Below are 111197 nucleotides of genomic sequence, written 5' to 3' on the forward strand. Positions count from 1 at the left end.
AGTTCCACCAAATAGTGATTTTTCCCTCTGAACTTCTCAAGTGGTTTCATTTCAACAAGTGTTCAAATGATCCATTACTTCACCAAAAGTCAAAGATAAGAAAAAAATTCCAAACACTGAAAACAGATTTGTGTATCAGAACTTTGTTTTTTCTTCTTTCTTCTCCCATTAATCATCTCAGATTTATCTGGTGACCCTTTGGAGGGGCCTGACCCCTAGGTTGGGAACCACTGGACTAAACTATCTAACTGTGTATAAAGTAGTTCAAACTAGGTCCACCTCCACCAGCGACAACAGTAACTTGCTGCTTACACACTGATGCCTCAGTATTAATAATCTAATGATGTTGTATATATTGTATATATGTTGTATATAATCATATATCAGTCACTGCCCAATAAGTACTTTTTACTTTAACACTTTAAGTACATTTTGCTGCTAATACTTATGTACTTTTACTGTAGTAGGATTTTTCATGCAGGACTTTTACGTGTAACGCAGTATTTATATATTGCTGTATCGGTACTTTCATGATCTGAATACTTCTTCCAACACTGGGGTCTAACAGTGAGTCTGTCTGCCCTAACACACTTGCCTGACATTTGCATATCTGCAGTGCAGTTCCGCTTTCAGCCTCTGGGGTGTGACAGTAAGATCATCAACAGTTCCCTTGCACTTTTTTTAATGGCAAAGAAGAAGTTTCAGATTTTTGGGGGGTGAGGGTGAGGGGCTGGCCTTTTTTGTTCCGCTGGAGAATCCTGCTTGAACGGTGAGCAGGAGCACAACAGACCGAGAAGAAATCACTCAACACCGCGGACAATCGGCTAAATCACGGCGCCGGGGGGGACCAGCCCTGCCCAGAGAAGGAAGGCTGGGTATAAAGAAGACGGTATCGCTCCTCCGCTCTGCCGCTACTGGCTCCAGGGTCAACGGGCAGACAAGCAACTGGCAGCTATCGCCGTTAGCCTAAACTCCTCTGCGGGTCTGGGGGGTTCTGGTAAGGGGCAGGGGGCGGGGGTACAACCGAGAAAGGAGAAGACTACACGCCGAGAGGAGGGGGCTGGAAGTCTGAGACGCTTCCAGCCTGAAGGGGCCGGCGGTTTGGCCACAGCACCCTGGACTAGCTAGCTTGTACCCGCGCGGCTAAGTGAATGGGATGGAGCCGGGACCGTCTGGTGCTGGTAGGTTTATTTTTACTTTAGTAGCCATCATGCTATCAATCCGGATCCTTGAGGTATGGCTGCAGCTATAGGCTGCAATTGAAAAAGCGGGGCATCGTAGCCTGGCCTCGGCGTCAGGGGGGATGTACGAGGAGGCTTGGTGACAACTCCGTCTGTTGCAACGTTTAGAGAAGAGAGAGTAGGGAGATGGAGGGGCTCCCTTACAGTATGCATGCACAACACTTAGTATAAAACGTTATTATTTATCCAGATTTATAGCCACAGACAAGCGCTGACAATATCCCCAGCCATGCGCGGGGGCAGGGAGGTCGTGGGAATCTCGGTGAGGAGGGACGAGGTGAAGCCCGCCTTCAAGCAGCAGCCCAGCAGCATCTGGCTGCACCCCTCACACCAGCCTCCCTTTTCACTGACAGCTTCTGGTTGCTCACAGCCCTCAGGTAGTCTTTGCTCACAGCCCTCAGGTAGTCTAGACAGTGTTAAACACCAATGACTTACATGCACACACATGCACAGGCCGAACATCTGCAGAGAAAGATGAATTATTTATTTATGTGAAACCAAAAATATTCCTCAATTGTGATGCCTGCTCGTCTGCTGTTGGAGTTGTCAGACGCTGGTTTTAGATTTGGGAAGACTGAAAAACGTGCAGTGCGTTGCATTTGTGTGTGTGTGTGGGGGGGATTTTTCTCTGCATGCTTCAGTTAGAGATTTACAACTAGTGCTTATCAGTATCAGCAGTGATCATGTGTGTTTTGCAGTTTTCATTGATGATACTGAGGTGTGGAGGCAACCAATTAAAGCACTGACTTTATCAACTTTATGCCCAGGTCCGAAGTCCATTTATTGTTGTGGAAAATCTTGAGCTCTGCCTTTTATAATACAGCCTTGAACTGGTGGAGGGCAGGCTCAGAGTTTGAATGCTGGCTTTTTTTTTTTTTTTTTATACAGAGATAGTTTTGAGCTCACAGATCCTGTTAACTATCTGAATGCTCTTTGGATATGTCCAGACTGTCTTTATTTGCACAAGAAGGCCTGAATTTGAAATTACATCGTCATTCTAGATACTACAACCGTGACTTAAGTTGAAAAGGCTTGTTTTTATTTTTTAGGATGGGGGAAGGGTCCCCGGGGCCCCTCATCTCAAAGTCTGTTTTTGTGTTTGAAGTGTAATGATTCAATGTGCTATTTTCCAAGATTGAACTGACTGCCATGTTTAGCTCATGGTCAACAGCCAATTGTTCAGAGAGCCAACTAGTTTGGCCAAAACAATTGGTGCATAATTGGCCTGTTCCTACTCATTCATGTGCTTGGACTCTTGTGATGTCCTGACGAGGGACGGGGTCTTCTAGTAAACATCCACTATTTCATATTTTGAGATTTGAAAGGGTCATTTCACTTTTATTTTTTTCTGGGGTTTTTTTTTCTTCACTTTGTTCTTAAATTTAAGCTCAGTTGTTCTCATCTTTTACCATTACCTACACTGGAGATACTACTGAGCTATTACTGTCGAAAAATGAAGCTAACTAAAAAAAAAAAACAACCTGTGTGAAGTACTAGTCATTTGAAAATGTGTTGCACTGCAAAGCTGACCAAATGATCCCAAAACACAGATTTGGCCATTAATGACTGAAGTGCACTACAAACAAACATGTTTCCCCCAGGTAAAATAGTTATTCCCACGTGGTTTGGGCTTATTTCTTGTTACGTCATTGTAAAGACAGTAATAAGTGAGTGTCTTCATGTTGTGATGCAGCACCAACGCTCTTTATGTCTTACCGCCCGGGAAAGACTGCTATTGTCTTGGGATATGTGAGAGCCCTGGCTCCCCTTCTCACCATCTGCCTTCACTGGCACGAGGGCGAAGTGTGTGTTATTGTGTGTGAGTTTGCAACGACCACAACACACTCTACACACCCACATATTCACACACATACATGCTGTTTTGCACACAGTGTATGTGTGCTCATCACATGCCTGGTGTCTGTGTTTATCGTATTTGTCAGATGTGTTGTAGCGAAGTGTGATTCTACATACTCTGCTAAACAGAGCATCTTTCTGTGTTTTATGGCTAATTTTACTCCTCCTGTCATTTTGGCATTTTCAGAAGTATGTTTGACCCAGGGATTTCCATAGCAGCTATTTAAAGCAGGGCTTTTCCAGTTTTGGATACACAGGCGCCCTGGCCCAATGTGGGAACATGCTCACTGCAGTACCAAAAAGGCCAAGGTCTCTTCAGCATGACCACAGTGGCACCCTGCCTCCTCCTCCCATCTCCTACAACAGCCCCACACACATACAGGTCCCCCTGATATCCATGACAATGCTGTGTTGCCGTGGTGTCTCCATGGTGAGGCTGGGAATGTAGAGGGGGGCCCCCTGTGTTTGTGTGCATGAGTGTGTGTTCGCCGTAGCAAGGGCACTCCCTCTGTCTGAGTGTGAGATGGAGGAGCAGGGCAGCTGGGGTCTTTGTTGTGGTGGAGGAGGGCTGTTCTCTGGGGACCCAGAGGTTAAAGCACTGGGCCCCTCTCAGGCAGGAGTCACAGCTAGCCTCACATTTAGCACCCAGTCTAGGAACCCTTCTGTATTGACATCAAGACTGGCTCAGACTTGTTTTTAAGACGTAATGCTGGTATGGATCATAATAGGGACTTATCAGTGAGATTGAAGCTGCTACTTGTGTTTTCATATGAAAGTTTTCTGGCAGTGATATATTACCTCTTTAGACCTAGATTATACAAGCCGATGCCAAATTTAACTTAAAAAACACTCATGAAGTGTTGGATACAGATAAGTTTCAGAAATTAGACTTACTTTAAAGAGCAAAATATGTCAAGGGCTGCAACTAATGATTATTTTGATTATCAGTTATGCCGAGTTCACATACAACATGATTGTAGCCCTGATTTTCCACTTGCCAAGAGTTTTTGGAGATTGCTGACAAAAGCCCCAGATCAGAGGCAAATTGGCATTTGCACGGCGCTGGGAAATCGGCGCTCGATCGCTGATGTATCGCAGATGCCCAAAAGATATCAAGCAGGCTAAATATCTGGACCTGTCAGGGAGTCCAAATCCTGAACTGTGAAAAGTGTTGTGACTGGCAATGAGGGCAGCGACAAGCTACAGCCAGTGAGAGTGAAAGGCCCAGGGTGAGGGTAAGTCTGGGGGAGGAGTTGTAACAACAAGACAACATCGACAAGCACGTCTATGGAGCTAATCTCCTGCCAAAACTTAAACAAACAAAACATGTTTTACAAATGCCCTACGATTAACTAACAAACACAGTATGGTTTTCAAATTCAAAACACCATTAACAAACTAATGCATTTTGTTTTGCAAATACAAAACATTTCTACTAAACAAATACATACATCATGCTTCAGAAACAAATGCAGCATGTCTTACAAGTACAAAAAATATATCCTACAAAAAAAAGAAACGTGACTTTTGGCACAGTCTTTCTGCCGTGATTATGCTTAGGATTTTCTCACGAATGTCCTGAGTAATTCTTAGAGCAGATTGAACAGCCACTTCATGGAGTATTAAAAATTACATGGCTTCAGTCCTTTCTTAGGAATGGTAATGAGGTGTGGTTTTCATTGCCTTCACTTGTGTTCAATAAATTGGGAGGTATAGTCCTGTCACACTGGAAAACAATTTATCAACATATTTTCAGCCCTCACAATGTCCCACTTTGGAATAATAGAGTCATATTAAGTAAAATAAAATCTATATTTATGGAAGACTGGAAGATATGGAAGAAACAGATATGGTCAATTGTGCATCTAATGCATGGAACTGGTAATATACTTGAAATTGGATGAGTTTAATAATAAATATAACTTGAATTGCTTTTAAAAGCTAGATTAAGGTGACACAAAACATTCCAACAGTACTCATTCAGTTAATTAAAGACAATCTAGATAAAACTCCAATGTCTAAATTACAAAATATAGACTATGTGGATTTTTTTACGTAAAAAAGGTGCAATAATTTCTTAGGCAATATTTGGTAAATGCAATGTACCCTGGATTAACAAAGAGGACACTTAATCTCAAAAACTATGGAAAAACTGAAATATTGGCTATAAGAACAAAATTCCTAAGATTTCCAATTCCTAATAATATCATCATCCATAACAAAGTACTATATACATATATGTTGCTTTGCCAAATTACCACCAACGTGGAATGCACGAAAAATGAATTTTCTCTATCAAACAAATATATAAAAAAGGTCAAAAGCGCTCATGCCTGGAAATTCTACTTATGTCTGAATATAATCTATTCTAGCCCCTTGCTCAGTTCCTTATTTTTTATTTAATTATTATTTTAATGGCTCAACTTGCTCTGCTTGTATATTCCCTCTATGTCGTTGTTATTTTAACATTGTGGGCAGCGACAGCTGGCAGTGGCTGTTCAATCTGCCCAACCCAACCTCCTGGCACACTTAAAGGTGCAGTGTGTAGGGTTTAGTGGCATCTAGCTGTGAGGTTGCAGATTGCAACCAACTGAATAGCCCTCCCCTCACCCTCCCCTTCCAAGCGTGTAGGAGAAACTACGATGGCTGAGAAACTCAAGAAAAGCGCTAAAAGGCCCTCTCTAGACCCAGTGTTTGGTTTGTCTGTTCTGGGCTACTGTAAAAATGTGATGGTGCAACATGGCGGGCTCCATGGAAAGTGACCCATTCCCTATGTCAATGTAAAGGGCTCATTCTAAGGTAACGAAAACACGATTATCATTTTCAGGTGATTATACACTAATTAAAACATACATATAAATAATATATTCCATTTCTGCCACGTCTGTTCCGCTACGTTCCACTAAATCTTACACACTTCACCTTTAAATTGACTCATAGTGCCACCTGAATTACTCTGGACAAGACTGTGCCAAAAATCATGTGATTTTTTTTTTTGTCTTTGTATGATATATTTTTTTGTACTTGTAAGACATGCTGCATTTGTTTCTGAAGCATATTGTGAATTTGTTCGATAGGTACGTTTTGTATTTGCAAAACAAAATGCATTAGTTTGTTAATGATGTTATGTATTTACAAACTACTCTGTGTTTGTTAGGGCATTTGTAAAACACGTTTTGTTAAGTTTTGGCAGGAAATTAGCTCCATACATGGCTACAAGAAAAGTTCTGCGGTCTGCTTGGACCCAAGAAATGGAGGAAAATTTAGTTGAACTTTGGCAGGAGTACCATTGCCTTTTCGATGATTGCTGGATTCTTGCAGACATCCATTTTTGGAAGAAAAAAAAATGCTGTCTCACGCATGGTATCGCATCATTTCTCGTGTCACTTCTTCCGTGTGTTTTCTTGACAAAACGTATTTTGGAGACCAGACAGGCTTGTATGGGATTCCTCCTCGTGTAAGATCTTGTAATGTGTGACCCCTTGTTGCCGATTATTCACGTAGTGTGCAAACCACGACGACTTCAACATTCCCGATTAAAAGACAGAAAGTTGTGTAGTGTGAACAGTACAGTGACCTGACAACTTTGAAAGTCATGTAGTGTGTGCTTGGCATAAGCCTGTTGATTATTTTCTTAATTGCCGATTAATCACTCGGTCTATAAATGTTTAAAAGACTGTGAAATACGCCATCATATGTTTCCAGAGCCTACTGTCCCATCTTCAGTTGATTGTTTTGTCTGATCAAAGCAGGGATATGATCAGAAGCATTACACAACTGTAGGAGTTGAATACCATCAAAAGTCACACTTTGCTATGTAAAGAAGCATAATTTTAATATGTCCCTTCTCTTCTTGTTCTCTTCTCCCCCTTCTCCCCCTTGTTCATCCTCGTTTCACCTAATCTGGTTTTTGGTGCTCCTCTTTTTTATTCCTTGTCCATATCCTCTTCTATGGCCCCTTATTTTATCCCTTCTATAACATACCTCTCTCCCCTTCACTGGCCTCCAATCCACAATTTGCTGCTTAACTGCTTCCCTCTTATTGTTTCTCTTTTTTCCTATCTCTCCTCTCCCTTTTCCTGCCTTCCTGTTGTGCCACTCATTCTGTCCACCTATCACGTCCTCTCGGTCGCTGCCTACGCTTCCTTCCCTGCTTATACCCACATTTCTCGCCCTTTTTGCCCTGTCCTCAACCACTTCCTTTGGCACTTCTCACTCCTCGTTCAACCGTTCTTTATCTCTCATGGCCTGCCCTTCCTCTGCTTTAACTTGTTCTTTTTCTGTCCTCCCCGTTGCTTCATGCACATCCACTCCCTTCATTCCTACCCTCTATCCTTAAACCTCTTTGCCCCTGTCACCTGTCCTTGTCAATGGCTCCCCATTCCCTGTTTGTCCAGTGCCCATGGGGGTCTTCCCCCCACCCCTGCAGCAGGTGTTCCATGCCCCGCGCCGGCCAGGCATGGGTACCGTGGGCAAGCCCATCAAGCTGCTGGCCAACTATTTTGAGGTGGAGATCCCAAAGATGGACGTCTACCACTACGAGGTGGACATTAAGCCTGACAAGTGCCCCCGACGAGTCAACAGGTAACATAAGAAGACTGGTTAAACCTGCCACATCACTTATTTTCATCCTTCATCTGATCATATTGTCACAATGTTCCTTGTACTTCTTGTATGTGATGTCCCACATTGATCTGGAAGATCATGTGTCATAAGTGGTTGTTAACTAGCAAGACATGCATTTTAAGCAGTTAACAAGCAGCTGAAATGTCTGCAGTTTGAAGTTGGATAATGATAGCCCAACAGCCGCTTGTAATCACTGTTATCAGTCTGCAGCAACAGCCACTTTCAACATGAACAATGCAACTGAGATTTAAATGTATTTATATGTAATTCTCTGTAACAGCAATTTATCAATTTAAACAGCTTGGTTTCCATGTGTTTATTGACAAAAAACTGATGCAGTTAAAGCAGAGGTCTTCAACTCTTAAGCAGATTTTTTACAAACTTTAACATGTGTTATGTTTTGTATGTTTGAATTGGAGAGCTGCATTAAATATATAATGATAAATCAAGGTCCAAAAACTTGAACAGTGTGACCAGTTTTAGACATTTCCATCCAGTGAAACCTATTTTCCAGGCTTCATATTACATTGTATGCTCTGCTTTATATTGAAGGGAAACCTTATGTCAAAATCAAACCAGGTTTGATTCCAAAAACCAGGCCTTGAAGAGCATAAAACAATGTGAGAAAAGTCTATGAATCTATGCATCAGATGGCAAAAATTAAAACGCTAGCCTACATGAGTTACAGATCATCTTAAGCAGTAGGAGGCCTTCTCCCCCTGCTGCAGCAGTGTCCGAGTGACCGGCCTGGACAGATGGTGGAGTCGAAAGTGAATCATACTTAACTGACCCTTTCACCTTGACTGATGTTCATGCTGAAGAGTGCGCTCGAAGAAGTCCTCGTATCAGATGGTTGAACAGTTTGCCTTCAAATGCAGGAGGGAGGATTCTAAGGGTATTGGATATAATAAATATACTTTAAGTCAACTTTGTGATATGATTCAGCAACAGAAATTGGCAATATTAGGATGGAACATTAAGTTCAATGCTTGTATTTAACAAAAAAAAGCAAAACAGGTACTTATAAAGTTATTCTATTTACGGTTCTATTTATGATCTTCCTTTGGTTCACTCAATAACTATACAGGCTAGCATGGAGGATCAGAAGATTCAATATTAAATTTGTTTCATGAAACTTTTAGTCTCTAGACAGTTTTTTTACTGACCCCATCCAAATGTTTTTCAGCTGTAACAAATTAAAAACAATAAAAGAGCTGCCATGTTCTTGATTTGTCACATTTATTACTTAAATCTGAGCTAGAAACAGCACATAAACATAAACAATAAAATTCAGGAGGGAAATGTGGTTGTTGTCTGTCTGCCTTGCTGATTTTTTTTTTTTTTTTTTTTTTCATCATGGCTCTCCAGAGAGCCAGTTCCTTGAAAAAGACGGTCAATTCTGCCTTTGAGGGTAAATTGCAACACAGCACACAATACGTTTCTTCGTGTTTGATCCAGTAGAATCCATCTTCTTAAGAAGGCATGAATGTCATTTTATCCTTTTTTGCTCATAGCTTTCTCCGCTTTTGGTTCCACACTGAAATTGTAGTGTCATGCTTGTGACTGTGAGGTGGCTGTCAACAAGATATGATTGGCTATCATGTACCACAGATGTCTTTTGTGTGGAGTCAGATGTCGGGAAGGCTAGAAGCAGGGATTTAATGCGTGTATATAGGCTAACATGGTTTTTGTCAGTTTTTTGGCACCAGCCCAGTCACTGAGCTCTCAGGTTTACTGTCCTGATTTAGCTTACCAGTAGCCTCGGGCCATTGGATAAACATCAAAAATCATTTAAGCTGGAGAAAGAAGGGTGTGAAAGAGAGAGAATCTGAAACCTAGAAAACCTCTATTACTGCCACTTTAGAAGAGTAGCAAAAGTGCATTCAAATAATAATAATTATTCTATGTTTTCTCAAGCCAAAAACATCATCTGGCTATTTGAAGCCAGATGTTATTAAACAAATATGAGGTAGTTATTTTTGTTGATGTATGTTTGAATCTGTTCTTGCATGTTTCCTCAAGACAGATTAATTACTTTTCTCAAAACCTAAAAGGGATAACTTGTTTTATTGTTTATTAACACAGCTGTGAACCAATAATAGTGTCCTCATATAACATTCTGTTTTTGATTAAACAAACAGCACTTCATTCAAATCGTTCAAGTTTTCAGCAGAAAGACAAAATTGTTCAGAGAATCCTTGAGCTTTGTTCCCTTTCTAATGAACAAGCATGTGAATAGAAACAAACAATTGAAGCAAGTCAGTAATCTCTTAATTGTAATTAAACATCATTGTGGGCTCAGGAAAGATAAAACGAGAATCCCTAAAAAATAGAAGTGTTATTACCGTCTTCTCTAACATGCAGCGGAGGTCTTTGAGCTTCAGTCTCCTTTGGTTTAAGGATTTTAGACAAAGAGTCCAAGAAGGCATCCAAAGGTCGAGCCCTTTGACCTTTCCTTTTCAGAGCGGCACCTCATCCCCCACACTTATATGAAGGCCAAGGCACCATGCATTGAAAGGTGGCCCCCCGCCCTCACCCTCACTCTTTTTGTCCTTGCCTCTCCCCCCGTGACCATGAGATATTGCATCCAGCAGCTGCATCCTGTGTGATCAATATTCCATCATCTTGAGAACTGCCCCCTCCCGATCACAATAGATCATCCTGATCAGGCGACGGGTTTAATTGGCGGAGCTGCTCCTTTTCTGTCTCCCAACTCGGTGTAATTGGCGGTGCATAATAATGCCACATTGTGTTTGTCGCTTTCTACAGGGAGGTGGTGGAATACATGGTGCAGCACTTCAAGCCCCAGCTCTTTGGCGACAGGAAACCGGTGTATGACGGCAAGAAGAACATCTACACGGTGCTAGCGCTTCCTATTGGGAGTGAGAAGGTAGATGTTTGCAGTGGTTTTGTGTTACACAGAATAATTTGCACTACTCAGTGTTTTTAATCCCCTGTAAAGCATGTATGTCTACCCCAGATTTAAAGACAACACCACAAACACCTACTGTTTTACACAACACTCACTCTCTGGTTGGAAATCTTGACTTTTAAGGTGTAGCTGAGTATTTGAGTACAAAGTGCTCTATATCCTATAATTTCCTGACAATTATCTATAATCAACTATGTAAATCATATGAAAAGACCAAAACATACAATTAACTGATTCTACATGTAAGTACTATCTGTGTAGCCAAAGCTTGATATAACTTATTCCTTTATGCAACAAGTCTTCATTGTTAAAAATGATTGAAAACAATGAGCCACACTGTTGCATGGGATGACATCTTCCTTCATTACAACAAAACAAGGGTGCTGTTTATTTTGGGTCGGTATCACATATGCTGTCCCGCTGTAAATACTCAAAAAAGTGCACCAAATCTGTGACTAAATAATCCCCAACAAATGTTCTATTTACTCCTGTTTCTGCAAAGTAAGAGAAAAACTACAGTGTACAGCTGTTTCAGGAAATTATTTGGCTCTTTTTTTTTTTAAATTAAAGGTTTTTTTTAAGCCTTTAACCACAGAAGCTTCACTTAGAACAATATTCCCTCTTTTCTAACCCTAAACCACTCTGTGAAACCACAGTCTGATCCGCTGACCTCTGAGTAGCTCCACTGGAGCAGTTTGGGTTAAGTGGTGTGCGCCTCAGTATTGGTAATAAGAAGTAAGGGGCAAGTGCTGCTTTTTCACTTCCCCACCCAGGTCATCATGCTGGTCTGGGGATCGAACTGGCGAATAACTTCCAGTCACAAGCCAACTTCTCTAACCTTTTTAAGTGACTCATTTTAAAAAAATTTACATTTGCAGTAGCAACACTTGGGCTTCAGACTGAGAGTCACAGACAGGAAGAGTGAGTCAAAAAGTCCAAAGAGACAGACTAATGCAGTGTATGTTTTGGTCTTTTCATGAGATTTGTTGACAATAAGAAGAACCTAGAATATTGCCAGCCTTATCGATTTAAATATACAAACCTATGTACTGTGATATATGGTCATATTTAGGAGCCTGTAAAGCAGCATAAACAAAAACACAAGAAAGCAAGACCATGCAATCCCATTATGGGTTGCTGTAATGTTGTAAAGTGATGTGTAGTAAGCAGGAAACTGTGCTTATGAATGTGAAATAATTTGTTAAATAATAAATCCATCTGAAATGGGGTTTATCCTGCACTTACAGAGCCTGATAGTGTGCATTTCTTATTAATAGTTTATCCTTATTCAAGGTCTTGGCTACTGTGCTCCTCCTGTAGCCTTGTTCTTTACCTGTCCTGTCTGTTTCTGTCCTTTCTGTCCTCTATCACTTTAGGTGGATTTTGAGGTAACAATCCCTGGTGAGGGTAAGGACCGAATCTTCAAGGTGTCCATCCGTTGGCTGGCCAAGGTGTCATGGCGCCTGCTCCAGGAGACTCTGGTCAGCGGCCGGCTGCAGGTCCCCCTCGACTCAGTTCAAGCCCTGGACGTGGCCATGCGCCACCTAGCCTCTATGAGGTATGCACAATTTCCCTCTTATTTACACCAGCACAAACACATACATGAATACACATACTGCTTCACCCACTACCCCTCTGAAGGAGTTCAGGTAGATAAGCAACAGTCAACATCAACGCCATGTTTTTGTCAAGCTCATTCTCTGTTGACATTATAACCGTGCAGCCTTGCAAGGTTAACTGGGTTGTTCTATTCACTTGCATCAGATCATCATAGCTCCAGGGGTCAGAGTCACTAAACAAAAGATGCTTGTTAGCTGAGACCTGTGTGAAAGTGTCCACTGAACAATGCTGAGCAGCAGAATACAGAATACAGAATACATACTTGATAAAGACTTGACCTGAGAATGATCAAAAATCGACAGTGTCAAGTCACAGATGTTTGAGAAAGACTGTTTTTGTCAGTTTCAGAGGAAGGCTTTTCTTCCCTAAAACTCTAGTTTCGGTGTTCCGTGTGTTGTTTTTTTCCCCTAACTTCCTATATGAGACAACAACTTTACTGGACATGAACACTCACACTGAGGTCATGCTTTGAATTCGGTTAACTCATTTTGCACATTCATCATTTTTAATTTCATCTCCCCATTTCCTCCAATTAGGTACACTCCAGTGGGCCGCTCATTTTTCTCCCCACCTGAAGGATACTACCATCCACTGGGTGGGGGGAGGGAAGTCTGGTTTGGCTTCCACCAGTCTGTACGCCCTGCCATGTGGAAGATGATGCTTAACATTGATGGTGAGTCACTGAGGACGAGCTTACCAGAGTGCATGTAGTCATTCAATGATGTCAGTGTGTTTTACTGAAATTGCATGACTGGGCAGAAACAGGGAGAAAGAAATGTTAAAAGTAAAATCTACTCTGGGACCAAAGAGGAGTTGAATCATTCATTTATTTTTTATAATTATCATATCATAAATATAGGCTGCTCCTCACCTTTCTATGACTCCCTGTAACATGATTTTTTTCTCCAGATTAATGCCTTAAATGTTGATGTCAAGGCTCATTTAAGTTGTTGACAACCATGCGCCTTTGTGAAGTTGCTCATCCCTGACTTGAATAGATTTAATGCTGCTCTCTGTCTCCCTCTAGTGTCTGCCACGGCCTTCTACAAAGCCCAGCCTGTAATTGAGTTCATGTGTGAGGTTTTGGACATTCGCAACATTGATGAGCAGCCCAAGACTCTCACTGACTCACAAAGGGTCCGCTTCACCAAGGAGATTAAAGGTGGGTTACTCAGCAAATAACGTGATGAGCTCAAAGCGAGAAAATACCTTGTCTAAAGCTCTTCCTCATTTTATAACTAACCAATGTAATTTAGAAATCTCTGTAGAGCCTATAATTAAGATAAGATAAAGCCACTTGTTATCAGCAACCTTTCCCTTTTAACTTTGTGATTGTGGTGCTCTGTTATTTCACCGGAACCTCTTTTTTTTTTTTTGTCTGTCTTTCTGCATCTGTATTAATGCGTGTGTACCCCACTTATTGTTGGCATTACCAGGCCTGAAGGTGGAGGTGACCCACTGTGGCCAAATGAAGAGGAAATATCGCGTATGCAATGTCACCCGACGTCCTGCCAGCCACCAGACGTAAGTACAACTGTAGAGAGCATTACATTATGTTAATTTGCTGTATAATAAGCAGCCAGCTATGCATGACTGCTTTGTACCTTAAATCAAATACACCCATTGTTCATGTTAATGCCTACATCTATAAGGACGTCTCCAAATTAGCTGCATATTACACATCATGTTTCTTCTCTTTTCTACCAGGTTTCCCCTCCAGCTCGAAAGTGGGCAGACAGTAGAATGTACAGTGGCCCAGTACTTCAAGCAGAAGTACAACCTGCAGCTAAAATACCCCCACCTTCCCTGTCTACAGGTGGGACAGGAGCAGAAGCACACTTACCTGCCCCTGGAGGTGAGGAAGGGTTCAAGGATAATTTAACCGTGATAACAGTTTGTGATTTAACCACTAGTGAGGGTTGCAACAACATGTATGCTGTCTTTAAACTATTTTGTGGTACATCCAGGATGTGTCGTATATGAATAACCAATGTCTACAACCTAATGACTTTGGATTTACTCGTTCCAGGTTTGTAACATTGTAGCAGGACAACGATGCATCAAGAAACTGACAGATAATCAGACCTCCACTATGATCAAAGCCACAGCTCGCTCTGCACCTGACAGACAAGAGGAGATCAGCAGGCTGGTGAGTTGTAAACATCACTGGTGGGCGGAGGACACATCAACCGACGTAACGATATTGTATAAGAAAGTATGACTCAGTGATTTACAGTGTAAGTCACAGAGACAATGACATATGATGGATTTCTTTCACTCTCCCCCAGATGAAGAATGCAAACTTCAACCTAGACCCGTACATCCAGGAGTTTGGGATCAAGGTGAAAGATGACATGGCTGAAGTGACGGGCAGGGTGCTTCCAGCCCCTATCTTGCAGTACGGAGGACGGGTAATACATAGTTAATTTATCAACTCAAATGAATAGTTATATTTAAATAAAGTTATGATAGTGAGAGCCTGGAAATAAAGGCTTAAAAAAAAACCAAAACCCAGAATCTTTTCATATATGGTAGTACATAATTTTGCTGTGGATCTGACCTAATTTGGTTTAAACCTTCTCTCCTTTGGTCCTCTCTTCCACAGAACCGTGCCATAGCTACCCCCAACCAGGGAGTGTGGGACATGAGGGGGAAGCAGTTTTATAATGGCATCGAGATCAAAGTGTGGGCTATTGCCTGCTTTGCCCCCCAGAAACAATGCAGAGAGGAGGTGCTCAAGTAAGTACTAATGAGTGGTAGCAATGGGAAATACCTTATATGATATTCCCCAAAATATTCTATGGCTGTATTGCATTTGATAGTGGTAAGTTATTAGATGCAGTTTTTATTTTGATGTTTAGCAGGAAAAAAATGCACATTTACCATCTCGAAGAAGTGATTTCTTTACACACATTACACACACTGTACAAGACAGTAGAACCTTCAATACAAACAACGAGCAGTGAAGCATTAAAACCTCAGCTTGCTTAGCTGAATTCTCTCCCAACTGTTCTGATTTCTTCTCAGGAACTTCACAGACCAGCTGCGTAAGATCTCCAAGGATGCTGGGATGCCAATTCAGGGCCAGCCATGTTTCTGTAAATACGCCCAGGGAGCAGACAGCGTGGAGCCCATGTTCAGACACCTGAAGAACACCTACTCTGGACTGCAGCTCATCATTGTCATCCTGCCAGGGAAAACTCCCGTCTATGGTAGGAGATGTTGTTTTTTTTTTTCTTAAATATACAACATAGTGGGTCTTGAATGTGAATGATTAAGTACAGAGAGAAAAAAAGATTTTAAAATAGTCTATAAACTGCTAAAACATCTAAAGACATACTCGCCTGTCAAAGCGTCATCATCAAGAATCATTACCAGTCCCTAAGGATCATGGTGTTCTTCACGTCCCTTTTTCCAAATTGTCCCCTTCAGCGGAGGTAAAGCGTGTGGGAGACACTCTCCTCGGCATGGCCACGCAGTGTGTCCAGGTGAAGAATGTGGTGAAGACGTCACCTCAGACACTCTCCAACCTCTGCCTCAAGATCAACGTGAAGCTGGGAGGCATCAATAACATCCTGGTTCCTCATCAGCGGTGAGCTTCTGTTCGAGCTGCTTTTGAATTAGTTGTAACCTTGTGTGAGCCATTCATACCAGGCCACTGCCACAGGCCTTAACCTGGGAATGCAACTGTTCCATACATGTCAACTTCAAAATAATGTGTTTTCTTAACTTGATTTCTATATTAAAAGTGTATTTGGTCTCCTTATGCAACAACCTACACTTAAACTTGAAGTATTTGAAGCCTACAGCGTCCTGCTAGATGATCTATATTGACCCATCTCAGCATTTCAAGCCTGTAATGATCATATAACTCCTCAAAAACAACCCCACACCGCCTTCATGATTAAGTGTAATTTGCATCTCCTCCTCCGTTTGCTTTTGTAGGTCAGCAGTGTTTCAGCAGCCGGTTATCTTCCTGGGAGCAGACGTCACGCACCCTCCTGCTGGAGATGGCAAGAAGCCCTCCATTACTGCTGTAAGTCTCATAGATAACACCTTAACCCTTAGAGGCCTTCGCATTCAAATTCACATCCCTTCTTCTCGGTTGATTTACTCACAAAGGATTCATCGCAGTGAGGTGGAGCACATATCAAATGAAATGGCACGACTTGAGCTTTCCAACAATGCCAGTTGCTTGTCTATGCAACGAAGTATTGGTGGGAAAAATAATTTTGAATTTATATCAAATTTAATCATAGTTACAATCTGTATATAGCTCTGCGTCCATCTCTGCACCCATTAATGTTGTGTGAATTACTCATGAACTCTTCATTGCATGGATGTGGAACACATATCACACACCAAAGTAATCATGCTATGAAGACAGATCAAACCTCTGCAAAGTAATATCTTTACTAATTTCTTTACCCCTTTTCACACTCCTGCTTCTTGGTTGAATAAGCCACAAAGTTTTCACAATGTACCACATATTAAAATAAACAGCAGAACTCACCCTTTCTGATGATGCTCATCGTTTATCTGTACGACAAAGCGTTGAGTAATCCGTTTTTGAAATTACAGCAAATTACTGCACGGTCTCCAATATAGGGCTGACATTACATCCCACATTGTATGAAAAATAAACACAAAATGTTTTTTTTTTTTTCATTGCAATGATTCAAAAGTTGTGGTCAAAGGACCTGTGCAGGTCACCTGTGCGCAAGTAGGTTCATGCACAAATGCGCACATGCATAAACACATTTCTGTTTGGCACCAGGCACATTTTTTTCAAATTACTAAGTCATAGAGTCAATCTGCCCTTCATAATTATGGAAAGATATCCCTACTGCCAGCATTTTATGGTGAGAAACATAAAATAGCTCAGGGCTCATAGGATTAATTAAACAACACTCTCACATTAAACTCAGTCTCATTAAAAAGAAGAGACTCTGCAACTACTGTGTGTCGTACAAAGCCAGCTCACTTGTTAAATCTTATTATTATTGTAGATATTTTATTGACAAAATGATTTGTTGATTAATTGGTTCCCTGATAATAACACTACAGTGATCATCTGTGTTTGTTATTGTGTATAAAATATGGATTGTATAAAAACATGAAGTCACACAAGATGGTAACAAAGAGTCACTTTGTTACCATCTTTGTCAGTTACTGGAACCAGAAAATCCAGATTTGCAAAGGACACAATTTTGCAAATATGCCTAAAAACATATTTCTAGCTGTGCTTTAGAAGGACTCGATGCTAAAAAGACATGCATTAGAAGAAATTAATCAGAGATTGAGACCTTAACTTTTTTTAGTTTAAGAAAGAAGTTGAAGTATTTTTCTGTTGACCTAAAAACAGGGTTTAAAAAAAAAAAAAAAAAAAAAAAAAATGATATCAGCGTTTACAGTGTTGTCTATTATAAGAGGAACTTCATCTGAAGGCCCTGGCTTCACTCAGGTCTGGTGGTTGTCACTTGGTATAGATACACAAACAAGTCAGAGTAATGTATTTACACATTTCACCCAATCAGCATTCAGAATCAATCAGCATGAATGTCAGCCAGATCCTGTCCACCGTCTCTGTTTGTCATGGACTCAGCAGCACCAAATAGAGCAGCTTTGACACAACCATGGCTAAATGTGGAGTGAAACTACAGTTTATCTGGTAGATAAGTCGTCTTTAAGTACAACGGATGCTTTCCAATGCAAGAACATAAGTCATCCTGCTGCCGTCTTCAAAGCCCTTAGAAACTTAGTTTAACTTTTTCTTTATTTAAAAGTATGCACGTTATGTTAAGTGAAAGTAAAATACTAAAGTAATTTACAGAAGTATAAATAATTGCCATAGTGTAGTCTGGCTTCTCTGATGACTGTCCAGATGCTACGTCGGCAGGGGCATTCCATTTATAGGCAAATGAAACGAGGGCATGTAAATGATGCAAATGACCTCAAGATGTCATACAAAAATAAACGCACACAATTGCGGTTGCTTGGTGACAGTGGCATCGGTGCACAGCGATTAATCTTACAGCCATAAACTGTATGGTTGAGGCAGTAAAGCTGCATAAGCAAATCAGAACACTGTAGAGCAAATCTTTTCACATTCAGCTCATATGTGATTATTTATTATCATTTTGCGAAACCTTGAATCCTCATAAAAATGGGGAGTTATGTGTTTTTTTTTTTGTTTTTAAACTGTTAAATAGATTACATATATTACATAAACCTTGGGCTCAGATAACTTGGGAAGGACATTTGTAAAGAATTGTGACATTTTCATAGGCTAATCAGTTAATTGATGAAGTGAAACAATAATAGTTTAATGAATAATTAAAAGTATTATTAGTTTCAGCTTTAATAAGTGCTGTGTACTCTCAGGCCGTTCATAACACTTATAAAGACGTAAGACTGTGGAACTAAAGTCTTTTAGCCGATTAGAACATTTCAACACACCAACATGTTTCTTTTTTGATGCTTTAAAACAGTGGTAAATAACCCGAATCACTCTGCTTTGAAAGACCATTTCATGAGAAACGTCTGCAATCAATTAGACGTTTTGTTTAGACTTGGATACACAATAAATGAGGCTGAACAAAGAAAAAAAAAAGTATTAAGAAAGGAATTAGTGAGGGATAAGGTGAAACAAATGGCTCATCACTGACTCATGTTCAAAAAGGAAATGACGTCAATCCTCGTTTCGCCCTTGACCTCAGCTCGGCTGTGGTTGGCTGCATTGTTGCCTAGCAATTATGACAAACTATTGAGTCACACACACAGAGAAAGAGGATGGGAGAGGAGTGGCTATGTCTTGATCATCACGAAATCTGGTGAAAAAATATGATTTGTAGTGCAGTGCAATGATTCTGAGGGAAGAAAAATAAAAGGTTGATGTGGAGCCTTTACTTCCCACCAGCAGCCACTAGGGGATGCTAACGTACAAAAACACATTGGGACAAATGCTTCATAACCACTGTATGAAAGAACAAGAAGGCTGTTGTCATGTGAGGACTGTTATTACACAACAAATAATAATAAGTATGATGTCTTTGTATTTCTTATTCTTTTATATATATATATATATATATATATCTTTTGTACAGTGACTCAAGAATAATACAAAATTGAAATTTAGGAGGAATAGTACAGATGATCTGATGCAAATTTGAAGAATCAGGCCACAAATATTTTTAAATTAGTGACAAAATATTTTTCTTAAAGTGCCTTACAATAACCAATCGCACACTTTTTTTGCATATGTGTTGCCAGTGGGAATCTAATCACTAACCCTGACAGTGCTATGCCCCCCTCTCTAACTCTCTTTCCCTCTCTCTTCCAGGTGGTAGGTAGTATGGATGCCCATCCCAGCAGATACTGTGCCACAGTGCGAGTCCAGAGACCCAGGCAGGAGATCATCGAAGATTTGTCTTACATGGTGCGTGAACTGCTGATTCAGTTCTACAAGTCGACCCGTTTCAAGCCCACCAGGATCATTTTCTACAGAGATGGAGTTCCCGAGGGACAGTTGCCGCAGGTATGTGGGATTGGATGATTTTTAGACTCTGATGGATTGTCCAAAATGTGCTAAAATGTGTGATTTCCTATTTATTGCCCAATTTGTATAATGACACAATGTCGGCAAAGGGTGTTTCAGCATTTTTCTCTGATTGTAAATGGTGCTCTTTTTCGTAGATTCTCCACTATGAACTCCTGGCCATCAGAGATGCATGCATCAAGCTGGAGAAAGACTACCAGCCTGGCATTACCTACATTGTGGTGCAGAAACGCCACCACACACGTCTCTTCTGTGCTGACAAGTCTGAAAGGGTGAGCTCTCTACTTTTCTCTTTTCATACTTGCATGCTGGTTTTTATGTGTGTTTTTAAATAATTACAATCTTTTGTTTTTCTTTTGATAGATTGGGAAGAGTGGGAATATTCCTGCAGGGACTACAGTGGACACCAGCATCACTCATCCCTTTGAGTTTGACTTCTACCTGTGCAGCCATGCAGGCATACAGGTAATAATGACAGAAAGAAAAAGTTTTAATACTGAAGTTTTTGAAATCCTTGAATGAATTGTAATAAACTGAATACCTCTGACCCCAGATCCCATGTATGTCTCCTGCTAAGCCATTTTTTTTGCTTACTCTTTTAATTTCACTTTCATCTCTTCTCTGTCTGCAGGGTACCAGCCGGCCATCTCATTACTACGTCCTGTGGGACGACAATCGTTTCACGGCTGATGAGTTGCAGATTCTAACCTACCAGTTGTGCCACACTTACGTGCGTTGTACCCGCTCTGTCTCCATCCCCGCGCCAGCCTACTATGCTCGTCTTGTGGCCTTCCGTGCCCGCTACCATCTGGTGGACAAAGAACACGACAGGTTAGTGATATTATGCATAATATAAAACAGGATTTCTTTTAAGACCCACTGCACATAGAAACAGTGAAATTGATCTTTCATAGTACTCATTTTGACGCCTAAGGGATACGCCCCCTAGTGACACATCTCAATCATGCTCCTCCTTTAATCAGTAGCTTTCTTACTGAGTTGAGAAACTGTGCTATTTGTGACTTTTTGTAATTCTCATCATTCTCATAATCACACATGACGGGTCATTGAGCTTTGTCCTGCATCTTCTCTCGTTGTCTTTGCAGTGGAGAGGGCAGTCACGTGTCTGGTCAGAGTAACGGTCGGGACCCCCAGGCGCTGGCCAAGGCTGTTCAGATTCACCACGACACCCTGAGGACCATGTACTTTGCCTGAGCTACACCAACCATCACCACCATCGTTCCCTCCCACCTCATTTCTACCTGAGTGGGCAGACGGCCCACCACCACCACCTCATCCCCATCCCTTATTCCCAATGACTACCCACTACGCATACTCCACAGACCTGCCAGTCAATCACCCAAATCCAAGAAACATAAGGCCCTTCACCTGTAAAACACAGGCAGACTCTACAGCCTCATGCACTCAAAAGGTTATGAATATTATTATTATTGTCATTTTGTTGTTTTTACTTTACCAGGACTATTGCTCTTTTTATGTTGAATTTTTAAAACGTCGGTATTATTATGTAATTGTATTGTACGCTACCTTCACACTCCTATGTATGCAAGTATGCAATACGGATGGGAGGAAAATAGGCGATAAAAAGAAAAAAACTTTTTTAACTGCCACCACGATGCTGCCTCTTTACCCATCTGAATGCCGGATGCCAGTGTTCCAAGCCCCTTAGTATGGGGATCCTCCAGAGGGGTGGTACTAGGCACGCACACTTACATGTGTCATTTTAACGTTGTCATGAACTACATTCATGTTTTTGAACAATGTTATTTTTTAAACAGCCTTGAGGAGTCTGAGGTATGGTACATTAGCACTTAGCGTTAGCATGTAGGTGCCACCAGTCCTGCACATAAGAGTTTGTTAGTACATGAGAGGCTAGCCCTCTGGTCTTTATATTAGCAGAGACTGAAAGAGCAGGTGTAGCATATCGTAGATACATGAGTGAATTCCTGCCGCACTCTTTGTGCTGGTTGGCCAGTCCCTTAGAGAATTAGCCTATAGAGGCAAGCTTAGCGTAACAATAGAGGGACCATTTGCATAGAGTGTATCAAATATACTTGCACCCCATGCACCTAAACCAGCATTATTAACCAGCCAAAAGTGATGCCAACCAATGGAAAAGGGGCACTTGAACAGGAGGATAATTTTTTTTATTATTTTATTATTTTTTTTTATTTCTGTATGCATCGCTCTTTTAGGATTTACGAGGCACTTTTTATTATGTATTGATTTTTATTTTACTTCAAAACGGTGAGACTGGTCTGTCCAGAGGCTTGACACACAGACTGCTTTGAAGTTTTCACACCCAGACTTGCATAGCTTTCAGAACAAAGAGGTAACTAAGGCAATAGGCAAGGTCATCACTCCTCTCTAGATTTGAATGCAGGCAAATACAATGTCTGTGATCACTTAAGTGCTGCAAAGCTGAACTCGCATTCAGCAGTTGACCTTGCTCTGATCATTCTGCACATTCCAACATGTATCGGTGGAGATCAGGCCACAGTGAACTCTAAAAACCTCCACCCGCGCACTTCTTTGCGTACCTATACACACACACCTATCCTGCACCTGTCCCATTTTTACACAAAGCTCTTCCCTCTGCAGGCATTTACAACTCATAGCCTGGATAGCAGAAGCACACAAATCACAGTCCTTTCAGTCTCTTTCTTAGCATGTAGAGACTTATTTTCTTCAAATGCACTTGTCCCCTTATTTCCCTTCCAAGCTAAACTACACGGACACCCACCCACTCATCACCCTTTCCATCCTCTCCTTCTCCCCTTGCTGTCTACTCTCACTTTTAACATCGCACACCTTCAGCATCCCCTGCCCCAATCCCCTAGCTTGTGTTAGCCAATCCCCATTGGTGCTCTGTGTGCATGGGCGGCACAGATAGGGGATTGCTACAATGGACAGGGTGGGCCACTTTTACTACTACTTAATATTCCCTGCCTTTACATCTAGTCACTTTCTGGATTTATGAAAAAAATGCATGTAATTATTTTTTAAGACTGGATATTCTGAGCCACCTTATTTTGGTTTCCTTAGAGGTAGGAGCCTCGCGCTCACCACTGCCTGTCAGTCGTTTTGCCTCGATTGTGTAATGGTTATTAAGACTGCTTTTTTTCTTTGTCATTATTATTATTATGAATATTGTGACTAGTGTCAGAGTGTATCCTCAAGAGGGCACTGTGGAAATGGTCTCAAAATTCCACCTCAGTTGCCCTTTAAGCGCCTCAAATCTTGTCTGATGGTCAGAGCCCCTTTGAGCGGAAAGGGATCAAAAGATAAGAGATCAGATGAGTTTCATTTTTAAATCATTGTTATGAACTTGCATAATCAAAATGCCTTTGTACACTGTTTTACTGATCCTTCATTGTGTCCAAGGTGAATTGTATATATAAATATATAATAACCTGTTATGTATTTTGGCTCACCGATTGCCGGGCCTTTCACAGTTGGGGCAAGTGTTCTACCCCCTATTCTGTGCTAAAAAGAAAAAAAAAAATCAGTCTGGGGGCATTTCCAAGCACCACTGAATCCAGATGCAGTTCTTCACTCACTGAAGCCACAAAGCACCTTGCAAAGTGGGGAGACGAAATGGCAGTCACCCTGGAAATGCATCATGTGGACACTGGAGAGTCCACTCCTCTCCACACAGCCTCACTGTCTGACTAAGCAATATTGAAGCCACTGATCAAGAACAGTCCTTGTCATAGCACTTCCCAATAGATTTGAATGAAAGGACATGGAAGCATATTATTTTGGCTCTGTATGTGATAGTATGGGAACTCTGTTGGGGAGGGTTATTTTTTAAAGAAAATAAAATTGTTTTTTATTACTCCTGGTTTTGTTTCACTTACTTATATCTTAAATACTGTATGGTTTACTAGATATCAGTTTAATCTATACCATGGATTGTATCTATATGCTCAGAAACTAGCACCAAGTCAGAATAGAATACGAATGGATTGCAGCAAGTTTACACATTTTACATTAAAGAACAGGTTCACAATTTTTCAAGTGTGTCTTTAAACAACAGTCAAGTGTCCATATGAACACTGAAAGAGGTTTTCCTCACTGTAATCGTTCCTCTTGTTCATACTGGCTATTAAAAGATCCCCTTCATATGTGCTTTCAAAAATCCAGTGTCCATGCAGTTATTTGTGCAAAAATGTATTTAAAAGTTTATTTGAAGCTTATATGAGGCTTCAGCAGTCTGAGTTAGTCATATCATGTGGGTATCTACCACATTTACAGTCTTTTTAGCATCAAATTCCCTTTTTGTGTTTCTTCAGACAGTGTTTCCCTATTGAGCTGCGGTGGAAGAATAGTAACAAAAAGAGGGACTTTGGCACTAAAAAGACTAATGTTGAAAGATATCTACTTGATTTGACTCATATGGACAGCTGAAGCTTCATATTAGCTTCTGATAAGCTTTTAAATAGATTTTTGTACAGAAGGAGGCTTGTGGATTTTGGCCCCCATCACTAATATTGTAAATGCATTATGAGGGGATCTTCTAATGGCCAGTATGAAGAGGAGGGATGATTATGGCAAGAAAAACCTCAGTGTTCATTTGGGCACCTGACCATTGTTTTTAAGACAGACTTGAATCTACTACAGCTGATGATAGGTGGCTCAAAACTCTTATTAATTCATAGATTCTGATTTATGAAAGGCTTTTCAAAAAGATATATTATCCACTAATTTATTCATAGTATTGTAAACGTAGGGTTACCTTTGGATGAAGGCGGAGCTGGTTCTTGACGTCTGCTGACAGAGCCACAGAGCCCACCTCTTCCTGTCGGTGTCAGAAAGGCAACTTCACCATATTTAGCTGGCTTGCCGAAGCCCTGCAGAGTTGATCTGTCAACCAGACTGAAAATCTTGATACTTATCGGCGGATACAACCCGGTGCTGACAGCTTTATTCTCGCACCGTGACACACACTATAGAAGACGACATCGTTGGGATACGGTGCTTGGGAAACGGAGCCGTGTCAGCGGCTGTTTTTAATGCGATAAAAGTAACCGTCGTCTGACAGAATTCCAACTATCCAACTGCCGAGCTAGCCAGCTAGCTAATTACTGTAGCTACGCTCGCTCGCTTTGCCGTAGATACGAATTTATGTCGTTTCTGTTCATGTTCAGCTATCGGTAGGAATTTATTTGGACTCATTGACCCCGCTGTGATGATCTCCTGACAGCTCCTCTCGTCCGTTCCTGCCACTTTTCTAACCCTAGCTAGCGAGCTAACTTGGGCTAACTAGCAGGTTTTTTACTGCCTCAGCGTCGCGTTGAGCAAGCAGTAAGTAAGTTAGCTTTCGCCGTGGCAGTGAAATCCGATTGGATACGTTGACCGTGTATAAACGGCGGCGTGAGGACACGGGGACGCCGAAGATCCGGCCCCGGCCGGCGAAACGACCGTACCTAAAGGGCCCCTTCTGACAGCCTGCAGGGAGGGGAGCTACAGTAGTATAGACCGGGGCACCCAGCCACTCAGCGCCGCAGAGGCGTTGCACTGCCGAAGGAGGCACCGGATTGAACGGAGGAAGAGTACCAGACATTTGACAACTGTGATCCGGGAAGTGAACCGGGCAGGGACCTCATGAATGGAAATCGGAACTACAGGTAAATGATTACGTAGAGTTTTTTTTCCCACCAAGCTGTGGACTGTTTTATATGACATGTTTCAGTAGAAGACGGTGGGGGTTGTTTCAGTTGTGCTTCGCAGCCACCGTAAAGCTTGAGGGTGTTAAACCGTGGCCAGGGAGTTTTTTTAGCCTCTGTCATTTTGCCTAAACATGAGTCACAGTTGAAATGGTTTCATTTAACGAGACTTTTCGTCATGCGAGAGTCAATTCAACTTTTCCCCTTAAACTTTAAAGTAAAAGTAAAACATGTGGCTGTTGTAATCAATGTATACATCAAGTAATTTCCCCCCCGAGGGTACAGATGAGTTAGAAGTAAGTTCAGTCACTGTAATTTCATCACCATCGGTCAGGTGTGTGGCTTCATCTACCAGGTGCTGTCAAGCCTGGTATTCCCCTCTGTTATCAGAAAGACACCCACACCATTAACTTTTATTATGATTTTAGTTCTCATGGTGCAGAAGGAGATGTTGAACATATTCAACTCAAATCTAGTGTGGCCAGTTACCTGAGAACTTATGACAGTGAGTAATTTATCTGTCCTTTAAAGGCCCTGGGGTCATGGTCACCCACTGACCCCACACTGACCTCAGCATATTTAGCATTAGCTATGCCCATGCTGTGTGCATAAGGTATCTGTCTAATGCTGTTTTTTAATTCCTAAAGAGTGAGTAGGTAACCACTATTTTTTATTAAGAACATTGACAGGATCCATGGTTGTATTTTGAACAAATGGGATATGTTGAACCTGTGATTTACATATTCGTTTTCCCACCTACAACACCACCCTCAGTTGAAAAACATCTAAACCTTGCTGTTGAATCTGTTTATGTACTGTAGTAGTCTCACGTAACCCTGAAAATTCCTGTCCCGACCCTCCAATGATAAAAACTCTGCACCTAGCTCATGGCCAGTAAACAGTCTCTTTCTTGGTTGTAGTGGCAGTTAAACAGTCCCAACTGCCTGGCTTTGTGTCAGCTGTGGAAGCTTTCCACTTATGTGAACATAAACTGAATGCCAGGTACTCTTGATTAGCCTCTGACACATGATACAGCAGTTGATCCCTCACCCACCTCCTCCTCCTCCTCCTCCTCCTCAAGAGGAGATCCCTCTCTGCTACCCACTGCCTCATTAGTGTCTGGGCTCCTCTCAGTTGGGACACTTCCCAGTGTCTGTAGCATAAGGGAACAGGAGGTGTTTTCCCAGTAACCAAGCACCTACAGTAATGTTAAACAGTTGTATGTGTTGAGGCAGGTGTGCGAGCCCATGGTATACTGTGAACTTGATTAAATGTGGTGTGTTCTCATCAGCAAAATACCTAGCTTATGACCAGAAAGAAACACCTGTGTTAAGCGTGCACAGGATTTATAAAATGAAAATTTTGTCACGTGTTTAGGCTCAATCACATTAGATATAGACCTAGTTGCATATAGACCTGCAACAGTTAGTTTATTAATCAATGAGTCAATGGACAGGAAAATAATGGCAACTATTTTGATAATCGATCGATCAAAATGCCAAACATTTCAAGTAATGGAAATGAGAACACATCAGATGTAATATCATGAGGAGTATGCTGCCACTCAGCCTTACATTAACTGTGTATGGGAGCGAGGTTGATGCTTTCACTTTGGGAGACATTAATGCCAGTCAGAGGCATGTTTCACTGGATAACTTTGTGTATCCTCCATCTAAGTCTCTACAGGATCTTGATATTGTGTGTGTCGGTGTTTGTTTACAATTGTATATCACCAACTGCCACAGGCCCACCAGCGAGCCCAGTGCCTGGGTGAATGATTAAAAGGGGGGGGGGGCCCTCCATCAGTCAGTCAGTGGCCTGGAGAGTGGTGTGGGAAAATACGAATTGATTGCACAGCCTGCTTAGAAACTTGACAGTCGTTTCTTCTATCCGGTAGTAGTAGTATGAGCAGCAGCACATGTGGCATTAAACCATGGCTCTGGAGAGATTAGCACTAGTGATATAATGAGTGCAAGGCTTTCGAGCCTTAAGCAAATCAAATCTATTTTGATGTGCTAACCCTGTGGTATGCCCACGAATAGCTTGTCACTTGATATTGATGCGATGTTACATTATGGCTGAGTTGCAAAGCTTGAACTAGTCAGAATTTTCAGATTATGGGTTTAATCTCGGTAACATTTCTTGACTCAACCTTAAATTAGGGCTGGGCAATATGTCGATATTATATCGATATCGTGATATGAGACTAGATATCATAATATCGTGATATGGCATAAGTGTTGTCTTTTCCTGGTTTTAAAGGCCGCATTACGGTAAAGTTATGTCATTTGATATTTGATATAGATATTTGGTCAAAAATATTGTGATATTTGATTATGTCGATATCCCCCAGCCATACCTTAAATGGAAAATGAATATCAAGGTGTTTCTCTACCAGCTGAGCAGTTTGGATGGATAACCTGTGATTGTCAACTGCACTAGAATTGAGGAGATTTTTTTTTGTCATCATCGCAATCCTTTCTTGTGGTGGCAACCGCTGTACACATATATGTACTTGGTATATTGAAAGATGTGGCTTACTGGAAGATAATGAATGAGATGTGGCAGATGTAGTGCAGCAAGGGGATCTCCCTCACCCTGCACCTGTCACACTACACTTTGCGACCAGGTGGGATTTGAGTTGGCTGGAGATGACTCAGCTTGGTATAAAAGACAGCCTTGGTGGATGTGGGTCCATTTACAGTCCATTAACACAACATTTAAAAGAAACGGCGCTAGTTTCAAAGAGATGCTCTCTTTGGGGTATTTTTGAGGATGTCTAAAATTAGCACACTTTCTGTTTGTTTGTCCTATTGATGTCTTATTCTTATTCTTGCCTCTCTCCCCATTCTTTACCCTCCTTCTTTCTCACACATCTGTGTTTCCCGCTCTTTTTTTTTGGTTCACAGACAGTTACCACCCTCCCCCTGCCCCCCCTTTCCCTTCCTTGGTTACTGCCTCTATTTCCCTCTCTGTGGCTCAGTGGGAAACTCTGCCTTCCCCGGCATTCTCCTTGTAGGTTGGTTCTATGTGGATTTTGTGCAGACAGTGGGGTCGGCTTTGAGGGAGGGCTTAGTACTTGATTTGCAGTCTCTCCCCATAATACTCAGTTCATTCAAGCAGCCCACTGACAATAGACAACCCCCCATCCGCAACCCCAGCCACCCATAAGGCTAACCATTGCCATATTGTTGGAGGTTTCTGTGTAGAATGCAGTTTGCTGTTGCTCTTTGGGCTCATTGTGTCAGAGAGAGATTTCCCCTTGGCTTAATTTTACCAAAGAAAATGAAAAAAACTCTCCTGTTAATCCCTCTTAGAAGATTCAAAACACTCATTGTTTTTGTTAAGACAAAATCAAGCTTCGGTTTTGTCTTTCAGTGTATCCACTATATTCACGGTGCACCGCTGCAGAATGATTTCCACTCGCACACTGTGCAAGCGTGATAACACCGACCGACCACATTGACTAGTGCATCAAATCTCAGAATCCTCCCTCTCTTTTTATTCTTCAAAGGACATCTGTGTGAAAGGTACTGCTATAAGAGTAGCGTAGCTCTGTTAAGGAACAGGGCGGTGCGGTAATGTGTGTGTGCATAGCGAGTGTGTGGTCGAGCGAGTGCAGAGAGCGAGTGGCAGAAAAGTGACGGTGAATGCGAGCAGAGCAGAGCAGGGGAAAAGGTGAGCAGTAGGTTGTCAGTCGGGCAGTAAATGTACAGTTCAGACTACAGCATGTGAGGTAATAAATGCTGCAGCTTCTTAAGACCAAGAAAAGTCTTTTGCTTCCACCACTGCTGATTAAAGTGAAGGGGTTAGCCCCAAAGTTAGCGACAATGGGTTAGCCTAACCTGACCAGGCTCCCCTTAAGGTGGAGGTGACAAGCAGTCAGCCCAGGGGAAGACCTGTCTTTTAAATAGAAATCCTAAATAGCATCAATCTAACCAGGACAGGTGCTGCTTGATGTTAAATCTCCACTGATGTATCGTCCTTCCGCATATTTTTATTCTTTCTTTCTCATACTCCTTAGATAGGAAGAAAAAGTGTTGTTTCAGCTGAGCACTCAATTAAAATACAATAAACACCAACAAGTACACGCTTCAAATATGTTGTCTGAAATGCTTTTTCTATTGTATTGTCACAGGGCTACAGCTGTGGGGCATGTATCTTTTATGTTTTGCTGGAAAGTCTTAATCATGTGTTGGTGTTGTAGACTGAGAGGAAACACTGCTGGCCGACACATGCTGTTGTCAGAGTGTGGGGCTGAAGGCAAACTCCTGCGAGTGGGCCGGGTAGCGTGAGGGAAAAGTCAAGGGATTGTGTGCGTGCGTGCGTGTGTTTGTGTGTAGGAGGAGGAGGAGAAAGGCTTGAGGTTGTGATGTGTCACAGAGATTAGAAGCCAGAGCAGCCAGACCACGCTTCTTTTCCACCACCACCACCACCACCTCCTCCTCCTCCTCCTCCTTCTTTTCCCCTTCCTGAGATCTGTTTTTTGGGGGAGCTACAAGGGGCTCATTTTAGGGGGAGGTTGTGGACAGGAAGAGAGGGACTTGGATGGAGAAGTATGTGCGTGTTTGGTCGGGGGGCTTACTGGAGGACAGACAGACAGTCGGTCTATTTATCAGTAGCGGAGAGAAAGAGTCCAAATATCTTCATTATTCAACACAGTCTTGAAATGAGGATTGTTAATAGTTTTATACCAGCAACTTTTTCTCATATTTAAATGCATAATATGTCATTTCTGCTGCTAGGGGTCTCTCAATCAAAACAATAACAAAAGACGGAGTTTGATGACGTCGTGAAGTAACGAGGGATCATGGGAGTTGTTGTCTTCGTTTTTTAGACGACCAGCTTCTCCTGGTTCGGATTCCTTCAGCGTTCGTCGTTCAGGAGATTAGTCCGGGAGCTGAATTATCCACAGACTCTCCTCCTCTCCAAAACAAACAGACCTGGTGATTAACACTGGTTAAAAACAGTGAATATAGCAGTTTCACGTTAAAAATCAGTGTTTCTCCGACGCTGTTCGGCAGACACAGGATGTCTGGAGGGGCTGCAAGCCGAGCCGCCGCTAACGTTTGCTCAGCTTGTTTCTCTGACGACTTAAGACTCAAATGTTCAGCAGGTTTTTACTGGGAGCCAAATTATCCGCAGAGGTCTCCTCCTTTCCAAAACAAACGTACACGATGATTAAAACAGGTAAAAACACTGAATAAAGCAGTTTCAGGTAAAAAAAAAATCAGTGTTTCTCCGAGGCGGACACAGGATGTCTGGGAGGGGCTCTGTGCGAGCCGAACTGCTGCTAACGTTTGTTCAGCTTGTTTCTTCTTTCTGTCAACTTAAGATCCAGACGTCGTAAACGTGCGGCTTCAAACTGAATAAAAGTCCAATTATAATTGATAATATAATATATAATTGATTTATCATCTTGTGCACGTATACTCTTTGGTAGAGGGGTATGACACCATTGAGAGGTGAAAAAATTAAATGGACCCTTACCTTGATTAAAATGACAGATTTCTCTTGGTTTGAAAATTATTGGAAACATTCGGCATAATGTAAGTACACAATTCAACAAAATATATAACATAGGTCTAGTCATTTTTTAGACATTTTAATGCTGAATAGTTGCATATTATAACTTTAAAGTCACAGTCAGTATTAAAAGTAGTAGTTAGTAGTAAAATTAGAGGTATATTTATAATTGAAAAGTGTGACTTAAATGTTTCACAGAGGGAAATATTTATGAAGCTTATGACAGTCTTCCTTTCATCCATCTGCTAATACATTAATCAGACATGATGGCTGGCTATCATCATTTACCTAAAAAACAAGCACGCTTTGCCACGCGATCAAAGCACTACTTACAATTAATTGAATTTGTCCATATTATCCAATTTTAGGTTAGAGAAGAAGAAGAAGCTCTATGTCTGTATGTCTTTGAATATACTGAAAATTAAATGAAATACTGTATGTTGTAGATAAACTTCGATCAGTCAGCTGAAGGATTATGATTAAAAGTTTTTGGTCCGATTTTGTGGATTAAAAAAAAAAAACAGTCAATGAAAACTGTCCACAGCCAGGAGTGTCATTAGAAACAGGGATATTGATATAAGTTTGAGCTGCAGTTACAGTTGACACAAAGGAGTCTTGCCACAGATAACTACAGTGTAGGTTTTGATTTATCGTTCAGTGTTGGATTTCTCCTGTTGATAGCACCACCGCAACACCAGGCGGATGTATCATATATGATCAGGCTTTGATTATGTGGCCCACAATGACTATATTTACAATCTTTCATTTACTCTGTGATGTTAGCGACAGTTGGAAGGTTGTTTCGTTTCTGAATATGAAACTATTCTGTGGGTTGCGTTGAGCAGAATGTTTGCAGTGGAAATGACTTTGTTAGATGTGGGTTAATGAAAAGGAGAAAATAACTTCGCCTTTTTTTTTTTTTTTTTTTTTTTTTTTTTTTACTTGTTTCATGTTCTCTTCCCTCTCAACAATCTCTGATGGCATCAGAAACCTGGAAGAGGAAACATAGGCAGCCCAAACTGAAAAAATACAGTTCTTGCGACATGTAGTTTCATTTCTGAGGAGGTGCACGTCAGCTACGCCATCACCTCCAGAGCCTACACACGTAGCTACTGTAAGTGTGGCGTAATCCCATGGCTAAATACTGAGGATAAGTGGGAAAATATTATTTTTTATTTGTGATCTCAGCAAACTGACCCTTTTTAATGCAGTAATCTGAATATTATCTTGTTTTGGCTAATTAACTCATTAGAGTGCATGTAAACTCTCAGAGTGACAGAGACCTGCCCAAGTCAGCATAAAAAGTCAACAAGCCCTGGCCCCCGTCCACTGTTCCACTCAAGCTGGACTGGCAAGACTCTGAGGACACAAGGCTCTATTTAACATGCCCAAGTGGATTCTCCTGGTTAGTGTAACAGAGCTAGTACTTTGTGTGTGTGTGTGAATATATATGTGTGTATCCATCACCTATCTGTGCCAGTGAGACTGTTGGGCCTTCCATAATGCTACCGACTCAAAACAAGCTTTTCACTATGTTGATTCTTAACCCCCTCCAAATCCCCCCCACTTGCTGCTCACAGAAAACACTTCCCTCTCATGTACAAGGGTTGGGTCGGTTTCTGGTTCTGCCAGTCCGGTCCGGTTTTGCCAGTACGAGCTTAAACCGGTTTGATTTTATGCAAACGACTGAACCGGCATTTGTCATCACGGGGCCGGCTGCTGCTGTCCACCCCAGCTGGATGGCAAAGACGAGCCGGAGGAGGTAGGCTGACCCGGGCTAAGATCTGCAGATCTCACTGATGACCCGGATAAACCCAGTTGGGCTGCTTCCAGCTCCCAGCAGTCTGAAAGCAGCTTGTTTTTAACAAACCGCAGATACAAAGGGACACGATAAATCATTTTACCAGCCTGTGCGAGGGCTAGCAGCTCGTTAACATGGCTAGCATCGTTAGCATAGCCGTGCCATGCTATGCTGTTTGTAGCCTATGTAGACTACACACAACAGCATCCAGGTACAAGAAGAAAAGTTAAGTTGAATGGTTGTTGTGAGAACACAATGTGTAAATCAGTTGTCCTGACTATGGTGCCGCTACACTCTCATTTTTGGGCTCTCCATTCGGGAGCGGCTGAGTCCCGTGCAACATCTAGTGGTAAATTTCGGTATTACCGGTCCAGTCTGGTATTTGGCTTAATATCAAACTGGTTGGAAATTTTTTACATCGGCCCAGCCCTATCATGTACACTCCTTCTCTGTTTTCATTCTGGCCTGTTCGCTCACACACATGCAGTCTGTCACTCTGCCTCAGGTTCATCCTGAGGGAGATTCAGACATTCTTACACGTTGTTGTGACTGACCAGGCCCTCTTCAGCCTGTCAGTGTGTGGCTGCCTGCTGGTGTTTATCTGTGGCAGAGAGTGGCAGTGACTCCCATGGGTGCCAGATGCAACACTCCAGAGTTTGATGAGGGGAACAGAAGGGAGGAGTCTGACTGCGTGACCGCGTGTGACGTGCATCAGCCCTTCCACGCCAGCTATCACTGTCTCTGTGTATGTCTATGCGTGTGTGTGTGTATGTGTGTTTCTAGGGTTCTGCCTGCTGTGACTGACGCCATTGTGCCTCGCCACTGAGCACTCACTCTGTTCCCACAGCTCAGGCTTCTCTGGATTAGAAACACAACAGCTGTATTGTGTGTGTGTGCGTGTGTGTGTGTATGTGTGTGTTGCTGTGGGTATGTGTGTGGACATGTGCACTCGTTAGCAGCGTGGACGTTTGTGTACTAGGGGGGATGTGGCTGAGGGGGTTAGCAGGGACTGGATGTCAGCCTAGCTTCTCACTATCCTGGCTCACAGCCCACTGTGTACAGTGTGACTGTGTTGTGTTGCAAAGCAGTAGAGTGGAAAGAGTTCACATTGCTGAGATGTTTCTGCAGAATATTCATATGCTAAAAAAGGCACCACAAGTATTAGTGTATTTACATTTATTTCACTTTATTCCAAATGCACTATCACATTATAGCACTGGTGCCTCATTAGCTGAATGGTATCACTCAGCTTGGTTTACAGTTGGTTAACTAAATTATAATATACTTGCACTGACCACAAATTACCCATTGATGCAAAGAAACCACCAAAGCAACTCATTAATGGCACTGGCTGCACATATCATTGATTTGCATGTATATTTTATTCTATTTTGTCCAGATATGTCCAATAAAGAATGAATAAATCTTAGGTCCTTACCAATGAGCCTTTTCAAACTATAATATTAGTGTTTACTGCACGATTATACCAGCGCTGGAGTTGAACCATACTAAAGAAATGAAGAAAAATGCTGACAATGCTGGTTACAAAGCTTGGAGAAAGCCTTCCTAACCTTGATTACATCGTCTACATTGGAAGTTAGACTGCAGCTATTCACCTTGCCAGTTGACTTGTGTAAAACTGATCCTTTAAAAAAAAAAAAAAAAAAAAAAAAGTGGGAGAATATGTCCACATGCAGTGTTGCCAGCTAAACGGCAGAAGCAACACACAAAATCAACAAGCTGCTAACTGGAGCTGTGTGTTCAGCATACTTAGCATACTGACGGACAGCAGGAAAGTGGATTATGTTGCAGGACTTGTAGGAGTAGTTTGAGAAGTTTCCATGGACGTTTCAATACTGTATTTCTGCCATGAAACATGTTATTTTTGGAGTACATTGTAAGTGACAAAAATGTATGCTAACCACAGCGGCTGTTCTCTGAAATAGAAAACTACCAGCATTTAATAGCCACCTTTCAAGGCTACGGGGCCTAAGCATATTAAAACATAGATTTGGTTGTCCTGGTTTGTATAAGATATTGTCAACACTAAAATATTTCATTATAACTATCTGTAATTGGAAGTACTATAGTTGGCCCAGCAAAATATTAATTGAAAAACATAACCAACATTTATGAAAACAGTATAATGCAAATGAATGATATAATGAATCCTTATATTAAAGGATAATTTCTTTCTTAATGCAAAACCCACGCTGCCTTTGAGTCAGAGTTATTTTGATTGTTCTTCTGGCAATAAATGGAAAAAATACAAATATATTTTCCAATGTATATAAATATATCGGAAGAAAATACTTCTGAATGTAACTGTGCAACCAACCAACAAGCCCACAGCTTGAATAGCAATTTGTTTTCAACACCATGCCACAGAGTTGCTGCAATTTCACTAAAATAAGTAAGGAGTTAATTTTATTCACGGTCAAGAGGGGTTACCCCATCTCTGTTGCCTCTCACTGTCTGAATGTACAGGCTTAGGAAATGAGAAACAACCTGATAGACAGGGGGAGGATAGAGTTTTCTCTCCTCTGTTTGTTAAAGCACGTCCTTCCTGTAATTATCTGAAAGTGCCCACACACACACGATGTGCAGCATTTCTCAACTCAACCAGGGGAGGTTTCTTTCCTTGAACCCTCGCACTCACTGTACAAAGAGTCAATAAGCTTTTGATATGTCTGTGTGGATTTGCGGGTTGAGTCCTCACTATTTGTCATAGCCGTCTATAGCATGTCACACGCCAACAGCAGAAGTCTCCCCGGTGGTATACCTGACAGGCTCTTGATCAGCCTTCAGTGTTGCTGAATTGCTGAATTTGGACTGGTTCCTGTAAACTCATGCAAGCCTCTCTGTTTGCCAGTGGTTGTACAGCTTCCCAGACACCGTGCAAGTCCTGAGAGTAGCCATTCTGACAGATGTCTTAGTCATCTCATAACAGTTACATTGGCTACATGTCTTGGACAGTTTTTTGTTTCACATGCATATTGAAGGCATTAGTATGATCTGTCTGCAGGTAAGGTACCACATGAGTTGCCTCTGAATCCTGAAGCCTGAGAATGAAGTACACCGCTGTCCCAGTCTCCCCCCACCTCCATCCCCGTCTTCTGACCCCCTCGGTCCTGCTCTTGTGGACAAGCACGTTTGTTATGTCTGTTTGTGAAGGGAACAGGGACACAGTTTCCAAGAAGGAGCGATAGGAGGGAGATATCTGATATGTTGCTGAATGAGCAGGGTCAGGTTGGCTATTCTGAAAATGTTGGAAAACACATCTGTGGGACATGCTGGGTAGATTCTCAACATCACAGTATGTTGTCTCGCCTGCCATGTGCGTGATGTTGTAAGGTCCCATCTGTGTTCACAGCAAGCAGTAATCACTTAAGGAGGCCAAAGTAAATTTCCCAAAAGTCCGTTTTTTTATTCCCACAAGAGGTTTGGGTCTCGTCTGTTTTTTACGAGTTCTCTTGAGGTTTTCTAACATTTCCCCACATCCATGACACATTCGTTCGTGAAGAAATATGAACAGTTTCTTTGTAACCATTACAGAGGGATACTTAAAAAATCCCAACATAACAATGTCTCAAAGGGTTTCTGCAAGCGACAAAATAACCCAGAGGTCTGTCATAATCACAGGAAGCCCAAGAATGCAGCGACCAGCTAGCCAGATATCATGGTGATGGGACCAGTATTTTGATTAGACCCACACAATTTGTTTGTTTTGATGCTTGTCTGCATCTTGTCAGATTACCACCAGCCAAACACAAGTCAAGACTGCAGGTGGTGGGGTAGACTGCACTATAGGGTGCCTTTTTTTTTTTTTTTTTTTTTTTTTTTTTGGAAGATTGGCCTTGGAAAATCTGCTGTGGGGAATTTGTGTGAAATTTTGTGGCAGTTTGTCACTGCGGACGCATCTGTTTTTAAAAACGTCAGGAAAAGCTCGTGTTTGTGCAAAATGCCAAAAGTAGTAACTGTCTGAGAAATATGAGAAATACAAGCCCGTTCTTTGAGTGTCTGTGCAATACCACAACACAAATTACTGTATGTCTCTGTGTTTAGGTTTCATACTGAAACTACACCAACTGGCTGTGTACTTTTGTGTGCACAAGTGGGTGGAATACCAAAACTTAAACCTCTGTGGTGTGTTTTTTTTTGTTTGCTTCAAATTTTCCTTTTTCTTACTATAAGACCCTGTCATTGCTACTGTATTTCATCTTCTGCTGAGTCCAGGATCAGGATGCTTCACTGTGTGTTTTTCTGCCCGTGGTGGCTCTCTGACTCATGCTGAATGGAGGCCAGTTCAGAGAGGCAGATGATAGCCGGAAAACACCAACCCTGCACACTCAGTAATCCTGCCACTCCCTGCTATCCTCCTCCTACTGGCCGACTTTACCAGGCCCATCACAGCACAGAAACACTGCTCTCAGTAAAGGAGACACTCTTAAAGTCCTTGACTGTTTGTATCCAGGACTTTTGTAGGAGATCTGAGGGTTCGTATGATCAAGGAAAAATCATTTGAAAACAGCAATTCCCAGGCCTGGAGAAGTTTTGGAAAAGTAAATAAAGTCATGGAATTTTGCTTCACAAATACCTGTATAATAGAGTATATGTGAGAAAAATCTATATTGGTCAAACAATAGGGTTGGGCCAATGTAAAAATTTTCAAACAGGTTTGATATTAAGTCAAAGACTGGACTCAGATGTTTACAATTTGAATGTTGGCCCTATGGAACCTAGTCTCCAGGTCATGGAGGTGGTCCAGGAGTGAATTATTGTGTGTCTGCAGTGAATTTATGGTGGCTTCAGCTGCGGTGAGTCTTTCAAAATTTTCCCCAGCCAATGCCTCTGTGTGGTCGAGGCGGCTCGGGAAAGCATTTATTTGTTCGCAAAGTGAGTCTACGGAGGACAGGATGGATTGACGTCTTAATCAGGGTAGACATATCTTCTCTGAGACTGCCTCGCTGTCTATCCAGCTCCGTCATCAGGTGGTCTGAGTACTAACGTTAATGTAATACAAGTTGGATTTAGAGGAATCAGCAGAGGTTGCTGATTTAGGCTGGTTTTTACTTTGCCAGAACATCTCATAATGACAAATGCTGGTTGTGATGACCCCCCGAGTCATCTCGTGTTGTTTTGTGGTTCACCTGTCTCTTTGTTCACCCTGCAAGTGGATCATTAGGGTAATCTGGAACACCTGGGGGCCCTGGGCTGTTCCCAGGTTATTCAAGCCTGGCTGCAGTGCATCTTCCTCCCTGTCTGCCATTCCGCCTCGCGGCTGCTGCAGCTGCAGCTCTCTCTTCCTTTCCCCTTTAGGCAACCATTTGTTTGATTTAGTACGTTGTGCTAATTTATTCTTATGACTTTGTTTTGCACCTTACAACACACACACACATCTCACACTCATGCATGCCATACACTACTGATGCTACTGATATCTACACCCCAAACAAGGGACCATTTCGGGTGCTGTGTATCTATGTACTTTTGGACTGGCTCCTTCTTTTGAGAAACTGACTATGTCCAGAGTATTGAAGCAAAGATTGTATGTCATCTTATTTTATGAAAGCCTGAACCACTTTTTACAGGCTAAACAGTTAGACATGCATGTCAGGCTATGGCACAGGTCCGAGGTGAAGACTAAATACATCAGCTCAAGATATCACTGAGAAAATGAGGAACTTACTTTCAGGGATCAGAATCATGAATCTCATCCATCTCATCTCATCAAATCTCAATGGTGATGAGCTCATCTTGAATTGGAAAGTGTTTGAAGTACTCCAGAAGCAAATGCAGAACGATGTGAGGAAGTCACTAATCAGCATCGGTTCGTGCGGGTTGCACATACTGTCCAATGTGTTCAGAGATAGATGTAAACCCACCGGATGGGAAGTTGAACACGGACTCTCTATCCTGTACTGGCTGGTCCACGATCGTCCTGCCTGTCACGGGGATTTTATGACAGCAACTGGATGTAACACGCCCATGCTTAAGTTTTGCAAGCACCAGTGGATTGAGAATGTCGACGTGTCACAGAGGGTTGCTACTCTGGCAACGTGTCAAACACCATATTGAGATGGTGGGGAGAGGTGAACTACCCAATCCAAAAGTGGGAATATTGCAATTGCAAGAGAAATCAACCCCTTCCTTACCATGTATCAAGCAGACCTTCCTCTCTGAGGACATGTACAAACTGATTAAAGGTAAGAATAAACATATTGATGTTTTATTTTATACGTTGCAGTCTATTAGAAACACACACAAATATATTTTCAATTGTTTTCCATTTTACAACCCCTAATCCAGAGCTAAATGTTGTATAAGTGTAATAGGTTAATAAAACATCATAAAGCTGTCCTAACAGGCTTCATAAACAGTCACAGGCAATTTAACAGCATTGTTGTCCATCACATATTTAGCTTTGGTTTTCATTTGCACATAATTTCTGGAAGAGCAATTGGTAACATTTATTGTTGTCTTAATAGATACAACAACAAAAACTGGGAGAAAATGATTGCACCTTAACAACGTGGAAGTTGCTTAAAGTTTATAATTTTTCCCTTCCGCACTCATTATAGCATAGGATAAAGACAACATATGTAGTATCTTAAATAAGGAATTATGTATTTATTTTTAAATGACTAAAATGAAATAAATGATTATTTAACGTACGTAATATAATCGGCATACAGCACTGTAGCTATGAATGTGTAATGTTCACTCATTTGGTGTGTTTAACTCTAATAAAAGAGATACACTCACAAATTAAGAGTGATCAAACTGAAACATAAAACCCCTTCGTTTTAATTGTTTGCAGATTCAGATTTCTGAAGGAAAAAGACCCGCAAGAGGCCACATCCACACTGAAGCTCCTCCATGTCCCTTTTCAGGACAACAATCTGCACAAGGACAGTTCTCAGATTGATATTGGATTTGCAGCAGAAGCCACACAGATCCAACTCAGGCCTCCCAAAAACATTTCAGAAGCAGAGACTAGAGATTTAAGATGGACTGCAAGAAACTCTTGACCACACTCCTTGAAAAGATGCTGAAAAAGGCTCCAGTGTATCACATGTTAGTGAGAAGCATGCAGTGCCTTGACCTGAGATGCATGGCTGAATCTAAGGAGCTGTGCGTAAGTCAAATGAAAAGAATGTCGCACATACTTGTTGAAGCTAAGACCACAGATGAGGAAATGCATGATGAGAGTTTTGGGAGTTCTGTTATTCGGCTGCTCTTCGGGCTAAATTCAGGGAATTTGACCCCAAAACAAATCGGACACCCTGCTGTCTGAGACAATGGGGACAAAACCATAATTTTCCAGAGTGTGGGATGTGGTCAAGATTCTACTTGTCTCGTGGACAGACCAGTGTTGAGAGAGGATTTTTCCATTAACAAATAATTGTTCGTGGTGAAACAGAAGAAGTCTCTGTTGGCTCAGAGGCTCATTGTTGACCATGTCAGGTCTTTTGGGGGCAAAACTAAGGTAGAGATCACAGAAGAGCTGCTCCTTTTAGCTGCAGGAGCCAGGCAGAAGTACCATGGCTACCAGGATGAAGAGAAGAGAACGACTGTTGACCTGAAGCCACAAGCAAACTGACCTTCATCACCAAATGTAGTTTCCGTCAAACCGCAAAAGAAAAAAAAGCTGCTGAAGATTGAAAAGCATATTGATGAGAAGCTTGCAAAAATGAAAAAATAAACTGTGTGGATTGTTTTGGGGGGGATTCAAACAGGGAAGGTTATCTTCTGTTAATGTTCAATGAGGTTAATGGTAAATAGGAGGCATAGTTGGTTTAAAATGTTATTATGTATTCAAAAACACAATTTCTTTCTGAAACTACGGCACTTTGAAGTTAATGTCAGTGTTAGTGGGCACTTTTATTTCTTTATTTATTTTTCAAGCATTGTTTCCTCCCAGTCATTTATGTTAATTAGGGCTACACAATGGAGTTCTTAGGGTTTGAGGACATTTTATTCTGTAAACCTATTACTGGTGTGTCAGCAGTACTTAAATAAATGTTTATTTTGTATCAAACCACATAGCTTGTCATTAATTTTAGTTAAGATATACAGTGGTACATTTTGACATGGATTTTTATTCTTATTTTCATGTATACACAGACGTTTCAGAGAATGTATGGTCATGAAAATTAGCCCCAAAGGCATGGAAAAGTCATGGAAATTTATTGGTTAAAATGTGTATGAACCCAAATTGAATGAACTGGAGATTGAGACAGATCACAATCTATGGTAGACAAGCTCATTTCTTTAGCCTCAATGAAGACTTAGGAGAATATGCCTTCCTTCCTTTTTGTCACTCTTTGTGTGTGAAATTGGGCTTACCTCACAAATTTCACTCAGGGCCTCAAAGCAATTACCATCACAAAAGTTTGTGTGGACATAGTTTTGTGTGAGAGAGACAACCGTGGCAGGAATTCCAGACTTTCCTCTCTTTTTCATCATTTTATCCCAGCAAGCTTCTTCTTTTTTTTTTTTTTTTTTTCAAACACGAGGCCTTCACCCTCCATCAACCCTGTTAGCTTCAACTCCACAGGGGCAGAAAGCACATACAGTACTTCCAAAGACCCGACTGTAAACAAACATGGTTGCTCATGTTGTCTGCTATTACCTCACAGAAGGTGTCTGTTCTGTTTTGGGGACATTTTTATGAACTTCCCCTCAACCCTAGCATCACCCACACATGAGTCTATATGAGTCAAATCGGTGATGAATCACACTCCGCCCTGACTCTCATTTATCAATGACACATTTTGGGCAGTTTTTTGGTAGAGATTTGAGAGTACAAGAAATACGACTACGGAGACAGATCTACACAGTTGAATAAAAAAGACCAGGAGGTCGGAGGGGGACGTAAACAAAGCAACACTTGCCTGGTAAATGGATGAGTTGTATCTGAGTTTAACAATCGCAAGACTCACAATGGTATCATAAGATCAATCCAAACATTGTATTGGTACATCAGCAAAGCTATTCGTTTTTTTTCATGTGTGATGTGGCAGGCAAGCCTCAGCAGACCCAAAAATAGCACTAACATGAGTGTGGCACATTAAGTTGAACAGAACTCTGTGTTTCAGGATCAAAGTGACTCATGTCTAAGACATCTCATGGCCTTTTTGTGAGTGCGTGTGCGTGCACGGTAATCGTTTTTTTTTAGAACAAATGTGGCATTGTGTAACTTTTAAGTAGATTGTCTAACGTGTCGTGAGCAGCACTAAAGAACTAACAGCCAATAATGCTGTCATGTATCGGTCTTATTTCATAACAATTATAGAAATGAGTGTGAATCAGTTTATCAGTTAACTTTATTAATTTAGTCATTTTGCATTGACTTTTTATACTGGTCCTCATGACAAAAGCCTATTATGAGAAGTAACAGAAGTCAATATTAGGAGTTACAGCATCTGAGGTGTGAATATAGTGGCATTTCAACTCCTTCAACTTAGAGAGCTACTTTTATTTCCATCACAGTGAAAATGAACAGTTTTAGTAGAAATCCTTCTGACAAAGTCACATTAAGTATGATGTTAAAGGAAGAATCATCGTATTGCCACGTTGCAAGCATTTGTCTTGCATTGTAAATGTATTTAATTGCTATCAGGACTGCTTCATCTCCAAATACAGATACCTCCTGATACCAGAGATGTAGGCAAAGCCCCTGAAGTGAGCGTTCAGTATACGTGTTGTTCCATCTCAGTACAGCTGTTTGCTTTAGAGTCGGTGCACCATAAAACGCTCATGCATGTGTCATAGTGTTTACGCTGCTGAGTTTGTTTTTTCATCATGGGCGTGTGTGTTGTTCATTTTGAAACTGGCTTTATTCCCTGGACACATTCGTTATATCATCTCTGTACTTTTCTCAGATCAAATTTAAAGTGTATGTTACGCAGAGATATGACAGTATGGGTTTATTGAGAATGTAGTGGAGGTGTGTGTTTGTGTTGTATTATTTTTTAAAATGTCAAAGTCGGATGTGTTTGTTGTCGGTGTTTCCCCCCCCCACAGTAGCACTGAAGTTACTATGACTTTTGGAATTTCACTGTCTTTCCACCATCAGGCTCTTGTTATCTTGTTACAGTCTTGTTATTTACTGCATGTGTGTCGGACATGTGCAGCATTGTTCCATTTTATCTTTTGTGTAACGTCAGTTTCCTTTTCTTGTTTTTTCAATGCCAATACTGATATTGTAGGGTTAAAAAAAAAAAACTGATAATGATAATCAGTTAGTGTTCCCTTCATACATAAACACAAACAAATTGTTTTGGCAGAGGATATCTCAAATTTACGTTTAAAATTTTTGTGACAAAGATCTACTAAGGCAGGATATCATAACTCAACAGTACATTTTGAACAGTAAAAGATCTGAAAATGGAATTATAAAGAACTCTGAATGGACCCCAGACACAATAAAATGTATTTTGAATAAAATTGTGAAAGTTATGAAATGTAATGTTTATCGATTGTTTACATTTTTGCATATCTGCCAATAAATACCATATCTGTGATATGGTAGGATCTGTCAATAATGTCAGCATGTTAATGTGTCAGCTGAGCTATACATATCTGTTTAATATAACATGATCTGTAATATTGTTCAGTGTGTTTTAATGTATGCACTGCACACTTTCTCTGATTCCCCTAACGTATCCTCTATTCATTGTTTTCCTCGCAGGAGCCGTTGGGGCCCAGTCCCTGTTCTCCATGCCTCGGCGGCCTGGCTATGGCACCATGGGGAAGCCCATCAAGCTGTTGGCCAACTGCTTCCAGGTGGACATCCCCAAGATGGATGTCTACCTCTACGAGGTGGACATCAAGCCTGACAAGTGCCCACGGCGAGTCAACAGGTAGGATGGACTCTCTGGCCACTATTTTTATTTTCAGCTGCATCTTTCTCATACGGTTCCTATTATATAATTCCCATTTACAAAACATTTAGCTGTTGTCTAAATGTGCACACACAGTGTTTTGCTAAGGGATGAATATCTGTTGATAGAGACCATACAGCTCACTGATGATGTGATGTTTTAACACGTTGATTTTTTTTTCTTTAATTATGTACGGTGTAACTGAACATTACTTTGTGTGTGTGTGTGTGTGTCTGTGTCGTGCAGGGAGGTGGTGGACTCCATGGTGCAGCACTTTAAGGTGACAATCTTTGGGGATCGCAGGCCAGTCTACGATGGGAAGAGGAGCCTGTACACAGCCAACCCACTGCCTGTGGCACCCACAGGGGTGAGCCGGAAAAAAGATTTAGACACACACAAATGCAAACACACAAAACAAAAAAAAGACTGTTTGTTCTACATACACGCACACAGACACACAATCTCAACAGCTCACCATCACATGAACCGAAAATGCTGTAAAAAAAAAAAAAAAAAAAAAAAAAAAGCAAAACAAACACATACACACTTCTGTTGCATACACAAATATACAACTAACCTCCACTGAATGATTTAACATTCTCTGTGCCGCCTGCCCTCTTCTTGTTGTCTCCCACAGGTGGACCTGGACGTCACTCTACCAGGTGAGGGAGGGAAAGATCGCCCCTTCAAAGTTTCCATCAAGTTCGTGTCTCTGGTCAGCTGGCACATGCTCCACGAGGTGCTGACTGGCCGCAGCATGCCTGAGCCCCTAGAGCTGGACAAACCCATCAGCACCAACCCTGTACATGCAGTGGACGTGGTGCTGCGACACCTGCCATCCATGAAGTGAGTTGCTTGTTGTTGTTTTTTTCCTGCCTTTTTCATAAAGGTTAAGACTTCTGGGTCCACTCTTGTAACTATAGCTGTAGGCTTATGTGTTTTATTGTTATTAATAGATCATTAGTAATTATTTTAGTGTATTCACCATCATCAATATAAAAGGATCATAACACTGACATGTGCCGCTTTCGCACACCCTGCTATTACTGAAATTGTTTAGGGAGATCCCATAACATACTTTTCATATCACACAGACTAAAAAGCAACCAATTTGTGATGCATGTCCCGAACTATTATTCAATTCAATTCAATTTTATTTATATAGCGCCAAATCATAACAAAAGTTATCTCAGGGGACTTTTCACAGGTGTAGACCATACTCTTTAATTTACAGAGACCAAACAATTCCCCTATGAGCAAGCACTTGGCGACAGCGGCAAGGAAAAAACTCCCCTTTTAATGAGAAGAAACCTTAAGTAGCGTCAGCAGTATTATGCTTTAATTTATTTTACTGTTCCTGTTTTCAAGTATTGGTAAGCAGAGTGAACTTTTGTTTCATTCTTTAAAGAAGAAATGGTCTTTTAACACGTCTTTAATCCTCTATCAAGTGGGATAGTGTCACAAAGGGACAGCACATTTATCCTCGCCTGCTCCTCCCAGCTCCCATCTTCAGTCACCAAATAAAAAGCTAAAATATAAAAAAAAAAATCAAACACATTGTAAGAAACAATCCCTCTGATACTCGTAGTAAATACCATATATTTGTTTTGGCATACTGGCACCAATATCAGCAACTCTGATCCCAACGGAAATCAAACACAGCTTATATGAGATCACGCACAGTGCCATACTTCACCTCATCCCATCTTCCACTCGATATCACTTTCCTAAGCCCCGGCAAGAGCACAGTCCAACACCAGTTCCTTTAATGAAAATCTTTTTTTCAAAGCATTATTAAAGAGCGGTTGCATCGACACCTTTCATTCGGCTCTGTTCGCAGGGGCCCGCTATTACATTAGCATCATGACACATTGTCATGTCCAGGATTCAGCAAGAAAAATGTTCCCTTTGTACAATTATTAATGTGCCTCCCGGGCAACATAAGAAGAGGTCGATAGGTCCGGGCGATGACACCACCACCCCCCACCCCACATTACTGTTGTAGTTTCAGGACATATTGAAGAGCAGCTGAACGTGACACTGTATAAACACATATTGACCCGCATTATCAATTCAGGATGTGTCAACTAATCTTACATTTCCTGTCATCTCCTGCGCCCTTTCATACTTACCCTATGTTCTCATCCTTTTCTCTTTTTTTTTTTTTTTTTTTTATGCCTCTACACCGGTGACGGCCGTTTGTCCGTCCCATTCTCTTGAACACGATATCTCAGGACAGGAACAGATCTTTGTGGTCAAAAGTCAAGGTCACTGTGACCTCACATCCGTCCCGTCCTCTTGTGACGCAATATCTCAGGAACACCTAGAGGGAGTGTCATTACATCTGGCACGAACGTCCACTTGGACTCAAGGATGAACTGATTAGAATTTGGCGGACAAAGATCAAGGTCGCTGTAACCTCACAAAACACGTTTTTGGCCATAATTCAACAATTATTACGCTAATTATGACGACGTTTCACACAAATTTCTAATAGGAGGAAATGATGAAGTGATTTTTTTCCCGCCATTATTCAATGCCGTAACTGAGGAACAGAAGGGGAGATTATGACCATATTTCACATTTGGTCGGATACTGAATTGGTGACACTAATCTTGGGTGCCCACCTTGAAACTGTGGTGATTGTATAGATCTTCTGTGCTGAGGGGTTGAAGATGTGTGTGAAGCATCCACGTTTTAGTAGTAGTAGTTAATACCTTTGATTAAATTCATTCAAAGTTTTTACTACAAATATTATGAGTCTGAACAGACATAGATGTAAAATGTAACTCGAGCGGTTGGCAGAGGCATACGACCACGAGGCGGTATTTCTCTTTCCTTTATTCTCATTGCTCTCTTCTTGTGATCTTTATAATTTATACTTTTCTCCATCTAGGTACACTCCTGTGGGTCGCTCCTTCTTCTCTGCTCCAGAGGGTTATGACCATCCCCTTGGAGGTGGAAGGGAGGTGTGGTTTGGCTTCCACCAATCTGTGCGCCCCGCCATGTGGAAGATGATGCTTAATATTGATGGTAAGAACCAAATTCTTACTTTGATTTTGCTGCAATGGCTTCTCAGAACTATATTATTGCCCCAGAGCTTCAACAATGTAAATACCTGTCTCATACACAGAACAATGTTCGCTAATACAGCAGTCCATATTTTAAAATATTCATAAAAGCGCAAGATTCACGTTGTTTTCTTTGTAGTCAATCTTTGTTTTAAATATAAAAAATTCAACTGTTCTCCTGTACAGTCGCACAGAAATTGTTTTCTCTGTTCCTCTGTCACAGCTGCGGAAATGAGATTTTAATAATTAAACAGATAGATTAGAATGACACGGAACCTCCATGATACAAGTTATTTTTAGAGATTTGTGCGTGATCAATTTGCTTTCAGTGATGTGATGTTTGAGGAAACGTAATCGCTGTAGTTAAGATAAATGTAACCTGGCAATTTCACACTCATGAGAATGTTGTTTCATTGGAATAGCTATTTCATCGAACAAGGTCTACAGAATACTATCAAGGCTTTTTTTTTATCATTACTGAGGCTGGAGCTGTAGTACGGGGCCAGATAGCCAGATATTTTTTTCAATGAAGCAGTGCAGCTTCTGTGCGCTTGAGATTGAATTACCAGAGACCAGACAAAGAAGCTGCTTTACTTAATATTTTGGTCATTTTCCTGATATGAAACACAAAACCACTAGCTGCTGTTGCTTATAATTGCGGACGAATGAGTTTAGGTTGACTTGGTGATGGCGTTGATCCTCCTCTGACATTGCAGGTTTGTTAGTTGTGGAGCAGCAGATTTAATTTAACAGAATAAAGCCAGTTCTGCCGACTGAGAACCAGTTACTTGGAAAAGCATGGAGCAGCTCAAGATCTAGTTTGGTAATAGGTTCCAGCACTGGCTCCAAAAACTCAGTTTGATGATCTGGAATAGTACAGTACAAAGGCAATCTGATGTTATTTGAGGAAAATATGTGTCAGAAAGGGTGGTGGAGAATGTGTTTTGCCACATGAACACTGCAGGAGGTTGTTGGAGACCACGTCTCTGGAGAGGAACTTGGATGAAGTTGGGTTCTTGGCTGGTTGGGAACTGAGTAGTCGGTTGCTGTGGAGACAGAGGGAAGCTTGTGTGTGTGTGTGTGTGTGGTCATGCCTGCATGATTGAGACTGGGATCAGGAGGGTAGCTGTGTGGAGCGTTTCCTTAAGACAGCTTTTGTTTGGCGCTAAGTGCTTGAAGTCTCTGACTCTATTTGAATCTCTCCCTCTCTACGCTTTCAGTCTCTCTTTGTCTCATTTTCCCGCCCTCTCATCCTTGGAAATCAATTGGGCGCTTCAAGTCTCTCTACTCTCCACCAACAAACTAGAACTCCAACTGTGTATCTTTTTTGAGTGCCAAAAAAAAGATATGCTATCGGATGGCACATTATGTTTTCCTCCCTCATTTATATAGAAGCTCATTTTAAAACACTGGAAAAAAACAGAGGTCCCTACTTTGTAGACATGGGAGGAATTGATGATATTATTTGACCATAGAAAAGACATTGTCTGAAGATGGCAATTCAGTGAGGTATTAAAGTACATTTGCGATGCCCTATAAGATCCAAAAAGAACTTTGGCAGAGCTGGGAAGGGGGGAAAATCAAACTCTTAATTGTAGCAAAGCATTTATTTTCTAACTCTTCTACATGCCATTGTGTACTAGTATGACATGAAAATGGCTTAAGACAACTGTCAAGCCATATTTAATGACATGTGCATGAAGGCAACAAACACTGCCTCCTGCACTTGGCATCATGGGTGAAGAAAAACACTTCTACCAAATAATTGTAATCACACAGAAATGAGACCTTTTTCAATTTTACATTTACATGAATGACTCAGACACTTCTCAACAGAGAGAAATCCAAACACAATGCGTGGGGAGGACAGTTACGAGCGATGTCACTTCCTGTGCCGCTGGTGAAAGGCTCTCATGTCTCATGGGGCAAACCAGAGGTGTAAGAGTGTGTGTGCACAATGCAGTTATCTGCCTTCTGGTTATACGTCACTCATGGATGTGCGCTCGCAGAGCTTCCGTCAAACACACCGTCAGAGACAGGTTCCTTACATCACAGCAGCTGAGCCACCACACTCTCTCCATCTGTCTGTGTCCATTTTTGGATTTCTTTGGATCTCGCTTTGTTTTTTTTTTGTCGTACGTGTTCTTGTTTCTCTCTTATGTCATCTGTCCTGTTGTGCAGTCACACCTATAATATTTAAATGTCTCAGTGCCACGGAGTGTACACAACAGACCAAACTAACAGTAGAGAAATGTCAGTGTTGAAAATCAGAATGACAATATTAGGTAGATATATTGCAAACAGGTTCCGTGTTCCTACTATGTTTATTCAAGCACTGCGACCGACTACACAAACATAAGCCTCTAAGAACTTCATAATAATAAGAACACATATTCCAGATATGTTACAGTTAATTTGGTATTCATGCATTAGCTTTGCTTGAAGCTGTGTGTCAGTTGAAATTTCAAAGTAACCATTTTTAGGTTATGAATGAATTGTAAACTAGTGAAAAGTGTTTTTGTTTGTTTGTTTGTTTGTTTATTTCCCCCTCACAGTCTGGCTCTTGTAAAATGCTAAAGAAAATCTGATGTGAAGCCCATTAGTCTATAATGCCAGACAGAAATCATAAAACATTTAACATTTCTGTTCAGTTTTTTTTTTTTTTTACCATGCTATTTAAAGGTTTAACTATGATGTATCTGCAACCATTTGTATAACATATAGTACATCACATGTAAATCATTTAGTTTTTTAATTGACTCTTGTTCTTGCTTTATCTTGCAGTATCTGCCACTGCCTTCTACAAGGCCCAACCTGTCATCCAGTTCATGTGTGAAGTGCTGGACATCCACAACATAGATGAGCAGCCTCGCCCCCTCACAGACTCACACCGGGTCAAATTCACCAAAGAAATCAAAGGTAAAGAGTGCGTCGGTGAGAACACGCCGCATGTGAGAAAGAAAGCGTTATGTCGGTTATTATGTAAGAGTTTGAGTGGAAAAGAGGGAGAGCGCGCATGTCGCAACAATTCACACACAGACGCGTTCTTAATGCTACTTTAACATTTGATATTGTTCACCAGGTTTGAAGGTTGAGGTGACGCACTGTGGAACAATGCGGAGGAAGTACCGTGTCTGCAATGTGACCCGTCGGCCTGCCAGCCATCAAACGTGAGTCAGCCTCTGGGCGGGCGAGGGAACAGGAGATTCTGGGCGGAGTGGGAGGGGGGGGATGTGACGGGGGCGGGGTGCACGGACCACTGAGGATGTGATCACCAAATCACTACCAAACAATAATAATGGCTGACTCATCTCTCAGCCATGGCCTCACCATTAGTCATCAATTAGTGAAGTAGCAGTTTTAGTGCAGTGTTTTTATCCTTTTAAATGGCTCCATATGGCCATCAAAAAGAACGGCCCATACCTATGGGAATGTAGCGTTTAGCAGTATGCTATTAGAATACTATATGCTAAACTATATTAAATCATGTAGTGATTGTGAGGTTTGATGGAGGAGATGGCTATTAACTAAGAGTTATTATTGCATGCTCTGGCTATGATTTTATTTAAAAAGTCAATCATCTATCTACAATCTATTTGTTTACATTAAGTAATCCAGTAGTCCCTTACTGATTCCATGTCTTAAAGGGGCTATATGTATACCTTCCCTACCCTGTAATTATTGGTTAGTCTGTTTCTGCTCTGCTGTCACTGACATACATACGGTCACAACATACTGCTGTGCCACAAGTTAGAAGCTGTGATGTATTGTTCCAGTCCATTTACCCCCAGTCTGACCCATTTTACGTTGTGTATGTGCCACACAGTAAACATTTAGTGCTAGACAATTCAATAGCTTTGCGTTAAGAACAAAACAGCCTTGCAGCAAAATATAGATCGGACTGATTTAGCTTGATACTAGCCGATGTCGATCAATTAAAATATGCTTTGATCAGCTATAATACAGTGTTTATAGATTAGCTATGGACATCCTAATAGTGCTAAATGCCCTCGGTGGAATAGGTTTTGACACAAGATGCTCTTTTCTCTGCAGGTTCCCTCTACAGTTGGAGAATGGTCAGACTGTAGAGCGTACTGTAGCCCAGTACTTCAGGGAGAAGTACAACCTGCAGCTTAAGTACCCACATTTGCCCTGTCTACAGGTGGGCCAGGAGCAAAAGCATACCTACTTGCCCCTGGAGGTGAGAGAAAACTAGCTGATATTCTTCTTTGTTATGGGGTGTCACATCATATTGTGCTACAAGTACAATGAAATTTGCAATGTATGATCTACTGGGCAGCTCCCAGCTGTGCCTGTTGTATTGTCTATATAAATATGAAGCAGGGCAACTGCTCAAGTGTGTGCAGAAAATCTTTTCCCTGGCTCAAATGATCAAAATTGCATGTTCAGCCTTTTGTTTAAGCTTTTGCCTTTGTTTCCTCGCAGGTGTGTAACATTGTAGCTGGTCAACGGTGCATCAAGAAGCTGACAGATAATCAGACCTCCACTATGATCAAAGCCACAGCTCGCTCTGCACCTGACAGGCAGGAGGAGATCAGCAGGCTGGTGAGTTCTGGAGACACCTGCTGAATCCAGGTCTTCTCTGTTACTCTGACAGACAAGCTGTTTGAAATCACATTGAGTGGCAACTGTTGATCAGTAGGTTTTGTTTTAATACTGCAGTAGCCAAATATCACTTAAACATTAACGGACTATAAATTCAAGGCTGTAATAATTATTTAATTGCATACCTGACAAACATTTTTTCAATTTTTTGAATGAGCATGCGCTTGAAAGGTGCTAACAGTAATTATCCTCTCAGGTGAAGGCATCGAAGGGCAGATTTGATTGCGTGGATATTAGGCATAACCCTCAGTGCCTTTTGATGTGCTGTAAGAACCTTATAGATGGTCAGCTTTTGCTTTGTGGTCTCTCCATCCAAGCACAGACAACGTTGTATGAGCTCGAAGTCTGCCTGTGCATCATATCCTTCCTAACTTGCATCTTATCTTGAATTAACCTCTGGAGGAGAGCGGATCCATTTTCATGCATATTTACTGTTGCATATTTAGATAAATAGCCTACAACTACATGGATGCAGTGAGTCCTTGTTGCATAATCTGTCATAACTATACTCTTATTATTTCAGTTATATTATCTGAAACTGAAAATACTGACAATAAATTCTTACAGTTCACCTTTTGACAACAGAGATCATTTTTGTCATAATGTAAACTGGATTTTTCGTGTTTGACTCACTATATGAAAATCTGTAATAAGGAAACAACACAAAATTTTACTTTGAGGACAAAATCAAATGGAAAACGGCTGTATTTCCATTTTTAAAACGTTGTTACAAACATTGATAATTAAAAAAAAGCCCTGTTTTTCATTTTCCGATCTTCATTTCAGAAGAGGAAATCGATTGAGACGAATGTACACGGATTCAAATAGCTTGTTTTGTACCCACCTCTGCCAGATTCTCATTTTATATTGTTAACAGAGGCATGTCTGTGTGCTTATCCATCGCATTTGGCAATTACAAGGCAGGCCTACCAAGGGTCAACAAAATGCCAGAGTCGTAAGGGCTTTAATGTGTTTGATGCTGCTACCGTGTCTGCAGCTTTGTCTCTGGCCACGATCACATTAGCAGCGCACATTTAGTACCTGTTGTTACCATATTAAACCACGTCTCTCCCTATCTCTTCACTCAGGAGCAAAATGACTGGACTTGCTCACAGGAAATCATTGTAGACATCACTATGTGGCGTTTTCATTTAGATACACCATTGCTTGACACTGCTCGGTGTGGGTGGAACATCAGAGGTTCAGAAGGCAGTAAAGGACAGAACAAGCAGATAAGCTGGAACAATATAATAAACTCCATAATACATTTTTAGCTGCGGTTACAGTCATTTTGAAATTGGGTGCTGCCACCTGACATTTTTTGGCATGCCACCAATTTCCCTTCCATTTTTTTGTCTGTCTACCATAGGTGACTATAAAATCATGAAAATGCTATAAAATTTGAATTGGAAAACAGAAAAAGCATCCAGAGGCATAACAGAAAACTGATACCCATACATACACCAGAAAATATCGAAAGCAATGCCTTGTTAGGATAACAAGCATAGACGTAAGGGCTATCTGTCAATGATGGCACTTGGCACAGAGGCAAGCGCTGTAAAGATCACATTTTTTATGCAAGGCCCCACTAAACCACTGCTGCACTTTGGCTCCATTTAAAGGGGAATCAGAGCTGTGTCCAAATATGCTGATTTTTGAAATGATCTTCGCTAGTAATTCACAACAACTCATTGAAGAAAACGTTCTATATGTACAATTAACCTTTTTTTCTCTTTTTTTTTCCTCGCAGGTGCGCAGTGCCAACTACGAGGCAGACCCCTTTGTGCAGGAATTCCAGTTCAAGGTGCGCGACGAGATGGCCCACGTGACGGGGCGAGTGCTACCCGCCCCCATGCTGCAGTACGGCGGCAGGGTGAGCACAGAGCACTTTATGGTACCCTTCCTTTAAATCACGCCCATTCTCTCTGTTTGTCTGACACGCTGTCCCCTTCCTCAGCCTTTACTCCACCGTCTTTAAAGGGGAACTAACTCACTGGCTTCCGTTTGTACTTCATGGTGTCTTTTTTGCTTATTTTTTTTTTTGTGGTTGAGTCTTGATAGTGCAAATTTTTATCCCTCTGCCGCAGAGGTTATATTTGAACAAACCTCAGGAAATTTCCAAATCATGTTTGGATAAAGTATTTGAGACGGCGGATCATATGGGCAGATATAACCAAAAACTTTGCAAGCATTCGCCTAAAAATAATTTTCCTTATTGAAGTCAAGAGGTAGGTTGAAGAGGTTTCGAAAAAATGGGATAAAGAAGAAACTTATTGAGACTGAACCACATTGTTGATTAACATCTGTCTGTCTGTCTCCTCTGTCTTCTATTTTAAAAGGTGAGGAGACATATTGTACATTTGGGTGTGTGTATTATTGAAAACTACGACGTTATTATGCACACGACGTTGTGCGCCATACACACGCCTAATTACATCTTTCATACTGTAGATTGTATCACACTAGCTTCACAATAAAATACAAGGTGGTCACAAAACTTGATATTTCTTCTTCTGATATGAAAGTTAAATGTTTCTCTGGTGAGAACGAAGACTTTTGGCACATGCATGTTTCTTGGAGTGAATCGTTTTTTTTTTCTGTGTGTGTCTATTTCTGTACAAAAACGAATGTTAATACATTTTGGTGTGGCTGAAGAGTGTATGTTGGGTTCTATGGGTTCTCAGAAAGTGTGTGTTTGTAATCGTGTGCCTGTTCGAACGCGAGTCCGCGTGAAAAGAATGAATGCGAGTGTTTGCCCACATAATCGTGAGTACATGTGGTGAGACTGCAATGTTGTTTCAGAACCGCACTGTAGCCACGCCCAGCCATGGGGTGTGGGACATGAGGGGGAAGCAGTTCCACACCGGGGTGGAGATCAAGATGTGGGCCATCGCCTGCTTCGCCACACAGAGACAGTGTCGAGAAGAAATCCTCAAGTGAGATCCTTCGCTAATGTGTTTTATTTCCTGTCTCAGAGATTCTGTTGATGCTTTGTGCACAGTGATGATGCTCATTCAATGTTAATTAAGTATATTTATGAAAAAAATGAAATAACTTGGTAGACATTTTTCTATTAAAACCGTATCTATTTCACCTTCCTCATTCATTTGTAATGGTTTTAGAGGAATCATTTATATATTTTTGTCTCCATAAACTGTAAACTGGCATGAATTAATCATTTCTGTTGCAAATGATTACTAATCTCTTATCTCAGCAGTGTGAAGACGGCCATGGCCGTGGTGATGTTTTATATTTGTTCTTTAGTAGTTGATACCAGAGGAATGGTGCAGATTAATAGAAAAATACATTAAATATGTCAGAGTTAGATGAAAGGATAGATATCATCTGTAGTCTCTGGCCAGATGTCAAAAACTTACCCTAAAAACTCACCCTGTGCTGCATTGCAGTTATTTAAAAAAGAAAAAACACTGGAAAATGGAAAAATACAGTGATACTGCTATTCAAGAGACACAACACTACAAACAAACACTTCACAACTTTATTATAGACTGTAAGTTTTATTTTTTTATTTTATTGATTGTAGGAGAAAAACAAATATAAATGGTGATAAATGGTTAAAGAGATACATAAAAATAATAAAATGGAAAACATTTAAACTAATAAACTAATGTCAACATCTCCAATATAAACACACAGTGTTTTATGTTGTGCAGAGAAGATTTAGCAGCGTCCATTCTTATTTTTTTCAAAGCTGAACCACAGGAGGTACAAGCTTCCAGTTTTTCTATCACCATTCTTCCTGACTGTTTACCCTTCGCTCCCTTTCCTTCCTTGTTTAGGGGTTTCACAGACCAGCTACGTAAGATCTCTAAGGATGCCGGGATGCCCATCCAGGGCCAGCCATGTTTCTGTAAATACGCCCAGGGAGCGGACAGCGTGGAGCCCATGTTCAGACACCTGAAGAACACCTACGCTGGACTGCAGCTCATCATCGTCATTCTGCCGGGAAAAACCCCTGTCTATGGTTAGAAAACTGCTTAAAAATACATATTATATAAGAGTCCAGATATATTTTTGTGGTTAAGACTGTGAGGAAACATTAATGATTACTATTCTGGCAAGTGCTGGTGCAATATTTTGTCTTCTTTAGTTTCCTAAATGTATATCAATGAAGGAATCATTTCTAGTAGTTTTCTGCACACTCTAGGAAAAAATAATCTTTCAGTTGTATTTTATACTTTTTATTGTTTGGATATTTTTCTCAGAGTGTGAGTCCTGAAATCCTAAAGTGCTTACATGTAGAATTGCTCTCCTATCTATTTATAATTAACTATGATTGAATTCTTGTGACGGTTACTTGTGAATGAGATTACTGATCATTGCAGAAATATTGTTCATGGCCAAATGAGTTGAATAGAATTCCACTGCTTTCCTGAGTCTCTGTGTTAACGGCTAGTGTTTGATGATTGCTTTTTTTTTTTTAACCACCCATAGCGGAGGTAAAGCGTGTGGGAGACACCCTCTTGGGCATGGCCACACAGTGCGTTCAGGTTAAGAACGTGGTGAAGACGTCGCCTCAGACGCTCTCCAACCTCTGCCTCAAGATCAATGTGAAACTGGGAGGCATCAACAACATCCTGGTGCCTCACCAACGGTCAGTCATGCTCCTCCTCTCCTTATACACAGAAACGTTGCATTAATGTTTTTTTGGCTTATAATAGTTCAACTATTATTCTAAAATGTTCGTGTCCGACTATTTGTCACACGTACATGAATCTGTCCGACATTTGTGCAGAACACACACATTGTATCATACATGGAGACACTGTTATACATTATGATGTAACTCAATATTAATTCCCGTCTTTGTTTATGTCTCGATCAACAGACCATCAGTGTTTCAGCAGCCGGTTATCTTCTTGGGAGCAGATGTTACACATCCACCTGCTGGAGATGGAAAGAAGCCTTCAATTGCAGCAGTGAGTTCCTCTTTCATTTTCCACCTGATTTGTTGGATGAACTTTTTTAACTTTTTTGTTACTGTATCTGACATCACAACTAGCATTTCAAGCTGATATCTCATCTTTCTGTCACCCTCCAGCACGTCTGCGTCTCCTCTCGAATCCGTCATTATACCTTCTCACTCATGCTCCATCTGTTTCTCCCCTCTCTCACCCAGGTGGTAGGCAGTATGGATGCCCACCCTAGCAGGTACTGTGCCACTGTGCGGGTCCAGAGGCCCAGGCAAGAGGTTATCCAGGACCTGGCCTCCATGGTGAGGGAGCTGCTCATCCAGTTCTACAAGTCAACTCGCTACAAACCCACCAGGATCATCTTCTACAGGGATGGAGTTTCAGAAGGCCAGTTCAGACAGGTCAGTTCCCAGTTTCTTTCAGGTTTTTCAGTATTTTAACCATGAAGTTAATGTTATTGGTTGTCTAATAGAGAAACACAGGGAGTAGTTTTTATAAATATTTCATGTTGAATATTTTTCTCTTCCTCCTCAGGTGCTGTATTATGAGCTGCTGGCTATCCGTGAGGCCTGTATCAGCCTGGAGAAGGAGTACCAGCCAGGCATCACCTACATCGTTGTGCAAAAACGCCACCATACACGCCTCTTCTGTGCCGACCGCAACGAGAGAGTGAGTCCCTTAACACACACACACACATGCTTGACACAGCCATGGTACCCATTAAAGTCAGTACAGTGTGTTATGTTTTAGTCCATATTCTTAATTATGCTCTCTGCCAGCACGTTAAGTACTCGGAGTGGGCCTCCTTATTTACCTTTTGTTGTCAGTTGGACTGTTCACCCTCCTAACCCCCGTAATTACATTCGATTAAAGCATTAGGGCCCAATACAAACCGAGAGCTCTGGAGTGGCACTCAAGGCCCCCCGGAGTAAGACCATGTAACAACCTTGTTTTTAGTGCAGGCACTCCCGTACAGAGCCTTAAGCTCTCTGGAGCATTAGGCTTTTAATCGGTTGGTTGGGAAGCACTTGGTAAACCTTTGCCTCGGTCAGTCCATCAACTAGTCCCTTTATCAGCAATTAGAATTTTTACTTCCTTGCTTTGAAAGCTTTGTTTTCTGCCGCTCCGTGTGTCTTCCATTTTCCGTTCTATTTGTTTTTGTCACGATGATGAAAAGTGAGGAAGAAAGATAACAATGAAAGGGAATTCGGGGCTAACTAACCTCAACTCTCCTTTCGTCAGGTTGGACGTAGTGGAAACATTCCTGCTGGTACTACCGTGGATACGGACATCACACATCCCTACGAGTTTGACTTTTACCTCTGCAGTCACGCTGGAATACAGGTCAGACCAACCTCTGTCTTCTCTGTCAACTCCGCTGCCTTTTCAGAAGTATTGCACCACACTCTAATCTGTTGCATCGCCGCACATAGATAGTGACAGGATTCAGAAATAAAATGCCAACAAGAGAAAAGAGGAAATACTCCATGGTTTTTTTTAATTTTTATTTTTCATTTTTTTTGTAATTATGTACCCAAATTAGAAACTGGAGACTTTTTTTTTGCATATTCATTTTCAGCTTAAAAGCTTGAAAAGTTTACTGAAAGGTATGATGAGATTTTATTGTTGCTGGTAATAACTTTGCAGAGCCAGATTCTGCAACACACTTACCCACCAGTTCACACCTTCAACTCCTAAATTGCCTATGGGCTGTTGTTATTCTTGAAACTGTAATGGTATGTATACAATGGTGTACATTATAGTTGGTTTGTGGTGCTGATAGCACCCCTATAATAGTAAAATATCTGTTCTTCAAATATTTATTGTTCGACTGTTTTTACGACTTGTTTTATGTCTGAGTGTAGTGTAGTAGATTATGTGAGCTGACCAAAGCCAATTCCTATAGGTTATGTTGAATTGGCACTGGTGTATTGAATAGTCAATCCCTATCGAATGATCATAATACAAATGTGTTCTTTGATTTTCTTCTCCCAGGGCACCAGTCGGCCTTCCCACTACCATGTACTGTGGGATGACAATTGTTTTACCGCTGACGAGTTCCAGCTGCTCACCTACCAGTTGTGCCACACCTATGTACGCTGCACCCGCTCAGTCTCCATCCCCGCGCCAGCCTACTATGCCCACCTGGTGGCCTTCCGTGCCCGCTACCATCTGGTGGACAAAGAACATGACAGGTGGGGAAGGAAGAGATATGTTCGGATTGCATTTGTCATTCATTATTTGTAGTGTGCTCCTCTTTTTCCTGGCCTGCATTCCATTATTGTTTGTCGTTTGTCCATCATAACAGATCCTCTCCTCTCTCACTCTGTAGCGCTGAGGGCAGCCACGTGTCTGGTCAGAGTAACGGTCGGGACCCCCAGGCACTGGCCAAAGCTGTTCAGATTCACCATGACACCCTGAGGACCATGTACTTCGCCTGAGCTACACCAACCCTCCCCAAACCATTGCCACCCTTAACACACATCAACACACAGACACAACCATGCACGCCTGGCTTGCCAGTCAAGGAGTCCTTATAGGTGCAAGTCTCCCCCCCTCCGCCCCCCGCTCCCCCTTCCCACACACACACAAACACACACACACACACACTGACACACACACACACACACACACGCCTAGTCAATCCGGACCTGACACTGTGCAGAGGAAAGCAGGGAGGAAGAAGGGGAGGAGGCACCCCCACACTGGACTGAGGATGCAAACGCTGCTTTAAAAATAAGAGAGGAACTCAGCACTATTATGCAATATTAAACCAGCCAACTAGTTTATTTCCACCCTTATCAGGCCCCCTTTTCATCGCCCCTCTTATCTGTTTTTCCCATCTGTCTCCTTTCCTTGTGGCCTAGTGGGGTGTTTTCCTTGTTTGTTTTGACTTTTCCCTTCCTAATGTCTACACTGCAGTTTGGCACAGTCTCTCTTTATAGTCTACGAAATCTGCTCCTCTGCCATCTACAGTACCTCAAGTCAGTTTGAGCAGCAGCACTTTTACATTCTGTCAGTTTTACTGTAGTTTTTTTTCGTTGTTTCTCCCCAGTGTTTGAAACGAGGGGGAGCAGAGAAGGAAGGGTCAGATTCTGGAGTTGTTAAGTGGTGTTTTGATTTGATTTCTGAATATTGTTATTTCATTGGACCTCACGTCCTCCCAGTTGCCACTTATTTTTCCTAAATTCCTCTTGTTTCCTTTCTTATTCTGTCACTTTTCACTAGTATGTGAAATCACCAGTACTTTGTATGGAGCGACTTGTTCTTTTTGAGCACACTGCCACCTGTTGGCTACGAGGTATAAATGCCCCCTTATAGTCACTACAAGGAGTTGTTGCCTGTAAGGTTTCAGATCAGTTTTGATTTATCTTAAGAAGTCAACTGTCACATTTAAACAGGGGCACAGTTTATATTGGCTGATATATCAATTGCTCAATTGCAGCCATCTATGGATTTTATTTAAAGTATAACACTGTTATTTTATTCTGGTTGTTATTTTTCTTCTACATTATGTGAAACATTTTATGATTCTAACTTTTTTTTTTTTTTTTTTTTTTTTTTTAATCATTTAAGCTTATGTTTTTAATCTTAGCAATGGTCATGCATTCATTTCCCTCAGTGCTTTATCTCACATTTCCATCCCTTGTGTTTGAAATGGTGGGTAAATAGAGATCACGTCGATGGTTTCCTCTAGTGCAATAATCAGCTGAACGAAGGGAAGAGGATTTTAGGGGACATAAACGACTCAAAAGAACGGTTACATTTCATTTGGAAGTGAATGTCCTCGGGAAAGGAGAAAAGTTTGCCACTTGCAAGGCACTTTTATGTATTTCTCCTCTGTGAGATGATTGATCAGCATGTTCTATGAATTTGCCCTTGCTGTTGGGCAAAAATGGTGCAACTGCAGTTTTGGTGATTTTTCATGTTTTTACTTGAACTGAAGGATTTTATGCGCCTCTGTGGTTTGAGAATACTTTATCATCAATGGGCATAATCTCAAAATTCCTGATCATCAGTTTGCTAATGAGGCTGATTTTCTTAATTCCTAAGACTGACCCATTTTGGAGATCAAAGCTTTTCACCTGATGACAGCAAAGTGAAGTACAAAGGCCATAAAGAGGTAGTATTCAAGTGCCTGGTGGAAGTGTTTAATGGTCAAAAGCTGCATAACTTATTATGGGGATCCTGTTTCAGTGGGTAAAAGAATCATAGCATATTCCAGCGAATGGGCAGCATATTATAGGTTAAAGTTTGTTTTTTTTTTGGCATTTTTGCCTTTATTGGACAGTGGGCAGCGAAGAGGCGGACAGGAAACAAGGGGAGGGAAAGATGCATATGAAATGAGACAAAGGTCCCTGGCTGGAACCGAACCAGGGATGTTGCAGTTATGTGGCATGCACAATGACCATTCGGCTACCAGGGCACTCCAGCATAAGATAGTTTAAAGCAAGAAAGTTTCACCCGATGCCTCTTATTCGTCTCAACACCTGTCCACTGACTTTTCTATACATCTCATTGAAATCATCCTAAGATCAATGTATTTATTATGTTTGCCTACACAGCAGTGTTAGCTGTTGGCTTTGCTTAGGAGCAGCAATCAAGCAAAGCAGGTTGAGTTGTCTTTTGCTTAATCTTCACCATACATGGATCCAGCTGCTACAGTGTGTGTACCTAACGGGCCAGGTTCATGGGCACGGGGTCAGCCTAATCATAAAGTGATTCTTTCAATAAACTGTTTGTTTCAGTAGAAGTCCGGGACTAGTCTTATTCCTGTCCATGTAACCAGCCCAAAGTAAAAGTTGAGGCCAGCTTCAGAACAAAGCTGAGGAGTCAAGTGGATGACAACATTTGTACCAGAACTACAGCTGACTGTTGATTAGTACTATGAAATGTGTGTCTGGATTGCAGTCACCACTTCGCTCCTCTGTGCTGCTGACGGATCTGAAGCTCGTCTAGGGGGGGTTGGGGGGTGTGTTTTTAAAAGTTATCTGCACTAAAAGAAGCATGTGTTTCGGGACTGAACACAGGCGTGGTGCTACTCTGTCTGAATTAGAATCTGAAGCTGAACTTCTCTGAGACTCTTTTACGAGTTGGTGGGTAGGTTAGAAAAACGGTAAACCTCACTCGCTGAGGGACACGGGAGGGTCCCACTGCTATGGTTGGCGCAGGAGCTCTAGATTAAGGATTTCACTCGGTAGTTGTGGTCACCATTGAGAACCAGTAAACGGTACAGTGGCGGACGTTCGAAGGCAGGGGCTGCCTCTTGGACAGCGAGGTATAATGTTAGGGTCCTGCACCGGCTGATGCATTCGACTACCTTTCATAGGCTAGCCTTCCAGTGTGGAAGCCTCATGATTTCACTAGTGTCTGAAAGCCTTTTTAAAAGCCAGATCAAAAGTATATTTGTACATTTTAAATTATGTAATGCACACCACTTATTTTTGCTAACAGAAAAAAATAATGTAGTCTAATTATTAATCTTAGTAATAAATGTATCATGATAAGTAACGGTTAAAAAGGTATAATAACAAAGTTTTATTATTGCAATAGACTGTCACTGTATAACGTATAGTGTATGTGTGAACAGTGGTGGGGTTGTTGAAACTAGTAACGTGTGTTTGGACTGTCATACTGTTATTGATAGGAATGTGGACTTAAACCGCCTCTTGCTTTGATGTTTGGAAAAAAAAAAAAAAAACTGCAAGATGTTGAATGCTTATTTCTCTCCTTTATTTTCCTCTAGATGTTCATACAGTCGGAGGTTTGTCGTAGAGGAAAGAATCTTGAAAGAGAAAATATTACATACTGTATGTGAACACCGAAAGGCTTTGTATTGAGATACTACATCCCTATTGTGACGACATATAGTAGAGTAGAAGTGGAGTCGATTGACATCTTGAGCAGAGTTTCCGCTCTCAAATGTTCTTGGGTTTTTCTTCAACTGGTGCTGATGCCTGCTCCTTATCAAGGGGGGAGAGTGAAAAGGAACGGGCAAGTGGTTTGGAAAGTGTTGTTGATCCATTTCAAGGATGAGTGTGATCCAAGTATAATGTAACAAGTGGTAGTAGTTCTCCATTCCTTTGTGTTAAAGCCTGAGGGGGGGGGGGGGGGGGGGGATTTACACCGGATTGCAACCTCTGTTGCTTTCTTCTCCTCTCTGCACCCGAGCCACTTTGCGCGCTCACAAATACAAAGAGTTAGCCTCCCGGTAAATCTGCGGTGTGACAAAGCCTGTAATCTTATTGTTGCTCTCTTTCCCCCCCCCCCCCCCCCCCCCCCCGCTCCCGACCATTTACTCCCTGTGCCAGAGGACTACATTCCACGGCCGCACAATCCCATCCGATCCCCCTGGGAGGCGTAAGAAAGATTAGAGCTGAAGGACAATAGTGAGGTCTGGTCAGTAAGATATAGTGGGTTCCCTGATTCATTCAAGCATGTGCGATTCAGGAGGACTCAAGGCTGATAATTGATAGCTTTGTGAGTATGCGGCAGGTTATGTTGGAGGTTGAACAAGTCTGGAGGTTGTTTGCCAGAATTAGAATCCATTTCTAACTCGCTATCTCTGCTGTCTGTAATGGATGTTAAGTTTGTGTGTAAACTACACTCTTGAGGGCAGTTGAACACATGTTTACATAGCAGATGTGTTTGCCTCGCTTACAGCTGAAATGTCATCAGCTCTGCTTCGCAAATATTAGCTAGTAGAGAAGTGACCTAACATGGGCAAGACCATTTGGGCCTGTGGAAGTGAACACTTGAAGGGATTACAATGACATTATTCAATTTGCCTATTTTTCTTCAACAGACATTTGTGTCACATGGCAGTGAAAAGTCTCGTTTGTCCTTCCAGTTCTATTAAAATTACTTGTTAGATTTGATTGAAATAAAATGGTATACTCGGCTCGTAGCTTGCAGCTAGCTGTGGCCTTTGGCGCTCAATTAGGACTGCTACGACAGAGAGATCTTTCGGTGGAAGCTGAAGAACAAACATTTTACCTACAAAGAAAAATGGTGAAGAAAAATAGCCAAATTAACTTTGAAAAAGGTCAGTGTCTCCCTTTTTTAAATGGAAGTGAAGGTGTATTCCATTTTGAGTAATCGATCAATATCTCTCCGATTTTGGTTGCTCTCTATTTGCAGTGGAAGGTAGCAATGGAGTGAGGAAAAAAAAAAAGTCCACAGAAAGTGCCTTTCCTCTTGATGGTGCTGTAAATTGAAAGATAAAAATGTAAAATCAAAGAAACAGAATCTCCTTTTCAAGAACACATTGCAATGCAGGAACGGCTGCATTTTACACACACTTACACTCACTGTACGTGTTTGTTTTTTAGAGATGGCAATGCAAACTCGTGTTTCATGTATTTAGACATTAAGCCTACATAGAAATAGAATATATGCCAAGTATATGGTTGTGGTTGAGCTTTTGCTTACTAGTGCATTTAGTGTCTTGGACCAATGGTGTCGTTGGTACAGTGGAATGTGCGTGTGGACGGGTGGGTGGGTGGTTTGGGGGGGGGGGGTGGTTGGGGTCATAGTTGACACTAGCGCGGTGTGACACAGCCCAGCCCACGAATGACAAACATAGCACAGCACTTTAGAGACTGCCACTCTCACTCAGACACATAGCCAAGAGGTTTCAATCTCTGTCCCTCCAGTCCCCTTCTTCCTTCCTGAGCGGGAGGAGGAGAGGATCCAAACCTCAGTGCAAACGAGGAGTCGAAGGGATGTGTGTTACCAAACGAAGCAGTCTGTCATTAAAAAGTGTGCCTCATGCTCTTGTGACTTTGTTGCTGGCTCGGTTGAGTCAGCCTCGGGTGGTTGTTTTTTTTTTTTTTCCCTCTGAAACCACCACTTGACACTTTGTTACAGCTAGGGCTGGGTGTCAAAAAATGATATCAGTACCTTCCAGATTTTTGGCACCAAAATTTTGAAGCATCCCAAAGTTGGAAAAAAACAAACAAAAAAAAAAAGTGGTCCAGAACTTTTTACAATAGATTCTTGCACTGAGGAATCAAGGTTTTCTTCTTGAAGGGCATTTTTACTAAGGAAATTGACATACGTAGAATCTAAAAGGCAGAAAAATAATAATTAAGTCTGTTGCACAGTGAAGTATGCTTTCATTCAAGTGTCATTTTTCCAGCACGTATAGAGGTGAAATTAACAGAACCAGTGTCAGTATTGAAACTTTCCTTGCGATGCCCAGCCCTAGTAGCAGCCCATGGCATTCTCTCATCTTAGTGCAATGCCCTGCCATGTGTCTTGTCCCTAATGGAGGGAATGTGTGCCCAGCAGTATCCCTGTCTTGAGCCGGTAGGGTGTCGACTGAAAACTAAGGGTGGTCTGTAGTTCTGTGGGTACCTTTTCAGTCCAGGGGGTGAAATCTTTCTATTACAAGAGATCTCAAAAACACTGCACCTCACTTACCTTGGTATGCTGCATATGTTATACTACATGAAAGAAAACTGCAAATTGCTTTTATTATGACATATAATGCTTGAGTAATGCCTGATTGCGATATTCTTATACAGTAACTATTTTAGAGTCAGAAGAAGTATAACTGTAAAAATATTCTCTGTTTTGTCTTAACACTTATCCGATTTTTGAAAAATTGTTCTTGAGCCGACTTTTGTTTTGTTGTCCTATTTAAATGTGTTGTTCTTTAAATATATATATGAAATATATATATGCGGAATATTTTATGGTGTATTTATTGAGAGTGCGTTTAAGCGGCTGGAGTCTCCGCATCATATTGCAGCATGGTGGGGGCGGAGCCAGGAGGACGAGGCCTTAGCCCCTCCCCCTCCATGTTGACGCCTTATTCTCCTACACGCAAGCACAACAATATGGAGGGGGGTGCGAGGTGGAGGAAAGGGAAGAGGTGGATTTGACCCGTTACAGAGCCCCGAGTCAGGTTCTGGTGGATATTTACAGGTCAACTCTCCCTTCTTCTTCCTTTTCTTAATATTACTTACCCTCCACTCTTCTTTTTTACCACCTGAGAAGGTCAAATGCCAACCCCCACATGTTGCAGCTCATCTCTGACGAAGGGAACCATTTCTGAACCACACTGACTTAAGTGTCGAATAGCTGACTTTTTTTCATCCCAAGCTGCTAATTGGTACGTTAGCCATGTCAATTCCCCGAGCCAGTAAAGGGCAGGTGGGAGAGCATAAAAGAAAAAAAGGCGGGGGAAGGAAGGAAGGAAAGATATCGGAAAGGCAGAATTCTATGGATTATGGTGAATATTTTAGCGTAGGCATTGCATCTTTCCTCTTAAAGTATCTCCTGTCAAATTATATTTTTTTCCTTGTGCCAGAGCAGCATTTTACAGCAGGAACAGGTCTCATTCCACAAGAAAAGACATGCCTCAGCCTTAAGTGCGTTCTTACATAATCGTGAGATTTATATGTGACTTTTGAAATGCCTGCGTTGGGTGGCCTACCAAGAAAACAAGCCTACGTACTTGATCTGCCCTGATTCCCCAACCGGCATCCTCATCTCTTCTCATTTCTCATGTAAACCACTGACATTGCTACAGAACTTGGTGAACTCTGATGTACGAATAAGTGTAAGCTTTTAAAAAATTGCTCTGTCCCGTTTGTACTGATGTCAGATCAGAAACCAGGTCCGGGTCAAACTGCATTTGGAAACATTTCTTGGCGTTTGTTTCAACCTGCACATCAGATGAGCAGTGCTTACTGCCAGTTCAGATATCATCGTATACATTCTGAATGACATGAAACGTGCTAATTTGACTTTTATACACTTTCCTGTCTTTGTTATTGGGTATCATTTTATTGTCGTCTAAGAACAATATTTTCAAACACAGTTTGACCCGGGCCGCACAGGAACCAGGAGGTTCCCCAGAGTGCTGGATAACAGAGACCTGTGCCTGTATAATGAACCAAGGATGAATTGTGTTGTGTTATTGCTGTTATTTTCTTTTCTTTTCTTTTTTTTTTTTTTTTTTTAAATTTCTGTTGGTTGTCCCCCACCTCAACTGAGGATCAGAGACATGGAGCTTTTGAGTGTTGTCAATCCTGTTCCAAAGCAAATAGGCCCTCTGCCCTTTTTAAACCAAATCATTTTGGTTTAACAGACGTTTACTGTAATGTTTACTCCCATGGCTTTTAGATGGTAACCTGTTTTCATCCCATTAGCATTCCAATAATGACTTGGAACCAAATATTGCAAAAGAGATTAGGCTCCTGATGCCGTTTTCCCTTGTATACACACTGGTTTTGAAGGTAGATATGTGACCGTGGCCAAGGATTTCAAACATTTTATGTGTACACTGATTGTTCAGATTGTCATAATTTTTTTCAATGTAGCATCAATCGTATTTCTAACTAAAGATCATGGGCTCTGATACCTCCTGAGTGAGGCACCAGCAAACGGATGTATACGTTGAACAGTGAACCTTCGCCACCAGATGATCCATGTCTCAGTCTCTCTATATGTTGCAAAGGCTCTGTTGTACCAACAGCTCTATTCCTTTCAGTTTTAAATGTCTCTTTTTTTTTTGTAACTCTCTCTTTATAGATTGTTGGCCTTTTAGTGTTGCTTTGCTTCAGTTTGAAGTGTATCTTTGACTAATACTTGCAATAAAAAGCTTTGCTTTACCTTGGTAAGATGTCATACATGTGTGAAAAGTGAAACTGAGAAATAAAGTAGCAACACATTTATTTAGGAACGTAGATTATGAATGCACTGAGTAGCAGCAGAAATGTGTATGCCTTTAACAGTAGCTACAGCAAGGATATTGATCAAGTAGTAGTTTTGTTATACCCAATATTGATCATACTGATTAATACAATATAAATGCATATCAGTCAGATATCAGTTCTGCAATAATGATCAAATAATCAGAGACCTGACTATTGATTTTTTTTAGTGTGATGGTGTTTTACCCAATGTGAAATATGTACAGCTAAAGAAATACATTTACAAACCTTTGCTTACATTTATATCAAGCTTTTAAAGCAGAAGGCTAACAGGAAGGCTCATGGCCAGGATTTTAGAAATCACAAGGTCCAAAAGTTATCTTAATTTTTGTTTATTATTTAGACTTCTCATATTGTATGTTTTCAGTGAACTGCCCTGTTATACTTTCTGTAATTTTTATTTCCAAACATTAAGGTTTAAAAGCTATTTCAAAGCCTTCTCCACACTGCCGGGAATACAATTCTGGAGGAGAAATGCTCAAGGCTTTATTTAAGATCCCACAGGTTTACTTTAGATTGGAGTCTAGAGACTCAGTGCACACTCCAACCCCTAATCTCTCTCTCTCTCTCTCACACACACACAGTCATGTTTCCATCACCTCAGAGGACATTATATTGACTTATCCTAACCTTAACCACAACCACTACTTGCCTAACCCTTACCCTAACCATAACCCACAAACTTACCTTAATTTTAAACCAAGTCTAAACCTTAAAATTAATTATTTACGTTAAGGGGACTTGCTTCTTGTCCCCATAGGGGTGTTGAGTCCCCACAACATGAGGAATACCTGGTGCACACACACACACACACATACACTACTGCATGCAGACCACATCCAAGCAGGCACCCAGTGAGAGTAGTCAGTAAATGTTCAGCACCAACCAACAACAACCAAACTGACACACTTGTTGTTCCCACTAACGAGCTGAAGTGTTGATGGTGTGATACCTGGGCCAGGGAGAGGTAGAAGGGGGGCAGCAGCTACGGTTGTGAAAGAGAGGGACTTTTCTAAAAAAAGACTATCAAGCTTCTCTACACAGCCATGGCAAACATACAAAGGTGAATCCACTTATTCTCTCTCTTCGGACAGTGCCGGTGTGTACCCTGATTGATTGACATCTCCCTCTCCAGATAGTTTGTTGCATCTGTTAGAGTAGGACAAATTACACCTTTATTAGTACATAAAATTTGATCTCACATAATTCCCAACATAGTTCCCACAATGTCAAACAAATAACTGAAAATATCTGTGTGGGTCTTTTAAAATTTGCCTGGGAGGGAATATAGGATAATAATGTTTAAATAATTGAAACCCCCTAAAAATCTTTTTTTTTTATAGGGCACAGATTTTTATTAGCAACATGTCAAATTTATTTGGCTCAAAAGGCTGAAGAGCAGGATGTTTTTAGCATGACCCGGATCATTTATAGGCTGAAGACAATGTAGCCCTGCAGTATTATCATGAGGATCATGTAAAGTAGCTCCTACCCTCATTTCACAGTACACTTCCCTTCAAGATGGAGGAATATCATGCTGATTCTCAAATTCATCCAGAGGAAGGATCACTCCTCTGTTTTATAGGTCATGTATCCATTTTCATGCACTCACACTCTTATTAAGCGACACCCTGAGTTTCATACAGTTCCACAAATGCTCAGTAAACTGGGAATCACCTAAGAAATGAACTTTTCCCACACAAATTTGCCAAGAATTCAAATTGTCAGTGTTCTACAATCTGTCCCAATTTCTGACTAGTCTAATACTAACTAGAACTGAAACAATTAGACAATTAATAGATTAGTCAACTGACAGAAAATTAATCGCAACTATTTTGATAAATTCATCATTTTCAAGTAAAAAGTAACAATCATTATTTTGTGAAGATCTGTTTCTCAAATGTGTGGGTGTTCTGGCTTCTCTCTGTTTTAAATAATTGTAAACTAAAAACCTATAGGCTCTGGGGAATTTTCAGTAGTTTATATATATATATACATATATAGGAATTAGGGGTGTACAAATACGTTATTTGGCAAAGCACAAATAGTGTTTTTTAGTTGTTTTTTTTACAAATATTTGTTTCATACAAGTATTTTAAAAATTATTTGTATTCGGGAAGAAAAAAAAACCCCATGTCAAATAACAGCGCACAGGTCGGTTACATCGCTATCTCTGTCTCTCTCCTCTGCTTCACTGTTACGTCTATCAGCAGGTCACCTCCACCTGCTACATTACGCACATTTCCTAATGTGGACATCACCCTCGGAGTTTGGGGTGTTCCCCAGAGATAAAGCTGAGCTACTGACACAAGCAAAATGCTTTCAAGGGACTCTCCATAACCTGTTGTTCCCCTTCTCCTTTCCACAAAGTTAGGTTGTAAAAAATAGGCAATAAATGAAAAGTGCAAAGCCAGAATCGCCTTTGAAGTTCTTCCCTACACATTACACAGTGTGCTGTCTCTGTGTTATGGGTGTGTTAATAGGTAGAGGTCTGTCTGCAATGAGGCGAAGAGTTAAGTTTTAGCTCAATAGTCAGCGCAGTCATCTATGATCTGGGAGACTCAGAGTTTATTCATGAACACTTATTGTAACACTTTAATTTTCTAAAATTAAAAGTGTAATAAAAAGAAAAACAGGATTTTTAAGCCTCTCTCCACTTTTATTTGAATACAAATACAAATACAAATAATTTTGCTGCCTCAACAAATACAGATACAAATACAAATACCGGGCTCTCTGCACATCCCTAGTATGAATAATTCATGTAGAAAATAATTAGCAGGTTAATTGATAATCAGATAATCATTGGTTGCAGCCCCAATTCTTTTAGTTTTAGTGATGTAGCATGTTAATACAAGAAAAAAATACTAGACAAAATGAATTATGCATAAAACCTACATGCACACTAAAAACACTCATTTTTTGAAATGGAAAATAGTAAAAACACAGTCAAGGAGGTGGTGTGAAAGCTCTGACATAAAATTAATAAATACAACAACAGAATAATTATGAATGTGTGCATTTGAATCCAAATTTCTGTCAGTTTTTTGCCATATGTCTTCTATCTTTTCATGTAAGTACATATTTGTGTTACATACTAAGTGATAAAATAGTGCACTGTCAAAATCAGTACATAGCATATTTTATAACATTACTGAAATGTGGAATTGTGACTTATTGCGGGATTCATAGCCACATTTCTCTTTTCTTTTATGGCAGTTAGATTTCATGATAATGTAATAATACCAAAACATATATTATAGGAGCGCTTTTACTTTTGTATCAAAATTGGTTCTGTAAAGATGTTTGTTTCTTCACTTTAGGAAAATTTGCAAGAAGCTTGGGACACATTAAACTACAGCACAGTGTAATGAGAGAACAACAACCAACAGAAAATGATCAGTGCTGAGCAGCAACAATTCCCCTAATTAAAAACAAGGCGAGATGGATGCTCTGTGAGAAACCAGATGCTCCGCAGGGTGGGAGTCAACACTGATTATGTTCACATCCAACTGTCATAAACAGCAAGGTCCCCCTGCGCCCAGCCGTATCCAACCGACAAAATGATGGTGTTAATTTCTGCACATAATTTAAATAAGGGAGAGCCACTGTTTAGTCAAACAGGCATGTGGGCGTAAATGCAGCTGCCACAGTTTCTCTTTGCCCGAGAGTGACACAACATTCATCCCTCATGATGGTACAGTAACACTGACCAAGTCCACTGTTAAAAGTTAAATCTCAGGGGACGAAAAAAAAAAGACCTTTTGGCCACTTAGGGGCAGTGGAAAAAGCTGTAAACACAATATTCACATAATGTCACCTTTAAAGGACCAGTGTGTAAAGCCCTTTTCACACACGCACTGCAACCCTGAAATATTCCAGATATTAGAGCAGAGGAGCTGTATGTGTGAACGCAAATGTCCGAATCAGTCAGACCAGACATAAACAGGCTTTACCCTGCCAGCTCCTTAGTACAAAGTCTGTGTAATGTCCGATTGAGCCCATGTGTGAATGTGCGAGCGAGTGTGCTACAACTGCTCGCTGCCATAAGTGCAACAAAATCCGACAGTAACGGAGACGGTTCAAACAATTTATCAAACAACTGTTAAACAAGCGGAACATACACTTAAATATGACATCTTTGACCTCCAGCAGTCAACTCCCCTCTTCTCCACAGACACTATTTTACATATATGACTGGCACTGGATAAACGCAGCAGGCCAGCCAAGTTGCATTGTCCTGACTGGACCTGAACACTCTGTTGTGAAGCTAGCGCTAATGGGAGATTTCTCATTACATAAAAGCAGCTTTATTTCTGCTAAAAAATGTTTAAAAACGCTGAGTTACAATGGCAGAATACTTTTTGCATCATGTCCTGCCTTCTGAACCCCTTGCCTAAACCAAACAGAGTATTTCCAGTAGGTCAAAATGCATCTCACATGGACAAACTCATGTTGTGTGTTACATGTGTGAAAAAGCAACACAGGAAAATGTCTGGACCTGATTCTCCAGACATTGTACGGAGTTCGTATGTCAAAATGGCTCAAGATTTAGTGGAATCTAGTGGTGAGGTTGCAGATTGCAACCAACTGAAAACCCCTCCCCTCACCTTCCCTTTCCAAGCGTGTATGAGAACCTACGGTGGCCGTAAAACTCATGAAAAACGTAAAAGGCCCTCTCTAGAGCCAGTATTTGGTTTGTCCTTGATGAAAACACAACGATTCTTATTCTCCTGGGATTATGCACTAATTAAAACATACTTATGAATATTATATTCCATTTCTGCCAAGTCTGTTCCACTAGATGCCACTAAATCTTACACACTGGTCCATTAAAAGCTGGTATGGTGAATGTGTAAGCAAACAGTTGCCAATATAAGCATACTCCAGACACGGAGCAATCAGTTGCAGTTGGGTTTCTGTCCACCTAATGAATGTAAGTCCAATATTCACTCTCCTTTTTGCTCTGTTTTGTCCACTGACCCATTTTTTTTTCACCTCAGTGCTCCATACATTACTCCATCATTTGGTCACATAGCGCTCCCTATACGCAAACCTAAGGGGAAAAGTCAAAACTTACCTGTTATGCAGCAGTGGGTTGTATTTTCAAAGACATTTTTGTTATCTTATAGATATGTACTGTCTGCCAGGAATAATAAAATATTTGCCTGGCGGGCGCAACTTGAATATTCAGACCAAAGCATGGTAGACGTCTCTGAAGATGCTGGATAGCGGGTAAAAAAATACTTTAAAGACTTTTCTCTTCTCTCTGCAGCTCTGTCACCAAATCAGTGTAATGTACGGAGAGCTGAAGTCACAAAGTGAGCTAAATCTCCACCAACTCCTGAAGTAAATATCTGGCTCTTTAATAGCTAAATTATCCACTATGTTCACCAGCTAACTGCTTTGTCGATTTGTCCCTTTGTGCTGTGCAGGTAACATTAAGCGTGTTTATTGTCACTCAAAAAACAGCTGCCTGCTGTGTTTGGAAATGAGGTTGATGAGAGTGCTGAGACTTAACAAAACAGTAAAGTTGTGGGCTGGAAAACCAAAACAATGAGCTGAAAGACACTGAAATGCTTCCAAAATCACTGTTGGTTACATTGCACATTTTCCCCATTGTTTATATGAAAATATGGTTTTAGTTTTAAAAAAAATCTGAACATCACTGTTATAATATCAGTGATTTTATGTATAAATTGAAATACTGGTAAATATTTGGTTGTCTTTTTGCACCAACTGTAAAAAATAAAGATCACAGCCTTGCTGCTGCTTCTGGGACAGACCATTGGAGATGTTAATTCAGTACTTTTTGAACATGCAGTTTAGTGAATTATTCAGCATACATCCCTTTAAGAATCTATCTAGTGGTGAAGATCTGTCATGTTTTTAAAAAAAAACATTTCCCCTGTTAGTACATTACATCATTTTGCCATGTATTGATGCACCAGCAATTCAAGCAGCTAACACTTTATCATAATTACCAAAGCAGCTGCATAATTAAAACAAACACCAACTGAAAATATGTGTCAGCTTTAATACAGGCCTGAATCACCATTTTAATAAATGAATTTACAACATAATTGAATATACAAACTGGTTTGACAGCCGCTGCCTGAACTGCACAGGTGTCTCTCATACAGCTGATTAGGTGAAGCCTTCTAAATCCTCTCCGTCTATTGTTTGTTCTGTCTGGCTATAAACAGCTGCTTTGACTGAAAGCTGTAAATTACCATGTTACACATGCCCTTTGTTGGTGTTCACTCTCTTTTCTTGTTTTTCTTCTTCTCATTTCTTTTTGTTTTCCTTTTTGTGTCTCGCTGTCACCTCCACAGGTTTCCTTGATTTGCTAATGATGATTAGCTGCATCTGTAACACCTTGACCTTGTAGCTATAAGAGGAAGAATTCTGGAGAAGAGTGGGGAGCTCTCTGCTCAACATTGTGTTTTTATTGTTGTGAGTTTGTTGTTTTAAAAGTGGGTTGGAGGATTCTGGTTGTCTACTATTTTAATTTAAGGATGTGCTTTTTGGCAACGTACTGAAAAAACAGGAACTGTGCACAAAACACCTTATGTTGTATTTTGTGAATAAAATTTCCACTGATGAAATGCAGTCACTGGGGAAAACACATGGACTGTATCATCCAAATTCTTTAGTTAACAAGTTGCAAACAAAACAGACTTGAGGGGGTTGAAAATTCAGTGAAGAGGTTTTTCATCAGGGAGGCTCTGACAGAAATATTACAGGAAGTCTTAATGAGATCAAGATCTCTCCTGTGATATGTAACGAGACCTGAGAACAAATTGCATATATTTAAGATCACAACAAGGTGAGAGCAATCATCACATTTATTGCCCTCAGAAGTGCTATGAGGGAAAACTAACCAAAACTCTTTGAACTATATTGTTATCTGATTGTTCACTTTGAACTCATCTAAGGATTTTAATTTACTTAATATGTGGTCTTTCCTGTTGGCTTTGCAACCATCCTTGTCCCTGTAGTTTCAAATCTCACCAGCAGTGGGAGCACTTCACCAAGAGAAAGTCTGGCTTGATAAGAAATGTATGGAGCTGAACACTGTGCTCTCTGTCAGGGCTCACAAACACTATGTACAATGGGATATAGAGGGTGTGTCTGTGTTTTGGGAGGTGAAGGCAGAGGACAGCCATCAGAAGGAAGTCAGGGTTAGGGCTGAATCAGGGGAAAAAAAAATATGTGTGGACATGTGTATGGGGACATATGGAAAAGATTAGACACTGTGTGTTTTTTTTTTGATGGCACAATTCCCAAAGTACTGTTTTTAGTTTTTCTTTCTTTCTTTTTTTTTTTTTCTAACATCACAGGATATTATGAATCTATTGTGTCAGTGCTGTTTTCATTTTACCTCTAACCTCCATCACTGCTTCTGTCAGGAGGGTGGACGATACACAAGCAACTTGAGTCACAGGCTTCACACGACTTTCTCCTCTGTCCCATGGATGACAAATGACCTGGTAGCACAGGGAATTATCACAGATGTCAACCTTGCAAAAGAGGATCCACCAGCTGCAGCCGGCCATCACAGCACTGCGTTTTGGCGTCTGCTGGGCACCATCAGCAACAAATATTGATTTTAATATTTCCATAGTCTTTGCATATGTAAGCATACCCTGTGATTGACTGTTTGCTGATTGAATGTTTGGCTCTGAAGGTTTCTGTAATCTATTTTCATGTGCTTTGATTACTTTTCCTGAGCATCTTTTTATCATTTTAGCCAAAATGACAGTCACTTTAAAGAATTAATTTGACATTTTTGGAAAAATTATGCTTATCTCTGTGTGTGTTTGGTAAATATAAGGCTTCAGCCAGAAGGTGGTTAGCTTAGTATAAAGACTGGAAACATGGGGAAACAACTAAACTAGCACCTCTAAAACTTACTTTTTAACACGTTATATTTTATTTATTTAATCTGTACAATAAACCAAAGTGTAAAAACGACAAGTTATGGTTTTAGATGGGGTTATATGCAGAGCCAGGCTAGCTGTTTCCGCCTGTTTGCAGTCTTTATGCTAAGCTAAGATAATCAAATCGCTTGATAAAACATTGAACTACCGCTTAGAGCTCAAGATGTTAATAACAACATGGTTAGATTGTGAAATTACCATCTGTATAAATAGCTGGTCATGTTTTCCCCATCCCCTGACGCAGTCATACCAGACCAGTCATTCCCCTTTTGTTGGCCCTTCGCTGGTTCCTATCTGTGTAAACATGAGTATGAATAATTTTGGCAAGGAAATCCAACTGTGATAAGAACAACACTGCTGGAATGCACAGAGTCACGTTGAATAATTGGGGTCAACAGGGGGAAAACTGGCCGCTGATGTTTCTCATGAATGTGTCATGGATCAGTGCACTGTTCTTTACAGCTGCACAGAGAACAATACATCCCACGAACAACAATCTGAATTTATGAATCCGCTATTTTGTGTGTGTGTGTGTGTGTGTGTGTGTGTCACATCACTGAAGAGATGGTGATAAGATAATATTGAGCTGTCAGGCATCAACAGACAATCATTTCTATTTTATGGACTGTGTGAATTATGACGGACCGTTCTAACAGTCTTTTTCCAGCCATTATTCAGTTATTGTACACTTGTCAGTCCTCAGAGTCTGGCAATGCATCTGTAATGAGTTTCATTATTTAGAGAAATTTTTGATGGATATATTGCTGCAAAATTAATGAGAAAGTACCCACTCCAGTCTACACCATGACAGTTTACTAATATCACATTATTATGATTATTATGGATTTATTTATTTATTTATTTAGTTTTCAACAATAGCAGCTTTGTGGAGTAACTGCCAGGTTACAGAGTAAAATCATTTTTTAATATTTTTGACCTTTTTCTTTCTAGACAGTTGGCTCCAGTTTGGTACTTTTGTGAAGATACTGACCCACAGTTTGTAGTAAAAGCCAACACATTCTAACCTTAATATTTGACATTTTTGCTAGTTTTTCAATCATCTTTTTAATTCTTTTGACTCATGCACATACAGTTATGTTATCTTACCCAGCCCACACTGACTCATAAGACACTAAAAACACTGTTGCAGACAAGAACACAACTTCTTACATATAACAAAACATTGAAAACAAAGAACTTCTGTCCCAAACTGTTCAAATAAAATCAACCACAGAAATGCTCTCGTCCTAAAATCTAACTCAAGCTTTTTATAATAAATGCAGAAGAACTCACCAGAAATAAAGGACATTTTACTCAAGCCGCGTTTCTATCACAGGAGCCTTTCCCCGGAGGACTAAGAACCTTTTGAGGATCTCAGTTCCTCTACTTGCATTAACACTGGAGGAACCAGGGTCTAAATGAAGTTCCTGGGAGATTGTTTTACCCCCCAAAGAGTCACTTCTCACTTTCCAAAAGTACAAGAACTTTGAGGGCGGGGTTTGCAGCGCTGGCCATTGCTTTGGTCAAACAGGCACTGCAGCTGCTTCAACTTGTGTACTGCCCCATTTATAAAACAAGGAAGTACACTAGTATGATGAGAGTAGTCCTTAAAGGTGCCCTGTAGAGTTTTCTTGTAAACAAACAAAAGATTTAGTGTTATTCACCAAAATGCACTGCATGTATCCTTGAGGTCCAACAAAAGTGCTGAATGCGTTTCCTTCCTATGAGTTTTAAATCCTGCGTTGTTTACATCCATGTTTACTAGCTTGCAGTCTTCTTCTTCCCTGCCTTTGTTAGCGCATTGCTGCATTTCTTGGCGCATTACAACCACCTGTAGATCATTGGAATAGTGTACGAGACAAACAAAACAAGGACCCACTTGTAAAAAAAAGTGCTACAAGAGGTCAGAAATTCCACTGGGTTACTTAACATCATTACAATAAAACATAAAAATTAACTTAATCATCAGTCTCACCTAATTGAATCAATTAAAGGTCTTCAGGACCATAAAACCTACTTGTTTCTATAGCTAATGTAACTGCACACACATATCTTTGAGAAAGTTCTGCTTTACATAAGCAGTAAGATTTTCTTTCTAAATAAGTTTTCTTTCCAGTTTGGTCCAACTTCAGAGGAGGCTCTGTGGCTTGCAGGTTCAGCCACATATGATGGATGTGCTTCTAATGCTCCTCCATCTCCTCTGTAGTCTGATAGGAGGCACATGAGGGCGCACGGTAGACTCCCATTATAATGGGAGCAGTGCTAATGAGCTTGTGACAGAAGGGATTTTGGCACAAATCTGGGCGAGGGAGCTGTTTGAGAAATGTTCTGCCCTCTTTTTTAATGCTTATACCAGAAGGATAAGGTGCACACATTCCAGTCTTTTGATGTATGTTTCATATATTGCCTACATTTGCAACTTTAGTAGACCTGCATGAGACTTCTTGTTTCATATAGGACAGGTGCATTTAGAGGGCAGGCATGATATTTCATCATTGTCTTCCCCACCTTGGGATATAGCCTCAGGGAGCTATAAGCTGTATCTACTATTCCTGTATCAGTTTTAAAGTTTTGGCAATAGTGAGGGCTTTTGTAGCTATAAATAGAGTGTCTTCCCTTTTTGATATATTTCAAAATATCAGCATAGAAAGGAGAAATAATCTTCGGATCTTTTGGCTGAACTCCCGAAGGCACGTCTAAACTTCTGTGGCAGATGTTCGATTTGCTTTTTCCTCCCACATCTGATCTAACTCGTCCTCTATTTGACCTCTGCCTCTCTGGTCTAGTTTCCTCCATGTGGTCCAATGTAGCTCCACTGAGCACAGCAATAACACTGTTGGAGGTGAGAGGGTTCATTTCTTCTGTAGTGTGATGGGTGTACTGTGAAAGTTAATGTTGCCAGTGTAGGTGATAATGTATCCACAGGGTTATCTTTCACACACAAGCTGCACTTTCTGGATAAACACAAAGAAAACTGCAAGGAGCAAAAAAAAGAAGAAGGAAAAAAACAAAAAAGGTGATCCTTTGAAGTCACACAGTTGGATCCTCTGTGGCTCACAGCAAACTGAAACCACTGCATTAAACACCAAATCAGCAAAAAAAACAAACAATGCAGAGGATTTAAGTTTGAGATCTACAACATACAATTCATGCACAGATTCTCCTGGAGTCAAACTGGAGCTGAATTCACGTACAAGTATTATAATAATGCAGGAAAGAAAAATGATACATAAATAGTTGAATTTCCTGATTATATATCCATAATTGCAGGTTTTGCATATTTTCATGCACTATATGCATTTTTGTACAAGTGCTATGTACTTAGATGTGCTGGTATTCTAAAAGAGACAAAGAAAATTATACAAAATATATTTTTCTGAGCAATTTTGGGGGAAAGATCTGCATTTTTTTTTCTCTTGACAAGTGAACCATATTTGTAATTTACCTTTACTACATACAATTAAGCCAAATTTCAATAACTGTTGTAAACAGTTAAAATAAATGTACATCATTCTAATGGCAAGTTCAGTGTCTAAGATCATATGGACTGAAGGCAACCAATTAATTTATTTTCAAACTTTAACTGTGTGTTTTTTTTCAGATTTTGTTAAGTGTTGAATTAGTGTGTTTTTTTTGGTCACATTATATGCAGGGATTCAATGCAGAGAGAGAGAGAGAGAGAGAGAGAGAGAGAGAGAGAGAGAGAGAGCTTACAAAATGATTATTTTATTAAATACACAGTCCAGCAGGAGGCAGTGGAAAGACATCGCTGGCACTTCAAGCTGAATATCCATTTTTAGATATGTTTCAACTAGCCAGCAAGCAGTTCACTCTTCACATTGTTCCACTGCAGTGTAAGGTCATACTGCTCACAGGACAGGAAGTTCCTCCTTCATAGTCCACTACATTTCCAGTTCTCCTCTCTGAGACCTCTTGAGTAACAGAAGTGTTTTTTTGTTGTTTTTTTTTTTTTTTTTAGTGTTTGGGCCTTTTTTCAGATGGTGTCATCCAAATGTTCGTGCAGCCTTTCTCCTCTGTTATTGTGCCTGTGTCTCCTGAAAAGAAACAAGTGTCCAATTTAAATCAAACAGCAGTGACAAACCATACACTGGCTCGAGTAAACATGACAATTGTTTTGTCAGCAGACACGGCCTGGCCTGTCACGCCTCATGTGTGTCACTTCTCATGTGGGAGGACGCTGGGTAGTATTTTGTTGTTTGCATTTTGTATCCACAGTTATTTTTTTTTCTGGCCTACAAGCAGTGTCTTATTTTCTCTCAGCATATGGCTTTATCATCAGAATAGCCTGAAATGAGATTTGTGTTGTTGCCTGCCAGTATGTATGTGCTTTACTGTACCTCCACAGCAGAAAAGCCAGCACTCCTCCAAACAACAGCAGGAGAACCAGACACACTACAGCCGCCGTTGTCCCTCTGCTCTCTGTCTCACAAGGTGCTGTCAAGCAGGGCAAAGACACCCGACGGAAGGGGGGAAAAAAAAAACAACCAAAGGTCATCTGACGTGGCTGAAAGGTTCACTGCAACAAGTCTGTACAGTCACCGAAGACTAAAGCAGCAACAGCTAACAGGATGTATCCTAAAATACGCCGTCTTTGGATCATCACGTCTCATGGCAGATACAAAGAACTGCATTTGTTTCGCCTGTTTAGCTGCAGTGGGAGCAGCAGTAGCAGTAGTGACGGTAGTGATTTATTGATTGTACTGTGGAAAATCCTTTATCACTGAAACACCGCCAGTGATACAATACACAGAACAAAGTGCAATCAGGACACGGCTCGGATCGACGCAAGGCATGCTATAACAAAGTCTGAGCTCTGAACTGACTTTAAATAAGATGTCAATGAGCTTAGATAGGTCAGTGGAGGACGGAGAATATAAATCATTTTATTAAGTAAAAGCAGCAACACTACAATTGGAAAATACTCCATTGCAAATAAAGATCCCGCATGTACAAATTTTACTTGCATAAATGTACATCTCTACATTAATGCAGAAAATACTTACAAATGTACACAAGTATTATGGAAATGTTCTTAAAGAATCAAAGTTTAAAGTCCTCATTATGCACTTTCAGAGTGTTATATTATATAATGTATAATTGGATCAATATGACTGATGCATTAAGGTGTAATCAGCATGTATACTTTTGTAGCTGGTTGTGATGGAGTTAATTTTAAATCCTTACTGGGTAGTTTAATCAATTACAATAAATTATTTGCATGCACACTATTGGTTGAACATATTTTTTATATGTAAAATGTACAAAGTGTCTGTTAGATGAATATGAAGTAGAAAGAATACTGAAATTTTGTGGCCTAGAAGTAACACAAAACAGAAATACTTGTGTAAACAAAGTACCTCAAGATTGTACTTTGGTCACTTGGGGGAATTGTGGCAAGTTGTACACACAACATTGACATGTCATCACCTTGAAAAAGTTGATATGGCAAATGTGTTAGGAAAAGGTACACATCCAGCAGACACATGTAACTCTTCTTTTAGCATAATTTTTGGTCTCCACCAACTCGTGAGTAGGGCTGCAAACAATTATTTTCATTATTAATTAATCTGTGGATTATTTTCTCGATTAATGAATTAGTTGTTTGATCTATAAAATGTCAGAAAATGGGTGAAAAATGTTGATTGCTGTTTCCAAAAAGCCAAGATGACATCCTCAGATGTCGTCTTTTGTGCCAACCAACAGTCCACAACCCGAAGATATCATAGAGGACTAAAGAAACCATAAAATATCCACATTTAAAAGCTGGAACCAGAACATTTGAGGATTTTTTTTCTTAAAAAATTACTCAAAATGATTAATCAATCAAATAGTATGTAATCAACTATTAATCAAGTAATCATTGCAGCTCTTCTCCTGAGGAAAAATATCTGGCTCTTTAGCTGTTAAATGCTCCACTATGTCACCAGGTAGCCGCTAACTCTGCCTTTCTGTAGCGGCTAGAGGTTTTTTGAGCTTTTTTGCTTTAAACAGCTGCCTGCACCTGGAAAGGATGCAGTGAGTGAACCAAAACTGTGAAGTTGCTGTCCTGAATCCAAAACAATGAGCTTAAAGATACTAAAATGCTCTGTAGAGCTGAGGGAAAGTCGGGTGATAATTATCTGTAGGTTTGTCATTATAAGCGAGCCCTTAGCTCTATCATATTATTATCTAGGTCAACTTAGAGTAAGGTTTACTGCTGCACTTAGGTTACACATTAGAGCAGTGTTAATGGTTTCATGCAAAGGTACAGAGGAACACCGATGTAAGAGTCAACTCGAACCTGCAGTGTAGGTGGCAGAACTGTGGCTCCGCTTGTTGCTGACCATGCAGGTGAAGTGGCCACAAATGGGAGCCATGGTCACAAACAATGTTGTTCCATCTTTGGAGATCATTCCCACAGACTCGGTGATGGCAACCCTCTCATGGAGCCACCTGAAGTGTGGGTCAGTCCCCCAGGCCTCGCCGCAAACCAGCAATGAGTGAGACACGTTGATGCTGACCGAGACGTGGTGCACTTCCTCTGGAAAGACAGACGAACAGAGGTGAGGATATGAGTGAAAAGAGGCGATAAGAACGGAGGTAAAAAACTCAGAGCCAAGCAGAAACAAGAGGAGATGATGGTGACATGTGAAGTGCTCAGCCGTGGGCATTTATCTGTTATAAAATAAGAATAATGGCGCATGGCTGTCCAAGAGGGTCTAAGACAAAGAATCATGAGGGACGTTTAACGCTGTCAAGAGAAACTGGCTCAGTTTCAGAGACAATAATGAGACCAGAGAGGCATAATGTAGGAGAATTGGATGATGGAAAACCCTGGAAGCTGAGAGAGCAGATGTAGAGAGGAGTGGAGCTGATGAATTGATAGTGTTGGAGCAGACAGATGAGAGTTAAAGCAAAGAAGCTTTGACGGAAAACTAGAGAGCTACAACGAGACCGGAATCATCTAGAAGCACAGAAACAAAGCCTTTAGGCAAATTTAATTTCACGTGTTTCATTATTAAATGAGACATCCACCATCAGAGAGAAACAATGCCTGCTGGTGTGAAATTAAAGCACATTCATTATACTGTGCTGTTGGTAATTGTTAGTGTTAACACTAGAAAGGCCAGAACATAGTCAGTTGATGAGTATTTGAAATATTTCTGCTTTTTATATCATTACTCTGAGATTTATCGAAGACCACATTTCTACAGAAACTGCGTCCATGAGATTTTCAAAATGTTGCAGGAAAACAGTATTTACACTTTGTTACTCCTGGCTGCCTCTAACAGCCCCAACATCCACTGACCTTTCTAATGTATGACGTTTTCCTTGCCCATACATATTGTGGAGGACAGAATCATGTACAGTTCATGTGCTGCTCAAACCTCTTGACTGTTCTTGAGGTCCGAACTAAAAGGCAGCCTTCGTTAATTACTCCCCCAAACCCCTGGAATAGTCTGCCTGACGTTTTAAGGGACACTAAATCTGTTGACATTTTAAATCTTTTGCCTTATTTTTGCGATTAATGACTGTTTACTCCATAAAATGCCAAGAAATGAGGACAAATGGTAATTCCAATGTCACATAGCCTGACTCGTCTTCCCATATTTTATTTAGGCTGAAAAACAGTTTAAAAAAACAAAGGGATCCAAAGGGGTTATTGTTTCCAAGGTAAAGAAAATGCACCTTTTAAACCTCAACTTTTAAGCCTGAACACTTTAAGGAATTACCCACCAGGTAAAAAGTGCTCAGAAAAAAAACTGCAAATTGTCACATTGGATAATCTGGCACTTTCAAATGTTGGCAAATTTGATAAATTACATAAAGAGCAATTTAATATTCTGTTTTAGATTGAACAAATGCATTCAACACGACATTGCCTCACACTTTGGGGGCGGGGAGTACCAGGTAATGTCATAGATTTTTTCACATATTTGGGGCATCAACAGCAGTGGTTCTCAAACTTTTTCACGTCAAGGACCCCTAAAGCGACACAATTAGACCATGGACCCCCATCTGATAAGATCTTTTGTTTTTAGATGTTTTATTACAGAAAATGTATGAAGCCCATGACCAAAATAGTTATACATTATTATAATTATAGGAGAATTATAGTGAAAATAAATTATTCCCCTTTTTGCTGGGGACCCCCTGGAACCCCCTCAAGGACCCCTGTGGGTCCCCAGACCCCACTTTGAGAACCACTGATCTGGAGGACAGAAATACTGGAAAGCAACTTCTGTTGTATACACTATGATGTAGACTATAAAATGGGGACCAGGATCAATTGATAGTGTGACTATGAACATTATGTACTAAGTCAAAAAAAGTGCATTTAGTGTTAAATTAATCTACTTGATTAGTAAATTGCTGACCAATTTTGTCAATTGATAAATCGATTAACTGCTTCAGTACTACTATAACGTGGACTAATAAACTTCACAATAAATTCCTTCACATGCTGTATATCATTGACCTACCATATTCCCTGACAATGCAGTGTGCAGTGGTCTTGGCTCCTGCGTGATCTGTCACAGTCACAGCGAACACGCCGCTGTCTGCTCTGCGGTATTCACTGATCTGAAGTGTCATCTCCTGCTGCTCCACGTTCACACGGACGCTTGGCCTTGTTACAGCACACTTGGGGCTTCCGCTAGGGCACGTAGCCAGTGTCTCTTTCTTGGGAGTTCCACTTTCGGGCTCCCGTTCCCAGGTTACCGTGGAGACCTCTTCCAGGGTTTCATGCTCGATCCGGGCCCGGAGAACCAGACTGGAGCCGGGGATTACATAGACGGGCCCCTCATTGAGGATGTGCACTGACATACACTGGAGCCCACATGGCACTGAGGACAGAGATGGGGACATTTGTTATCGCATACTCATCACTGTCTGGTGCTTACATGCCTCATACAGTATGCATTTCTATTCAGCTGGACAGGATGAGTATTTTATATTCATCAGTTTTGACCTTTTGGCTTTTGAAAGGTTTTCATTGTTTGGGTAGAATGGAAAGCTAATAAAACAAACAATGGCATAATACTTTATCTCCGTCCTCAGCATGTACTTTATGAATATGTATGGCCAGTTTCCATCAAACAATGTCAAACAGATGATTTATAGCGCATGACAGCCATGCCTAATGTGATATCCATCAAACCACATCAATATCCTAAAATCTGTGTCAAAACTGCAGTGGACCTGGTAGGCCTCTGTGCATTTACCACAAGGAGTATTAATCATGTGTCTACACCGTGCTGTGGCTTGATAGGCAAAGGATGGAGGAGATGCAAATGATGCAAGTGTGGTAATTAACGCAAAATGCAATTTAAGGAAAACCCCAGTTCCTTTACATTGGCATCCAGGTTCATCTAAATGTTGCTGTGATCTTTCTTTGTGTCTTCAGAGAATACAAATATGCAACTGTCTTATGGAGTGGGGCTGTTTTTCTGTATTGTATTTTTGTTTTCCTCCTGTAGTTTTCAAGCATGTTTTTTTTTTTTTTTTTACCCAAAAATCATTAAGACTGTGGTTACAACAAAAAAATCCTTACTCAAGAGAAGCAGTGGGGCAACTCTCCAGCACAGGAAATACTGTAGATCCATAACACCTGCTGATGTAGACAGAGAACAGAGAGAGGAATTTGTCCATGACCTCAGCAACAGCACACTATTTCCTCTGTACTCATGCAGCAGGGATGCCACTGCAGTAGGAATAATAACACCACCTCCAGAGAAAATGTGAAATTAAAATGAAAGCAAAACCAATTAAACCAACATGTCCCTCCTATAAAAAATGTAATCCAAATGTTTAGGGTATTCTTTTTTTTTTTTTTTTTTTTCTTAATTTATTTGTGAAGTATCCAAAGAACAACAGTATTGGCAGCGCAGACTGCACTAGAATTCGAAATTGGAACAAAACAGGGACGGGGTCTGTTGCCAAAACTAAAATGAACCCCCTCAAGCACAGCTGCTACAACAAAACACAGAGGAAATGCTGATAGCAGTGCAGGAACATAACCCAACCTGCATGCATTAAATATAACCTGGAATTCCCTTTGCAGTCTACCTTGAAGTCGTCCACATCAAAAAACCCCCAGAGCGGAATTCACCTACCTTTTGCAAAGTTGAGACAAACAATAAAGCCGAGACAGAGCTCTTCCACTCTGTTTTACTTTCCCAGAGGTTAAGGTGCAGCGCAATTCACTCTGCAAGCTGATTTATGGCCCAAAGTAAAACAATATAAACGTTTGCCATTGCATTGCAAGAAACAATCTAGTTAATGATGACAGTACCAGATCCGCAGCCGTTACTGCAGCACTAGACTGACATGAAACAGAAGGACAGCTAAATGTGTGAGGACTTTCTCCTCTGTCTGGCCTTTTTCTCTTCTCTTCAGGTCTAGTCAGTGAGTCACGTAGGCGTCACCTTGTTTTCAAGCGTCCAGTTTCCTCCTCCCCGCCCCGACTTCCCCTCTTTCCTGTACAGTAAAGGCTTCTTTCTGCTTTGTGCTTTAAATAAGTGAACTTTCCATTGTTAAATCAGTGCTCTTTATCCCAGACACTCCCCCCTCCCCTCCACACATACATACACACACACACACACACACACACACAAACACACACACACACACTCCCTTTCTCTGACCTGTGTCCAAGCACATGCTCCCACAACAATGCAGCATGTTCGATTTTGATTTTCACACCACTGTTGTTGCACTGTTGGTAAACAGAGATAAAATGCAATGGTATTCTTTTGAAGGGAAACCAGTGACAATGTTGGAATTCTGTCTTATGAAATGGGCTTTGTACTGCAGGCTTCTTATCCAGCACAAACACTATTCGCCCTGCAGACACAATATATTGTCTTGGCTTTGGATTGTAAAAAAGGAGTAATACATGAATTACTCCATTCTTTTTTTTTTTTTTTCCCCCCAATAATTGTCTCCTACATGCAAAACCTTCAAGCACGTAACGGGGAAAACCAGCCATTTAATTCCCATTCCCCAGGGAAAGTTCTGTGAAATTGAACAGAAAACCCTCACAGTCGGCTACATAGACAATGAGACAAATTAAGTTCATATTCAAGCCTTTTCTAACATGTAAAACTCTAAATTTAAACCTCACTTAGTTGAAAGAAATCTTGTCAGAACAGCTACTAAATAGACCTTGAGATGAGATTGTTTTGTCAACCACACACCTCTTGTACGCTACCAGAGCAGTGAAACATAATGACATCACTTATTCAGGGGCTAGCTCTGCAGTTGCTCACTACAGAAAAAGCATCCTGGGGCACCGATATAACGAGTGATTCAAAACTGATTATAAATCCATTTGTATTTTCACAGAGTTTATGAATAATCAGGGGATTCACAGCTGTGGCTCGCACTAAGTTCTTTATCTGCAGAGGAGTGCTATTATCTGGAATTAACCAGCGGGTGGCACTAATACATCAGCCGAAAAAGCATGGACGCTTTGCCTTCTGCCTTAGCCTCTGTTTCTTCAGCAGACATCATCAAATGCTTCTGGCTCCATATGCAAAACCCTTTATGTATATTGGTTTTGGTTCACATTAATCCATATCATTGCATATGTGAACAAATTAAGCGAAGAATAGACTGTATAAAGATATTATTACCTCCATATAATTTTATCAACTGCTTCACCAGATCACTGCTGCCATGTAACGTAGCAACATCATGAATGTCAAATGGGAAACCATTCTGAAAAAATAAAATGTGTATGTGCGTATATCGTCTCTGGAAAGTGATATTGTCTCTGCATAACTGCTGTCAGTGTGTTTATATATGAGTTTCATAAAAGTGAAAACACTTCCCCAAGGAAAAAGGTAGTATAGTGGTGGAAACTAAGTACTGTGCTTAAATGGAAATGGAAAATTGTACTTTTTTTATTCCACTAAATTTAGGTTGCAATATCAGAAAAGTTCTTGCACACCATCAGGTCTTAGTGACAGGTGCGTAGGATCAAAAATTCTTGACTTGGAAAGGAAATAATCTATCCATCACTTGTTCTCACTTTATTAACCACGTTTTGGTTCTCAGACCTTCATCAGGCATAATTCATAAGGATGAAGGTCATCATGACATCTGTTAAATAAGTGAGTACAAGAGTGCAGCATTCAGGCCTGTACTGGTTTTTCCCTTTAATTTATCACCCGTCTATATATATATATATATGTTATCATTGAACTTGACCAATAGTGACTTACCCACACGGTATCGGCCTATTGAAAATACTGGGCTGCTGGCCCTTTAAGAGAACAGGTGTGTCCCTGTCAGGTAATAGTGGATAAACAGGAAGAACACACATTAGTTAGCAAAACAAACTGATACTGAGTCTTATTCCAGTACAAAAATGATCACGAAGGCAGGGGCGAAGTACGTTGGTGAGTTTTAAACAGCTAACTCTTTATCACTGCTCAGGAGAGAGTGTTTATGTTTGTTTTTTTAATCAGGTATTAACTGAATTGAATGGCGTGCTATATAATAGCTAATAACAGGTATTCTCTTTTGTGTTGGAGAAATTCTGCTTTCAAAACTGTGTAAAAAATTGTCAGACTTAACAGAAGAAGTAATTGTGTATATTAAAAGAGTTTAATCTCTCTGCAGAGCGGCCTGACTGACGACATGAGACAACCTTTGCTCCTTATCAGTCTGTCACTGGCAGGTAAAACAATTTGCACTGACAGTTTCCTCTCCTCTTGCTCCGACAGTAATGTTCAAACGGTTCATACAGCTCACAAGAGCCTCTAAAGAGTATGCGTAAAGTCTGTACTGTGGGGGGAAAAAACAGGTCCGGGAAGAGAAGCTGTGGTATTCAAAGCACGTTTATGAAACAATTGCATTTCAAGCAGAAGGCTCGTCTTAACTGCTCTTAAACCTGCGCGGCCGCATTCCCATCTGTGCACTGACTACTGAGTGACGTGATGCCTTCACGGACTCCTCCCAGGCTTCTACATCTGAGCTCTCATGCTTATTCAGAGTGACTGGGAGGCTATTCTTTCTATTCATGCATGACACTTGGTATTTTGCAGATGGGGATGGGCGATTTCACTGTTTTTACTGTATGGTTGTTATTCATGCATGAACAATAGGTCTACTACCAATACTGATACTTCGCTATTGTGTGGGAAAGTACACGTGACCCAAACTAGCTTGCATTCATCACAAAATAGTCAATATGAATGTGAATGAATGTGTTTGAATAAAAACAGACAAGATCATAGACTTTATAATATCAAAAGATTTTTAAAAAAAAAATCTGTTAAAGGCAACATAAATATGAATTTTCAAAGCTCCCTTCATCCCTTCTTAACTGAAAGCTTTAGAAAGATAAATTGAGGGAGAAAGCCTGTAATGTGGGTGTAAGATATTCTTGTGTCACTGGGGTCTGGTTATTGGCACATGCATAATTTAAAGGATAAATCTGTTGACATACTGCATTTTTCTTGCTATCATCAAATCCCATGCAAACACCAAATCTAACAATGAATTGATCCTACTAACAAGTATTATCTGAGCAGCCAAAGCCTGATATAGCTTATTCCTGTGTGCCATAGACCTCCTTTGTTTCCCCAAAATGATTAAAAACACATCCAGGAGCCACAGTGTTGCTCTGGGTGACATTTTTTCTCATGACAGCCACTGTAGTTTATTTTGCATCAATCCTAAATCTACTGTTCTGCTACTGTTAAATCTCACTAGAACACTTAATGTGTATTACTCCACAGCTGAAAATAGTCCCCCAACAAATGCAGTTTACTTCTGTTTGTAACATTTGCTAAAAACAATAACCAGCTGAAAGAATGAAACTATGTATTTGTGACTTGTTTTTAATGACGTCTTCATTAGGAGCCAGTGGGCTTGAGGCTAAATTTCACACATTAAGTAGGAATGTCACATTAACTCAATGACAACAACATCACATACAGATGTGATTTTATGGTGGACTCTTGAGAGATTAGCCTTGAGCTGAAAGAGATCTAAATTAAGTATTGAGAGACGGTCTTTTCATTGCATGTGTCGACATCGAACAAAAATATAGAAGAATACCAGCCTTATCCTCAAAGTGTCTTTGAAGACCTTGCATAATGGCTGTGAAAGAAGTAGGGTATCTATTATTGTATCAAAGTCTCCCATCCAGAATTTTAGATTTCAGTGTTGGGTGAATAAAGATGAAAAAGATCAAGCAACAAAGATCTACTTTTGTTATTAGTAGCAAGACGAGCAAAGAAAATTAGCACCGGGAATGTAAATTATATTTTAATTTGTTCATTAACTAAGGCTTGTTGTTCATGCATGAAAGATAATAATTAAAGTAATAATCAGCAACATTTTCATATAATTAAATATTCATTTTGCTGCTGTCTATTGGAAATTGATATTGCGAAATTGTGACTCAACCTACACAATTCATAAATGCTTTTGCTTTTTCCGTTCTAAACGCCTGCGGTTTGGTGGATAGGATTCTGGCAAACGTTCTTTAAGCGTGCATAATATTTCTTTTACATTTCCAGAAACGGTGGTTGGTTTGGAATAAATAGAGGGAATGAACAGTTACACCCATGAGACCCGCCTACAGAAACTTAGAGTGCAGCATCATGGAAGTCACTGTTTAAAAAAGAATAATATTTTACGGTGTGACAACGCTGTACTTAAGGTCTGGTTAAGCACAAAAACCACTTGGGTAGGGTTAGGGAGACAGCATGGTTTTGGTTAAAAACTGTCCCAACTCGTGGTTTAAAAAGTGCGGGTGGAAGGGAAGGGAACAGTCGTCTCCTGCAGCAAAGTCCAGTTTTTGCCTTCTATTTATCTATCCATTCATCCAACCCACCACCTCCAATTATGGAAATTAATCTCTTTACATAGATATCATTGGTCTCACGGTGTCTATTTCAGACACAGTTCTACAGAAAAATGACGCTAAAGGTGTACCCAGTGTGTTAAAATGTGACGCCAAGTGATCCTGACCAAGCGTCAGTATGTGATGAGTTGGGAGTGAGAACGGGCTGTAATATTTATGGTTTTGGATTCAGTTCAGATTTACAACAGTTGCTGACATGACTTCTTGGCTCTCTGCTATTGCTTATTCCAAGCATGTCTGTGACTAAATCACTTACATAGTTATATATCAGTTATATACTCATAAATTCATTGTAACTCAATAAATTCGGACTCTTACCATCATATCTGGAGCTATTTGAATTGCTTTTGCGACATTGTAAAAACAATCCAACACGTCGCCATGAACACATCAATACTGTTCTGAGTCACCCATGGGTGTTTCCTCCCTTCTGATTCATGACTCTTTATCTTTGTGTCTCTGTTGAAAAAAAAGCAACAAGGCTGCTGATATTTTTAATCGGGCACTGAAACACTGTTGTTGTCTTTAACAACTCAGTGTGAGAAGCTGAATGCAATCCATCTCGCTGTTGGCTCTTGTCATTTTATACTCTGCTCCCCTGTGAAAATTGTGTGAAGGCAGTCCAGCGAGACTGATCAGGACCATATTGATTTGATTCACTATAATTCATTGGCCAGAGCATTCTTGCGTGGTAGCTTTATACGCCAGTAAAAAGGGCATTGAAAATTCAGCCTGGGTTTCCCTGCCTGGATCTGTAATACCAACACAAACAAGAGGGACTGGCAGCCAAACACAAAAACAAAGTGTTGGAGAACAATTTCTTTCCATCTCCACTCACATACAGAGTACAAACGGACAAACAGTATACAACAGAGAAATGCCTGAATGTGTAAAATCAAGGATTCTTTACACAAGTGTTTTTGAAAGATTGCCTATGCACCAAGGATTCTTGAGAAGAGAGACAGCAAATATTTCGGCGCGGCTTACGTTAAGACAAGCTAACAAAAACACAAAATAGATGTTTAGCTTTGGATCACTCACAATCCAGAAAACATGGCGTGAAATCTACAAGGGACAAAGGAGTGTGTATCTTACTAATGGGTTTTTACCCCCTGAGCCAAGTCAGTGTGCATGTATAGATTTTGTTCTCTGCAGTGGTAAAAGGAAGTATTCAGATCCTTCTCTTAAGTAAAAGTACCAATACGTTACGTAAAAATACTCAATTGCAAGTAAAAGTTCTGCTTTCAAAATATTACTGAAGAAAATGTACAGAAGTATTAGTAGACCCTGCACTTTACATATTATGTATAAAATTATTAGATTGTTAATTCTGATGCATCATCCTGGAAGCTGCAGTTGTAGCTGGTTTTAGTTACTTCATATACAGTCAGGTAGTTTAATCCAGTGGTTTCCAACCAAGTGTTGGGCCCATAAAGCTTCACAAGATAAAGCAGATGGGTTGTGATCCTGAATATACTGTATTTGTTACTGCTGGGGCCATTTTTTTTAAGCATATTTTGGCCGTGGTTGATCGGCTGAGACTGATACCAGCTAAGACATAGTGTGCTTGTGGTGCAGCAAGAGGTTAACTGAACCAGGTGCGACAAAGGAAAGAGATGCCGCAGAGAAACAGTTTTTCAACCGCACGCTTCTTAGTTTGATAATCTTTTATTACCGTTTTGATACTTAGAATTCATATGAATAATTTTCTTTAACTTACGTCAAGCTACTTTGATTTGAACTTGACGTAGATGCACATTTGCATAACATATTCAAACATCCATTCACCTCATCTGTACAATGAGAGGCCTACAGGCAAAAACATCTAATGGTAAGAAGATAAATGTGCATGTAGGAAGTCTATGGCGTCTGACCGGCTTTATTTGAAAGTAGAAAGTCAGAAAAGTTATTAATGGGGCAGGAAAGAAGAAAAAACATTCTGTTCATTTTTGAAAAATGATCCTCTTATCTTTGCTTTTTTGTCAAATATTAGATTATTTGACCTCTTTGGGTAACAGTCATTTAAGTAAAACCATCTGAGAAATTTAGAGAGGGAAATTACTTTGCTAAAAGCTCATAAACATCTGAAAAGTGACAATAAAGGGGCCCCAAGTAGACACTTTATTGTAAGGATTCACAAGCCAAACAGACCTTGGAACCACTTGTTTGATCTTTAACAATACACTGTATTTTATAAGCTCATCATATACTTTTTATGCAAAATATTAGAGCTGCAAAATTTAGTAGATTCATTGATTAGTCGACTGACAGAAAATTAACAATTTTGGTAATTGATTTTTTTTTTTTTTAAATATTTTTTGTTTTTTAGTCTTCTATGATAGTAAACTGTATGTCTGTGGGGTGGTCAGGTCAAAACAAGACATTTGAGGTTGCATCTTGGGCTTTGGGAAGTGGTGATCAACATTTTTGATCATTATCTGACACTTTATATATAAAACAACTAATCGATTAGTTTAGAAAATAATCAACAGATTAATCAATTACGAAAATAATTGTTAGTTGCAGCCCTACAAAGTATGTGGCAACTTTACTGCAGGTAGTAAATTAGAGTAAAAAGTACAGTATTTCTTTCTGTAATGTAGTGGAATAGAAGTATAAAGTTGCATGGAATGAAAATGCTAAATAGTACTGTAAGTATAAGATGCTCAAATTGTGTTTCAGTCCTTGAGTAAATGTTCACAGTTACTTTGCACCACTGCTTCTCTCCTTTTATTTTCTTTTTAGTCCTCTCTGCCAATGTGTTGGCGCAGGATCCTGTACAGATTGAGTTCCAGACAGACCCGTTGCTGGTTCAAACTGGTACTGATGTAGTGTTCACAGTGCTGACGGTGCCTGAGGTCCTATCCATGACATGGCAGTACCAAGGAGGAATCACCCTTGGATTGTTTGCCGGAGGAAGTGCAGTGGTTAACCCGGTGCCTCAGTTCCAGGGGAGGGTCTCTATCACTGCCACTCAGCTCCGAATTGGAGGTGCTCAGCTCCGAGATGCAGGGAACTACACGGTGGAGGTGATCCCCTCTGCTACAACAGGCCTGTCTACTAACTCCAGATCAGTACAGCTGAGAGTGTTTGGTAAGAAATAAAGAAGTGTGCCTGTAAGTTCACTGAACAGAGAAGAAGAGGAGAAGGGGAAGTAAAGGAAAGTAGGAGGGGTACTGGAGTGTGTGGGAGAAGGAGGTTTTCAAGGAAGCGCTAATGTTAAGGAGGAACAGAAGGGAGTAAAGAGAGAAGCTGGAGGATTTGGGGAGTAAGAGAATTAGTCTGGGAGGTATAATGAAATTAGTGACCCATAGTAGGCGAGGTAAAATTAATGAAAAATGAGGAGGGGATGAAGCTAGTGGCTCAGGGCTTTATGCTAATTAAAACTCATTTGATATGCAGCGCTCGTGCTCTTAGATGTTTGATACTGTACCAGTTTAAATGTAGCGTTACATTTACATACAGTACATACAGGATTTGCATTCATTTACATACAGTATTGTAATGGAACCTGAACAGCTGAGTGTCTCTTTATTTTGAGTCATAAGCCCACGCTGGAGGGATGACGTACAGTCTCTCTCATCCCTGTTATCACCGGCACTAATGGGGTGGCAGGGTGACCAAATTGTTAAAAGCACTAGTCTATTATTGCTGAAAGGTCACATCCTCCAAATGCACAACAGCGAGTTCATGTCATGCAGCAGCCGTGTTCTTGAGCATGCCTCTCAACCTCCTACATACTCACTCATAACTTACTCAGTAAATGAGAGCCAGATAAAATCCTAAAATACAAAATGCTGCTGCTGAGTCACAGGCGAGCGGAAACAAAAATGCGAGTGATTAGAGCTATCTGGTTGTTGTCTGAATGTTTTTGTTTGTTTGCTGTTGCTGCTGCCGCGGTTCTCTCTTAGTCACAGCCTCCTCCGTCCATACGCCCCCTCTTCTCCCTCTCCAATTATTTAACTTAGGCTGCCCGCCAAGAGGCATCTCAGCTAACACTCGTACCGTCTGCCCTCTTATTCAACATCTGTGCCTCTATCTGAATCCTGTCCCTTCTCGGCTCTCCCTTGCTTTGATTACAAATTATTCCCAACAGAAACATAAAACTGCACTCTATTGTTTTGTCACTCCAACTTTTGAAGTGAGCGCTCTCACACTCTGATGCTCTCTAGCTAATGGTGCCTTTAGAAATCTTTTCTGGATAATTCTGCTTTTGCAGCTCTTTGCAGAAATCTTTTATTTTTTACTGTCTCTGTAGATGCAGTGGCCGGGGTCAGTCTGTTTGTACCCTCAGTGGCTGTGGAGGGGAGAAATATCTCTCTGAGGTGTACATGGACGGCTGGGACAGAGATTACAGTCCAGTGGGGTAAAGGAGGCGAAACCATCACCGCCAACTCCAGGATCACCATCTCAGGTGGCTCGCTGGTCATCAACCCAGCCAGGCGGGCTGATACCGGGGAGTACACATGTACTGTCAGCAACCCTGTCAGTGCCCGCACCGCCACACAGAGCTTCACTGTCTACTGTGAGTGTGCACTGATTGAAGTGGCAGCTAATCTGCTGTAGCCACTGCAAATAGCAGTAGCTTATCTGCGTATCCACATTGCACTGAATACAGTGTGCTGAATTGCACTCAGATACAGGACATTTCTCCATAAGCTTCGTGATTTGTCTTGATCATAGCCTTAATTCTGGTGTGACAGTCTCACGGTATTATCCCAACACTCCCAACATCACCCCAGTGGCATACTACAATATCCACAACATCCCTGTCTTCTAGCATATAACACAGGTTTCTTTACTGAAATGAAACACACATCAGATCATGAGTGTTGGTAAATTCCATTGAGACTATTCATTCCACAGATATATGCACTGACGGACATGTAACGCACTTTAGTTTTGAGTCACCACTTCCTGTGTTCGTGCTAGACAACAGACTTTATTTTAATCATGTAGGGTGAATAATCAATGTCATGTCAAAATCAGGGGGGATTTTGCAGTCCTGCTTTTAAATTAAGGCTTATAAAACTAGTGTTGGAAAATGTCCCTCACACCTTTCAAGGAGCTGAAGTGTCATCTTCAAATGGTGTGTTTTGTCCGGGGAACAATCCAAAACCCAGAAACATTTAATTTACGATGATATAAAAGAAGAAAAAAAGCAGCATATTTTCACATTTGAAGAGCTGGAATTTTTAATCAAATTGATCACCATCTGTGCCGCTACCTGAATTAATCAAATATCAAAGGCTGTTGTTTGATTTTTAAAATTTTTTTTTTTTGATCTACTAATCAGTTCAACAACTTATCTCTTCAGCACTTCAGAGACCTGTTGCACTACTTTTTTTTGCTGCATATAGCTTGAAATAAAAGTCAAGGTAAACTTTAAAGGTTAGTATGCAAATTCTAGTCTTACTAACAAACTATGTTGAACAGCAGGCTGCAGTAATTTGTCTGGGAAGTGTCTCCTCATTATGCAGTATTTTCTTTAGCCTCTGTGCAAGATTTTGAATGCATAATGCCCCTCACCTGCCAATCTGATTCACCTGTAACCATGACTTGTTGAGACACATGTTCATTCAAGAGGTGGCTGCTATTATGATCCCACCAGAAAGTCCTCTGTGCACTTCTTCATTAGCTGAGTGATATGGTGACAAGTTCAAAGTGCTTTAGCCAGACTTTTCTTACTTTTAACTTGGTGAATTTACAAAATTAATAAACAGATTAATCTTTGTTGCACTTTTGAACCAAATGTTTGTGATGCTGATAACAATGTCCTCTGATCATCACCAAACCAGATGGCCCTGACACTCCTGTACTTACCAAGGAAACCCCAAAAAATTGTGTCGGAGGCGGTGATGTTTTGGCGGGAGGGACGGTGCGTCTCACCTGTTTGTCTGACTCACTGCCCCCTGCCCTCTTCTCATGGCAACGTGATGGGCAACCAGTCACATCTGGCCAGCCAGACAGCGGAGTGCTCAGCCTTCAGACTTTCTCGTCTAATGAGAGCGGCCGATATGTCTGCACGGCCAGAAACGGCATCACTGGGGGCACCTCGGAGCAGGGGACAGACTTGGCCATCGTAGGTGAGTTATGGTGGACGTTGACCTCTCAGTGACTGATAATGATGACGGTTAGTTTTGGACTCGGTTCCTGTATCTGTCTTTGCGACAGGAGAGGGACAGAATGTGTCCTGGGAGATTGATCTGGTGAGAATGTGGTCAAAGTCATTCAGTGACTTTCACATACACACACATACACACTCTCTTCTCCCTTTATTTTCATTTCTTTCCCCCTCTGTCTCTTTCTCTGCTATTACTTTGTCATCCTTTTATAGAATCTTCTCCTCCTCTCCTTTCTTTTTTCTTTTCCTCCTCAAGTCTGTCTAAACTCTAGACTCATTATCGTTATCAGTTCTCCTAGTTTGACAGCATTCTTTCTATTTCAGACATATGTCTTAATGCAGGAGAAGTGGTGGGGATTGTGATTGGCTGTTTGCTGCTGATCATAATCATCGCGCTCCTCATCTTCTGTCTTGTGCGAAGGAGGAGGGGTAAGTCTGTGTATGTGATTGTGGACATTTTGTTTGTCCACTTTTTATTTATTTCTTAGCGTAGTTCTATTTTGCCAAGACACGCTTTGAAAAATGCTTTTTGATGCTGTCTGTGTCAGTCTAGCCTTTACATAAGAGCTCTGGTGTGTTTTCTTGCACTGAAGTGATATTTCTTTATTTCTATTATTACAGAACAGCCAAGACAAAGGGATACTGTGGTTGTGCAGAAGACCAATACAAATCCCAGGCCTATAGTAAGCCACTGTAAAGTTTATATATGATTCACTATTGATTTTGTCTTTAGCTTGTCCATGTGATGGTGCTAAACGGCTTTTCACAAATTAACCCCCTAATTCTATCTTTGTTTTGCTGTCTCTTCTCTCCCTCCCTTCATTTTTCATCTGCTCCCATTAAGCCCTCTGATCCACAACCTAATGGTGCAAGGGAATTGGGCCAAGGTCTCCACCCCCCTCTCTATCACCTTAACACACACACGCGCCACCCTGACCACTTATACACAGGCCTGCGTGAAAGCCCTGGCAACCCACAGACACTGCCGATGAACGGCATGCATAACTCTGACACGCACCAACACAATGGTCGTACCCACACAAATAGCCTCCTACACAATGCTATTCAGAACACCAATTCATACCCACACAATGGCATTGACAACCCGGCTTTCACACACACTGAGGCTCAGAACGCAAACATGCTCACAAACACACAGCAGCAAAACCCTAACATTCTCATACAGGCTGGCACTGCCCAGGGCGGCGCCCAGCCACCGGCAGTCCACGTCAGCCTCAACACGCTGCCACAAACTGCAGAGCAAAACAACAATGCACAAATGCCCACCATTCATGTCAATCTAAACTCATACCCAACCAATGGCCAACAGACTCAGCAGGACAGCTCATTTCCTTTTACCGCTACAGCCAATAATAATGCTTCACAAACCCAACAAAACCTGACACAAACAGGGCAATCAAATCCTAGAATGCAAAGTGGGCAGTCCTATCCGAGTGACACCCGGCCGAATAACCACATAGACACAGGTCATCGAGCTCAGGCTGAACCAATCCCGACGGGATACACACACTATAACATTAACAACACCGCTCAGCGAAATGCGAACACACAGACCTACCAGCAGGATCCAGAGCATCATAACAGGTCTGATAGAAACTCACAGAGACATGATGCAGCTGCCAACTCCTCCCGTCGACAGATGCCATGGGATCGCCTCAGAGGGACACCAGCATATCCCAGCGGCACGCTTCAAAGAGGACAGACATCACCTGAATTCACCTCTTCCACCACAGACTATACTTACTATCCTCCTGTGCATGAGGCTAACAGATCTCAGCCTCAAACTCAAAGCCAAACCACTTCCCGGAGCAGACCTCCAACCAGACAAGATACACTAACACTGGACAGACAGACGAGGAACCGCTCAGCCGATCTAGGAAGCCCATACACTCTTAGAGTGCCACAGCTTGAGCCTGATAACCACACACATAGAAGCCCCCACACACAAAGAGAGCGTGCTCAGCAAGACATCAGAGGTCCGCCTGGTAGCCAGACTGCCCACAGGCAGGAAGCCACACACAGCAGTAACCCTCAGGCACTGCCTCTCATGAGCCAGCAGGCCTCTGTTGGCCGCTCTGCTGTGTCACAAGGACCCACGACACAACAGGGTGCAGATACAAGAGCTTTGGCTGATCCTAATCACCTTCCACAGGCACACATGGCCCAGCAACACAGAGCAGCACCGATCCAAAAAACACCACAAGGTCTAGGCACACAGACACAGCCTGTCATACATGGTGCCAGTCATCCTCGCCAAGGAGGCACTGCTCCAGTCCTGCACCCATCTGCCCAGCCTAATCCTAGTAACTTAACCCGGGCTACACTTAAAGCACACACGGACAGGGCTCAAATATTTCAGAACCGGACACAACAGACTCAGGCTGCCCTGCTTCACCCTGGACAGCAGGCTCAAGCTCCTGCTGCTGGAGCTCAGCACCCACCAACTCTGCCTCCTGTTATCCCCCTTGCACAGTTCCGAACCCTCCCCAAAGAGCGCACCCAGCACAAATCCCCAACTAGGGGCCCTCAGCCCCCCAGACCCCCTGTTAACATACCCGTGGCTCAACGACACCTACAAGTACAACAGCGGTCCAATGTGCAGCGCCATGCTGCCACAATGCCCGTCAACCGTCATCACCATCCTGGTAATGGCCACGTGCATGCCACTGCACACCGGCATGCCCATGCCCATGCCCATGCCCGAGGTCATGGGAACACTGCCCACTTCACCCACTCAGGGCAGGTGAGTGAGACACAGCATGATAGTTTGAAACTGCCAACAGATGCCATATGTTTATTGATAGTACAGATTTCCGGCACATGGCTCTCTCCGATTGTACTTAGAGCTGTCATATCATGTCATACTTCCATGCTGTACTTGTGTACAGCGTTATAGACCCACTTCTACCTGCGCTGTCTACTTCATAGTTTGTGGTTGTGTCTGTTCTTGAAGGAAGCTTGACAGCAGCTTTAAGGGAATGTTGCATTTTTACGATTGACAGTCCTCTGGATGCCATGAAAACGTATTTAGTCTTGAGTGTTTGTGACACAGTGGCAGTTTTTAGAAGTAGCATTGTGTGTCAGAGGTTCTGCTTCTTCTTCTGCATGACATGTTGGCAATGAAGGGCTTGTTGTGTCTCTCCAGCAACAGGCTCACAGAGGGAGACCAAGATGATGACAGATGTCAGCAGACTACACTCTACAACTGTCCCGTATCCACTGACACAAACAAACAGCTGACAGACGTGATCCAATAAACCACCAAGCAAGACTGACTGCACAAGGTTCTGCACTCAAGCTGTCATAACCTGGTATCTCAGTACTAAAGTCAGTTTTTTTTAATAATAGAAATGAACACATCTCCCATCGGGATGATAAAACCTAACTTTATTGAAGAAAGTCCTACTTTCTTAGAAACAAAAGACAAAATCTCTTGAAGTACGAGACTTAATTTACCCTTTTTAAGATGCTGTCATGAGAAATGTATTAAATTAAGTAAAATATATGAAAGGGTTTTCATACAAAATGTTTCCCCATCAGCAACCCTCCTCTCCAAACACACACACACACACACGCTGTTTCCCAGACCCTCATGTAGTATTGTTGTATTTTGACTTTGGGAGCACTGGTCATGCATCAAACTTTGCCAAGAGCCTCCTCAGAGCAGACAAGTTCAGTGATCCATAGCTCCTGACCAAGCTTACATCCCCTCATCCATTCATCATCAAAACTGAACAACACTACCTTGGCCAAATGCACTTGAGGTGTTTGTATGAATATATTTGACATTTAAGAAGATCTAATAGTGACAGATGGTAAATGAGAAGAGACCCTGCACAAGATGGACTTAGCCCCTGGGAACGGTGACAATTATGAAAGAAGAAATTAGCTGTAGGGGTGGTCTTGATGTACATGGAACTATTTATTTTGTGCATTCTGTTTACAGATGCCTCTCATGACACTTCTCAATTAAGGGGATTCGCCTCAGTGGAGCTCGAAAGCAATGCTCAGCTAACTATGAAGGGGACCCCACGAATGGATGGGCGCTTATTAATTAAATGCTTTTATGTGACTTAAATGAGTTGGAAAATAATCACACCCGTGCATGAATGAGGTCAGCACAAAGACCTGAGCTGCCACGCTTTCTGCTGAAAAAGCATAGTGTAACAATTTACTGTCTGCGCTGGGTCATGGACAGCACATTAAAAATGATGGAATGTCATTATTACTTTAACATATTATGTATTTATTGGTTTTATATTGTTTTTAGTTTTTAAACTCAGGGATGTGCTTGTAAAGTTGATTATTTAAGTTGTACTGATTGATATCATTGCCATTAATTATCAAGTGTACCCAGAATCTATATGAAATTTAAAGGATAAAACCACTGATATTCTGTATTGCTCTTATTGTCAACAAATACAACCAATTATGAATTAATGTTTCAAACAAATGTTGTCTGTGTAGCCCAAACCTGATATATCTTATATCTCTGTGCCATAAACCTCCATTGTTGTCCAAAAGTATTAAAAACTCATCAACGAGTCACACTGTTGAACAGGATGACATGTTCCCTTATTACGATAAACATGAGCACTGTAGTTTATTTTGAGTCCAACATAGACAGTCATCGTGCTGTAAATACTCACTAGCCACCAAATGTGTATTAATCCTCCACTGCAAATAGTTCCCCAAACTAATGCACTATTTACTCTTGTCTGAGTAATGTTTTCTAAAAACTACCCTGTTCGAAAATTATTTGGCCTTTTAGAAAATTAAACTTATATATTTGTGACCTTTACCAAAGACTTATAGCTTATTGGGAACAAATGGGCTTGGGGAGAATGCTGCAGACAAGATAGGGAAGTTGGAAAGTATTAGGAGACATTCTAACTTTTTTTTTTAGTAAGTTGAGAATAAGAGAAATACAGACTAGCACCAGCTTTATATAAACATCCAAAGTTGGAAACAAATAGAAAAAATACACAGCTCATCGAACAACAAAAACATCTGGAGCAAGAGGTTACTTTACCGCTTTTGGAAAATGAATGCTTGTAAATACAGTGGTTTATACAGATGTTGAATATTCATGTCAGAATGTACAAGTACAGTATTTATCTTTGCTCTGCAGGAAGGATCTGTAAATTTTTTGGGCTCTATGAATTGTTCAAATACCTTTAATGTTATTAATAACAATAAAGAATTGTTGCTCTTTTCATATGGAGTCGATTGGTGAACAGATTCGGTGCATCGGCTGTCCTATTTTCATCACATCAGAGATCACTTGTTGACTACTCACAGCAGAATGCACAATGAGGATTTTATTAAAGCTCTACTATTTCAAAATGAATACAATCCACCAAACAGGAGGATCTTTTGATTTTCAGTACAATACATCTTCACACACGTTGACAGTAAATCAGACCACAAAAGCACCTATTTATTTTGGTGTTCCTCTGAATCACAGAACTGTTTGCAGTCTGAGCATATTTCTGCTCACTGTCTATAGTGCTAATTATGCATGGTGCCTGTGTACACCGGGTGCTGTTGTTGATTCTATTCAGATAAATCTGTTCCTTCGGCTTGTTGTGGAGGTGCAGAGCGTGTATTTGGATCACAGCTCCATGGATCACAGCTCCATCAGTCTCCCAATCCCCTGCTCCCACTTGTACGTCACCTCTGATGAACAGTCCTGCTGCTCACTATTGAAGACACTTCACGGTAGTCTAGCACTGTAATGAGTGGAGATGGAGTGCATTTGAGTACCTGGTACTAGAAAAGGTTACAGCATTGCCTACCATTTCACAAATGCAATACTTTGTATACTATATTGTGTCTGCCGTCTTTGGAGTGAAGTGTGTTGTTTATGGTCTAAACGAGTGAAATTACAAGGCACTCTGTAGTCTTGAAACACACACAGTAAACCTCAAACGCTGATGCGGCCACCTTCTCTTGGCCAATTTGCATGTAAATCTGCTCGTGTTGTTTAATTTACCGTGATTTACTGTGACCGCTGCAAGTAATTGTAATTGTTTACGCATCCCTTTGGGGGCATAAATTAAAAGCAAACATAACTCAAGTGTGCTGGGTGCAAATAGGGCATTTTTTTTTGTATTGATGAATGCTTGTTTTGGTATGTGTGTGTGTGTGTGTGTGTCAAACTGCAGCAGTGAGCTTTCCTGACTCGAGTGTGGATGGAGCCTGTGTTGATTTTACTCAGGAGACTGCAGTAGATTTGCGCAGAAAAACGTAATACCACAAGATGGCCAATGTAATCCTAATCCAATTTTAATTTAAATTCAGTCTGGCTCAGCAGCCATACATATTTTTTTGTAGATCTGATGGCATTTCACAGTTTGAAATGACATGGGAGATGCCATACGGTACAATTATTTAACATCTCCAAGTGAATACAAATTTATGATGGTGCCGTTCTTTTTGCTCACTGTGGTGATGACAGTTTTTCTCCACAACAAGGGAAAAGAAAGGGGTCAGGCATGATAGCCCTCATAAGTCCATATCATCACAGAAATGAACTGCAATGTCCTTTGAGATGTGTGTGTGTGTGTGTGTGCATCCCTGTCAAAGTGTCCTTGTGCAACCCCCGCTGTAAACGCTAGGTGAGGTGACACACGTCTCACTCTGTGCACTGACCCCCTTTAGCGAAATGGCACATGAATATGAGCCTCAGAGGGATATGAAATGAAACAAATTTATGATTAAACTTCGGACTAACCCCCCCCCCACCCCCCACTCCCTCAAAAAAACTCCACATTTTACAGCATGACAGCATAACCCTGAATTTATAGCTCCAGTCTGTGCTACAGTTATCCGTTCAGTCAAAGTGTCCTTGAGCAGGACAGTGAATCCCCAACAGTTCACTAACTGAAAATCGCTCTAGATGGGAGTGTCTAAAATGTAAATCATAAGCTGAAACTGCACTGTGGCAGCCACAGACTCCATGCCTCATCGTCCCACAAGGGGGAGCCATGTGAGAGGACTTTTGAGGTTATCTATTGATCACTTTCAACCATTTTTTTTTCCTCCTCAGGGCCCTCACCATCTGTGCAAGTATGATGGTGGGTGCTGAAATTAAAATACAAGCCATAGGCAAAGTTATTCTTGCCTGTAGTCCAGCACACACATACACACAAAAGGCAACAAGGAAATCCTCAGTTGTCACACGCTTATTTATAGATGCTTAAAGGTGAACTGCTGCCTTCGGGGATACATATCAAACACAATAACTTCAAAGACTTTTGTGTTTTATCATAATCTTTTGTTGATTCAATTGAAGGTATCATGTTTTTCTTATTTCCATGCTTTTTCTTTCAAATAATGGCAGTTTCGGTCTTGCTGAGATTTTCAGTAAGTTAAATCAGAAGCAAACCAGAGGAAGGCTTGTAAAAATTCAACATTTGAACATAGAACTTTGATATCCTCTGTGGGATTGAAAAGAACAATGAAGAAAAAGCCAATTCGTCACAGATACTGGACTGTAAGTATGTTGTGAAATTTACACATGGTTTCCTTGGTTAAGAAACAGAAATGTCAGGTTAGAAATGAATTTTACCATGAAATTAGCACAGTTGGCTGCTGTGAAAGACTAACTAATACTGAAACTATCAGTGATAGAGGTCACACCCGCTTACAATTAAACTAACATTCACAATTTCCAAGTATTTCAAAGGAAACAGCTTGACAGATGAAGACAGAATCCACAAAAATAAGTGCCCAGAAGATAGCAAATAGGCATCTTTTGTTTGAACTTGCAGTGCAGATATTTCCTCTCATAACTAAGCCATGTGTTGCAGGAAAAAAAAAAAATCTAACGTCAGCAGAAAAAAAGAAAGATGATGGTACAAAACAGAACAGATGCACAAGTCACTAGAAATATATGTAAGCCAAGAACAGAGAGGAACGGCAACATCACAGTTAAATGCGGTTACAGAAGGCATTTCATTTAGTGCTATTTGGTCCACTATCTGTGTACTGCAGCTATGTCTAAATCGTACTTGTTTTCTAATGACATGAACGGATTATTTTATGACTCTTAAGGCTTAACATAGACATATAACATTTCTAGAAGGAATTAGGGCTGTCACAGAGGAGATTACTCTGAAAAACAAGTTGATGGGTGTTACAATTCTGTTAGATCTTCATTTAAAGTGAGCTATGTAACGTTTACTGAACAGCTGCCACTGTGGTTACAAGTGACATTTACAAGATAATGGCAAATACCAAAAACGTAGTGTATTAGCAGCACAACTACAGCAATATCTATTTAAACGTTTGCTAACATTAGCCACCATAAGCTAATGGTCGTACCAGACCAAGTAAGGTGGCGTTCAGATTGATCTTAGCATAACATAGTACCAATCAAAAAGGTTGAACCAGGCTCAACTTTTGCTGCAACCATAGACTGTATATAAAGATGGATGTAGCGAGGTGTGATGTCACCCACTGGTTTGCATTGGAGTCAGTTTGAAGCCCAGAGTTGCCATCTTTTCCGTTTGGAGCTAGGACCCTCCAAATAAGGAGTTCAGGGTGTTGCCTTTCACGCTCGTGTGGAAATTTACCGACCAACACCATAATGACTTGTTGAAAAAATGTATCGACTTAGTATTTAATGAGAGAAGTTGACACTTTTTGAATGGGAGTCAATTGGAGCCACGAAGCCAGCATCTAGTGGATGTTGATGGTATTGCACTTAAAGCTACTTCCGCATTGGCTTCAGCCTCCAACCGTGGTAGTTGCCACTTGACTCCAACATAATGTCATCCAACAAGGCATTGCATTGGCCAATAACATAAATTCACATTCCTAGTAGATTACTTTGTACTCAGTAGCCGTTCAGTGTTTTGGCATCTGATAAGCCTTTAAATGCATCAATCTATAGCTCCAACTGGACTTTCTGGATCGTATTTTATCGTCTCACCGGTACCTTAAACAACATGCCCCCACCAATGCAGCCCCTCACACTGTTTTAATGCAGGGCTGATTTTGGTCTGAATGGGTGGAGCAGCAAAACCCCTGAGTGTATTGCCTTGAGCAAGAGTGTGTTTTATTGCTGACAAATTCAACTTCCCCTTTGAAAGAACAGTTAAAAAGTCACACAGTGTCATTTTAAGGTCAGGGAATTAATGCACAACACACTCCAGTGTACGGTATAGCCGTGTGCAGGTTCTACATTACACCAAACATCACTAAAAGCTATTTAAAGAACTCACACACCTTTTAAGTAGAGAAGAGATTCAAATATCCCGACATACCAACCAGCAGTGACAGAGATCAGAGGATGATTCCCAGAAGCAGTTCTGCAGCCACGGTGTTGGCCAAACTTCTCAGACGAGTTTCCATAAGCAAAAATGTGTCTTTCTGTGTGCTGCCAACAATTATGTTAGAGGATGAAGAAAAAAAGAGAGAGTTGTAAATATCAATTCAAAGAGTCAGGGTGAGGTAGGGTGCTGCATGTGGTAGTAAAAGCCTGATTAAACAGGCAGGCAGCTTTCTTCCTACGTGACATGTCTGCAGGGAAGACCCACATACCTTTTTATCATCAGGCTGTCAGCAGAGCTTTTAATACCCTGCCGGACAGCAGCTATACTCTGCTAGTAACTTGACTTATATTTGCATGACACCAGCTGCATAGACTCACTCCTGGTTTATGTTTCTGGCCTACTTTCTTGTGACTGACTTGCAGAGCACACACAACCAAAAATACTATAATTCAGATTCCAGATTAACGACCTTTCATTCTTCAGGTGTTTGTTATATCCGGGCTGATACAAAAACAGCAGGGATCCCTTAGATTTGCTTATCAAAGAGTTGTGACAGAGATACACACTGAATGTAGTCAACCAAAGGGAGGAGCTTTACTGCTGAACAATGAACTACTGTGAAACTGCAGCAATATCTGCACAGAAATAATATGCTGCCATTTCACATGCTGTAGACTATGTATGAACACAGTATGTAATTGATGCCACTGTTTCTAAATAACTTCAAGTGCATCTCCAAATTAGGTGATTTTGAATTCTCCACCTTTTTAATCTAAGTTAAAAAGCAGTTGATTTGCTAAAAATGCATTGTCACAAAGCTGGAAACAGTCTTTCTTAGCCAATAAGAAGATTGTGGAGATGCATGTTTCTCACCCGTCATCCATGCTAATACAGATATCCGTAATTTGTCATCAGCCGATGGTAATGATTAGGATCTTGTCTACATGGTGAATCCTCATTAAATACAGGTTGTGGCCCGTGTGTGTGTGTGTGTGTGTGTGTGTGTGTTATTTGATATAGATGTGTTGCCTTACTTATTTGGTCTCAGTCCGGCTACTTTAAAATTCTAAATATATTTTACACCCACAGGGGGAATCGAGAATGGTTTATATTGACAGATTAGACAACTGTAATGAAGTTGTCCCCATTTAGCAATTCATTAAACATTTCTGAATGCAATATCAAGTCCAGTCAAATTTATTTGCATAGTCAGAGTTGGAGTCTAGAAGGACTTCAGGGTTTTAGCACTATAAATCAAAATGAAAGATTAAGTTAACACTTTACTTTAACCCCTTTATTCAGCATTTATAAACACCTAAGTACATCTTCATAACTGAAAGGGTGCGTTGAACTTACAGTATGAAGTATTTATAAATGTGCCTTCACTCTCCATAACAACTGAGCAAATCCCATCTGCAGATGAAGGCCATGAGAAGTGAAAGCTCAGGAATAAACCTATTTATTTTTGTCAAGCTAAACTTGAACTTGAAGCTCCACATGAAATGTCTTCATGAATTTTGAACATATTTATAAACAGTTTAAAATCTGCCTGTGAGTGACGTGCACAGTTAATAACATGTTTGTTCATGCGTCATCAATTATTAAATACTTCAGCCACGTCATTTTGACTTTATGGTTCATTAACTGTTCATACACCATTTATAAATGCTTCAGAGGAGAAATTAGAGTTCTACACAAATACATTATGAATCACTTCAAAATGTTGTACTGTCTGCTTACAGCTAAATTCTAGTGTTAAGAATCAGGAATTGAACGTGTGTTAATACTGCTGAAACGATAAGCTGATCACACGAAAGCCGAAAAACTTAATTTTGAGATTCCATTAATTGTTTCAGTCACAAATTAAATAAACTACTAAATCATTTGCTGTTGTCATTTTCATTTGTAAAATTATTATTATTTTTTTTTGTCAGACTCACTTTCGGCTCTGCTAATTCATGATGTGCTTTATTACTTTTGGCATTTAAGACTAAATGATTCATCAGGAAAAAAATTGATAACGAAAACAATCACTGGTATCAGACCTTGTGAGTATATACCAGCATGTTTCTGCTTATTTTCTCTTGACTTTCTGTTGCAAAATGTGGCCCAGAGAGCCCCTGACTATCTCTGCCTTTCAAAATGCCACCGTTGGGCCACGTGACCTCATGTTAAGCAAGCCTCTGGGGGAGTTAACAATGACATTTACAACATTTTTGGCAGGGTTCACTTGTATAAAATTGCTCGCTATGATATATTTTTGAACAGCTTTTGATAAGGACAACATTTTTTAGGGGATGTTGAAGGTCTTTAGGAAATGACATTTTTGCTGACCTAAAAAAAAGTTCTGTTTATCCTATCAGCCTTTTACATATCTTCAAAGAATAAGCAAAAATGCTTTAAAGCTGCAAACACTGTAATGCATGTTATTTTTCATCCATCTATCTGTTCTACATGGCAAAGATTTAAGTCCTATAAGTCTGAATCTTTACTTGGCATTATGTAATTTCTGTTACAGATAAAATTGTAAATATAGTTGGCACTGTGAGTACTAATGTTTCCATGTGGATATTTTGATTTTGGAGTCCTCAGTATATTTATTTTAAGCCCTGAAAAGCCCTGAAAAGGCTCTGAATCCTATTTTCTCACTCATTCTTTTTAGAATTTGGGTTCTGCATCAACAGGACCCCAAACAACCATTTTCTTTTAAAGAACAATTATATTATTCTACATGAGTGATTTCTGTATTTGTGTTGTTGTCTGTGCTCTTCTCACTGGTTCGAATGGGGTGAGCCTATTTAGGAAAAGGTGACGTCAAGTGTGGTTTTCTCAGAGCACTTTGATGTTGATCAAAGTTTTGGAGCAAAGTTCATGCTTGCTTAACTGGAACAACGAGCTCAATATTATGGAAAGGTGCACAGTATACACGACAACTTGGTTTGGTTTGCGTCATCAGTAAGACACATTAAGCTACAGTATTATTTGATAAGGACAACATTTTTTAGGAGATGTTGAAGGTCTTTAGGAAATGACATTTTTGCTGACCTAAAAAAAAGTTCTGTTTATCCTATCAGCCTTTTACATATCTTCAAAGAATAAGCAAAAACGCTTTAAAGCTGGAAACACTGTAATGCATGTTATTTTTCATCCATCTATCTGTTCTACATGGCAAAGATTTAAGTCCTATAAGTCTGAATCTTTACTTGGCATTATGTAATTTCTGTTGCAGATAAAATTGTAAATATAGTTGGCAACTGTGAGTACTAATGTTTCCATGTGGATATTTTGATTTTGGAGTCCTCAGTATATTTATTTTAAGCCCTGAAAAAGCCCTGAAAAGGCTCTGAATCCTATTTTCTCACTCATTCTTTTTAGAATTTGGGTTCTGCATCAACAGGACCCCAAACAACCATTTTCTTTTAAAGAACAATTATATTATTCTACATGAGTGATTTCTGTATTTGTGTTGTTGTCTGTGGTCTTCTCACTGGTTCGAATGGGGTGAGCCTATTTAGGAAAAGGTGACGTCAAGTGTGGTTTTCTCAGAACACTTTGATGTTGATCAAAGTTTTGGGGGAAAATTCATGCTTGCTTAAGTGGAACAACGAGCTCAATATTACGGAAAGGTGCACAGTATACACAACAACTTGGTTTGGTTTGCGTCATCAGTAAGACACATTAAGCTACAGTATTATTTTCTCCTTAGACCTTTTGAATGATAAATTATTTTATGTCTAAATTTGTGTTTAAATAAACAAACATATTGTTTTTTTGTATTGGACTCTTTTTAGTGTGGAGCCAATGCAATAAAGACAATAAAATAACTGAAAATTATTAAGGCATTCCTCAACTATATACTGAAATCCCTTTCTTTAGTGATTTTTTTTCTTTTTCAGTCCACTCACCTTTTGGTAATGTCTTGTAAGAAAGGAAATCAAGAAGAGCAATTATTGGTATTAGAGCTACTTATTTTAGAGTGTCAGTGTGAGGTCATTAGCAGCTGGCTTCTCATCTAAATGCTCCCAAATGTTAGCAAAGGTTACCATCATTAAAATTTAATCTCACCTTAACATGGAACCGCACTCGCTTTCACACTCTTCCCTATTACACCACTAAGATATTAAAGATGTGTATTCTGTACATCTATTGAGCAATTTCAGACTGTAATCACGACGAGTAGCGGCTTTCAAGTTTCATCGACCTCCAAGAATGAGTGTGATGCCTCTGTCGCATGGCTCTGGTCCAAGTGGGGGCTCCTTTTATCTCGCCAATCACCCGATGTTTGACAAAACCATTGATTCGACTCTCTTTTGCTCCCATAATGAGATGCATTTTAAGTGCTATGCTTTTTGATCTTTCAAGACATTTTTATCTCCACAAAATCTAAGCTCCTGGTCTGAGTATCAGCAGCTTTTCAACATCTAGTCCTTCCATCAGCTCAGTGCCATATACAGTAAGCTATTCACCACTTTCTCCAGTGGTACAATAAAAACTAAACTCTCTTTATTGGCGCTGAAGTGACTAAAAGTATTTTGTATTCAAGACCTTGAACAATGGCTGATTAATTGAGACAGGTTTTGTATGAAAGCCACAACTAAAAAAAAAATATGGTATTCAAGTATGTAATTGTATTGTAGATAAAAAGCAGACAAATAATGGAGGCCAGTTTTCAAATAAAGGCTATATAATAGATGGGCGAGCACAAAGCACAGTTCAACAAGCCTTGTAAATAATCAACAAGCCGTTTCCTGTTGTGCATATTCATCATTTTCAGGCTCATAATGAAGTGCCGATGACGTGAGAGCATGATTGCTTAGGAACCTCAAACATTAATGCTGTATGCCGCAGTGATCTCTGACCACTTTCAAAGCACATCCATACATCCAGCAGCCTCAATATCAGCTTTGCTTTTACAACCACTTCGTGAGTTCCCAGCAACACCTGATAACCCAATAAACAGTCCATTGTACAGGTGTGTGACTTGGCCTTGTTCCCAGTCGTGGGAGAAGTTGATCACAAGCTTTAGCAAAGTTACACTGAAACGTAGTTTGTTTACAAGACTACACCAGTGTATCGCCACATGTTGTTGGCTGAAATATTAATTGCACGCATTGGCAATGAGAGCACACTGCAGAGCACTTTGAAATGAGACTACAGGAGAGTTTCCTTTTTGGTATTTCTCTATAAAAAGAATTTATATGATCGTTATAAAACTGATTAGTTGTTATGGGCGGGGTGCCAAAGGCTGAAAATCTATTTTGCCTCCACGGCTTTTAAAATGTCGTCTATTTTTCCTCGCAGATTTCTGTCCCCCAACAGTTGTTCTTTGGACTCAGGTCATACTTGATAAGACCACCAGCCAAATGAACAAGATTATCTTTTCAACATAGCGAGCTTTATTTTAGGAATGTGTCACTGGGAATAAATTGAGTCCAGCTATGTTGGAGGAAAAGTCACTCTTCAAATAGCAATATGGTGGCTTAGCAGCCACTGAACTCTTCTGTCGGGACGAGAGAATTATGTTGTTATTTTTTCCCCCTGCCACAAATATAAGGAAGCTTATAGGTTCATGCTCTGGGTATTAACAGAGGGATTAGCAAGGAGGCTTCTGGGATGCTCCAGTCCGTGAAGCACAGAGCCGCAATCTCTTCATTGTTGAGATATCTACTTGATGTAACACAATTAACTATTTATTTCAAATGCACCAAGGTCTTAGAGGCAAGATGCAAGCGGATTTCAGTAGCAATCATTCTTTATGTGTTGCATGTAACCTGTTGTGCGCAGCGACTGTGTGAGACAATGATTGGTCTTGTTTGATCTGGACCAAAACAAATTTGCTGATAAGAGGCAGC

General features: G+C 40.7%; 4 protein-coding genes and 3 long non-coding RNA genes across 10 annotated transcripts; 4 read left to right on the forward strand and 3 right to left on the reverse strand.

Annotated features, from left to right (window-relative positions):
• The first annotated feature begins 666 nt into the window (after nt 1–666).
• On the forward strand, nt 667–23693 carry ago1 (argonaute RISC component 1). Its single transcript, XM_044359416.1, has 19 exons — nt 667–1181; nt 7496–7682; nt 10494–10614; nt 12033–12214; nt 12813–12949; nt 13304–13438; nt 13713–13800; nt 13984–14131; nt 14306–14425; nt 14565–14687; nt 14882–15015; nt 15304–15488; nt 15709–15868; nt 16222–16312; nt 19619–19813; nt 19972–20106; nt 20198–20299; nt 20466–20665; nt 20941–23693. The coding sequence occupies exons 1-19, from the start codon at nt 1157–1159 to the stop codon at nt 21047–21049; spliced, it is 2577 nt and encodes an 858-aa protein (XP_044215351.1). The 5' UTR covers nt 667–1156; the 3' UTR covers nt 21050–23693.
• LOC122987516 lies at nt 7735–10482 on the reverse strand. The gene is made up of 2 exons (XR_006404511.1): nt 10070–10482; nt 7735–8613 (listed from the first exon to the last, which is right to left on the reverse strand). It is a non-coding gene; the product is annotated as an uncharacterized LOC122987516 (long non-coding RNA).
• LOC122987513 lies at nt 12122–24682 on the reverse strand. Of its 2 annotated transcripts, none has more exons than XR_006404509.1 (3): nt 24594–24682; nt 20565–20642; nt 12122–12207 (listed from the first exon to the last, which is right to left on the reverse strand). It is a non-coding gene; the product is annotated as an uncharacterized LOC122987513 (long non-coding RNA). The 2 variants fall into 2 exon arrangements; XR_006404508.1 differs by lacking the exon at nt 12122–12207 and adding an exon at nt 15868–15963.
• Nucleotides 24607–66993, forward strand: LOC122987511 (protein argonaute-3). 2 transcript variants are annotated; one of them, XM_044359414.1, is made up of 19 exons: nt 24607–25485; nt 43548–43719; nt 43987–44107; nt 44378–44586; nt 46637–46773; nt 49596–49730; nt 49894–49981; nt 50865–51012; nt 51258–51377; nt 53188–53331; nt 54240–54373; nt 55238–55422; nt 55893–56052; nt 56287–56377; nt 56578–56772; nt 56906–57040; nt 57614–57715; nt 58367–58566; nt 58704–66993. In XM_044359414.1, exons 1-19 carry the CDS (start codon nt 25467–25469, stop codon nt 58810–58812), a joined length of 2604 nt encoding a protein of 867 aa, XP_044215349.1. In that variant the 5' UTR covers nt 24607–25466; the 3' UTR covers nt 58813–66993. The 2 variants fall into 2 exon arrangements, with proteins under 2 accessions (XP_044215349.1, XP_044215350.1); XM_044359415.1 differs by having other exon boundaries at nt 24608–25485; nt 53188–53310.
• LOC122987515 lies at nt 35277–40892 on the forward strand. The gene is made up of 2 exons (XR_006404510.1): nt 35277–39057; nt 39672–40892. It is a non-coding gene; the product is annotated as an uncharacterized LOC122987515 (long non-coding RNA).
• Nucleotides 66994–78748: 11755 nt separating the features above from the next.
• Nucleotides 78749–85472, reverse strand: si:dkeyp-97a10.2. 2 transcript variants are annotated; one of them, XM_044360027.1, is made up of 6 exons: nt 85154–85472; nt 84592–84648; nt 83522–83884; nt 81340–81579; nt 79397–79493; nt 78749–79093 (listed from the first exon to the last, which is right to left on the reverse strand). In XM_044360027.1, exons 2-6 carry the CDS (start codon nt 84641–84643, stop codon nt 79033–79035), a joined length of 813 nt encoding a protein of 270 aa, XP_044215962.1. In that variant the 5' UTR covers nt 84644–84648; nt 85154–85472; the 3' UTR covers nt 78749–79032. The 2 variants fall into 2 exon arrangements, with proteins under 2 accessions (XP_044215962.1, XP_044215961.1); XM_044360026.1 differs by having other exon boundaries at nt 84592–84651; nt 85154–85469.
• A 1877-nt stretch (nt 85473–87349) lies between these two features.
• On the forward strand, nt 87350–101282 carry si:dkeyp-97a10.3. The gene is made up of 9 exons (XM_044360453.1): nt 87350–87442; nt 87666–87723; nt 92665–93012; nt 94178–94444; nt 95718–96005; nt 96368–96472; nt 96665–96726; nt 96888–98807; nt 99210–101282. The coding sequence occupies exons 2-9, from the start codon at nt 87684–87686 to the stop codon at nt 99237–99239; spliced, it is 3060 nt and encodes a 1019-aa protein (XP_044216388.1). The 5' UTR covers nt 87350–87442; nt 87666–87683; the 3' UTR covers nt 99240–101282.
• The last annotated feature ends 9915 nt before the right edge of the window (nt 101283–111197 follow it).

The sequence above is a fragment of the Thunnus albacares genome, chromosome 8 (assembly GCF_914725855.1).
Source record: "Thunnus albacares chromosome 8, fThuAlb1.1, whole genome shotgun sequence".
NCBI lineage: Eukaryota > Metazoa > Chordata > Actinopteri > Scombriformes > Scombridae > Thunnus > Thunnus albacares.

Coding starts and splice junctions, on each gene's coding strand:
- ago1 (XM_044359416.1), top strand. CDS start 1,157: ATGGAGCCGGGACCGTCTGGTGCTG. Junction 7,683..10,493: donor TGCCCCCGACGAGTCAACAG/GTAACATAAGAA, acceptor CGCTTTCTACAG/GGAGGTGGTGGAATACATGG. Junction 20,107..20,197: donor GTGCTGACAAGTCTGAAAGG/GTGAGCTCTCTA, acceptor TTCTTTTGATAG/ATTGGGAAGAGTGGGAATAT.
- LOC122987511 (XM_044359414.1), top strand. Junction 46,774..49,595: donor GATGATGCTTAATATTGATG/GTAAGAACCAAA, acceptor TTTATCTTGCAG/TATCTGCCACTGCCTTCTAC. Junction 49,982..50,864: donor CGGCCTGCCAGCCATCAAAC/GTGAGTCAGCCT, acceptor TTTTCTCTGCAG/GTTCCCTCTACAGTTGGAGA.
- si:dkeyp-97a10.2 (XM_044360027.1), bottom strand. CDS start 84,643: ATGGATCTACAGTATTTCCTGTGCTGGAGAGTTGCCCCACTGCTTCTC. Junction 83,885..84,591: donor TGCCCCACTGCTTCTCTTGA/GTAAGGATTTTT, acceptor CTCTGTCCTCAG/TGCCATGTGGGCTCCAGTGT. Junction 81,580..83,521: donor CTGCATTGTCAGGGAATATG/GTAGGTCAATGA, acceptor CTGTCTTTCCAG/AGGAAGTGCACCACGTCTCG.
- si:dkeyp-97a10.3 (XM_044360453.1), top strand. CDS start 87,684: ATGAGACAACCTTTGCTCCTTATCAGTCTGTCACTGGCAG. Junction 96,727..96,887: donor ATACAAATCCCAGGCCTATA/GTAAGCCACTGT, acceptor GCTCCCATTAAG/CCCTCTGATCCACAACCTAA. Junction 98,808..99,209: donor ACTTCACCCACTCAGGGCAG/GTGAGTGAGACA, acceptor GTGTCTCTCCAG/CAACAGGCTCACAGAGGGAG.